General features: G+C 33.0%; 3 protein-coding genes across 5 annotated transcripts in view; 1 reads left to right on the forward strand and 2 right to left on the reverse strand.

The window, feature by feature from the left end:
• Positions 1 to 463: 463 nt before the first annotated feature.
• On the forward strand, positions 464 to 25,256 carry LOC139485034 (carbonic anhydrase-related protein 10-like). Its single transcript, XM_071269134.1, has 10 exons — positions 464 to 560; positions 1,855 to 1,908; positions 8,759 to 8,895; positions 13,021 to 13,200; positions 13,903 to 13,998; positions 17,180 to 17,246; positions 18,076 to 18,230; positions 19,185 to 19,313; positions 22,396 to 22,435; positions 24,697 to 25,256. The coding sequence occupies exons 1-10, from the start codon at positions 515 to 517 to the stop codon at positions 25,239 to 25,241; spliced, it is 1,449 nt and encodes a 482-aa protein (XP_071125235.1). The 5' UTR covers positions 464 to 514; the 3' UTR covers positions 25,242 to 25,256.
• Positions 25,257 to 28,575: 3,319 nt separating this feature from the next.
• LOC139514311 (cysteine-rich with EGF-like domain protein 2) lies at positions 28,576 to 51,855 on the reverse strand. Of its 2 annotated transcripts, none has more exons than XM_071303404.1 (11): positions 51,494 to 51,855; positions 48,278 to 48,360; positions 46,264 to 46,318; positions 44,002 to 44,116; positions 43,549 to 43,637; positions 42,278 to 42,404; positions 41,542 to 41,643; positions 40,576 to 40,656; positions 39,731 to 39,826; positions 38,382 to 38,516; positions 28,576 to 28,703 (listed from the first exon to the last, which is right to left on the reverse strand). In XM_071303404.1, exons 1-11 carry the CDS (start codon positions 51,602 to 51,604, stop codon positions 28,651 to 28,653), a joined length of 1,047 nt encoding a protein of 348 aa, XP_071159505.1. In that variant the 5' UTR covers positions 51,605 to 51,855; the 3' UTR covers positions 28,576 to 28,650. The 2 variants fall into 2 exon arrangements, with proteins under 2 accessions (XP_071159505.1, XP_071159496.1); XM_071303395.1 differs by lacking the exon at positions 28,576 to 28,703 and adding an exon at positions 31,589 to 34,037 and having other exon boundaries at positions 51,494 to 51,815.
• A 45,669-nt stretch (positions 51,856 to 97,524) lies between these two features.
• The window catches only part of LOC139485042 (G-protein coupled receptor daf-37-like), a 55,968-nt gene continuing 9,313 nt past the window's right edge, over positions 97,525 to 144,179 (reverse strand). The window contains exons 1-2 of one of the 2 annotated variants that reach the window (XM_071269145.1): positions 100,945 to 101,070; positions 97,525 to 99,289 (exon numbers count right to left, since the gene is read on the reverse strand). In XM_071269145.1, coding sequence (XP_071125246.1) covers positions 98,283 to 99,289; positions 100,945 to 101,026 — 1,089 coding nt within the window. In that variant the 5' untranslated portion in view covers positions 101,027 to 101,070 and the 3' untranslated portion in view covers positions 97,525 to 98,282. Of the gene's footprint in view, positions 99,290 to 100,944; positions 101,071 to 144,179 lie in introns of those variants that run through there. The other variant, XM_071269156.1, reaches the window with a different exon arrangement.

Raw genomic sequence — 144,179 nt, forward strand, 5'->3', positions numbered from 1 at the left:
TGTTCTGTATGATATGATCTTTCTAATTTTAATTCCAAATTAGAGATTTAACCCCATTTTCATGGTCCACTGAACATAGAAAATGATAGTGCGGATGGGGCATCCGTGTACTGGGGACACATTCTTGTTTTATTATGCACTGAATTCATGAAAGTTTCTTCTGCTCTGTGTTATTTGATATTTCTAATATAAGTATTAAAAATAATTAAAGTGTGAAATTGTTCATCTGAATTGCTCTTAGACATAAATTTGATTATATGTTTTACCTCATTGGATCCTATGTTTTCTTTGATTTATCTTAATTTAGTATTCTTCAATGCTCTTCTATAGCCTCTTATCTGTGTTATGATGCTATCAGTAATATATGGGAGAAGATGTCAAATCTAAACAACATTTATAGTCTAATACAATACTCTGAAGTGCATCTTCAAGTTAATTAACTATTTAATGATTCGATCTTTGGTGCATATCGAAATAAAGTTTCTATCTATCGAGGTTGGTCATTGTCTGAGACATGAGGATTAGTTTTGTTTTAATAACCATATTTGGTGTTAATTCTGGTAAGAATTTTTCTTTTTCTTTTTATTATTGTGGCAAAGATAAAACGCGACTACAGTCAATAACAAATAGCATTGCAAGACCATGAAATTGTAGCTATTCTTAGTATACTAATACTGATTATGTTTAAGATTGCTTTTAATGAAAGATTATGCAATATGAGCTAAATGCTCTTCCGTAAAACTTTCAAAATCATGACTTTTCGGAGCAGTTTTTTTCAATAAACAATATTCTGAATAAACAAAATAACTAAACAAAATATTGCAGCATAAATACTAGTACTTGATATTGAATTAATATGTAGTCGACTATAGAAAACTTATAGGAGTCCAATTCTGAGTTAAAAATAAACAAATGAGTAATTTTAACACTTTAATTTTGTTTCGTTCTTTCCTAACTCTTTCCGCATTCTTAGCACTTATAAAACTAGAAACCAACGAGTGTCTAATGGTTGCAGCAAATACTTTTATATTTCTGGCGACTGTACGATGCCGCTTTCAATATATTTATTCTAATTTAATTTAGTTAATTTTTTAAGGTTGCTATCTCATTGACATATATCCTATATATCTTTTTTTATTCATACTGGTCATCGCATGCCGTTTTAGAATACAAGGAACTTCTTAGTATTATGTACATGTTGTTTAAGTAAACTAGCTGGGGTTTCTTCTCATATCATGGATTTTAAAATAGCAGATAACAATCGGTCTAGTTCTTAAATAAAATCCGCAAATTTTGAGAGTATTATGTAATTCATGTATAAGACTTGTCATTTTTTGCATTGGCGGATCCAGGGGGTCCGGGGGTTGGAACCCCCCTTTTTTGGCCGATCAATGCATTTGAATGGGGACATATAGTTGGAATGGATGGATCCGCCCCTGTCTTGTTATATGTTTTGTCGTAATAACGTCTGTCCCCCCCTAAAACACAAAAAAAGTTTGATTCAATTTTTCAACGTTGCCACATAAGGTATAAGGGAAGATAACTCAGATAAAGTAACTTTTATAGTTGAATGTTTTACTGAATTACCAATTTTATTATGGAGCAATAAAACAAGTCTGTTGACTACACATTTTTCATATCTGAAAGCATACATTCTCATATTTCTTTCACAAAATCATATGTATTGAATAAGTTTTCTTTTTATCAATATCACACCAAATTGGTTTTTCCATGCATAATGTATTCAAAATGTTTTGCATAACCTGTAATATTAAAATAAAAAAGCTCAGTGACCCCTATCTAACTAAACATGAATACCCTTGTTTGATGACGGTTTTTTTTTTGTGTTTGTAGTGCTTGGATCTGGATCATTTTGGCAAAAATGGTGGACATATGAAGGAGTTTCTGGTAAGTCTATAATGAAATTTAATATCATAAGGAGAGATGATGTTCCTCATTTTGCAATATCATTAATAATAAAGATTTTAGACACGCCAGGATTAATGCTTACCAATAACAATGAAAAATATACCGGAAGCAATCAAGAATTTGACTTGATCTTACTTTAAAAAAAAAACTTGATGTGGAGGCATCCTCAACCAAGAGTGTTGCTCGCGACGAGTGCTAACCTTGTTATCAATTATAAAAGTTGAAAGGTGAAGACAAATGTATCATTAATACACTGGCGAATTTGATAGAGACTGTTAAGTTGAAATCAATGTGATCTTTGACTTCCGCGAATCAGTTTACTGTCCTGTCATTTTGATATAACCACGGCCGACACTCGGCTAACCGAGAGATTGGTCGGTTAATCTATATTGAGTATGTGGCTATATCGGCGGTGGGTCTGTTAATCGGGTTGGCTAAAGTCTGTTAATCAGGTGTTATCGAGGAAATCATTTGAAATTCTGCATGTTTCATTGTATAACTTTTTAAATATATGTTTATCATAAAAATTATTCATGTCTAACAAAACAATTCAATGTACTGAATCCAGTGGTGTAATTATTATTTTTCTAGCTTCGATGTACGATCTATAAAATGAAAAGGCGTGTTACTCATCAATAAATTTATACACATTTTACACACACAAAATGTACACAAAAAGACACGTTGGTTGAATTTACTTGCATGCGATATTTTGAACATCGAACAAAGACAGGCATTATGTTTGTCAACCAAATTGATATCATCGTGTGAAAAATCTACACAAAAATCTGTATTTTGGTGACATAAATCAATCTTTATTTAAAACCTGGTCTGTTAATGGGTCGGATGTATAAAACCCGGTCTGTTAATTGGTCTGTTAAGAGTTATGAATGGCAATAAAAGTATAATTTTATTGCTGTATGGGGTGTTATCGGATCAAATGGGTAGGCTCAAGACGAGTGGCTAAAATATACGGAAACAACACATGAGCAATGAAACATAATATATACGGAAACACTGACATGAACAATGAATTTAGGCCATGAATATTGAAAACTGATATAAAAAAGTGTAATGTTAAAGTATTATTATACATCATGTTAAAATGCCATATTTTGGTTGCCTAATAAGAAGGTGTTAATTTACTTTATTATATACTTAGACTAAATAACATATGATTTTTACTGTATGATAATAACATTAAATTAACGTAAACTCCATATTTTATGAATTGGTGCTTAGCGGGCTGATATGAATTGTTTATCACATGCTTCGATTGTTATCACATGCCTTTCCGTAACGTTATCACATGGCATTCCGGTGATACTCGGTAAATTCCGGAAAATACACCTCAATGCTACGTTTTCAGTGAAAAACATTACAAAGTAGTGTACAAAACAATTATTTGAATACTGGAAAGTAAATTGTGTAAAATAATGAAATTGAATTAAAAAAAAAATATATATATAATAAATGCATTTTTTTGATTTTTCTGAAACATGATTTAGAAAGTTACTTTAAAAAAGTTGACTTTTCCAAACAATGTTCATTATGTATATTGCTGAATTATTATTTTTTTGTCGATTCGTCCATATAAAAATGTGTTTTTTTTTCTCTGTTGAGGCATATGATCGAAAGATTTCATATTGAATGTATCTAATTTTGTGTCCGACGTCCGTGAACTTTTTACTCTTTCAACTTCTTTTCGGGAACCACGTAAAAGGATCAATATATGAATCTGTTATTTTTCTCGACTGTTGAAGCATATGATAAAAAGATCATAAAATGTCATTTTTAATATCGCATGTATTATCAGCCCTCGGTCAATATCAGCCCTCGAGCCATGCGGCTCTTGGGCTGATATTGAACCTAGGGCTGATAATACATGCGATATGAAAAATGACATGTAATAATCTGATACTATCACATGGCTGAGCGGGTGACAATATTTTTGGAATGTCACCCTCTCGGCTAGACCAATCAAAAATCGGCAGTTTAAACGACAATGAATTGAATCTACATCAAGTTATTTTATAGACAATCCTTAAAGTTCTAATTTACTATACAACGAAGCGTGGAACGACTCAAATTTATTTCTTTAAAAATTGTTGGAACAACGCATTTCACTTGTTAATATTTTTACTTTAAAACCTATAAATCATTGTGTGTTATGCTTATTGCTGATATTAAACGCATTCGTTCACCATCGATGGGTTTCAACTGGTGATGTACATTTCATCATGTTCATTGTGATGTATATTTCTCAGCCAGATATGAGGCCTTTTGAAAGGGGTATTTACCCAAAATTTAAATAAAATAAATAACAATAACAAAATAACAACAATTGAAAATAATTTTTTTCTTGATAGCAGAGCTTTTTTCCCGTTTCGGGCCTAATCCTTGTATCGTTTATATGTCAAGTCAATGCACTTCTATTGTCTATTTACTTCACTTCTGATGATTTTCAGTCAAATACCCGTTACGCTGTCAAGTACGTGACTACATAGAAAATACTTTATAATAAAACTCATCTGTTAAAGAAAATGATGATAGGACATTCATTATAAGAAATCAAATATCACATAGCTGAGAGGGTGATAGAGCAGATCGGTATCCCTCGAAAAAAACATTGTCAGCCTTGGCTTCGCCGCGGTTGACAATGTTTTCTCGGGACCCAATCTGCTCTATCATCCTCTCAGCTATGTGTTATTTATATCTTATCACATGATATTTGTTACGGATACGGATAAATTTTTAAGATGTTTCATTAAATTGTTATAATTGAACTTGTTTTCCCTCTCTTCTGCAACACTTAAATATGTGATAAATAGCTTAAAGATTATAACATGTTTTTCCATATTTGCCCTGGTATCATCCCTCGACCCATATCGGCCCTCGGCTAAAGCCTCGAGGCCGATATGGGAGTCTCGGGATGATACCAGGGCTAATATAGAAAAGGGCCTGTTATAATCTATACATATTGATTTCATCCAAGAATGGTCTCATATATCATGTGGATTCTGTTTAGGTTGTCATGAATAACACTAATTTGTATCTAAATTGGTATTAACCAGTATATAAATCAGAGATAAACGTCGTAATGTAACTAAACATCAGTAAGTAAAATATATTGGGATGCTAGAATATATAAAGAATAAAGAAATAATAATGAGTAAGATAAAATAAAATGTAGAGAAAAGTAACAGACAATTTAAAGAATATAGAAATAAACAACACCCCCAATCCGGACCCTCATTGTATACACGAGAATCTGGATGGAAACACAGAATATATAGAATAATAGATAAGGACAGTAGGAAGTGATGCATTAATAAAAAAAGATACAAAAATAATAATAACTGTTTGAGAATAAAGACATGAAACACCCCTGGGTGTTGAAACAGTAACGGATTGCTATGTACTCATATTGGTAATAAATGCTAAAAGTTTACATGCGGACAACTGCAGTGCACTTATGTAGAAAGGAACTAAACGGAATAAAATTAATTAAAACTTAAGATAACCAAATGTAGCTGCATTCGCTCCTTTCCATTTACTTCTTTAGACTGATTTGTAAACAACAGATGATTCAGTAATAGAAGAAAAGAACCAATCGGATGATGTTGACGATTTAGAGTTTAACATCCAGTGACAAATATCATGTGCATATGAGAACGACTACACGTTATATGTACCATGTGTTATATTAGAAAGACACTTTCGGACGGATTTGAGAACGTGCTACTTTGAACAGACACAAAAATTAAGGCTGAAGAAAACGTTAATAATAGATTCATGCATATTCCAGCAGGCAATCCATATCCATATATTGAAGTAACACACCTTTATAAAATGCAAAGGAAGTAAAAATAAAAATGTTCTTACTAGAAGGATACTGTTGCAGCGTATTGTCATTTTTTTTTACTCAAGAGCATCTCATTCTTAACTTTTTCAAAGGGAAAATATAAAGGTAGCACAACTATTGTTGTGGCTAAATAACTCTTAACTGACACAATTTCAATTGTCCAACCCATTAACAGACTTTATTCCCATAATGTTCACTAAAACGTGGTATTACTCACGTTATATTACAATTATGAAATATTTACTAATTTCAATTTATATTTTAGAACCAAAGTACGATTTTGTGTCCTTTAAATGATATCTAAAATTGTTTTTTTCGCCTTTCATTACAAAAATTGCTATGCGTATAAGCATAAATACTACATACTTGCGCGACGCCTTTTAGTTTTACTGAAAACTGCGCAGACTATGAAATGTTTTTACAGTTGGAAAATGTTCTATGATATATATCATTTTGTCAGACACTTTTCTTTTTTTGATTTGATTCTTATAATGTACCTAAAATCTGTATATTAAATAGATTTTAATATTAAAATTGTGCGTTTTACTCTTAACAGACGTATAACCAACCCGATTAACAGACCAACCGCCGATATAGCCGCATACTCAATATAGATTAACCGACCTATCTCTCGGTTAGCCGAGTGTCGGCCGTGATAACGGGGATATCATTTTGGTAATTGAATATAAACAAAATTGACAATAGTTTTGCTCGTTTTTACACTTACATAATTATAAATCATTGCACATCATATGACCGCTTGTACTATTGTTTGTCCATATTCAGTGAACCATGAAAAAGAGATCAAAAGTAATACATAATCTGACAATTTACCACATTTCTATGTGCATTGCAGCAATTCAATTCAATTCTTTATTACTTTGAGCAAATGATGCTCATCAGTACAAATATAATATATATGTAAATACAATAAATCATAAATAAATACAACATACATAACTGATAAATGAATACATCCGAGAAGAATAATGATCTATATTAAGTATTGGTAACTTAACATGTTTGTTATACGTTTAAATGCATGAAAAAGAAATTTACAAAGGTTACATATGTCTTTTACATTTTCTGTGCTCAACAACTGTATAAGCTTAACTGACGATGGACGCTTATAATAATATGGCTTAATATACTGTCTCCTTATTGCATTATAATAATTACACTGTAAAATGAAATGAAACTCGTCTTCTATTGTATTTAAAGTACAGAGAGTGCATTTTCTTTCAAATCTATTAACACCGTGATATCGTCCTGTTTCAACAAATAAGTTATGTGAAGACAATCTTATTCTCGTTAGACACACTCTAAAATTCACATGTTTAGTAAGGTAAAATTGTAAATAAACATTATTTACACAGTATTTATATAAAAACACTTTGGCGAGCCATCCAATAATTGATTCAAGTATTGATTAGCTTGATCAAATATTCTAGTTTTGATCAAATACGTAGGAGTGTCATTTACAAATAAATTATCTTGGTTATACCAGAAGTCATCCAGACCCAAATTAAACAATAAATACTTCAGTTGATAAATCCAACTATTTCTGTTATTACATTGATTCCGTGCCTGTTCTTTGTAACAATTTTAAAGAATACAACTATTCGTTGATCTTATAATATTATACGATCTAAGATGTATCAAAGGATATCTACCAAGCTCATAATACACCAATACATTCGTTGAACATTCGTTTGACACTTAAAATATTTTTGCAAAAATCTAACTGAACTTTTCAATATTCGGAGCTTTATGAAATCCGCATATCTCACTGCCATAGCATAAAATACTACTTATATATATATGTATCAAACAAATTAAGGTATATGAAAACATTCAAATATAAGGATGATACTTTTGATTTCAAGGCAAATACAGCTTTCCTGCTTTGCTCAGCTAATTGTTTTTGAGTTTTTAAAAAAATTCCGTTATAATTCAACAGAATACCTAAATAACAAAATTCATCAACAATGTCAATAACATTACCATCAAAATACCACTTTTCTTCAACCCTCACATTACCACCATTTCTAAATACCATAATTTTTGTTTTAGCATTGTTCACAGTTAAACCCCATTTTTGAGTGTACAATAAAAGTGTGTCTAACATATCTTGTAAAACTTTTACAGAATCAGAAAATAGTATCATATCATCGGCATACATATCACTGAACTAGTATATATTTGTTTAGGGGCCAGCTGAAGGATGCCTCCGGGTGCGGGAATTTCTCGCTACATTGAAGACCTGTTGGTGACCTTCTGCTGTTGTTTTTTCTATGGTCGGGTTGTTGTCTCTTTGACACATTCCCCATTTTCATTCCCAATTTTATGAGCAAAAATAAAGACAATTCCTGCACTTCATACGGTACATTACCGTTATTTAAAAATTCCATTTCAAAATCGTTCACGTACAATGAAAAAAGAATTGGAGAGAGTACTTCCCCTTGCATTAAGCCAACTGTACTCGTGAACTGCTCTGAATAAAAACCATCAATTCGTACACATGATTTCTCATTTGAATACATTAATTGACAATTAAACAGGTTTCCACAGATTATTTGGTATATAATGTTACATGTTAAAAGTTAGATCATAATAAATATGTGTACACAGTTTCATGTTGATGTGACCACAAATTTATGGTAAATTAAAGTACCTAAACTGCAAATTTTAACATGACAAAGGATGGACAACCAAACAGACGAAAGCAAAGTAAATAAATATAATGACTCTATACTACCGCAGGTTGGGGCATATACCATATGCATTATTGAACACTACATTCAAGCTTTCTAGTAGTCAATCAGTGTTAGTAAATAAAAACTTATACAAAATAGTTTGATATAATTGTGTGTATTGGTTACAAATCGCCATATATATACTAACTTATCCACTTGTAAGATTATGTACAGTAACTTTATCAAGCATGTCTGTTTTCTGTTAAAGGAGCAGAAAACTGGGGTAAAACAATAGACGAATGGCTGATATGTTCTAATGGAAAATTCCAGTCTCCAATAGATATTAACACAAGTCATTTATTGTATGATCCTAATCTGGATCCGTTTTATATTATTCCCAGAAAAGTAGGTATAGCTTGTTGTTCGGTGTGAGCCAAGGCTCCGTGTTGAAGGCCGTACATTGACTTATAATGGTTTACTTTTATAAATTGTTATTTGGTTGGAGAGTTGTCTCATTGGCACTCACACCACATCTTCCTATATCTATAAATCATGGAAGCGCATATGGTACACCCCTAGTAAAGTTATTTTGTTGCAATTAAGTCGGAATTCTAAGTTATGTTGTGTTTTATAAGCTGGAATTAAAGCATCATGTTGAAGTCATGTAGAAAAAATGCATTACAATGTTGACTTGTTAATATAATTGTAATGACATAGTAATGAGAAGTCGACTTGATTAATTCGAGAACTTGGTTATTTGACGATGAGGTAAAACCACTTACGTTACCATTTTGAGAAACATAGTTCAATTCTAAACCGATTTCTATATGTCGTGTGTTTAACGTGCTTCGGATAAGTGTCGCTATCCATAGAGTTAAAGTTCAAAATAATCATAATAAGTTCGAGTTGTTGTACAGAGTTTTTTAGTATGAAAAAGGGGAACGGCAGACAAAAATCAGGAAAAAGTACTAAACAAATATTAATATTTCGGACACCAGGGGGACGTTCATCCCAACATCACTTCGTCCGGCCCTTTATTTTGCTTAGTTATCAAATGGAAGCAGTAGTATAACAAATTCGTGAAGGATTTCACGGAACCCTTTGTCACGCCTGAAATTGTTGCTGTCAGTGTAAAAGTAAAATGTTGACTATAAAAAGTTCATGTTTCTGTTTTTCTGAAGATTTTGTAGGTGCTTTATTTTGATCTAAAAGATTAACTCCTGTACAAGTTTTATAACAATTCATCGAGGTTAACAAATTTATACAGTCAAAACAGTTTAATTCGATAACAAGTCAAGTAAAAGTTAACAACTATATATCACTGTTTGATCTTCCACAATGAGAAAAAAAACCCTTTATCGTGAAGTAAGATATATGAAGATCCGAAAAATGTAAAAAATCAAAAACAAATCGAACGAGAACCTAACGATCTAAATGTCGAAGACACTGGAGCCACAACCAACGACAGAATATGGGTTTGCTGTGTCTATTTTCCGAGACATTAATGTCACAGGCTCGACCCAATTCAAATGATTAGTACTGTATTGTCAACTCACACTAAAGTTTTATGGGGAAACGATGGATAATATGCATGTTCCAATGGTCGTAGCCACAATCCCGTCTTTGTGTTATTGTTCTATTATGACTTTTGTATTCTTATTTTTCATTTTTGCTCATATGCTTTGTCTCTATGCCTTTTTATGTTTCTTTTTTACATATGACGTGGATCTGTACTTATACATACCGCCATTGTGTTATTGTGTCATGGTAAATGTTTGTTTACATATTTGTTTGTGTTTATAACTATTAAGATATTAACACAATATTGACTGCTGTACCCCTATATTTTACATTTTTTTACCTATTATTTCTGTTTGTTTTGTTCACACATCGTTGTCAACATAATGGAATTGTATGCGACTGCCATACAAGTGAGACTAGCTATACAATAACTTAAGGTTTAATCCACCATTTTCTACATAAGAAAATGCCTTATCAAGTTAGGAATATTACAGTCGTTGTCGGCCATTCGTTTGATGTGTTTGATTTTGATTTTGCCATTTGATTACGGGCTTTCCGTGTTGAATTTTCTTCGGATTTCAGTATTTTGTGATTTTACTTTTTTTTTCAAGTTGTACTTTCACGAATAACACAACTGGTGACTCGCATCGAGCTGGATCTGTTCACTCTGATATTGATCGATATTAGCACCCGATATTTCTCACGGGCGTTGCCGGATGAATTTATATTGCCTAGTAATACCGATATATTGAGTGATCAAGACAACTGTAACTGATTTTTATAGTTTTTGTTGTGCTGTTACATGGCTGTCCCATGTTAGGGTTGAGCGCACACAGACATGTTCGATACTGAGTTGTCGCTGGTTCATGTGTTTCATAGTTATTGTTTTCGTAAATTGTTTTGTTATAAATAAGCCATTACATATCTTGTTTGAATTGTTTCAAATTTCCATGTGGTGGCATTTTTTAGCATCCTTTACGATTTCTTGAAGGCCGGACGGCTGCCAATAATAAATGCATACATCCACTTCATTTAAACTCTGGTTGATAATTTCTCGTTGGCTATCACACCACATCTCCTAACTTTATTCAATAGTGGCGTCGGCGTCTTCGTTATTTAGATCGTTAGGTTTCTCGTTTGATTTTTTTTCACATTTGTCATTTCGGGATCTTTCATAGCTTATTATGCGGTAACTGTTTTGCTCATTGTTGAAAATCAAACAGTGACATATAGTTGTCAACTTCTCTGGATTTGATGAAAGTTGTCTTATTGGCAATCATACCACATCTTATTTTTTTTTTTAAATTTTTGCAGTAAATATAACCGAATTAAACTGTTTTGTCCTTATAAAATTGCAAACCTCAATGATGAGTATAAATAGAACGTCTACATGAGTTAATCTTCTAGATCAAGATAAAGCATCTACAGAAAAACTATCTTTTACATTTTGTATGTTACAGAAAAATGATTTTGTTATACTCAACCTTACACTTTTACACTGACAGCAACAATTTCAGGCGTGACAAAGCATACCGTGTAATCTTTCACGATTTTTTTCTAATACTGCTTCCATTTGAGAACTAAGGAAAATGAACGATTGTTTATTTTTTTAGAATTTTTTCAGATTTTGTCTGCCGTTCCCCTGCCCTTTTTCATACTAAATAACTGTGAACAACCACTCGACCTTTAATTGTTTTGAACTTGAACTCAATGGATAGCTTCGAACATCAGAAGCACATTAAAAAAAACCAAACTGATATTGACATCGATTTAAAAATAGACCTATGTTTTTCCAAAATAGTCACGTGGTTTTACCTCATCGTCAAATAAGCAAGTTTTCAACTTCAGAGGCGGATTTAGGGGGGGGGGGGCAGGGGGCCCGGCCCCCCCCCCCCCCTTTTTCAGGAAAATTTTGGTTGGTAATATAGGAAATCGCTGAAGCGTTACGGAATCACCCCCTCCCCCTTTAGGCAGTCAGTGGGCCCCCTCTTATGAACATTTCTAGATCCGCCACTGAACTTAATCAGTAAACAAATTCAATTCAACATATCGACTTCTTATTACTTTGCCATTACATTTATTCTAGCAAGTTACAATGCATTTTTTTTCTTCATTATTCCGACAAGTTGACTCCACATGAGGATTTGATTCCATCTTTAAACACACAATGCAACATATATATACTAATAATTCCGACTTATTAGCAACAAAATAACTTTACAAGGTTGTGTACCAGCTTCCATATAAATGATAACATTTGTTCAGATAAGTTTGTACTACATATTCTATTTGATATGTATATGTGTACATACATGTATGACGTGCCAATATGAAAATGAAAAAGATGTGGTTTAGTCCCACATGAAACAAATATCAAATGACGTATAAGTATACAAATATTTTAGATTTGATAATTTATAAATACATACACAAAATGTAATAAAACCTGAAAAAAAGAGGATGTGGTATAATTTCCCAAAAGACAGCTATCAATTGACAAAGATGTAATATGTTATCATTATTAAATAATTTATATTTCATCGAATTGTTCAAAGCCTGAAGATTAAAACAATTTTGTTATGCAAAAATGAAAATACAACCGGATATGTGTAGGAATAATGGAGAATGCAGAGTATACGTCAATTCAATTTTGTTGTTCTCCAACAAAAGACCCATGTCTATGCAATTACTAAACTGTTGATCGTTGAGACAAATTTAGAAAATCAGGAATTTGACGGCAAGCAAAATAAATGTGCATGTATAAGTTATGGCATGATACTAATATTATAAAACACTTTAAAAAAATGGCTTATAAGTAAGATACACTTATTTGGATATTTTTAACTATGAATATTTCTTTCACACAAATAATTTTTGTGTATATACACAAATAATTTATTTAAAATGGCTGACTATATAAAGCATTTGGTATAAAGTGTTGACGCAATATATTGAATTGAATGTCGAATTTAAGACCTGAAATACTATATGGATGACTTTTAAATGTAGGTATCTGGCAACATAACGAACACTGGACGTGGGATTACTGTTGATGTTGAGGATGGTCCTATTGTTTTCTCAGGACCCTTGAAATATAGACACAAAATAGCACAGCTAAAAGTCCATTTTGGTCGTAATCACAGTAAAGGCTCAGAGCATTCCATTGATGGGAGAAGTTTTCCAGCAGAGGTTACTATTTACATTATTCCGTGCATACATAATTAAAAGGTTGTCCATTCTAAGAATCGAATCTACAACACATCGATTTATTAATAATCATAATGAGGAATGTAATATCTGTCCAGCAGAGGTTACTATTTACATTATTTCGTGCATACATAATTAAAAGATGGTTCATTCTAATAATCGAATTTACAACACATTATTTATATATTAATAATCATAATGCATGAATGAGGAATGTAATACCTGAGTTACAACCAACAATATGTTATTGTATATCAATAGTTTTAAATGCGCCGCTACAAATGGCTTTGCATGTAAAATTGTTCTAGATTCTTTAGATGTTGTGAAGCAAAACGCAATAAGCGTTTGGGAAGAGCGTATAACTCATTAGATAAACCCGTACATAGACTGCATTACCTTGTCCGTCTATAGACGTATGGCTACACCTTTGCCTGGTGAGTTTGCAACCTTTATTTTAGATCAATCACATAATTATGAAAAACATAAGAACATTTACATCAAAAATGTCTAAAAAATATCATGGCAGATCCAATTTAAAATATCCATTGGACACAAGCTAGGTAATCTTATCTTACCAGCAACAGCATTGCCCCAGTGGTATTGTTATGAATGTATATTACATATTTTGTATAACGCACATAGGAAGGCAAATTCGTATTTTGAATCTTCCTATTCTATTTTCAGATACATTTGATAACATATAATGTTGATCTCTATCATAACTTGTCACAAGCTTTAGATTCATTCCAGGGAGTTGCTATCATCGCTATTTTCTGCAAGGTAATAGTTATTTTATTGAAAATTTGAATTCATCCATACTTAAAGTAGGTGTTACATACTGTTTTATCGAGGATTTGTAAATTTACAAATCAATGGATTTATGAATGCAATCGTAATTTATTCGTTCCTTTTGGTGGTTATGTGACATGCTTCATATTCAGTTTCCTTATCCACTAGTAATAAATTAGGGGGCAAGGGGTTAACTGTTATGCTGTTATGGGGCAAATCTATGTTATCTGTTATTTTGAAAATAAATTTGCTGTTAGCTGTTATTGTCTTATTCTTTGTTAGCTGTTATTGGGCTATTAGTTTTTTTGTTATCTGTTATTGTGATAATGTATTTGTTGTTAACTGTTATTGAAAATTGGAATGTTAGCAATTTTATTTTTGACAGTCAATATTCGGTATAAATTGAAGATCATTTGACATTGGGGTCTACCACTACTAATATGTTTGTCCCGTATTCAGAGAAGGATTCCATTAACATTTAACCATCACAGAAGTGAGTTCCAGGACAATTCAATTAGAATTATCTTAATTTTTTGTATGAAAATAATGTTCCTTGTTTCCCGTACGAACATATTAAATCAAAACAATTCTTAATATGACAAAAAGGAAAACATATGGCCAGGAATATCTGACAAGGATCTCAATTAAGGACTAGGTCCTAACAACCAGTTAACCTTTTATATAATATGGTACATAGACTCAGCTCTGATTCTTTTCAAAGCAGAACCAAATGCATTGTACAATGAAAGTTCCAACCATGTACTTGGGTCCGAAGCTGCACATAACTCATTACAAACAAAGATTTCTTTCGTTTCAAGCCATTGTTTCCCTACTAAACCATGTATTCTACTTACTAGTACACTTGGTACAATCAAAAACCTCAGCTGATAAAAAATTGTTCAAATAATGCCTTTGAAAATAGTGGAATACATTTCTTTTGGAGTGTCAAAATTCGTTCGAAGTACTTGATAAATTGCATGCTTATAATTGGTGCTTTTGATTTTGCTACCTATATACCACTTTGCCTCATTGTATTATAAAGAAAAATTCACACACCTCATTAAATGGTCATTTAGAAAAAGTCAAAATATTCAAACTCTTTTAGGTCATTTTTTGTATTAGCAACAAAGGGAGCTTCAGTCATTATATATAAACAATACACCAACGTTTCATGAGAACTGCTGAAAGCATTTTTTTAGTTATTTTTGAAAACTAGAAAATACCGCCTTTTTCTTATGAATAAAATCCCTTAACTCAATAACATAAAATCTAAAATTAATAAAAATCGAAAGGGAGTTTACAACAATAGATATAAACATTTCAGCAAAGTTTCATGAGAACTGCTGCGACATTTCTGTGTTAATGTCTGAAAACTGGAAAATCCCCCCTTTTTAATTAATAAAACCCGTTAACTCGGAAACGTAAAATCTAAAATTTATAAAAATTGAAAGTGACCTCATGTTAATAGATATAAACAATTCACCAAAATTCCTTGCTTTGTGAAAGCATTTTTGAGATATTATCAGAAAACTGAAAAAAAAACCGCCAATTTTATTGAATAAAAACCCATTACCCAGAAACTTAAAATCTAAAATTTATAAAAAATCCAAAAAGGGAGCTCACGTCAATAGATATAAACAATTTCCCAAAGTTTAATGCAAATTGGTTAAAGAGTTTTTATACGCCCGTCAAAATTTTGACGGGACGTATTAAGGTATACAAATGTCCGGTGTCCGTCCGTCTGTCTGTCTGTCCATCCGTCTGTCCGTCTGTCCGGCGTAAACATGTCGCACCGCAACTTGAGAACGACTTATCCAAATTTCATGAAACTTAATATAGTTGTTTCTTCTGATGGTCAAATGATCTGTATACATTTTGGTGAAAATAAGATTTAAACTTTTTGAGTTACGGCACTTTGTAACTAAAACAGGGGTGTGGTTTTTTTTTCACATGTCGCACCGTATCTCAAAAACCTTTCTTGATTATTGCATAAAACTTTACACACTTCTTAGTTATATTAATCTTAATATCTGTATAATTTTTGGTGATGATTCAAAATTTCATTTTTGAGTTATTGAGTATTTTGTAAAAAAGGGGAGGTTTTTTTTACATGTCGTGCCGTATCTCAAAAACGGTTTATGATTATTGCTTAAAACTTTTCACACTTCTTTGTTATATTAATCTTAAGATCTGTATACTTTTTGGAGATGACTCAAAATTTTATTTTTTAGTTATTGAGTATTTTGTAAAAAAGGGGAGGGTTTTTTTTGTACATGTCGCACCGTATCTCAAAAACAATTTATGATTATTGCTTGAAACTGAACACACTTCTTTGTTATACTAATTTAAAGATCTGTATACTTTTTGGTTTGATTCAAAAATTTGTTTTAGTGATATTTGTAAAAAAAAAAACAGGGTGGGGGGGGGGGGGGTGGGGTGGGGGGGGGGGGAGGGTTCACATGTCCCGCCGTGTCTCAAAAACAATAAATGGTTATTGCTTAAAACTTCCTCAGAAACTATTTATGATTATTGCATAAAAATTCCACACAAGACGTCGGGCGTATCATGCGCACTTGGCGGAGCTGTTTATTGAGTTAATGTCCGACATGTTGACAACAGACGGACAACAGCATACCATTATACGTTCCGTAAAATATTATAATATATTGAGTAGTAATTAAACACATTCTAGATACATAAATTAATACTAAAAACATAGTCATAGAAAATGGAATGCATTACAAAGGATTATATCCGTTATAAGAAATACTGATTTGTCAAAGACCGAATTATTTTAATATTTCATTTTAATTCCTTGTTATCTGTTATGAGCCAAATCAATTTGCTGTCTTGCTGTTATTGGCACCCTCCTTGCCCCCCTCATAAATGTATTGTAATGACTGTAGTGAAGGATGGGTACACCTTTATAAAAAACATTTTGCACAAAAAATGATCAATTGCATTAGCTATATAGGCTAGATACATTTGTGATAATTCCATTCACATAATTCCTTGTGTGACTACATGCAGTACATGTATCCGACTGTATGGAATTTCTTTGAACAGCATACGATTATTAACTTGTAAATTCTTATAGGCTTCTCTAACTTATATCAAATAAAGCGATGAATATGTAGTATAATTGACATTTCAAATATTTGCATATTTCCAGTATGGTGTTCCAAGTAATGAGGCTTTTCAACTTATGTCAAAATATACAGAGATTGTAAGACTAAAAGGTAATAACAACATTAATGATTTATATGATTTTAAACTCATGATAACATAACAATTTTACTGTTAAATATTTTTGCTAACGCTATTGTTACGTTTCGGAAATGTACAGTTTAATTTAAGGGAAAGGCGCCCAGCAGAAGGCTAAGGCGCATCAAAAGAAGTGTGACGGAGTACCAAAATTTCACCTATTTAGCAGTTTTTATCACCTACATATAATTAAGATATAAGAAACAGACAAAAATTACCGTTCTGTGTTTATTTTTGTAGATGTAACTTTATTTACTATTATATATAGTTCCACACATTTTATTTTGAGTCTAACGTAATCATAGAAAATAGGTTTGAACCGACCTCTAACCGAGGTATCAAAGTTGCTGTATCGAGGACGGAGTACCTAATGCGTAATAACACAGCTGTAAAAATAGAACAACTGATGTTTGGTTTTTCTCTCCAAATTTTGGAACAATTTGACGTCGATCTATGCAAGAAATAAAAGTTTTTAGCTCTGTTGAGGAAGTACATAAATAACAATTTATGATAAATGCCATAATTGTTAAGTCTCTAAAAAGCACATATGAGATGGCCTTCGCTTTTTAAAAAAGGTGAAACTTGGATATTCTGTGAACCGTGACGTTTACTTAGCTTGAATGCGTGTGTAGTTTTCCAGTATTAGACAAGTCGCATGGGCAAGAAACAATTTATCGTAATTTTCAAAAGTGGAAAAGTAAAGTTATATATATGGGATGATCTTTTTTTTTTTTTAAATTTGACGATGCAAATGTTTTAAAAATTGTTTAAAAAAAATACTTAGCAACTGTTTAAACCAAACAGGCCAAAGGACAACAATATCCGGAATACCATTAGAGATTTTATTTCCAAATACTGACCAGTATGTGACATACCATGGTTCACTGACAACACCCGGATGTTCAGAATCTGTCACATGGATTGTCCTAAACCGTCCGATCAATGTCAAACAAGAACATGTGAGTATTTTGTAAACTGATTTTAAATCTAAAGTAGTCCAAGAAAAAGAACATTGTGTGTAGACTTTCCTTAAAATAGATATGAACCACTTTTGTATACAGAAAACAACGGTAAGTTGGAACCCAAAAAGATAAAATATCATATCGGTATCAAATTCAAAACCTGCAATGCACTATGAACTTCTTGGACCGAAAGTTTGAAAATGCTTAAAACGTGAGCGAGGGAACTGTGAAAGTCTTGTGAAAAGTAGGTACGAAATCACGCAATGGACTTTGATTTGAAAATTATCGACATCTCAATTTACCATAAGTCTACAAGTACCAAAGCAATCATTTATAGGAAAATTATGAATGATGTTTTAGTGCTCATGCAGTTAACATCATTATATGATGTAAATCATGTATACTATGAAACCAATTCTTTTTATCAATATAGGTGGGGTGAAGAGGTCAATTTCTTCACACAAGGACCGTTTTCATTATGTTTTTCAATGATCTTTACTAGAATTCAAAGTTACACATCCTAATGTGCATGTAAAATTTTAAAGTTCTAACAATTTAAACAAAATCTTAAATATGTTAGAAGACATGGTAATAAACCAAAACCAAATTATGTTTTCTGGTACAAATCAAGTCATTTTGGTTAGCAACATCCTTCGATGCAAAAAAAAAAACAACTAACAATGTGTATCAAAATGTTTTTAACAGCAACATAAGGCACTAAATCGCTTTTTGATTTATGGAAATATCGAGAACAAAATCGTGAAACTGAATGTACTAAGCATATGACATAGACAATTTCCAGCAGGACTTGACAACTTTCAGATTATAACCATGCAAATCAAACAAAAACATGTACATTGGAAACCGGTCCGACCTCTATCATGAAGATATTTTATTAGTTGAATGTCAAAAAAAGAAAACATAAATGGTATTCATTTTATATTTTCAAAGCTCGACAGATTCCGCCACCTGAGTAAAGGAATATTGGGTGGTCCAGAGGCATACTTAGAACATAATGTACGGCCAGCTATGCCTTCTTATGACAGGCTTATCAAAACCAATATAAACTTCTATCAAAAGGTATGTCAAGCTATTATAATGTAGTCATACTGTTTTATTTCATTTGATATAAAGAGCGATATAAGACCTGGGAATCGTCAATTAGACAGCAATCAATCGATACAAAATGAATATATCGACATGACGTTCACTATCCCCTAATAAATTGAACAACATATAAAACAATTTAGCAAACTATTGTTCTTTATTCAAATTATATATATGTACATGTTGGAAGTTTTTCAATTACAAAGTGCAAATTCTATATTTTGCCTTGGGAAAGTCACCAAAAGGCAATCTCATAAATAGGTGGTATATGAAATATTTCATACAAATAGTTTAAAGGAAAACGGTCGCATGCACATCAATATAGAATTGAAGTTACTTGCAGCATTCAAAATATGTGATCTTAATAAATCAATTTGCTATACAATATAAGCTCAGAGATAATTTGATATGCGTTTTTTTTTTTACTAAAATACTACTGCTAATAAAAATAAATAAAAGAATAATAAAAGATATTTATATAATGAAATATATACTAGGAGATATAAAATGACTAGATACATAAACCTGCATATTTTTATTTTTATTGGTTGTATTAAGCTGGGGTCACACATTCACGAATTTTACTGCCGTCCTTGACAGGACCATACCCGATTAAAATTTGTCAAAAGTCTGATCAAGATCCTGTGAATCGTGGATGGAAATCCGATTTGTATCTTTCGCCAGGTAAAATTCGACCGAGTCTGTCACGACTGCGTCCCGATTCTACCGAATGTAATCCGACAGAGATCAGATAGTGACAAGACAGTGAACCGACGCAGACGGAAGTTATCCGTTCGAAAACTGTCGGCATACTCGGGATGATCAGGTACTGTCGGAACGTAATCCTATCACGGTCCGCTCTATCGCATTGCAAACGGCTTTGTCTGGCCTCAGTCGTATTGTATTCTGTTATTGTCGGGACTTCTCCAGATCATTCCCGTTCCACAGGACACCGTCCCGAATACACAGAACATTGTTAGGAATTCGATCCGATACAGCAGAATCTGTCACGACATAGGCACGATTGTAATCCGACTAGACAAAATCGGCTGAGTTTCCCCGAATGTTACGGGACGCACCTAACTGTCGGGGTGCTTTGCCGAACTATTCGGACCCTTCCCGACCAGTAGGAATCTGTTACGAACTAAAACGACTACGTTAAGACAATAATAGGACATTCCAGATAATTGAGGATACTAATCCGACTTTTTCACTTTTCGTGTCGTATCGCTGTCTGATCTCAAACGGGAGCAATAATCGGCAATGTGTGAACCCCGCATTAGACTAGTAGGAAAGTAAGTGTACTTATTATCTAGTCCCTAAAATATCCCCGCTTTTTCACAAAAGAGATGATTTCAGCTTCCCAATTGTGATATATTTGTTCCTTTCATGATTTTCTAAATGAGTTTTTAAGCTAGCAAAGGCCATTAAACAAGAGTTCCAAGTGGTGAAGCTGGTTGGACAAAATGAAATATATGTATTGTTCGTAAACACTATCCCGTCCTAAAATGCGACCTACTGAATTAGTCTTTATTGCCGGGGTTTATACTTACACGAGCAATACGTGAAGCAGGATCTGTCTACCCTTTCGGTGCAAATGAGATCACCCAGATTTATGGTAGGATGGTAGGGTTCATATTGCTAAACATTAGTGATTTGTAAGCTGGTAAGTCTTCTGACCTTTTTTCCCCCATGACATTGTCAGTTCAGTTTTAACTTCTGAGTTTGACTAGTTGTAAACAAGAAATACGTTGGGCTATTCTATGAAATTTACAATACGACTAACACGAGTTAAAAAAGTCAAACAAGCAATTTTTATCCAAATGTTTGGTTGATATGTTTCACCCAACAAAATTATTGGAGGTGAGGGGTTCCAAATCAACCAAAGGCTACGTGTAAGTCTGAAATGACAACGAATGTATGAATGACGGTCGACGGACGAGACATAAAGGCCACACTCAGCAGACAGGTTGTAGTCTGGTCTTGAAAAAAGTATTCAATATATCAGTTCAGCGAAACAGACATTCCGGACAGACATGCAAACCCCGGGGGGGGGGGGGGGGGGGGGGGCTAGGATGAAATTTGAAAAAAATAGGCAGGACAAGAGTGCTGTGTAAAAAAAAAGGCAGGATGAGACACTTTGCAAAAAAAAAAGTCAGGATGACAATTTATGAAAAAAAGTCAGGACAAACTAATAAAAAAAAGGCAGGACCGAATAGAGTGAAAAATAAAAAGGCAGGACAGAGATTACAACTAAAAAAAATGCAAGACAAAATTTTTCATCCTAGCCCCCCCATAAAAATCAAATGGTAGCTCCCTTAGACTGCCTCCTCAAATCAAATGGTTCGTACCTTAGACTTTAAATCTATCTAGAGCACTGACTGGGGATCATTATTTAGCTATCACGCTATTTTAAAATAGTCTGTGGCGTTTGGGGTTAAACATGTTTTCGTAGATAAATGATATTACTGTGGATTTTTTTTCATGAGAGTGTAATAGAGTATTTCTTTCTGTTTGGTTGAATTGTGAAATAGATGTCACTACGTTCTTGTTCAATCCTGTGTCGCTTTAAAGGTATCATGGTTGTCATCCTTAGCCTAAGCAATGTGTTACTGTAATTTGAATTTCAAAATAACTAAGTGACGTTTTATTTAACGCACTGATCAACTCCACCATGTAGCGAATCACATGACTTTGACAATCAGTAAATACCAGCGAAAAATATCTTTATAAGTAAAGAATTGTCGCATGAAAATTAAATACACGGGAAATGGCAAAGTTCACAAAGTCTAGTCTGATAAATCATTTTACAAAAAAAAAAAAAAAAAAAAATCCAAGCAAAAAGGCCCTCTACGCCCCCCTCTGGGTCCGCCACTGATATATGGGAAACCTTTGATTGGTGATAAAAACATCAACAAAATTTGAAAAAAATACAATTGATTTGATGGAGATTATTTATCTAAATATTTTCAATATTTTAGAAAAAAAATAAGTAGGAAAGAAAATATCCTATGTCTCTTGTTCTTTTTTTGATGAATTTACATTTGATTTTTAGATGAGACAATGTAACATGAAGATTAATACGCAGTATGGAAGTAAGTATCTATAGCTTTACAATTTGTACAAATGACCTATTATTATACCCCATGCAACGAAGTTGCGGAGGGTATAATGTTTTTGACCCGTCCGTCCGTCCGTCAGTCCGTCAGTCCTGTTTCTTGTCATCGCAACTCCTCTCAAACCACACAACAGAATTTCACGAAACCTTTTCAGATAATAAGGACATACTATGTAGTTGTGCATATCGACGGGAAATTGCGATTCAATTTTTTTTCTAGGAGTTACGCCCCTTTGAACTTATTTATTTAATGTACTACTGCAACAGTTTGTCATCGCAACTCCTCTCAAACCACACAACAGAATTTCACGAAACCTTTTCAGATAATAAGGACATACTATGTAGTTGTGCATATCGACAGGAAATTGCGATTCAATTTTTTTTCTAGGAGTTACGCCCCTTTGAACTTATTTACTTTAATGTACAAGTGCAACAGTTTGTCATCGCAACTCCTCTCAAACCACACAACAGAATTTCACGAAACCTTTTCAGATAATAAGGACATACTATGTAGTTGTGCATATCGACGGGAAATTGTGATTCAATTTTTTTTCTAGGAGTTACGCCCCTTTGAACTTATTTACTTTAATGTACTACTGCAACAGTTTGTCATCGCAACTCCTCTCAAACCACACAACAGAATTTCACGAAACCTTTTCAGATAATAAGGACATACTATGTAGTTGTGCATATCGACTGGAAATTGCGATTCAATTGTTTTTCTAGGAGTTATGCCCCTTTGAACTTATTTGCTTCAATGTACTTCTGCAACAGTTTGTCATCTCAACTCCTCTGAAAACACACAACAGAATTTCATGAAATTTTGTAGATAATAAGGACATACTATGTATATTGACAGGAAATTATTATTCAATATTTTTTCTTATACAATTTTTTTTCTTATACTTATTTAATTTCTCCAATGACAATGTGTGGACATGGGGTATGTGAGCGTGCTCACTAAGGTTCTTTAATTTCCTTCAGTTTTATTCACGGACCACAGTTCGATTTTAAATAATATGAGGTGAAAAAAAAAACAACCAACAAAATATTTTTTTATACATCATATATATTAATTCTAAAAAAATAGTCTTGATATATCTATGATGAATTTATTTACAACCACTGAGTCGGTGCTATTCCTGGTGTTGACATGACTTAATCATTGATATTCAATTTGGTGGCCTTCGGCTGTTGTCTGCTCTTTGGTCGGGTTGTTGTCTCTTTGACACATTCCCCATTTCCATTCTCAATTTTATAATTACAAAACTTTGGATTTTCTAATTACTAAGTAGTTTCTACTCCAGGAATATATAACCTTAGATGTAGTTGGCAAACATGTCGTAATTTTGTCATCAGTGCTCTTCAACTTCCTATAATTTATCAATTTTAATTTGTTGATTCGATGGTCAATAATGAGGTTTTTTTTTGTAGACAAAAGCTCGTCTGGCGTAAAACAAATCACGTTATCCTGGTATCCGTATAGATGGTTTATTTGTCGTTTTCTTAATCATTAGCTTTCAAAAGAAAATGATCTAAAAGCTGATGAGAAAGGATACACATGCAGTGCAATGCAACATTAACTTTGTCAAACACCTTCTACGAATCTTCTCAGGATACTGACAAGTGTGGGACAATTAATTATTAAATTGTGCTTTATAGTGTAAAAAAGAGAGATTTGAAATGTGAAATGATTTATATATAGAACTGTTTGAATTGAACAATTATTATTGTTTGATATTTGAAAAACAACTATTTTAAGAGGCTTTCTTACTATTATCTTTTTCTTTTTCAGTGGGGCTTCTTTACTCGTGAGGCTGTTATGTTACATAGCAGAAATGACTTGTTCTAAAGGACAGCCATAGTTAGAAAGCAAACAATTGTATATGATAATATCATTATAATAATATTGAATAATTAATTACTATATATATCGCGTGTCTTATTTGTATATTTTAAGTATAATTTTAACAATTGTATTAACATAATAAATCATAGTGTAACAGTGTCAAAAAGTAAGGTTTTATTTGGTACATAAACGTGGGCTGTATTGAATTTTAAAGAATTTCTATAAATCTTTTGACTACCAGATAAGTTATTAAAACATAATGGCTTCAGCTGGAATCACTTTTATTTGTACACTGTTTTCAACCTTTGTTTATATAAATGTCGGTTGTTATGTACAAGAATGGCGAAACCTTACAATGGAAGACATTCTATTTAAATCTGATGTTGTAGTGTATGGAAAAGATGTCGAACATGGAAAATTCCGCAGTCCAAATGATGTAGACAGTCGATTTGTAGTCTATTGTGTCATCAAATCAGGGAAATTTCGAATTCCAGAAAATCTCATCATAGAATCAATTGACGAACAGGAGTTATGTGCGAATGTTGCTTATCAGACTGGTGTAGGGGAGGAGTATATTATCGGACTAACACCTCAACTCAGTGGGTTTATGAAATATGCAAATGTGTACCCATTGCATTCGTCAGCTTTTCCACCTACTGTTGAAAACCTTCAAATATTAAAAGGCATATGTGAACTACAGCAATGGAGTGATCCAGAAAACACAAGTCGGGGGAAATGTCTAAATCTGCGGTCAATAGACGATGAATGTATAAGTTTAACCCCACCACCGCCAACCACAACACAACCACTTCCTGACAGAAATTGGTTTGACCTGATTTTGGATGCTTTTAGCAGAGGAACAAATACAAAAGTGGACTATTTAAACACAATAATTTTGTTATCCATCAGTTTGATGTATATATTATTAAAATAAAAGATCTGTGTTGTTTATCTTCTAGAATAGAAGCTGGTGGCAATCATTCCATCTTCGCTAGACAAGGGTTACGATCCACTCTAAAGAGGAGGGGTGGATTGTAACCCTTGGCTAGCGAAGATGGAATAATTCAGACAATTCCCGAATGATCAGTCGAAAACAGAAAAAGAAAAAAGCATCATACGAACAACTGTCAATAATTTTTTGTTTAAAAGTATATCAAATGGGAGAACAAGAGTATGAATCCAAAGGTTTAATAGATATACGAAGATAAGGTATGAGGGCCAATAGGACAACTCTCCACCTAAGTACAAAAGTAAAGAACAGCAACTTATGGTTAAATAAACATCTCCACTAATATATGTCGAGTATGCGATATCAAATCAAGTAAGCGAGTCATGGCGATCTTACAGTCCGTCGAAAACATTTAACATTATTAAAAGATAACAATTTTGAGAGTGCAATAGTCAAAAAATAATTTTGTGCAAAAATAAATTTAAAGATAAAAACATTTGCATATATTTACAAACAGGGTATATATAAATATACTGACTTTAGATCAGTGTTTTGAACTGATTCAAAGAGTTGACACTGATGATGTTTTGTGGAAGTTAATTCCAGATATTCGAGGCTGGACAATTATTTTCGCGTTTATCTGCATGCATACCATTAAGGGGCTTTGCGGTATGGGCTTTACTCATTGTTGAAGGCCGTGCGGTGACCTGTAGTTGTTTATTTCTGTGTTTTCATTTTGGTCTCTTGTGAGAGTTGTCTCATTGGCAATCATACCACATCTTTTTTTATATGATTATACTATTTAAGCAATAAGCTTTTATCCAACCATTCTATAGAAATAATCATTTCAACGTTTTGCACATCAACAGCATTCAAACAAAGGTCAATTCATTTGTTCCACATGATTATTCCTGTTATAATTTTGACGGATAAGAACTTCAAATATGTATGTCCTTTGCATGTAACGTTCACAATATAATTGACACAGGTTCATGGAAAAGTTACAAGCTGTAATTCAATTCTAACTGTTTGTACTCCTTTTCTGATGACAGGAGGAAATGAGCTATCACACACGGTTTGTGTCAGTCACTCAGTCTCATGAAAAGGAAGTGGACATTGATCACCCATAAAAATAATGTTATTTTTTAAACTCTTTTGTGGCCCTAATGCTGTTGAAATTGTGTCTACTCCTAAAGCTATCATTATAATATCTGAACTACAGGATAAGTACAACGTATAAGCTTGGAAAAGGCTTGTCTCATCCATTCAGATTATTTAGTCTATACATTTCTTTTTAAATATCTTCACAGGAAACCTTAGCTATATATAAATTGAGGTAAACGAACCACAGGCACTTGTCTCAGAAAAAAATCCTTTATCAAGGTATATAAGATTTTGTTTCTGGAGACAAGTGCCTGTGATAAGAAAAGATTGCTGAAAGTCACAAATAATCGTTTAAAATTGGTTGAATATGCAAGACTTTTTTTCTCAATTACTTCTATTGATTTTACAGTTGAGGAAATTTTTCAAAAGCCTCCATCTGTGACTATCTGTTTTATTGAAACGTATTCACCATTTAAGCTAGAGGATATTTGATAGGGTATGAAACAAAAGTTACTATGATGAAATGTCTATAACTAAGAAGATGGGATATGAGTGACAATGGTCCAGTAGATGTGTTTAAAAAGTAAACAATTATAGGTCAATGTTTAAAATTGGCCTTCAACACGGAGCCTTAGCTCATACCGAACAGCTATCTATAATGGGCCCAAAAATTACTAGTATAAAACAGCTTGAACAGGAACACCAACGGTCTAAGTTAACCTATAATGAGAAAGGAGAAGCAATTCAGCAATTCTGTGGTGACATCATTGACTTGGTCATTTCAAGTTATAAATTAACTGCTTACAAAACTTAATTTTTTTAAATCATCTAAGGCTTTCTTTCTCAGGAATAGATAACCTTAGCTGTATTTGGCAAAACCTTTAGGAATTTTTGGTACTCAATGCTCTCCAATTCTTACTTTTATATTTGGCCTTTTTTTTAACTTTTTTTATTCGAGCGTCACTGATGAGTCTTTTGTAGACAAAACGCTCGTCCAGCGCATTTACAAAATTTAATCCTGGTATCTATGATGAGTTTGTTATGAACCAAACCGCCAACTCATCTGTTTAAATTTAATTACCATTGAAGTCATGTTGGCAGTCTGTGAAGGTTTTTATACTACATCTATCACATTATCAATGTTATATGAAATTGAGGCCACGGTCATATGAACCATGCCTTACAGCACCTTACAATCATTCCATAAGCTAAATATAGTGGTCCTCTCGCTAATAGTACCTGAGAATCAGATAAAACCTTAAAATCTTAACATTGACAATGAACCATGAAAATGATGTCAAGGTAATATGAACCCTACCAGACAGACAAGTACACCTTACAATCATTCCAGACACAAAATACAATTGACATATGTATTATAATATTTGAGAAACATACCAAACCTAATCAACTAAACATTGACCAACACAATACTTTAATAACATTGACAAATGAACCACTAGATATGTCAAGGTCAGTTGAGACCTGCCATATTCACCTTACAGTTGTTCCAAGGCACTTGTCTCAGAAAAAATTTCCCATATACCTTATTATAACACCGTGTTATAATAAGGTATACAGGAAATTTTTTTCTGAGACAAGTGCCTGTGCAGTTATTCCATATACCAAATATAGCTATTAGTATTGGAAAAACAGACCAAAATACTAAAAAAAAATTCAAGTAGTCACTGATCCCTGAAAATGGGGCCAAGGACAATGGGCATATCATTTTAAAAGTAGGCATATTGATTGGTTGTTAAATTTGTAAGGTCCAGCGACAAATATTTGAAGTATGGTGAGTGATTGCTCAATCCACAGAGATTTATGATTGTCAGAATTCAATTGAATGAATAAATTTGATGAAAAGACCATCTTTGATTCATATGAAAAATAATTGATGAAATTTAAAGGAAATCTGTCCTTCCTTGGTCTCATAATATCTCTCAAAAAGTGTGTTAGAGACATATAGATACAAAATTGTATTAATTTAAACTAAACAGAAAGAACATACTAATAGGCTATTATTGGAGTGCTGTTAATAAGTATATTAAAGGCTTTTAAACTTGGGGAAGATATAATAACTTGCTCATTTGTGTAAAATATATGCAAGAACAAAATTATACATTTGTATACTATATGATGTATAGCAAATCTATTTTTTTCCACAAAACCAAAGAAAAAGATTTGGGTAACAGTAACTAGTAATAAGAATATAACAAATAGAAAGCACTATATTTGAAACAGTCATACACAATTACACAATTATACACATTTATAAGTTAATATCCTGTCATAACTCCTCTTTCTCCATTGAATCTTTTGTATTATTATCCTCGGATGTATCTACAAACAAATAGAAAAAAAGTTTAGTTTACTTTAAACTTAAATCAATGATACAAAAAAATTGCTCATCTTACAAATTGTGTATTATGTACTGATGTACAGGATCCATCTTTTTGGATAAATATATATACCAATCATTAATGAAGGCTGTACAGTAACCTATAAATTATGCTTTTAATCTTTCCCCTTTGAACTCTGTTGGAGAGTTGTCTCATTGGCAATCATACCACAACATGCATAATAATTATAACCATAATGACGATATTCAGCAATTGTTTTTTTAATTTTTTTTATAAACAATTAAAGAACCTTAGTGAGCATGCTCACATACCCCACGTCCCCACATTGTCATTTGAGAAATTAAATTTGTGTAAGAAAAAAAATTGAATAAGAAAAAATAATGACTAATAATTTCCTGTCAATATGCACATCTACACAGTATGTTCTTATTATCTACAAAATTTCATGAAATTCTGTTGTGTGGTTTCAGAGGTGTTGAGATGACAAACTGTTGCAGAAGTACATTGAAGCAAATAAGTTCAAAGAGGCGTAACTCCTAGAAAAAAATTTGAATCGTAATTTCCTGTCGATATGCACAACTACATAGTATGTCCTTATTATCTGAAAAGGTTTCGTGAAATTCTGTTGTGTGGTTTGAGAGGAGTTGCGATGACAAACTGTTGCAGTAGTACATTAAAGTAAATAAGTTCAAAGGGGCGTAACTCCTAGAAATAAAATTGAATCGCAATTTCCTGTCAATATGCACAACTACATAATATGTCCTTATTATCTGAAAAGGTTTCGTGAAATTCTGTTGTGTGGTTTGAGAGGAGTTGCGATGACAAACTGTTGCAGTAGTACATTAAAGTAAATAAGTTCAAAGGGGCGTAACTCCTAGAAAAAAAATTTAAACGCAATTTCCCGTCGATATGCACAACTACATAGTATGTCCTTATTATCTGAAAAGGTTTCGTGAAATTCTGTTGTGTGGTTTGAGAGGAGTTGCGATGACAAGAAACAGGACTGACAGACGGACGGGTCAAAAACATTATCCCCTCCGCAACTTCGTTGCGTGGGGTATAATAAATTTATTGATCTATAGTTGATAGTATGAAGAAAGACTCACTGTCACTCACATATTCTTTTGTTATTTGCATTTAAATTCCATACAATATTTCTCTAAGAATAATAGGAGCAAGACTTATTCTCCTGCTGTTTTTATTACAATAGTTAGTGTTTTATGACAATGTACAATTATCTGTTATTTAATCATAACAAAGTTTTCATTGATCCTTTGACAACAATCAAATAAAGTAAAGCTTTTTAAATATCAATCTTTATACACAGGACACAGGCACTTGTTTTCTATCCATGGGAAGATCTACTATCCCTATATATATGGATAGTCGACCTTCCTATGGATAGAAACAAGTGCCTGTGACACAGGAACATGAATGAAAATGTATGAAATAAAAAGAATTAAAAAAAACCTATGATATCAAGATTTTGTTATTCATTTTGAATTGTAATTTGGTCATTCTAGTTTAAAAAAAAAATTAAAGTTCTATACCTGGGGCAATGATTAATCACCAAATTTCCTCTAGTATGTAAAGGGTGAAATATGAAGAGAAAACAGAAAATGATTATTCTAACGAGTATGCTCTTAGTTAATCAAAAACTTAATTTCTGCTTTAGTTAACTCTCCAACAATCTGTTAAGGATATATAGTATGTGAGAAAAGAAATGCCATGCATTAAATGCAATGTAGTGCATGAAATTACACAACTTTTAGGTAAAGCAATGCATTATATTACAATTACATGTAATGCACAAATTGCTGCATTACACATTACATGCAATTACTTGGGAATATGTAATGCATTAGTACCATGCATTACAATTACAAATTTGCATTACCCCATGCCTGCCACACACATGGCATACCCACCCTCGCTTCAGTTATTGAATATGAAATAATTCATGAAAGCCATGGATTTGTTGTAAATTTACACATGGCCTGGTCCGAGATATTTGTTAATTTTATCCCAAACTAATGCTCAGGATAAAATTCCAACAAAATTATGGCTTCCATGAATTATTTCTGAATTGACCGCTAGTTATCTTTTTGCTATTTGTGTATTTGTAGATTGCTGTCACATTGTTGTTTACCAGGAAATGTGAGGCATCATATGCACAACTATAGGGTTAGGTTGGTCTGTCATATTCTACATAAACCTCACCTATCGTCACCCCCACAAAAACAAGATAAAACAAGAATGTGTCCCCAGTACATGGATGACCCATCCTCACTATCATTTTCTATGTTCAGTGGACAGTGAAAACGGGAGAAAATCTCTTTTTTTGGCATTAAAATTAGAAAGATCATATCATAGGGAACATTTGTACTAGGGAACATGTGTACTAAGTTTCAAGTTGATTGGACTTCAACTTCATCAAAAACTACCTCGACCAAAAACTTTAACCTGAAGCGAGACAGACGGACGAACAGATGAACGGACAGACGGAGGAACAGACTGACAGACGCACAGACCAGAAAACATAATGCCCATAAATGGGGCATAAAAATCAATAGAATAAAAAAAGTAATGCAATGCTGTATCAAAAAAAGACAGAAAGATTAAAAAAAAATTAGCTAACAATTTTAAGGAAGTTAGTGGTTCAAATTTATAATGAATGAACAGATACAATAATCACTGTTAGTCTTGAATATTTGCAAGTGTATCGTATGAAAAACTTGTAAAAGTCAATACCAGATATAATTATTCAGATTTATTTAAACTGCATTAAATTTTAAAAAGTTTTTGTCTTATGTACTCTATCTGCTACAGCCAATATATTCATCTGTATGATAACAAACAGTTAAATAATTGCAAAAGTTTATTTGAGCAAAATCAACAACAAATAGATAATTCTATGGAAGTCCTATTAACCTTGGAACATCATATAAACAGAAAAATAATGGATGTAAACACAAAGTCATACCAAATTGCTAAAAACATCTTAATCAGTATGGTTTAATAATGTACCACAAGATTGTTAACATTAAATGCAAAACATACTTGAAATGTTCCTTCAAAATTACATTACGTAAAACAAGCACCACTAAAACAAAAAGACGAAATTTTTAACAATCTCTAATAATTTTGAGTCCGTCATCTATAAATCCTATAGTGGGTGAGATTTTCTTCTCATTCCTCACCAACAACTTAAGTTTCTATTTTTCATCTTGACTAAGTTTTTTTTTTCATCTTGAATGAAAACACAAAAGATTACTTTATTCAACATGATTTTTGTACTTTTAAACCACTTGCAATTTGAACTGGTCAGTAAAAGTATCAAACAATGCTAAGAAAAGGTTTCTCTTGTTATGAAAACTGCAAAAATTTGCCCTCAAATGTCTGAGATTTCATTGCTTTGCACTCTTATTGCTTTTAAATTTTCATGTAGGTAAAGTTTAACAAATGTGTATAAAACTTGCTATTAAATATAAAAAAGAAGATGTGGTATGATTGCCAATGATAAAACTGTCCACAAGAGACCAAAATGACACAGACATTAACAACTATAGGTCACTGTACAGCCTTCAACAATGAGCAAAGCCCATACCGCATAGTCAGCTATAAAAGGGCCCTGATAAGACCTTATTTATATAAAAAAATGGACGAAAAACAAATATGTAACACATAAACAAACGACAACCACTGAATTACAGGCTCCTGGCTAGGGACTGGTACATACTTAAATAATGTGGCGGGGTTAAACATGTAAGCGGGATCCCAACCCTCCCGTAACCTGGGACAGTGGTATAACAGTACAACATAAGAACGAACTATAAAAATCAGTTGAAAAAGGCTTAACTCATCAGATGGACAAAAATACAAGTGGACGTGGCTGGGTACTTGTACATCCCGACAAAAAAAGACACTAAGAATATATCTGAGAGTACTCACAGTTATCTGACTGCTAGTTCAAAACGACTAACAACTAATAAAACAAATTATGCATCTAAGACTTTTTAACATTTTTACAACTACACATGACATGATTTGCTATTGCACATTGATTTAGGACAATTTTAAATGCATATACAAATACAAAAATATGAATTACACAATAAAAACTCTGATCAATAAACATTTATGTCTTTTACAATATTTATACTAATGATAGATGTGAACATACAGTCATATAAGACTTAATGACATATTTTGTCAGATAGCAAAATTACAAAAATCAGACAGTTGGTTTTCTGGTTTGAATTGTTTTACATTTGTCAATTCGTGGCCTTTTATGTCTTGCTATGCTGTATGGGTTTTACTCATTTTTGAAGGCAGTACTGAGAACTATAATAGTTGTTGATTTCAGCATCATTTGGTCTCTGGTGAAGAGTTGTCTCATTGGCAATCATACCACATCTTCTTATTTTTATAGCCTGAAATCACTTGAATAATCAAAATCAGTCAGGACTCAATTCTTAGTAATAGCAAGAAACAGATAGTTCCTTACATCAATATCATTAATTGCACTTTTTTAAACAATTTACAACTTCTAGTTTTCATTTCACTCACATTTGGATTCATTCTTTTACATAGAATATCCCTCCATTTTGCTATTTCATACTTGTTTATAAAAACATATACATTGTTTCAATCACTCTTCTTTTCTCTCGCTACTATATCCTAAGAATGCATGTAATTAAAACCTCTGAAGATTATTTACCATTACGGTAGTAAAGATGCACATAATTCAAACAAAAGGTACTTTCTGGTTTTATCAGTAAGTTTATGTACTGCAGGGGAATTTTAATTTTCTTCCTTCTATTTTTCTTTCAACATAAATGTCTACTTGGTCAAACCAAATGTCCATTTAAATGTTATGAACAGTCAAATGAAGTTGCTATTTCTCCATATACCCATGAAAACATTTTCATCTATATCTATAATAATAAACATATAGAATCGATTCAAAATGATCCTATGGTTACTGAAGAGAATATAATTGAGTCAGATGTTACAAAATTGAAAAAATAATATCAATGGTTTTATTACTAGCAAAAAATCACAACAGTTTTATTCCTATAACAAGACCTTCATATTGCAAACCAGTACACATATATACCAAGAAAAACTGTTAGAACACTTATAATGACAACATTTCCTCTGACTAGTAATCCACACAATGCATAAAGTCCAAGAATTGCAAAATGAACAAGTAAACTTGGCTGGGAGTATTTGTTCCTTTTCTTTAAAGATTTTTTATCTTTGCTTGAAAATTTCTTTTTATGTGGTTTAGATTCCTTCTTTTTGGGAATATCTGAAACAAAGGAAAAGAGAAAGTGTGACATAGAAATGCAAGAGAGAATCCTATTCAGTGGCGGATCCAGGGGGGGGGGGGGTTCCGGGGGTACTCACCCCCCCTTTATTTTTGCCGATCAATGCATTTGTATCGGGACATATGTTTTGCACCCCCCTTTGCCCTGGGTGCCCTGGGTTAGCACCCCCCCTTTCGAAAATTCCTGCATCCGCCCCTGCTATTATGAATAGCAATTTCCTCAACAAAATATAGACAAGGATCCCACCATTCCAAATAATCTTATCTCTTTACTTCCAATCAGAAGGAAACCATGATAATGAAAGAATAAAACTGACATAAATGAGAGCTAATCCCCTTATTAGTTTTGTTTTGATCTAAATTGCTTTGACATTGACACAGGATATATCATGATGAGTCCTTGTATTTATCCCTTTTGAACTGTCATGGTGAGTCCTTGTATTTATCCCTTTTGAACTGCTGAGTCCCAGCTATTTCCAAATATTCCAATGTACATCAAACTTGCCTTCCTCAAAGGAAATATAGGGGGAGAAGATAACAATGGGGCAATCATAATTTAGAACTCTTTAAAACCAGATGCTCTGCCGGGTGCAGCTTTATACGACTGCAGAGGCCAAACCCTGAACGGTTGGGGCAAGTATTTACATAACATTCAAGCTGGATACAGCTCTGAATTTGGATTATGATTAAATAGTTGACACAGCATAGGTTTCTGACACAGAATGAATGTGGTCTAATAAACTTAAAATTTTTTTTTTGCTTTTGAGCCATTCACTTTGCTGTTGAAAATAATCCTCTGAAAAAAAAAAAATTTGAAGAAATTTTCTTTTTAATTTCTGAAATCTGAAATGAGAAAAATGGAACCCCCCATTTTTTTTTTTACCTCCCACTTTCCCTCATTCCAAAAATGATCTCAAATAAAAAAATTAATGGATTTTGCAACAATAACTACTCATTCAAATACATCATAAAATATTAAAATATAAAATGTCATACAGTCATGGTTAAAATTAATATTAATTAATAGTAACTTCTAAAAAAATAAATGGGGAATGTGTCCAAAGGGACACAGATGATGCCCCTGCTAGCATATAACGTTATAAAAATCTTCAATTTTTCCACTTGTAAAGGGGCATAACCCTAGAATGGTAATCAAAGTGCTTGTAATCACTGAATGGTAAAGATTGCTTTGATTTATCAGTTGGTAGTAAAAGTGAATATTGCATTGTATATTGTATAAAACAATGATTTAAGTTGATTCTACTACTATTCTGGACAAAGAAAGATAAATCCAATTTTCAAAGAAGATTTCATAAAGTATTGGTTTAAGGTGATTCAACAACCATTCTGGACAAAGAAAGATGACTTCAATTTATTGTCTTGAAACTACAAAAATGCTTGTTTTTGGCCCCTTTTTGGTCCTTTATTCCTAGACTGTTTGCCCCATAACCCCTAAAATATGTACCAACCTTCTACTTATGGTATTAAACATTGTGGTACAATTTCAGAACAATTGAAATACATATACACAAATTATTGTCCTGACACTAGATAAATGCTTGTTTTGGGCCCCTTTGGACCCCTAATTCCTAAACCTTAGGGACCATAACCCCCAAAATCAATCCCAAGCTTCCTTTTGTGGTTATAAACATTGTATTAAAATTTTATGGATTTCAATTTACTTATACTAAAGTTATTATCCGGAAACAACCTGTTTTCGAACGATGCTGATGCCAACGACAACGACGACGTGATACCAATATAGGACCGCAATTTTTTTTGCGGTTGTATAAAAAACTAGACATGAGATATGGTATGGTTGACAATCAGAAAACCATCCACCAGAGATCACAGATCAAAGAATAAAACTCAGTTTGACTTTTCAGAAACAGATAGAACAGCATTCAGGGCCCCTCGATACAGTTACAGAATACAGGGGAAGTAATGACATTGCCCATGTTATATGTTACTTTTTGCTACATCAAACTGCGACATATTGAGAAATGATCCATTTTTCCACAGATTTAAATCATTAGGGAAAGACAATTTAACTTCCAAATTCAAAAGGGGGTATGTTTTGTTTTATGGTTTTCCTAAAAAGATATTCTGTAGTCAATTTCACAAAAAAAAATCATGCTAATTTGGAGTTACTATACATGTGTTTTCATATGATTAATCAATTAATAGTTCTCAAATATTTTGAGCGAGATTTAAATTACATTATTAATTTTTTTATTATGATAAATTATTATAGAATAGCTTATTTCATAATCTGATTTTTGAACAACATTCATGCATGTGCAAACCACACAAATTGCATATGAATTATCAATGTTGATAGGTTCCCAGTTGTTTTTTTTAAATTTATTTTTGAATTCTCGATTAAGTTATTCTATCTATATCTGACTGGGAAATCAAGGCATTTTGTTGCATCTAAAGATATAAACATGTGTATTCAATCTTCCCTATAAAAGATGTTGAAAACTCAGGCCTAGGCTCATTTCTAATATTTAAAATAAAAACAAAATCTTTGCTGTCCATCATTTTACAATTTTTTCTACATCACATTTTCTTACTGTATGTGTTTATCTTGAAGTACTGAGTTTGTAAAAACAAGTAATGATTGCAACAGAATGCTGTAACAAAGTTTTTAAAAGGATGCCATATATGAATAAACCCCTTTGGACTTACCTTATAAATCATTCAATCCATATTTTCATGATATTTGAAAATTAAAGATTTTGCAGGGGTATACATTTGTAGAAAAAACTTTCTTTTCAAAACTTCAACACATGTATTAGCTGCATTCATATATACTTTAGTATTGTCATATGATCATGCATTTACAAATTATGTATTCCCCCTTTATGTTATTCACAATCCATTAGTGCAGGCATAGCAAACAAGTTGGGGTATATAAACACATAAGATGAGGCTAAAGGAACAACACAGGAAAACAAAGTATATATATATATATAAGGAGGCTTTGACGGTACAAAAAATCAGCAAAATTTGAAACAGTTTTTTTTTCAAAACAAATTTTATTTACCACATTATTAGTTGTTACTTTATGATATGGTACAAAAATCAATCAAAAAAATCAATTTGTTTTGGCCCCAAATGACTTTTGTTAATGTTCATATCATTGAAAAAGCTCCAAATTATCTCCCTTTGGTGAACAAATGCCATTTTTTGCATTAAAATTGAAATAACTTTTTTAACTCATCGGTGACCTATATTTTTTATTATTTTTTTTCAAATAAACTGTACTTGAACTAAACTATTGTAAAATTTAAGTGATTTCTGTAATTTAGTCTTTTTCTTATTTCGATATTACTTTTTTTTCTCCTATTAGTTCAACAGAAAAAAGGTACCTTAACAAAAATGCATGCTTCTTTCGAAGGCAGATTGTGAGCTTAACTGAATGGTGACCCATATTTTTATTTCAATTTCCATAAAGAATAGGATAAATTTTATTTATAGAAAACAAGAATGTGTCCCCAGTACACGGATGCCCCATACGTACTATCATTTTCTATGTTCAGTGGACCATGAAAATGGGATAAAATCTCTAATTTGGCATTAAAATTAAAAAGATCATATCATAAAGTTTCAAGTTGATTGGACTTTAACTTCAGCAAAAACTACCTCGACCAAAAACTTTAACCTGAAGCCAGACGAACGAACAGACAGATGAACGAACGGACAAAAGAACGGACGCACAGACAAGAAAACATATTGCCCATAAATCATTATGTTTTAATCATAACATATGTATTAACAAAATAAAAATAGTAAGTTAATTAGGGAACAAAAAATATTTTTTCATTGTAAATATTTTTTTTACAGTTTCCCATGTGAAACTTAAATATCTAAATGAAAGAATACTGCTGTTTATATTTCATTTTTTTAAAGTAAGTTCCTTGGGTTAAGTTTTAGCTATATACTTAGTGAATAATTGTGATTTAACAAATAATAGCATCAAGATAATGAATTTTTACTGAGTTTGACCATAAATTGTGATTTATTACAATACAGGAACAATAATTATTGTTGTGTAGTAAGAAAGGACTATCAGTAAATATCAATGATAAAATATCAATTAATTGTTTTCTTTTATATTTCTGAAGTGTATGAACCTGTTTTTATAGATTCAAGGATGGCATATGCATTTTTGAAAGAACTTTCAAACTTCACAATGACTACAAAAGAAAATTCTTTATCTGAAGGTAAATCTACCATCAAAGTTAATTTATAAAATTACAGATCTAGCGTTAAAAAAAATAATATAGCTTCACACACTCACTCTACCAGAAAGCCTCTTACCTTTTGGTTTTGGTATACATGTATTATTTTCTTTTATTAAACCATCTTTACATTTACAATCATAGCCACCATCTTTATTTGTACAGACTTTATTTTCATCTTCACATATATCTTCTAACAGACATTCATCTACATCTGCAAAATAGTCAAATTCTGAGATGATATCTTTTCTAGATAAGAAAGCAAGTTTCAAAGTAAAAGTTTGATAATTTTCTTCCATACCCAGTATTCACAATTTTGTCTAACTTGTTGTCAGACACTGGTATTTCTGTATCTGCAAGTACCGTCATAAATCTTTAGACTATTTTTTTGAATTATTTTTCTGTTTGTTTTTGTCTTTCAAGTGGAACTAGTTCAGAACTAAGTAAAGTGGCACATGAAGTTAATTAATTAGTTAAATTATTAAGTCTCATAAGTCATTTTTTGGCTGGATATTGATTGTTGTTTGTGTGTATATGAATATTGTGTGAATGCCTTGTTTCAATCAATATGTGACACTATAATAAACAATTTTATTCTTATTCTATTATAAACTGACCACTACAACTGATAATCAAATTACTGTTAAAAATCTATTAATCTACTAATTTTGGATTTAAAAAAAAAATCAATCACAATTAATGATGAAGTAAAAATAAGATTAAGCAGGAAAGATGAGGATTCGTTAGATCTATACTACTTCCTCCAGCCTGGATTAAAATAAAACTTATGTGGGTTTACATCGATTATATATAATTAGGTGAACTTGGCCTTTTGGCAGACAGAATAAATTTATTTAAGGAATGACTGTAATATTTCTTCTGTCTTTAAAGAAGTAACATAAAAAATATGGTGCACACTGAGTAACGCACGTAGCAGGTTATTTAACAGTGTGCACCACATTTTTTATGTGATTTCGAATGGACTGACAAAATATTACAGTTATTTCTTATAATTAAATTCTAAATTCCATTTTAAACCGGTGTAAATCATGAAAAAACATTGATGACATGGTCACATGACAAAATTGTGTCTATGATATGATAAACTAAACGACATCAGCCAATCAGAAGACATGTTACATTCAAAATTAAATTATTTAACAATGGCTTGGTTGATATATGTCATTTATAGTATATATACGATACAACCTTCTTCACTTGATTATGATTTTTTGCAAGATATGTATGAGCTTCAAATGTTCCTGTGGTCTTTTTTTTATAGTCATTTTGTGTAATGTATTTAGTGGACTTTTGTATGTCTTCTTTAAAGGTTTCATGAAACTTAGTTAAGAAAATAATATCATTTTCTTTTTTTATGAAATAAACAGCATTTTTATTATTTCTAAATGCTTTTACTGCATACATTACCTTTACAAGAGTTATCTTCCATGGTATAACCTTCTGCACATTTATCACATTTATCTATACCATACAATGTACATCCATCACATGCTTTATGGCAAGCTGCAAAAACATACAAAAGATAGCTACCATTTATCTAGATGTAAATAAAAAGCAGGCCATAAATAACAGCATTCAAGCATTTAGGTATAATAGGGCTCTGATATATTGAGACATTAATTTAAAATTATGAACTTTCCATAAAAATGGGCCATTCTCTTTCTGTATTTTTTTTTTAAAGACAAATAGACCTTACAATTGGTATTAGTATTGATTATGTTATCAGTAAGTTAACAGCAAAGTAAATACTCATTATATATTCATATGCACATTCATGGCTCAACAAGTGGATACTTGAGTCTGCATTACACAAGGTCACGCTTTTCTCTGACTGTTACTTTTTTTAAAGTCTTAACACTAAATCCATTGGATATTGGAAGTGTATTGATTGATATCAAAGTCTCAGATGAAGAATGTTTATTGTTTGTTTTTCACTTTGAAATAGCTTTCAGTAACTCTGCGCCTTTTATAGCTGAATATGCAGAATGGGTTTTGCTCTTTTTGAAGATATATATGTGAAATCTTATTTTTTTTTATTAGAAGTTAAAAACAGATTTTTTTTTATGGGGTATCATTTATGCAAGTCTTAAAATGAAAAAACAAAATATGACACACATATTCTTGGGATGGTAGTACTCCAAATACTTACAAGTAGAAAGGATAACATGGACCTGAGCTGTAATATACATGGTCAAACTTACTTGTAATAGGATAACATAGACCTGAGCTGTAATATACATGATCAAACTTACTTGCACAATGGTATGAGCCTTGTGTATTTGAACAATACTGTCCATTTTCACATGTAGCATCTGTTTCACACTCATTTATATCTAAAATTAAATGTCAGGGGTATAAATGATTGAATTAAAAATGTATAAATATTGGCACTTTTCTGGATAACCTTCATCAGAAACTCTTTTATCCAAAAAAATTATAAATGCAAAGAATGTATTTCAAATGTACTTCCTAAAAATGTGAAGAGCCACATGAAGTTTCCAAAATATGAACTGTATTTACATTGTATCAGAAATCAAATTTATTCATTCAGTGTATGTTCACTTGTGTTAATATGTGTTTTGATTGAGTTAAGCCATTTCAATTGATATTTTACAGTGTGTCTTTCTATGTTGTGGTGTTACACTATTGTTTCAGATAAGAGTGAAGGTTGGTACTGATTAAAACGTTTAAACCCTCTGCAATTGTTTACACCTGTCCGAAGTTAGGAATCTGATGTTCAGAAGTTGTCATTTGTTGATGTGATTCATAAGTGTTTCTTGTTTCTCGTTTTTTATATAGATTAGACCATTTGTTTTCCTGTTTGAATGGTTTTATACTAGTCATTTTTGGGGCCCTTTATGGCTTGTGTTTGGTGTGAACCAAGACTCCTTGTTGAAGACAGAACTTTGACCTATAATGGTTTCTTTTATAAATTGTGACTTGGATGGAGAGTTGTCTCATTGGCACTTATACCACATCTTCTTATCTATCAAGAAACAAAGATAAATTCAAGTAAATGAAGCATGAGGTTTAACAAATATCACTGGTTCAAACACTATGAATATGCTTCTACTTGGAAATATTGCTTTATATTGAAGGTCAAGATTTGTATTACAGAATCAAAGGCAATGTTACTATTACTGTTATTTTGAATGAAGTTAACCTAATGACAAGAATTGTAATCAATTTTTAGACTTATCAGAAGGTAAGTTATTTACCTTTACAACCCTCTTCTTCATTCTGTTCCCACCCCTTTCCACATTCATCACATCCTTTAGGACCAGCCTCCCAACATGTGGACTTACATGACATATGACAAGCTACAATGCAATCATTAACAATTGTATTAGATGCTTATTGGGTCATGTATGTAAACATAATATAGTATTGTTAATGTAATAATTGTGCGACTATAATAACAATATGCTAGAATAAGTATTCCTGTTCTGTTTATGACATTAATGTCTGACAATTTCTCCAAAGTAAAGCCACCAATATAGAGTTTATGATTTCATATCAGTAGGATCTGTTTGGCAACTAATGGCATTTTAACAGGACAGATTTATGAGAAATCTTGATTTAAAACATTTTTATTATAATGTATCACCAACTAGTACTGTAATGTGCATTTGATCCACTTGTAACTTTATTCTTTTTATTTTCAATAAACCATATCTCAGAATCTATAAAATTAACTAAATAATCTTTTCTGCCTCAATGTTAAGTTCCGTATATTAGCATGTTCCGTAGTTTGTTTTTAGTCAGACCCGCAAGTGGCAGGAATTATTCTTCTTGATTCACATGGAGTTCGAGCAGGGCGCCCGACACAGATGAAGACAACTTGGTGAGTCCGTAGCTATATATTATTGACTTTTCATCAAGACTTAACACTTTTCAATGAAAAGTTGCTAACAAGCTTATAATTTAGGATTCAGACTGTGATAAGACTCTTACCTGTACATGTTATGTGTGTATCATTTTTACTTTCTTCAAAGAATGCATCTTTACATTCATCACACAGATCTCCTTGGTAACCACTATCACAGTTGCATTTCCCAGTTCCTTCTCTTGTGCCTTCTCCCTGAGTAAATATACAAATATTTGAAAAAATAGAACTATGAAGGACATGAAGGATGAGTTTTGCCAATTATTAATTTTTTTATATGCCTGCATGTGTGGGACTTAAACAACAATGTATGTGTTTCAACTTTAAAAATTGAACTAGGGCTCCTGAATCGCTCACAAGTCAATTTGATAAAAAAAATACAATACAAGTGGAATATTCAATTAGTTTCTGGCAAAAACACCTGGAAAATGAAATGCCATAATGTGTAATAACTCTTAAAGCTGACGGTTTCACACATGTTGACTGATTGTAGATCTTGACTTTTTGATAAATTTACTATTTACAGTTTCTCTCAATCCACTATAGTTTAAGCCAAACAAACACAAAAAGACAAAAATTAAAGAAGTCAAATTGACAATTTTGGCAAAATTGACTGATTTGTAAAATATCTATCTACTAAAGCTCGCATAAAGTCGGTTTATTTAGTCTTGAAAGGGAAATTACTCCCATAATGAGTCAACTGATGAATTAGGCCATTGTTGGTAATTTTTCCACAAAAAAAACATAAAATTGGTAAAAAGTGTCTTTTAAGGGAGATAACTATAATACAGTTGACTGTTGATTTAGGAATGTTGACTTATTTGTAAATCTTGTTCTGCTGATCAATTTTGTGGTTTTATGGAAGTTATAATAGATAATCATGACACAAAAAAAAATCAGGTGCTTCAGTATTTTTATATTACTGATAGCAACTCACTGTTGAAATATTGAATAAATCTTGTCTATTTTGAAATTGTTCTCCAACTGTATGTTTAATATAAAAATAAAGAGATGAGGTATAATTGCAAATGAGACATCTCTCCACCAGAATCCAAAATGACATAAAAGTTAAGAATGAATATCAAATTTGTCCTTTTTCACCAAAATAGATCAGTCACTGAGCTTCCACTATTATACTAGAAGATAAAAATTCATCTTTTCCTGCAAGGAGGAAAGCATGTGCAAAATGTTCTAAATCAGGCTATCAAGACAATGTGTTGCTCACTGTTATTTTTGTTTAAACATCTATTTTTTGGAGAAGTTGATAGGTATGGTCTATTATACTGTCCAATATGTTTGTTAATTTCTGATTTCTTTTAATTTTCATGTATTTACTTACATCACATTTCCCATTGCTCGTACAAGGTCTATCTTTATCTCCTTTACACTGTGAACATGATGGTCCATAGGTATTTTTTGGACAACAAACTGAAATAAAAATTTAAAAAGAAAAGTTTTTAAAACTTATGATGCGCTAAAAACATGAAATGGAATATTATGGCATTTAGGAAAAACATCTTCATATGTAGTCAAATTATTTATGTTAATTTAAGGGGAAGTCATGTGGGAGTAGGAATCATTCAACAGTGATGAATGCAATTGTTTTTATTTACCTTGAAACCAAAATGACAATTGAGCCTATTTCAATATCTATAGACAAGTTCCTCTTTTTTTTAAAACTTTTAAAGACATCCCAAAATCATTTACATGCCATGCTTGTATTTCTCGCTTATATAACAGTCATAGATGTAAACAAAATTAAAGCAAAATTAGATTTGTATAAAATTAATACCTTTAACATTTTCTATGCACAACCACTGGAAGAAATCTGCATCTCTTTTCTTTTGAAACTGGTTGAACCAAAAATTTTCAACTAAGTCTTCATATTCTTCTACCATGGTATGACACTGATATTCATAAAAATAAAGTAATTATTAGTTTTTTTAAAGCACATCTGAAATTTAAAAGACTGTTCTGACGTCACATAATTTTAGTGTTTATTTGCAAGAAAATCTGTGATGTTATAATAACATCCAATTCCTTAAAGTACCTGATATATACAATTCTAGTAAGAGACCGAAAATACCAAAAAATTAAAGGATGGCAGATTGAAAAATGTAAATATTTTCCTCATGTTCATAATTACACAGCAACTAAATAAAAAAAACATGTTATAATTTACTCATAGGCTTCTCATTTTAACACTGACCAGTGTAGAATTTTATATCCTTAAAATGATGAGACTCACAATATAATTTGGACTCACCATACCATAATAAGCTGGTATAAGAATTAGTACTCCCAACTTCTATTAGTTAACAATTAAACAGCAAACTTACTGTCTTATTGTGATTTGTCAAGTATTGTATCTTAATGCATTTTTATAGATAGTCATTGCTTTTAAACTTTTTGAAGTTATCATTATTTCAGTACAGTATATGCTGGTGATTCACTTTCATACATGTGATGGACTGTGAAACTCAGATCAGGAGATTTGGAAATTTTGGTCAGGAGATTAGGACTCAGATCAGGACGTTTTTTATCGACATAAATTTTGTCGTAAATGTAACCGTATGATGTAGAAATTGTGTTTTTTCTTCAAATTTCCATCAAATTGTAATATGTTTATAGTACCCTTATTGCCTTTCTATTTAAATGAAATAAAATATTAAATAGAATCTGTTTCTTGTTTTGTTTTGTTTTTGATAAATGATTGTTCACTGCTTACAAATAAATGATTATATTTATTTATCTTATCTGTATAGATTTGTATTCATGACTCCATCTCCTTATCATTGGTAACTGTTTCGACAAATAAGGAAGAAATATGCTCTACATGTATATTTGCAACATCATAAATTAATTAAAAAAACCCAATAAAACTGCATGGCTTTTAAGCATTATGAAAGTCATATTTCTAGAAAACTTAAAAAGACTTAAACAGTGTAAATGTTTTGCTATCTCTAGCTAAAACAATAAAATCTTAATATACTAACATCTATAATTCTAAGTCCCAAGGTTGTAATAGGAAGTAAACTAACTAGGATTTTTATTCATCTTGTATATTCCAGTCATATTTTTATCAGACAGATTTAGTATATAAACTTCAATTTAATTCTTAAAAGGAAGTCTAGATCATGTAGATTGCTAAAATAATTTATAAATTTATATTTTTTTATTTGTCCCAAAACATTTATATTCATTTAATTACCATCCTTTTATGATTATTTGATTAAAATATTAATCATTTATAGTCTTTTTACAATTTACATTTTTAAAAGCAAAATAACTGAAAACACTCAGCATAAAACAAAGGGAAGTAACAAAAATGTATTTCAATTATTTCCAATACTCAAAGATTTTATCAAACAACGGCAATTAGCCAGAGATAAACATCGTTGATTACCAGTATGTTTGACACCCAAGCTGTCAAGTGAAGCCATATAATTATACATCTTCTTTGATTTACAGGTAAAATTTAACACAGGTGTCAATTACACCCGTACAGTAGTAAGAAATGATCAAATATGGCGTCCGAAAATTTTCATTCATGAAATATTTCATACACGGGAGTTTTTTCTCCTAAACGAGAGGACGGGAGGAGACCCCTGAAAACGGAATTATTGTACTCCCGTCGGGAGGTTCACATGTATGCACTTTAGGTTATCTCAGTATATTTTCAAAAGATGTTATCGGCACTTGTGTATTGTCTATATTTGCTTTAGAGATAAAGTATCATGGTTATTTTTGTTGATGGGTTAATGTTGCTGTCAAATTGACATATACTCAACATGTCCTTTTATATGTACAGGTTTGTCAGAATTTCACCAGGATGTTACAGACTTACATTTTTTGACTTACATGTTTGCAGAAAACATATGATTTTTTTTACAACTGTTCTGGCAAACAGATTTGTTTGTTTCCAATCTGTTGTCAGTCTGCAACAAATCATATCATTTTGACAAGGATCCATTCTAAACATCAAGAATTCCATGCTGAACTATCTGTTTCATGTATGTATGCAATTAGTTACATTATGTTTATTTCAAATTACCTCTTTGGTATCTTTAGAACACAAATTTTCAACAATTTCCACAAGTCTTGTCTCACTGCAAAAAAAGAAAATAAAACTTAACTAAAAAAACAGCTACTTCAGGATGTGATCTTGTTACATATATTAAAGTGTTATTTATCAATTTGTAAGCACTGTGTATTTTGGTGGTCATTTTCCAAAGTGGTGAGCAAACAATGATTTCCCACAATTGGAATAGTAAATTATATAGTGTACCTCCTTAATCAAGTTTTAGTTAAATCCTTGCAAAAACATATATATATATAATTCTTATATGATTTGCATATCTATAAATACTTGAATTGGATTAGTCAATTAGAATTTTTCTCTAAGTTTACACTTCGATAAACCATGTTTCCGAAACTACTTTTGTAATCTATTCATGCGCGATACACAAGCTTGCAGTGATCCCGGGATTTTCAGCAAATTGAGATTAAAAAACAATTGCATAACAGTTGTGACTATTCTAGTGCATATATAACAAAAAAAGAAATAAATTTATTGCACTAAAGCTTCGAAAATGTACAAAAATTAAATTTAATAAAATTCCGCGAAATTTCATGAAGGATTTGGCGAATTTACGTCATGGCAAAACACGACGTCATACGAATGGAAATTTTCAAGAGAAAGATTATTTCCTTACGTGTACGCTTCAAATTCGGATAAAATTTAATTAAAATGAAGTTTTTGAGGTAGGTGCTATTTCATTTAAGATTCCGTTGTATTTATCGGCATTTATGGTTTTTAGAAAGTCAAGATGGCGGTGTACTCCTTAGATAAGACTTGCCATTTTGCTTTTGATTGGTAAATATATATAGTAGCTATCAACAAAAAAAATGTTTGGCTGAAGAATTATAAGGATTAAACACATTTTTTCTAGAGGTTATTGATGTGTAAACCGGGGCTCTTACTCACAAACTCAACATAAAAGTCCTTCGGACTTCTATTCAGTTTGTGAGTTAATCGCCCCGGTTTACACATCAATAACCTCTAGAAAAAATGTGTTTAATCCTATAATAAATATTTTCAAAAATTTATACACAAAGGGAACAATTGGGAATAAAAACAAGAGTGATTTTTTTTCTCTCACAAAAACTAACTTGTGACCCAATATTTGACTACAAGAAAAAATCTGGAATTGCATATTTAATGATTTATTGGAATCCAAGCAGAAAAAAGGTTTCTCAAAATTTGCAAATTTAAAAGAAAAGTAAGTTTTTAACAGTTAAGTTACAAATTTATTTTTCTGAAAACAGCAGAATGTTTTGATGTACACTCTTTAGGCAAAAGTAGTTTAAAGTACCAGAAGTGAAGGAAAGTAAGTCTTAAAAATTTGTTTCTATGAAATAAAATATGACCAATATACATGTATAGTTAATGCTTTCACCAGGTTTCTAGGGGTCTCATTGGGGGGTTCTGATCCCGCTTACTGTTTTGTCAGATTCCTGTATCCCACTTACACTATGTACATAGGCAATTCTCATTTTTTTGTAATTTTGTCGTGTCCCGTTAGAATTCATTTCCCATTTTCATGGCACAGTAATTTGACTTTCACATGTCACGCTTACAAAAAAATCATCATTCCTGTGTCACGCTTAGACTCCAATGAGACCCACTTTCTACAGATATATATTTTTTCTGTCTTTGTTTAAAAAAAAAATATAAATGAAAATTGCTGTTTCAACAACTTGGTTAAAATTATCAAAATTTACTGTCATGAACATCTTGGAAACTAGATGTCAATTTTGACAGATGGAAAAGCAAAGTACCTGCCTCAGTTGCCCTGTAAAGTGAGCCCTGAAATATGGGCTTTGGTCATTGTTGAAGGCTTTTTGGTGTCCGTTATCTGCTTTATTGGTATTCTACTTCATTTAGACTCTGTTGGATAGTTGTCTCATTGGATATAATTCGGAATTATTCCATATCTTAAAATGTCCTAATTTTGTATGCACTGCTGTACATGAAACAACAATGTAAACTTAATGTGCCTACAAACCTTGTAGCATAACTTCCTAGACTTTTCTCTTCCCATCTTGTATTACCACCACCAAAGTTGGCCTTAGCAGTTTTCTTAAGACCCTAAAAAATATATTGAAAGAAAACATTACATTGAAATCTATTCACAAATATTAAATTGTTTTTATACACAATAGAGAATGAGATGTACATGTATATTCATAGTACCGTAAATTTAACAATTGTTGGAAATTTTCAGTTATGAATATTATTTTTTTTGGTTAACGCAACAAAATTCAATCAATGATAACCTAAATTTGACAGTTGGATAAAACATGGTATACAGCTGACCATTTATTTTCATTTAAGTCAAAAGGTTGGACCTATATCATGTATATCATTTCCACTTCCAAAAATACTCATTAACTACATTTGTATTTGCTGATTACATGCTACATTTTATAGATACATGTATTTTAACGTTTACGTTTACATTTATGTGGGCAGTGCTCACTGGATCCTTGAATCTTTGAACTGATAAAGTAATTGTGACTGTTAGACATTTTATAAACACTTGTCTTTATTTTAATCTAATATATGTAAATGATAACCCAACCCTGCCTAAAGAAATATATTAATTCTACATTTTGTATCTTTAAAAATTGCAATTGAAGCAGTCATACATTTTTGCAACGAAGTAATCCTCATTAGAATATTCACTCCTTTGCTTGAACATACTGAAGTAGATTTGATGCTCAACAAACGCACTAATGACGTCACCTAAAACCAAACACTTTGACGGAAAGATAACACCTGCATTGAATCAAGCGTATTGATGATAAGGAACCATCAAAACTGGTTTACAGTATTGTTACAATACGGGGAGTTTCAGTTTTTAATATTGATACAGATAGCATGACATTCTGCAGTTATAGTAATTAAAAGATTAAAAAAGTGCACATCCGCACCAGAAGTACATGTTTACTATTTTGTGGTAATTCTAACTAGACACAGACTCCTTGCTACCACTGAAAAGCCCCATTTGGTAGAAAAACTTGGTAATACATGTAATAGTACAAAAATTTACCAATGGGTAAAGAATAAAGGTATGACTGAGTTGAGTGTAGGTATGACTGAGTTGAGTGTATAGAAGTATAAAATAAACAGATGTGCCATGTGCACATGACTCTGGTCGCATTTTCGCCTTACATGTACATGTACAAAACTGTAACCATGGACGATGGTAACTGCTCAATTTCATATAATAGAAATTTAAGAAAATCAAAAAAGACACTACTTCAATAGACATGTTAGATATAACCAGTTCACCAAAGTTTCATGAGAACTGCTGAAAGCATTTCTAAGTTATTGTCTGAAAACTGGAATATCCCCCCCCCTTTTTAAATGAATAAAACACCATAACCTGGAACCTGTACACGTAAAATCTAAAATTATAAGAGTTGTAAGGGAGCTTAGGTCAATAGATATAAACAATTTGCCAAAGTTTCATGAGAACAGCTAAAAGCATTTTTGAGTTATTGTCCGAAAATTGGAAAATCCCCCCGCCTTTTTTTTAATTTAAAAAAACCCACCCATACAGGGGTTCAAATTAACATTAGGTACTGGAAGACTCTCCAAACTGAAAGGTCCACAACCTTAAATCCAGGTCCTGCTCTTACTTAAAATATTCCATAACTCAGTAAGCATGGTAAGATACAAAATTAAATGTGCTTTTGGTATTAGGTTAGCTGATTTCATTGTCAGTTTCATGGTTGTTCATGATAAATGTAATTGTCTTGTATATATTATGAATTCAAGTAATCTTTTTTTAGGTATTGGGAGGGTGTCACTGTGGGTGGATTTGTTGTCTCAACGATTGGTAATTGATTACTAATTATGCCATGATTATCTCAGCACTATATTTCAGCTCGATTTTAAAAGTCCACGTGAGCTTGTGTTGCTTTGCTTACATTGAATCATATCTAATTGCACTATTTGTGAAAATAAATTAAGAAACTTCCAGCTATTTACTGGCCCAAAAATTGAGAAAAAATACCCGTTGACATTAATATATACTGTATTGTAATATGTTAAGACTTTAAAAGCATCTACATGCATTATCAACATTTATTACTGATAAAGAAAATTACTGTCATAAATTGTCATATTTATTGTCATAAACTGTCATATTGCATTGGATTTTGACATTAAAATTTGTCAAAAAGTAATTTTGAGTTTCTGAATAAAATATTTTCTGCAAAATAAACATCACTGTCATGAATAAAAAAAATGAAAATAAGTTTTGTGATCATTTATTTGGAAATTGGTAAAAAGGTTTGCAAAGTTAATTTTTATTTTCTTTCAAGTCGAAGATCCGTCTGGCCTAGCTAGTAACCAAAACGTAAGTCCGATTTCAAAAATGGAAGGTCACGAACCTCGGACCACCACTTATTTGAACCCCTGCTATAACTGGGAAATATAAAATCTAAAATTTATAAAAAAACCGAAAGGGATCTCACGTCAATAGATATAAACAATTTACCTAAGTTTTATGCAAATTGGTTAAAGTGTTTTTGAGTTATTGTCTAACATGTTGATGACGAAAGGACGGACAGACAGACCGACCAACAACAGTTTACTATAATACGTCCTGTAAACGGGTGTATAATATGGGGACAAAGTCCCCAATTACGGTAGAAAAATCAATAAAAATTTTTTTTTAAAAAATCGGGAAAATTTCCTGAATTTTTCATTCTACTAATGAACTCAAAATCGTTAACTTTTTTTTTTCAGATCTACTTCCGTTTCCGGTCTTGTTTGCATCGTTTGCATGAGACTTTGAATAAAATGTATATATATCAACATATCAACAAATATAGGAAGAAATTCAACACCCAATCATTTTTAATAATTCTTTGATATGAAAACGTTTTCTGGATAACAGCGTTTCTTTGTTTACATTGAATATGACGTCATAACTTGAATAACATCACAACTAAATCCCTAACAACAGAACCAATATCGGAAACGTTACGGTATTTCCGTTTTTTTTTATCAACATGTTTGAATTAAAAAAAAATAATACAGATTTCGTCTCCATTCACAGGTAATGCCTGCCTCATATTAAGTAAGTAAAACTTTATTTGGATTCGGCATATTGACAAACAATACAAACATAAGCTCTAATGAGCTTTTCACCGAATATTAACTATGTACAATGTACATGTAGTATAACCATTGAAGCAAATTATTTTACCTCATCAAAATTATCTATAATTCCCCTGCATACTGAACATTTGTCAAGAGCCACATATTCAATTAAACTTATTATAAATAAGCTGAAGACTGTCAAGCGATTAACTGTCATTTCTGAGGTATAGTGACAAATTTCACAAATCAGCTGATGTTTGTCTCTGCGTATCAAGAACTTATGTGGCAGACTCAATTTAAGTACTATGATTTTTGATTCTCTTTGCTCTTGGCAGGAGATATCGTATATTCAACAACATTTAAACACCATGATAACAGTCTTCTTTTTCACGTGTACCGGCCAAATCTTTGTTGACAACTCAGTAATTAATATCCAATCATAGTAAGCCACGATCGTCAAACCGGGTCAATATCCGGTTTGTCTACAAAAAGTATAACAATCCTGTAATCAGCACGGGATAGCTATATATATATATATATATATATATAAAAAAAAAAAAAAAAATAAGAAAGAAAACAGAACAACAGGAAGAGAAAAAATTGAAATGTAAAACGTACCCTAGATTTTTTTAATCAGATTAAAAAAATACACCAATGGGTATGTTTTTTTTATTATCAAGTAGTTCCAGACACAGGCACTTGTTTCTATCCTTTTTTTGTTTGTACTCATTTCAACCCCTATTCTTATACTGAAAAGGAAAATATCCCATAATTGGATAATGATAGATATTTAGAGACATTAATTCTCTTTTAAAAGATATCTAATAGAATCTAAAAGCACGGCAGCCAATCTTTTCGTTTAACGTTATGATAAAAAGACTCCTCCGTAGATCCGATGGAAAGGGCTTACTGCTCTTAAAAAGTTGGGGACCATAAAAAGTCGGGTATATATTTACAATTCCAATCATATAGGAAAGTTCAAATCACATAATTATGCATATCATACTACTATATATATACCATATACCAGAAGTCATTTACTAAAGATCTCAGTGGAACCACATGCAGGCACTTAATTGTTTCTATCCATTGGAAGACCCATTACATACATGATGGTATTCTTGATCATTGAAGAATTCATTCATTGCTCGGCTTCACATATTTACCACATTCCATTGCATATATATATATATCACCATTCATTCTTTACCAAATTTCCATGCCTTCAGCTTGGCATTTCAATACACTAAATATCAATAACTGTTCAAGCATGCTTCAAATTGAAATCAACATCGCTCAGTGAAACATATTCATTTAGGTGATTCGAGTTTTACCTATGTATGGCTTCCTCATCTAAAATTACACCCCCATCTACGGGGTTGAAATGCAAATACCCATCAACCAAGAATAAAGCCAATAAAGTCAGTCGTCCAATAAGTTCATGATCATCATCATCTTCCAATAATGGTCAGGAGTCGTAGACGACTATAATGATTGACCAGGCGTAGGTCTGAGGGAGCCACTCTCCACACAGGTTTAATATGTACAAATAAAAAGCTGGTATTTACAGTTAAAACTATCTACATCGAATAGTGGTTTATGTGGTTGTCCTCAGGCCGCAGCTGCATGGAGCTAGGATGGCCTTGAAGTCGTCCAGAGTGGATGAGTTGGTCACCCTTGTTGGCTGCTGGTTCCAATTCTGGATAGTGCGAGGAAAGAAGGATATTCTGAACACTTCTGTTTTTGGTGTAGATCTGCCTAAATCTGTTTGCCTCTCTGGTTCTGTTGTCACTTTTGTTGATGATGCTGTCGGCTTCTGGTATGGAAATCATGCCATTGATGGCCTTGTACATGATCAATAGGCGATGGCCCTAACTTCGGTCTTGTACATGTAATGATTCCCATTTGAGAAGCTTAAATATGTTGGTGACATATCCAGGGGTTTAATCTCTGTAGTGATTACAGACATAACGGGCTCCCCTTCTTTGCACTTTGTCGAGTCGGTTTATGTCTTCCACTTTGTATGGGTCCCATACAGCGGACGCATGCATACTCCAATGATGGTTGGACCATGGATCTGTAGGTTGTTTCTTGGACTGTTTTGTTACAGTCCATGAAGTTGCGGTCCAAGAATCCGAGAGTTCTTGATGCTTTGGCTGCTGTTATCTCTTTTTCCAAGCGAGATCTTCGCTAAGAGTAACACAAAGATATTTGCTGCTGTCCACAACTTCAAGTTAGTGTCCATGTAGGTGGTACTGTGTCTCCAAGATGGTTTTTTTTCGGTTGGTGCCTATTCTGATAAATGTGCATTTACCAGGGTGAAAGCTCATCTGCCATACATGTTCCCATTGCTCTAGGGCAGCCAGGTCTTGTTGAAGGTTGTTCTTATTTCCTGATATGCTTATAATTTTATAACAAGCTGTCGTCGGCAAAAAGGCAACTGCAGAAGATGAAACTGTATCAGGCAGGTCGTTAATGTATACCAGGAACAAGAGTGGACCTAGGACAGTGCCTTGAGGAACTCCAGAAAGAACATCTAGTTTCTCTGAGGTAGAACCTTCTACTATTCCTCTTTGTGTTCGAGATGACAAAAATGATGAAATCCATTTTTGGGTATTTCCTCTAATCCCATAAAATCCTAGCTTGTACAAAATGCGTTGGTGTGGCACTTTGTCGAAAGCCTCAAGTTGGCAAAATCCAGTAGTATTATATCAACCTGATCTCTCCCTGTTTTCAGTTTTTCTGGTATTCCTTGGATCGTTGATCCAATGATCTTTTGGAGCGGAATTCAAGTTGGCAATCTGTCAGAATCTTAAAATTATCTAGATGTCTCATGATGGTTGAATGAACGACATGTTCAAGAACTTTGCTGACAACTGATGTGAGGGACACTGGTCGGTAATTTGATGGAACATTGCGCTCTCCTTTCTTAAAAAGCGGTGAAATAAGAGCTTCTCTCCAGTCTGAAGGAACAGTCCCTGATTTGATGGAATACTGGAATAGTAGAGTGAGTGCTGGCGAGATCTCAGCTGCACATGTTTTCAGGAACCGGGTTGGTATTTCGTCTGGATCAGATGCTTTGTATTGATTAGGTCCTTTCAATAACTTGATCATGATGCAAATTTCATTGATTTGGATGTCATTCATGCTTTCATATGTGCTTGGACCTTTATCAGGCACAGTGATTAAGTCCTCTTCTGTGTACACAGATTGAAATTGGTGGTTCAGGATTTCAGATTTGGAATGACTGTCGCTGTGTAAAAAACATCTTTATTCAAAAGAGGTGATATTCCAGCTGGTTCTTGCTTCTATCTTACTCTTTACATAGGACCAAAAGCGTTTTGGGTTGGTTTTGATGTCATCGTTAAACTCATGTTTTTATAAATTCACGCTGTGCTGTTCTCATTCATGTTTTTAGTCTTTTATAACGTGCCCAATCCTTCAAGTTTTTAGTGGTGTTTGCTCTCCCGTAAGCTTTTGTTTTCCTTCTACTCAAGCGGCATGTCTGGATGTTAACCCATGGGTGTGTGTAATTTGATGATGACAGTTGCTTATAAAACGCGTTAAAATTAAAATTATGCTGTTTTTTGTGTGACAACTCTATTTAATAAGATGTGGTGCTACTTTGGAATGCCTCCGCATGCACCATCTACAGTTAACAGTCTTGTTGGTGAGCTCTGTTCGGGTCTTCGTTTGTACGAGAACTTAAGCTGTGTTTGTTCGCCACTAATAATTGGTCGTTAATCGGCTGTTTTCATGGCTAATTTATAATGTAGGGCTTTAAAAAACAAGCTAACCCTTTTAATTTTTCGTCTAGTTTCTTTATGACGGTAATTTTGATTCTTGGTTCTCTACTTTACTGATGTTTGATGAAACGTGTTGATAATCTTTATAATATTTCTATCTATTTTATGTGTTTTTCCTGCTATGGATCCGAAGCACTGCTCGCAAATTGGTATGACAATGGCTTGGTATACTCATTTCTTAATTTCTAAATTTATTGATGTATCTTCTCAGGAAGCTAATGCTTAATTTGATTTAGCTACAATTTTGTTGATTTGTACATATCCAACTTAGGTTGCCGGAAGAATGAACTCCAAGATATTGGGTTATCGCTGCATATTCTATATTTGGCCATATATGTGGTAGTGTGCTTTATATATTTGTCTTGTTGAAAATTCTTAATACATAACCTTTTGAAGCATTTAATTCCATCTGCCATTTAAATGCTCAGTCAACCAATTCTTCAAGATATTTTTTTTTTTAATGGCTTTTTTTTTTTTTTTATAGAAAAAGGACAGGCCATTCTTTGACATAACCCTGGTTCATCAACTTTTTGCTAAGACAATGTTGACGTTTTACAAAGTCTTATTAGCAACTGCAAGATTAAGATTACATATTTCTCTAGATGTTACATTATGTGCTTGAAGTAACATGTGAAGGACACAAAAAAGAAATCAGGTCACTAATCAACTGGCATTCACACACCTAATTAAATGGGGATTTAAAAAGTCAGAATGTGAATATATATGTTCAAACTCTTTTAGATCATTTTTTAGTAGCAATAAACAAAAAAACTATGTCAATTGGACATGCTTTGATACTATATCTGCCCTGGAATTTTTACTATATAACATTTTTGTTCGCTTTGGAGATTCCGTATATCGTCAGGTTATTGGAATTCCAATGGGGACTAACTGTGCACCACTTATTGCAGATCTGTTTTGCTATGAGTTAAAATTTATGACAAAAATCAGCAAAGACCTATCGAAATAACATCTGATACACAAATTTAATAATACTTTTCGATATTTGGATGATATTTTGGCTCCCAATAATGACGACTTCAGTATGTATACTATAGACATTTAGCCTGTTGAACTTACTTTAAATAAAGCTAATACTAACAAGGACCACTGCCCTTTCCTCGATCTTGATATCTATATCATCAACGGAAAGCTAAAATACTAAAATTTATGATAAAAGAGATGATTTTTCATTTCCTATCGTTAATTATCCATTTTTAGATGGCGACGTTCCCTTGTCACCATCTTACGGTGTTTATATATCTCAACTTGTACGATTCGCTCATGTATGTAACAATGTTTTAGATTTTAACTAGAGAAATTTGTGTATTACTGAAAAATTATGACACCAGGGTTTTCGATATCACAAACTAGTCAAAACATTTACTAAATTTTATCATCGGTATAAGGACATCATTCGTGAATATAGCTCAACATGCAGACTTCTTATTCGTTCAGGTATTTCACATCCATTTTTTTTATGGAAATATTCGTTATAAAGCACAAAAATGTCAGTATTCAACCCAGAAGCTAACAAAACCCTTTAAATAGACTTATTAAGAAGGGATATAGTTACGATACTGTTGTCAGGTCATTAAAGATTGCATATTTTGGCCTATATATTGATTCACTTATAGGGTCTTTACACCGGAACTAAACACATTTATTTAAAAACCAGTTGTTTGCATGACACGGGTTATGTTCTTCTCATTTATTTTATGATGGTATGACACTAAACCCCTAACGGGAAGGATTGTGCCTGATATTTATATGATGAAGACTTAAATCTTTCTATCAGTTTAATTGAAGTCTGGAGCTGGCAGTCAGTTAACTGCTAGTAGTCTGTTGTTATTTATGTATTATTGTCATTTTGTTTATTTTCCTTGGTTACATCTTCTGACATCAGACTCGGACTTCTCTTGAACTGAATTTTAATGTGCGTATTGTTGTGCGTCTACTTTTCTACATTGGCTAGAGGTATAGGGGGAGGGTTGATATCTCATAAACATGTTTAACCCCGCCGCATGTTTGCGCCTGTCCCCAAGTCAGGAGCCTTTGGCCTTTGTTAGTCTTGCATTATTTTAAATTTTAGTTTCTTGTGTACAATTTGAAGTTTAGTATGGCGTTCATTATCACTGAACTAGTATATATTTTTGTTAGGGGCCAGCTGAAGGACGCCTCCGGGTGCGGGAATTTCTCGATGCATTGAAGACCTGTTGGTGACCTTCTGCTTTTGTCTGTTCTATGGTCGAGTTGTTGTCTCTTTGACACATTCCCCATTTCCATTCTCAATTTTATTTCATCTCCCTTTTAAAAACATGATGTAACGATTGCTATTAATAAATCATCTGGAATGGATCCTTATTCGTATGTTTTCACCACAAACTATTGCTATAATTGAAGACCCTATAATTGATGTTATTAGGTCAATTAGCCGTTTTTGGATACTGATGTTCAAAAGCTTTCTTATCCCATTTTAGTGGTGCTATTCTAGGTGATTCTCTTTTGTTTTGGTTTGAAGTATTTTCAAAACGTTTTTTTCTACAACGGACGTTTTTCTTTCTATGTCTTCTTCTATGAAAAAGGTTTGTTCCGCTCCTTCCAGTTTAGATTGAACCGTCTTTCTTATCAGCTTTAACTCTTCAAAGTGTTTCAATTGTTCGCACGTTAAGCCTTGTTTTGGGCTCTCATTTTTAGGGTTTATTATTGTATTAATCTCTCTATTGATCCAGAGTACATTCCATCTGGTTATCAGCATTTGGTTGGAATATTTGTATATTTAAATCCATTTAAGCATTCTTGTACGGTGTTTGTTTTTGATTTTCGTATGAAAATTGTCAACCCTTTAGTTATCTACAGGTTTTTTGTTTTCTCCATTCATATCACACTTTTCATAAATATATACATTCCTCGGTACTTACCCATTTTATTTGCTTTTAAATGTATGTCAGTGATGACTATGCCATGATCACTAATTCCATCTTGGACTGATTCTTTTTCAATACTGGATGGACCAGTTGTTAGTAAAAGGTCTAATACGTTATTTTGGCGTGTTGGTTCCATTATTGTTTGGATTATACAATGTTCAAGTGGTTCAATCAACGGATGACCGATGTCCATACTATAAATTTGGTTTGGTTTTCTTACTTGGAAGTTGTTTTAATTTTGGGTTTCCCGTTCAATGTCTATCGTGTTGAAGTCGCCAGTGAGTACTATGTTTGGAAGATTATTCGAATGTGTTAGTCAGGTAAGTGATGTGTATATATAAGCTTTTGGTGGACTCTATTCTGTTGTCAGGTAGTCTATAATAGAAGCCAGTATGAAGTCATTTGCTGTTTTTATTGTCAATCTTATTCCAGTATGATTCATATAGTAGGTGTCGTGTGTAATTTCAGTTGTTGATAATAAATCTTTTCTAAAGCAGAGTCTAAACATACAAAAAGGACATCCAAACTCGAAAACAAGTTGACAACGCCATGGCAAAAAGAAAGAAAAAGACTACAAATACAAACAACAATACACAAAAGACACACATAAAACTGAACACAGAGAAACCGGTGACGAGCCCCACACAAACCGAGGGGATTGCAGGTGCACAGGGAGGGTAAGCAGACCTTGCATCACATGTGGCATACGTGGTGTTGTTCATGTAAGTAAAAAATCAGTGTTATCTCTAATTCGGTAGGTCACATTCGGGAGAAAGAAAGACAGAATTGTGGTTTAGACAATTGGAACATATCCGTCGTCATTTCTGTACATTTATAGTAATGTATATATCAGCCTCATGTACTAATCACAATCGATCGTGACATTGTCTCCGTAGCAAAAAAGTGAAAAAGGAGTGGACATGCATAATCCTGAATCAATGTCATGTAACAGTCGGTCTGGTGTAGCTTTTTTGGTTTCAAAGAACATTAATTCATTTTTAGTGAAGACATTGATCATAGTGATAAAATATCAACAAACCTAATGAACCAACCTTTATCATTCAATCGATTTGTTTGCCAAATACAAGATACAACACAGCTTCGTTAATTGATTAAGTATAATGTCAAAATTTGAAACATAAGGTACCAAACTTATAACGGAAAATGGCAATAAACGAGATACATGTATGTGATGTTTAATAATAATTGTGTTTAAGTACATGAGGCTGTAAGTGTGGTACATGTTTTTTTCCCCATACATTACCACATTTAACATTATTTTCGCATGCACAAAAGGATGACATGTGAGAATATACAATACATATAGCATCAAATTGTTTTCCAACAACATATATAACATGTGTTTTCAGGCGTGTATCACCTTTAATGGTGAAGAGTCACATAACAAAAATACCGAACTCCGATGAAAATTCAAAACGGAAAGTGCCTAATCAGTGGCAGATTCAACAGCTCAAACACATCAAAGTAGTGGATAACAATTGTCATATTCCTGACTTGGTACAGGCTTTTTTGTATGTAGAAAATGGTGGATTAAACCTAGTTTTATAGCTAGCTAAACCTTTCACTTGTATGATCGAATGGTTGGATATGTCCTAGAGTTATCACTTGTTCAGACACCTTACGATCTTTTACGATAGATGTTTACCCTTTCTGCAATCAATTCCATCTTCCAAACACATTACATATAGTTAAGAAAGTCTTCAATTTGACAACAAATATAATAAATTCGGTAACAATGGGACAGTCAATTACAAACTCAAAACAGGATGACATTATTTATGTACATTTTATTTAACGCTCTCCTCTCATTCATTATTTGCAGAAATGATCTTACGGACTTTTATCAAAAAAAACTTGCATGTTTAAAACCTGTTGATAATACCATGAGGTCAGTCAGTTCTAGGCCATATCTCAATACGAAGCTAAGGTTTATTTCGTGTCTCCATGAATAAATGAACTTTTTGCAATTTCATTAGCAAATGAGTATTTTAGTAATATGAGAATTTGTTTTCTCGTATAAATTGATACTTTTTTGAAACAAATTCAAAGAGGAAGATAACGCACAAAGTTACATCATTGATACTAATTCATTGGTGATTATTTCTGTGATTGTCTTCTAAGTGTTTCTTAGAAATTGAATTTGAAGTAATACCTTTTCAATTAAAATGTTACGTACAGTATGTATGTGAAGTTAGCAGCCGGTTCGTTATTCGATATTCGATATTCAATATCCAACCGGCTGCTAGCAGTCGGTTGGATATTCAAAATTTTGTTGAAAATCTTAAAAAATAATAATACTTGATAACATTAAAAACATGATTTTCATAGTTAAGATGACTGATAAGAAACGTAGGAAATCGTAAAATGACCTCTTCAAGCTGTTGTAAGTTCTCGTTGTCCTCGAATATAAACCCTTTTCTATGTTGCTTATTTGTCTTTATATAAATAGATTGTTGTCAATAAAACAACTTCAAAGATTTACTTTTATACATCATATTTCTTTAAAAACAAAAAGAAAAACCACTACATATGTAACTCTAGAAAACATTATGAAATATAAATAGAAATATTTATGGAATGCCCAAAAAAGAAATATATAGTGAAAACCTACCTGAGACCGCTTAAATGAGTGTGAGACCCCCTTGGTCTTTCAATGTCCGTAAAATTTAATTAAATCATGGACTCTGTATATGTTAAGGTTGTATTAGAAGGATTTCCCAGAATATTGTCATATTCAATATCTATGGAGGGCTTATATTGTCACTTTTCACTTAAAAATTATCAAAATTTTAGGACAAAGGGCACAGGGCAATGGTGATAGCTCCCTGATCTTTCAATCTGTCTAATATTAAGCAGGCATTTAGTCAATAGGTAGATACAAACGCGACTAAAAGGAATTTGGGTACACTTCCTGTCTTTCATGTTTATGGAGCGCCCAAAGTGCCAGTTGGATATTCAAAATATACAGTGAAAACCTACCCGAGACCGCTTAAATGAGTGCGAGACCCCCTTGGTCTTTCAATGTCCGTAAAATTTAATTAAATCATAGACTCTGTATATGTAAAGGTTGTATTAGAAGGATTTCCCAGAATATTGTCATATTCAATATCTATGGAGGGCTTATATTGTCACTTTTCACTTAAAAATTATCAAAATTTTAGGACAAAGGGCACAGGGCAATGATGATAGCTCCCTGATCTTTCAATCTGTCTAATATTATACAGACATTTAGTCAATAGATAGATACAAACGTGACTAAAAGGAATTTGGGTACACTTCCTGTCTTTCATGTTTATGGAGCGCCCAAAGTGCCAGTTGGATATTCAAAATATACAGTGAAAACCTACCCGAGACCGCTTAAATGAGTGTGAGACCCCCTTGGTCTTTCAATGTCCGTAAAATTTAATTAAATCATGGACTCTGTATATGTTAAGGTTGTATTAGAAGGATTTCCCAGAATATTGTCATATTCAATATCTATGGAGGGCTTATATTGTCACTTTTCACTTAAAAATTATCAAAATTTTAGGACAAAGGGCACAGGGCAATGGTGATAGCTCCCTGATCTTTCAATCTGTCTAATATTAAGCAGACATTTAGTCAATAGGTAGATACAAACGTGACTAAAAGGAATTTGGGTACACTTCCTGTCTTTCATGTTTATGGAGCGCCCAAAGTGCCAGTTGGATATTCAAAATATACAGTGAAAACCTACCCGAGACCGCTTAAATGAGTGTGAGACCCCCTTGGTCTTTCAATGTCCGCAAAATTTAATTAAATCATGGACTCTGTATATGTTAAGGTTGTATTAGAAGGATTTCCCAGAATATTGTCATATTCAATATCTATGGAGGGCTTATATTGTCACTTTTCACTTAGAAATTATCAAAATTTTAGGACAAAGGGCACAGGGCAATGGTGATAGCTCCCTGATCTTTCAATCTGTCTAATATTATACAGACATTTAGTCAATAGGTAGATACAAACGTGACTAAAAGGAATTTGGGTACACTTCCTGTCTTTCATGTTTATGGAGCGCCCAAAGTGCCAGTTGGATATTCAAAATATACAGTGAAAACCTACCCGAGACCGCTTAAATGAGTGTGAGACCCCCTTGGTCTTTCAATGTCCGTAAAATTTAATTAAATCATAGACTCTGTATATGTTAAGGTTGTATTAGAAGGATTTCCCAGAATATTGTCATATTCAATATCTATGGAGGGCTTATATTGTCACTTTTCACTTAAAAATTATCAAAATTTTAGGACAAAGGGCACAGGGCAATGGTGATAGTTCCCTGATCTTTCAATCTGTCTAATATTATACAGACATTTAGTCAATAGGTAGATACAAACGTTACTAAAAGGAATTTGGGTACACTTCCTGTCTTTCATGTTTATGGAGCGCCCAAAGTGCCAGTTGGATATTCAAAATATACAGTGAAAACCTACTTGAGACCGCTTAAATGAGTGTGAGACCCCCTTGGTCTTTCAATGTCCGTAAAATTTAATTAAATCATAGACTCTGTATATGTGAAGGTTGTATTAGAAGGATTTCCCAGAATATTGTCATATTCGATATCTACATGTATGGAGGGCTTATATTGTCACTTTTCACTTAAAAATTATCAAAATTTTAGGACATAGGGCACAGGGCAATGGTGATAGCTCCCTGATCTTTCAATCTGTCTAATATTAAGCAGACATTTAGTCAATAGGTAGATACAAACGTGACTAAAAGGAATTTGGGTACACTTCATGTCTTTCATGTTTATGGAGCGCCCAAAGTGCCAGTTGGATATTCAAAATATACAGTGAAAACCTACCCGAGGCCGCTTAAATGAGTGTGAGACCCCCTTGGTCTTTCAATGTCCGCAAAATTTAATTAAATCATGGACTCTGTATATGTTAAGGTTGTATTAGAAGGATTTCCCGGAATATTGTCATATTCAATATCTATGTAGGGCTTATATTGTCACTTTTCACTTAAAAATTATCAAAATTTTAGGACAAAGGGCACAGGGCAATGGTGATAGCTCCCTGGTCTTTCAATCTGTCGAATATTAAGCAGACATTTAGTTAATAGGTAGATACAAACGTGACTAAAAGGAATTTGGGTACACTTCCTGTTTTTCATGTTTACGGAGCGCCCAAAGTGCCAGTTGGATATTCAAAATATACAGTGAAAACCTACCTGAGACCGCTTAAATGAGTGTGAGACCCCCCTGGTCTTTCAATGTACGTACAATTTAATTAAATCATAGACTCTGTATATATAAAGGTTGTATTAGAAGGATTTTCCAGAATATTGTCATATTCGATATCTATGGAGGGCTTATATTGTCACTTTTCACTTAAAAATTATCAAAATTTTAGGACAAAAGGCACAGGGCAATGGTGATAGCCCCCTGATCTTTCTATCTGCCTAATATTAAGCAAATATTAAGTTAATAGGTAGACAAACATTATTACCTTATGTTGGAAGGGGCAACTTTCCCCACTTGAGGTTGTGAGATCGAGATTAAGCAAGCAGGTGACCACAGTCTTGTCAAAGAGAGAGACCCAATTAAGCTCTGCAAATTATGAGCTATTGGATGAAAAAACCAATCGCACCGGGTATGATTACCACGAATTTTATAGTTTTTTTATATGGACGATAGGATAGAAAGATCAAAAACCGGGTCTAAAAAACATTGAATTGGGGATAGCGGTTTTGGGTGACCTAAATTGATTTTAATTTGGATTGTTAGGATAAAGACATGGATCCAACAGCTAAAATTAGCTCGAACTAGTTGTTGAAAACGTCAAAGCCCTGAGAGGTATTATCAAAATGAAGCACCTCCGATAGTACTTCCAGATAAGGAAAGATCAGTTGATTAAGTTGATCTGAACGAAGACCAACATTATTTGAGCGTTGTCCCAACCCTATACGAGGAAGGATATTATCACCCAGGTCAAACAGCATGGGTTGAGAGGGGTTAAAAGGATGTCGAAAGATCGACTACTGGAGATGTTACAGGAAAAGATCAGAGAAGATAGGAACGCCATTGGGGATAAAATTGAGGTACATCCACTGAAGAAAGTCTTTAAAGATGTATTTACTAACTGAAAGATGATCCCCATTATTGACATAGAGGTGCAGACCTTCCTTGAGGTCTCTTGAATCTCAAGGATGGAAATTATAGACGATTGGGCATTGAAAGAATAGAAAGTCAATATGATGCTGCACTGTGAAGATTAACCAAACAGGTAAGATGGATGATGAGAACGTGGGATTCTTATACTAGGGAAACTCAATTTTCACTTCAACCACGTGCACTGACTTGCTTAAAACACTTGAGGAGATGGATGAAAAGATCGGAGAAAAGAGAGTGTACCTCTGAAAAAAGTGGCTGGACATTGAAGGCAATTGTTAAATTTCAAGTCAATTTAAACAAACACCGACCGATGGGACCAGGGTTTCCCCTGGGTCAATTATTTTTTTCGCCACCTCTTTCGCCAAAACAATATATTTTTCGCCACTTTATTATTTTTTTCGCCAAGTAACATAAATACATTTTTCGTTTAAAATTTACCTTTTTTTCTACCCTCCCCCTTTCCCTCCTTCCCTTAAATAAGATGATTTCGCCCTTTTGTACTAAGAAGTGGTTTTTACAACAAAACAAAAGCTTTTATCACATGAAATTAATCCCTTATTTTATGTGAAGTCATTACGTTGAAGGATTACTCTCATTCGAGGGTTTGTTCCCAACCTTTTGGATGTACTTCTTCATAACGACAGTTTTCTTTTCTTGACCATCATAAATGAAAAAGTTGATACGTAAAACTATGCTTGAAACCGTGACGTCTGTCACTCAAACGACGTTAAAGTAGTCTCCCTAATAAATTACTTATATTAAGTAAATGGATAATTAAAGTTTTAAATCGGAGATTTTTCTTGGTTTTGAACAATTTTCGTCACAACAACAGCTTTCTTTTCTAAACTATCTTTAAAAGGAGAGAAGACGTCAAACGTTTGCTTCAACCACGTGCGTCACAAAGTGGTAAATAAATTCTGTATGTGACATTTAGTGGAAGCCATTTAACCATATTATTTTGTCAAACAATTCAATCAACACCTTTATTAATTAGTCCTTTGTTGTCGATAGCTATAAAATGAAATCAGCTGATTATTGATTTTCTGTCCAAATCTTAATGAGGTCAAGGTAAATTCCGAGTATTGTCTGATCCGGTAAAGTCCGAGAAACTCGAAAAAAAGTAAATAAACAAGATGGAGGAAAATAAACCGTTATATATATTTCTTTCGCCAAATTCTTTCGCAAATGATGAATTTTTATCGCCACAATTATTATTTTTTCGCACATTGCGAAAATGGCGACCGCCAGCGGAAACCCTGGATGGGACGGCGTGGATCAAAGCCAAGAAGGCTGTACTCAATGTGAACAATAACAAGTGTTTCAATACTTTTGACCTTGCACCATAACGAGGTAGACCCAAAACAAACAGACAGGGTTACACAGAGCTCAATCTGGTTAGCCTTAAGGATGTTAATAAATTTGAGAAAGCCAATTCCATCCTGGCGGTTAATGTATTTAGAAAGATGATAGTGAATTATACCCGCTGCGCATTTCAAACGTTGGTGAACAACGGGAGAGAGAACTCAACTTACTGCTGATCGAAGGCTACAGGTGCTTGACCCACTTTTATAGCAAGGAAGTCCTGGACACTAACAAAGAGTGTTGCGTCATCCACAAGACAGTCAAGATCGAGCTGCCCAAAAAAGGGACATACCAGATGACCTTTGTCAACAACACCCACTCGATGAGAGTCCCTTTGGTGGTGTAAGCGGACTTTGAGTGCTTTGAATTACAGATAAGGTTGACACCAAAAAATATATGGTAGAAATACACAGTTAGAAGTTTAGTTTCGCATTATGGTCATGGTGAATTTTTTAAATATGAAATTTTTTGTACAATAAAATAGATTTTTAGATAATTAAAGAATAATATCTTAATGGGATTATATGAACATTTAGATTGTTTTTAGCATGTTTTATATGGCATTTATCTGTTTGACAGTCCGTATTTCCCTATCCGTAACACCCATAGGTCCATAAATTATTGTATTGTTTATCAACAAAGATTTATTGATCGATCTTTCCAATTCCGTTTGCTTAACGTCCAGTGGCAATTATTTCATGCATATTCAGGACGAGAACAAGTTCACAATAAATACAATAAATACAATAGGTAGGTTGATGCAATAGAGGCCATCTGGGATGATGGTCGGGGAAATTTGGACTGCCACTGGAAAATGAGTGTATTGGATAGGGACAGAAATTTTGCCTTGCAACAGGCAACCTACGGACCCCTCAAAGAGTTGTTGCAAGGGTTCTTAACGTGCAAAGAGTGTGGCACTCTCTTTAAACGAGGCATCGGATATAACGTCCCCCGCCTGACCGGACGTGACTTCGAAATTGATACATCCCGCACAGCCAAACGGACGCCCCACTTCGGCAAGCGTTTTACTGTCGGTCGGGAGAAGACCAAGTTACCATATTTCTATACCCCAGTCACCCTTGGGGTGTATATAAACAGGAAGATGGGATTTTATTACCAATGAGACAATTATCCACAAAAGACCAAAATGACACGAATATTAGCAACTATAGGTCAATGTACGGCATTCAACAAAGTCCATACCGCATAGTCAGCTATAAAAAGCCCCGATAAGACAATGTAAAACTATTCAAACGAGAAAACTAACGCATAAACAAACGACAACCACTGAATTACAGGCTCCTGACTTGGGACAGGCACATACATAAATAATGTGGCGGGGTTAAACATGTTAGCGGGATCCCAACCCTTCACTAACCTGGGACAGTGGTATAACAGTACAACATAAGAACGAACTATCATCATCAGTTGAAAATGGCTTAACTCATCAGATGGACAAGTGGACGTGGCCGGGTAATGTCTATGGTTTCAGGAAAGGTACCACTGTTCAAACCAACGCCTAGGGGCGTTCAAACAAACGCTTAGGGAAGTTCACGACAACGCTATAAATAATGACGTTTATAAAGATTACAGACCCTAAACAGTGTGAGGCGCTCGCAAGGGAGTTGCAAGAGATCAAGCGGAGGATTCGAGCCAGTAACATGCAGCATCGCCTCCCGAAGATTGTACTCATCCGGGACCTTTCCAATGTATTAAGCCTGTGGTTGAGGCTCAGCAAGAGGCAGCTTCACCGATCACCAAAACGATCTAATACCTTCCTGCAGCAGTGACAGCCCTCCCTCCTCCACCGTTTGACTACCCATTTCCCATTGCACCACCTACAGACACCATCCTCGGACCTCGAGCACAGCAGTGTTTGCAGCTCAGTAACAATCCTTCCGCATACCACACCTTTGGATCGCAAACTGAAAACGATGGTATCTTCATCGGAAGCTAACCAGTTACGTCTGACGGCGATAATATTTTCGTGGAAGGTGTGAGGTACAAAGTAACCCTTGACCTCTGGGAACTCATGGTGAAAAAGAAACCAGAATCGTTCGAGCCAGAAGTTTTTAAGAACTTGTCGACTATGCAGAGATCCTGAACATTTCCGGTGCCATGTATCAAGGTAATTAACCCTCTCGAGAACCCGAAGGCAGTAAAGAGTTACAAGTGGACGCATATGGTGTCGCACATCTAAAGCAAGATAAGCATTGTAGCGGACTTCAAACCGTATCTCTACCCTCCGACTTTGACCAGCTCTTCTATCGCTGCAACGCTGCCTACTGTGCTAGAAACAATGGTGTGCGCAACGAGACTGTGGCGAGCCTCGATGCCATGACGAAAGGTGAACACATCAGCATCAAAGAATATAAGCAACTCCATCGTAATATTCTGTAAATAAATGTTAAGAATTAAGAAAGGTTTTGCTTTGACACTATCGCCGTTATCGCTGGTCGCATGTTCATCACCTCTACTGCCAAGACCTTGGAAAGTAAGGCTATGATCGCTGCCACCTATGCAGCCATGATATGATTTGAAAAGGTGGTAGCCAAAGTCGTCGACCATGACGTTGACAAAGTGAACCGCCCTCGAAAACCCAGTGTCCAACGCAGCAAGCCCAATCAACAGCTCAGTGTTAAACGCAGTCAGCCCCACAACCAAACCCAGTTAAACAATCTCATCTCTGGTCGAGGAATCGCTACCATTCACGACTTCCTCCAAAGCTATAAATAAATACATAATGTCTGACATCCTTACAATCACAGAAGGGTTGACCTTCGATGAAAGTCTTCAAAAATATTAATACCAGGTTCACAAATTCGAACCTTAACCCGGCGCCCAACTTACCTACTCTGGAGGGGAGATCCGAATCAACATTGCAGGACCTGTTCCTCCACTCAACCGAGCGTTATCTCTGGGTAGAAGGGCGACTTCAAAAGCACGACGGCACTGCATATGCAGACGTTAATGTCATTCACAATGGTATCATGTATCTCTTCAAAACTATTTGTTATCGACTTTCCGGCCAGCAGATTGAACACATTAATGACCCCGGCATCGCCACTACTATGCTGGGAATGTTAACCTACCCCGACGACTTCTCTAACTCGTAGGGTCTCAACCAACTGAGGCATAAGGATTTTTCCACCAATGCCGAGGCTGAGAACACTAGATTTGCAGCCTGCCATGGATACATTATCACCAAGCCCACTAACAAAGGATCGTACTCGTTTGCCATCCCCCTGAAACGTATTTTGGGATGATTACAACAAAATAGTGTACGGGTTCAGGCACGAACTCCCACTAGTTCGCAATTCAGATGCAAATACCATTCTTAGGGCAGCCGCCGTCAATAACGTGGCAAACATAATCCTGATTAAGATCTCTTGGTTCCTCCCTCACGTCACTCTTGCAGACGAAAACAAGATGCAACTGTACAAAACCATCCAGAATAAATCCAAGATCCACTGCTTATTTCGCATGAGACAGTGCGATTTCAGAGCCATTCCCAAGCCTCACAGTATAATTGCCGCCTAGCTGCCAATAGTGGTCACGAAAAGCCTAGATATATCATCGTTGCATTCCAAATTAAACCGACAGAGATAATGATAAAACCCACAATACTACCGTGTTCAATCACTGTCGATTGCAAAATATCCATGTCACCCTCAAAGCTGAACGCTACTCAGCCGTCGAATTAATGCCGGTTTTTCACAAAACAAGGTCGCCAGAGTGTTCAAGGAGGCTGTAGACTTCAGAAAGAAATTCGAAAATATTGACACCCTCCTCAGTAACGGAGGTGTCAATCCCTCTGATTTCATTTACCTATAGCCGCTGTTCGTCATCGATGTAAGTCATCAGTCCGAATGGACATCCAGATTCGAGCGGAATTCAAGCGTAATGTTCCCTCCAACACCGGAGCATTTGCACTTGCAATCTCCGTAGGAGTCCTCCAGTTCGAATCGGACGGAACGTCGTGTTTTAATAAATAAATGGACACCATACTGTTGCAGAAAATCATCGACAACACAGACCCAAAAAGATGGGTTTCATCCTTGTCTCTGGAAACGATAGTCGCATTCCTACCCGGTGGTTCACCCCCTCCCCCAACTACAATTTATGGAATAGAACACCATATTGGGATTTAAGCGACAGCTCAACACATTTGATCGGTCAACAAACGGTTACAAAGAGGGTTATGCATTGTTAGCATCAGACGCATCAACAGCATCTGGTAAACAGTGGCATCACCAATGGAAGCTACGTAAACGGCACCCAACATTCCACTATCTACAGCTTTTCCCTCGCAATCGATCCCGGGGTAAAGATAATTCAAACACAACAAAAACATGGCGTACTTACCCGTGACCTTGACAACCATCATTCGCATGCAGACATACCTCACCAATCAAGACGGCGATCATATCAATCTCCGCAGTGAACATCTCACCATCCGCTTTCATCTTCGTGAGGTATGAATGAATAGTCTATCAAAATACGGTTTGAACTTGATAAAAGGTCAAGCTAATAAATCACAGAGAGCAGCCCTGTCACCATTCGTTTATCCCACACAAACCTGCAAGGTAAACACGCGACAGATTGAAAAGATCACCAAGCTCCTACAAAAAGGTTCTAGTGGTATGTCTCTGATAATGAGCACTACCCAATTGAAGAAAAACATTCAAAAAGAAAGTGGATTCCTTTCCATGTTAGCGGGAAGGGCAATGCGAGCCCTTCCTTTGTTGGCGAACACAATTCTGCCAGCATGAGGTGTTGGAGCCCTAAGTTGCCTGTGTGAAATAGCCGCCAACAATGCATCTGGACCTGGATTTTACATCAAAAGGGGTGGTTGTGTGAGCTGTGTGAAGGTGCGTGGTAAAGGTCTGTTTATCTTTCCCCGCCAAGCTAATTATCTTCAACCTATGGTGACAGTTTGTACCTGAAACAAGGTCCTCGATTCTACTAGGCTTCTGGTCTAATCTGATCTGGAGCAAACAGTCCGTTCAACAACATTTCTCTTTTGATACAATCTATATATATATATAGATTCTATGGTTTGATTGAATTTAATGGACATTGAAAGACCCGGGGGGTCTCAACCTCATTTAAGCGGTCTCGGGTAGGTTTTCGCTATATATTTTGAATATCCAACTGGCACTTTGGGCGCTCCGTAAACATAGAAGACAGGAAGTGTACCCAAATTCCTTTTAGTCACGTTTGTATCTACCTATTGACTAAATGTCTGTCAAATATTAGAAAGATTGAGAGATCAGGGGGCTCTCACCATTACCCTGTGCCCTTTGTCCTAAGATTTTGACATTTTTCGACTGAAAAGTGACAATCTTAGCCCTCCGTGGATATAGAAGATGACGTTATTCTGGTAAATCCATCTAATACAACCTTTATATATACAGAGTCAATGATTTGGTTGAATTTTATGGACATTGAAAGACCCGGGGGGTCTCAACCTCATTTAAGCGGTCTCGGGTAGGTTTTCGCTATATATTTTGAATATCCAACTGGCACTTTGGGCGCTCCGTAAACATAGAAGACAGGAAGTGTACCCAAATTCCTTTTAGTCACGTTTGTATCTACCTATTGACTAAATGTCTGTCAAATATTAGAAAGATTGAGAGATCAGGGGGCTCTCACCATTACCCTGTGCCCTTTGTCCTAAGATTTTGACATTTTTCGACTGAAAAGTGACAATCTTAGCCCTCCGTGGATATAGAAGATGACGTTATTCTGGTAAATCCATCTAATACAACCTTTATATATACAGAGTCAATGATTTGGTTGAATTTTATGGACATTGAAAGACCCGGGGGGTCTCAACCTCATTTAAGCGGTCTCGGGTAGGTTTTCGCTATATATTTTGAATATCCAACTGGCACTTTGGGCGCTCCGTAAACATAGAAGACAGGAAGTGTACCCAAATTCCTTTTAGTCACGTTTGTATCTACCTATTGACTAAATGTCTGTCAAATATTAGAAAGATTGAGAGATCAGGGGGCTCTCACCATTACCCTGTGCCCTTTGTCCTAAGATTTTGACATTTTTTTGACTGATTTGTTTTGTTTTTTTGGCTTTCCATATATATTTTATTGATAGTTATAAATATTTCTAGAGTTATGGGTTTTTCTTTTTGTCTTAAGAAATATTATACACAAAAGTACATCTTTGAAGTCGTTTTTTGACAAAACTCTATATTACATAAAGACAAATATGCAACATGGAAAAGGGTTTATATTCGAGGACAACGAAAAATTACGACGAGAAATTACGACAGCTTGAAAAGGTCATTTAACGATTTCCCACGTATCTTATCAGTCTTTTTAAATATGAAAATCATGCTTTTTATGTTATCAAGTATTTAATTATCTTGTAATTTTTTCACTAAATTTTGAATATCAAACTGGCTGCTAGCAGCCGATTGGATATTGAATATCGAATAACGAATAACGAACCGGCTGCTAACTTCACATACATACGTACAGTAGAAAACTAAGATGTGTTCTTATGTGCTTGTTAAAAATCAATACGGTTAGTGCTTTAAACTTGAGCAATCCATTTGAAAAAACTCTATTTTTTAAATACCTGTCGTCAGATACCTGTAACTTAATGAGTGTTTTTGAACTAACTGCTAAAACCATCCTTTGATTACAGTTGTATATTTTATCTTAAATTCAAATCAAATGAGGTAATGAGCTGATGCATTCCTTTTCCTACATGTTTATTCAATACCACTTTTTAATTAGATATATAGAATTACGTAATTGCTGAAATTATGTGCATGCTCATTACAATATAGTCTTATGCAGGAAGGGCAGAAAACATTTGACTTTTACACATATTCAGCTATATTAATATACGACGCAATTGACTAAGAATACAGCATGTAGTTGTTTAAATGATAAAAGCCTTTATATCTTATCACTTCTAGGCCGTGTTTTTCCATGTCTGAAAATTTAAATTCAAAGAATAATTAGAAACAAAACATTGACGTTAAATAAAAATTGAATAGCACGAACTTAAAAACGCATGATTATCGTTCTCTAACTCAGAATCTAACCAATCGAAATACAAGGTACTTCATTGGTGTTTCTAGCATACATTTTGTACATCAACAACTGAATGAAGTTTTATGACTAAATTGTATTTTGACAGAGAAAGGCAGCCTTGCAATTCGTACGTATGCATTAAAAGGTTTCAGTCAAAACTAATAAAAAGTTACAAAGCTAAGAACACAACAAGCCACTTATAATGTCAGATTGACGATAGTGGACACACCGATTCTAGAGATCTGTTGACATGTTCTTTGTAAATGGAGAAACTTAACAAAGAAAGGAAATAGTCGTATACCGCTGTTCAATAGTCATAAGTCGATTTAACTGAAATAAATCCAGGTTTGTGATTGCATCTTATGGAGTGAACATCATTTCAGTTTTCACTTACAAGTAAGTTGAGACTTTACCTCTATCAGTTAAGACATGCGTGTAAATTGTTTTACGTTATTTGTTCTAATACCACACCCTCTTATATCTTTGTACAAATTTTACGTAAATATAAAAAAAAGAAGATGTGGTATGATTGCCAATGAGACAACTCTCCACAAGAGACCAAAAATGACACTGAAATTAATAACTATAGGTCACCGTACGGCCTTCACAATTGATAAAAGCCCATACCGCATAGTCAGCTATTAAAATGTCCCCGAAAACAATTCAAACGAGAAAACTAACGACCTTAGTACATGTTGTTTTACTACATGAAGAAAAGCTTTCAAATACAAAATAAATACAAATATAAAAAAAATTCACTGTTCTCTTCATGCTATCGTCTATTCAAACTTTACAGTACAGATGAGTTTTTAAAAGATCACACAAGGAAATAACATGCATATACATTTACCTAAATGTTATCTGTGTCTATTGATCAGATTTATATACATTCTTTAACAAGAACAAGGGAATTGCTAGCAATCAAGCAATGAAACGAAGAAACATGGTCATTGTCAGTGACAAACATTATGAAATCTACGGTTGCATTTCCACCATTTACCGATTTGTAAAAGTATATGTTGAATTGAGGTTGGGTTTCAGTGTCAATTTTGAAGAAAACAGATCTAAATAGAAAGCAATTACCTTTCTCTATACTTATTCGTAATATCCACTTTAATTGAAAATATGATATGTTATTGCTTATTGAAACAAAATAATTCAATATGATATAATTGATATTATATCTGAAACTCTTATTTCTTTGGTTCGTTCTATATTCGTCATATAAGAACAGGAACAAAAGAAAAAGCATGATGTATAATCAATGAATTTAAAAGATGTAATAAATGTTGATGGCAAATAACTTCAAAAGTCCTGATGCAAATTCAGCATTCTGCAGTGTAGTGTCAATGTCAACGAAGACAGGTTTTTGAAACTAGCTATTACTTGATTTATTTCACTTGACTAGGCGGGGTTTAACGGGTTTGCTTATATAAGACCAGTCCATCTATAGACAGGTGTGTCCGGATAAACTCATCAATGAAGTGTCCAATTATTCGTCCCGTATCATACACTCAGTTCATTTGTTTATCCGTTTGGTGACACTGATAGGTGATTCTAATATGACGGGATTCTTTCGCTTAGTAAATAAACCCATGCTCGAAATCCATTAAAAATTGTTTGCACACGCGTATATTGATTACTGCAGAAAAATGAATTTTATCAAATTGGCATGCATTTAATATATTTCATCAACTTAAAACACTTTCAAACTTTCAAATGATGCATATATTGTTACTAATACATTTATTATGACTACAATGTGTTACAAATCGCAATTGACATATTTGACCTAGATACGACAACCGTCCATGCTGGCTGTTCAAACCCCCTTCCTCTGAAAAAAAACAACATATTGCCTGTCCGTTTGCTTGTAAAAAAACAAAAAAGGGATGTCCATTGAAGAGCCTACACAAACGATGTAACCTTATACACATCGGACATTGAAATTACCTTAATTATCCTAATCAGAATCGAAATAATTAATGCAAGCTATACTTTACTGTAGTTTTAAGATGGGTAGTCATTACTACATACATCTTCAAATAGACTGAGTACAGCATGATGACGGCTAATTAATGTCGTTGGATTTATCAAATTTTCAGCGGATATGTTTCTACTTCTTCAATGCTGATTGACGTATACATTATATCACTTATAATTCGTACCTGAACTGTACTGTAATTTAGAATTTAAAGTAAAAAGTTTAAGTTGAAATTTGATAATGCATAAGAATCCATTGTTTGCCTTTCTTTATGGACTGAGTAACACACAGTTCACATGTTGAATAATTACCAAGAAATAGGGAAGCATATAAATAGCTGAAAAGAAATATTGACATTATAAAAATCGTTCGAAAGGAAATTAAAATGCAACTAATGTTTACATGTAAAACATTAATTATCAAGATTATTAAATTGAATCATATAAGTTATATAAAGTTATTAATATGATTTCAGTGTCCATCCTGTCTAACATAGAACAAAAGAATAAACAGATGGGACACTACTTTGTTCATGCATACAGCTATTTATTTCCCTCAATTTCATATTTTAACGTAGCTTAATCAAATAAACGCAAATTTGATGTATTCAGCAATTGCAAATTGAAATACGGTATTTTATGGCTTGAGTGCCTGTGGATGAGTATTACTTTGTAACTTAACTATTTGAAATTGATCATATTCTTTGAAACCATTTAATACAATTATTTTAGCGTCTATCACATACCCATTTATAAGATAACTATATTGTATTTTAATCTTGGCCTTCGTAAAACGTATATTTTATCGTCGCAAACTTGAGTTTATCTAGCAATGGGTAGCGGAGCTACGTAAATGGATATTTGCGGTATTGAAAAATAAGTTATTGTCTTTTGTATCTAAACAATGTGGCGTCATAGCTGTACCCACGATGTAAAACTGTTTACATCAAGACTAGAATTATTTAAACTTCATATGCTTCTAAATAGTTTTAATATAAACAGAAATAAGACTTCTAGCCAAAATTTTGTTTTAGAAATAAAATGCGTCATATACTATCATGTGAAAGAAATAATAATGTTAAATGAACAACAGACTGTATGATAATATGATTGCAAGTGTAAGTGATGTGTATAACCAAAAAAACCAACACTTTATAAACGAGGGACGAAAGATACAAAAGGGACAGTCAAACTCATAAATCGAAAATAAACTGACAACGCCATGGCTAAAAATGAAAAAGACAAACAAACAATAGTACACATGACACAACATAGAAAACTAAAGAATAAACAACACGAACCCCACCAAAAACTATGGGTGATCTCAGGTGCTCCGGAAGGGTAAGCAGATCCTGCTCCACATGTGGCACCCGTCGTGTTGCTTATGTGATAACAAATCCGGTAAATAGTCTTATTCGGTAGATCACATTCACGAAAGGGAAGGGGACTGTAGTTACGACGCAAGGAACACACCCGACACCACCCATGAAACAGCTATTCCATAACGGTCAACCAACTCGTGTTGGCATCCGTAAAATTTACGAAGGAATGGTTTCAACTTCACCATTTGGAACTCTTGGTTTAATAGCTTCCTTGTGAGCAGCAACCTTCTATCAAGAAAATTAAGATAGGAAATGCAAGCACGGGAATATCGTATCAATTGGGAGTTATATACCCCGTATGGAATGCTGCTGGAATGTTGTTACTTAGAAATGGAAAGTTCACAATTTGAAAGCTGAAATCATCTCTTTTGTCGTAAAGTTTTGTTTTCAACCGACCCTTCTTGTCAATTTCTAGAAGTAAGTCAAGATATGAGGCTGACTTAAATGTATCTGTAGTATCCTTTATCTCTAGTTCGATGGAATAGATGCGTTCCACATAGTCACCAAATTTGAATTATTTAGGGAAACTGCATACGTCCGAAACGTTTTTCTGAATTCAACTTTTGGAACGCTAAATACGAATATTTGAAAGCCAGTAATGTATCAGAATAGAAACAGCTTTATTAACAAAAAGGCACATGAAAAACAATTCCAAAATCCATCCGAGGTCAACATTGCGCAGTCAGTAAGTTAATAAGCATGCATTAAATTACAGGGAATATTCGATCAGCTCACGTTATTGGAAACATTAAATGAACCTGACGAATATAATTCGGTATCACTATGTTACAAGACAACACATCATTAGACATGAACAATCACGACATAACTGCATCAGTACTTATGAACTCTCTTATCCTAAAATATGACCAAATGTTAGGTCTAGAATGGAATATTTTCCATGTTCAAGGACAGAAGATGGACAATATTATGACCGATAGAAATCAATACATTGATTAAACAAAATTAGATAAAAATATATCCAATAGCACAGAAAAGCAAAGCAAAAAACTTAGAACTAGATTAACTTGTAGGAAAAGCAGATACCATAAAAGTTCCCACGTCATGGATTGGCACCCGGCTTGTTTTTCCTGCCAATAAAAGTAAACAACTATTTAATGTCATATCATATTAGACAATAATGTTGAAAAAAACCTTGAACACATCTGTTCTCATCTTTGACTCAAATTACACAATATTCCATTACTAGTATTGGTTTCAACGTCTTTGCATCGGAACTAAACACATTTATTCTAAAAACAGTTGTTGGCATGACACGGGTTATGTTCTTCTCATATATGTTATGATGGTATGATACTAAACCCCTAACGGGAAGGATTGTGCCTGATGTTCATATGATGAAATCATAATCTTTGAGTCAGTTTAATTGAAGTCTGGAGCTGGCATGTCAGTTAACTGACATTAGACTCGGACTCCTCTTGAACTGAATTTTAATGTGCGTATTTTTATGCGTTTACTTATCTACATTGTTTAGAGGTATAGGGGGAGGGTTGAGATCTCACAAACATGTTTAACCCCGCCGCATTTTTGCGCCTGTCCCAAGTCAGGAGCCTCTGGCCTTTGTTAGTCTTGTATTATTTTAATTTTAGTTTCTTGTGTACAATTTGATAATTAGTATGGCGTTCATTATCACTGGACTAGTATATATTTATTTAGGGGCCAGCTGAAGGACGCCTCCGGGTGCGGGAATTTATCGCTACATTGAAGACCTGTTGGTGTCCCTCTGCTGTTGTTTTTTATTTGGTCGGGTTGTTGTCTCTTTGACACATTCCCCATTTCCATTCTCAATTTTATTTATCATGAACAAACCATTGTTCAATAGATTCCTTGTGAGCAACAACTTTTAATCAAACAAATAAAACCTAGAAAATGCAAGTCCTGGAATATTGTTTCGACTTTGAGATATATATCGCATACGTAATCACTACTGAAAGTTGTCATGTTAAATGGAAAATTTATAATAAGACATCTCTTTTAATCGTAAAGATTATTCCTCAGCGATTCTTGAGAAATTATGAGACAATCGTATATCTTAGATTTTGCATCAAAACCATAAAAAGAATTACACAAGAGCAAATAATTAGTCTCCAAGAAAGAAATCGTTTCTCAATTACAGTCAATTACGTCAGTTAAAAGTTAAATGTGTATTACAGTCTAGAGAATCACTTATCTTAAATAACGGATTGAAATAATTGATAGATATATTTGTTTTGAGACGTTTAAACATATTGATAAACATATTTTACACTTTAGTTATTTCTTCGTAGTAAATAACTTACCTCTTTTTATTTTCAGAGGGTTTACTCTCAATCTAAATATAAGAGCAGACGTGTTACAAATCAGTACTCGTTTAAAGAAATTACATAAAGTCTAAGAACTTTAATTGATGTGAAACTCAAACTTGACAACCGACTTATCTAAATTCTACAGTAGTCATGTTTTTCCATCTTATTTAGTTACACGACGGATTCGACATGTTGAAAAGGATCTGCCTACCCTTCCAGATCACCTGAGATTCACCATTTTGGTGGGGATATGCTCAGTCTTTAGTTCTTTAATTTGTGTTTTTCTACTGTTATTATTCTGTTTGCCGTTTTTCATTTTAATCATGGCGTTGTCAGTTTACTTTCGACTTTTGAGTATGGATGTCCCTTTTTATCTTTCGTCTTTCTTAGAACTAAAGTTGCATATGTATCCTTTAAAGGAAATTTTACTGACAACCTATATTTTTGTCGAATGTACAATTTGCCGGCTAAAATGTTTTAACTCGTAAGAGTTTATTCTTTGTTACATATTTGTTATTTTTATAGTGATTAAGATTATAACACAATATTGACTACTGTATCCCTATTTTTGACATTTTTACCTTTTATGTCTGTTTGTTTTGTTTGCATATCGTTGTCAATATAACGTCATTTTATGCGACTGTCACACAAGTACGAGGTTTAGCTAGCTATAAAACCAGCTTTAATCCACCATTTTCTACATAAAAAATGCCTGTACCAATTCAGGAATATGATAGTTGTTATTTATTCGTTTAATGTGTTTTAGCTTTTGATTTGCGTTTAGATAAAGGACTTTCCGTTTTGAATTTTCCTCGGTATTTTAATTAAGTACAGTGAGTGACTATCAAACGACAACATAAACATAAGATTGACGTGAACCTATGTTTTTTAATATATACGTGTAGAATAAAAGTTCCTATTTTACTATTTCGGTTGTCGAACGATTATTTTATCATCTGATAAAACTGACAGTACACTGCAAATAGATGAATTTTGGTCATCTTCTCTTCAAACAGCTAACATTTTTGGAGCGAAATTAAAGAGTGACTGTAAGCAAGATAACTTTTGCATTTAAATGAATTATATTTCTATTTACACAACGAATGAAACAAAAACCAGTTTCTCTTTTTATGAGTCGCTCTTAGTCTCATCGCAATCTTTTCCTGTAAGGGCATGACTGTATGCTTTGGGTGCCCGTGGAAATTGGTAACAAGTATTTACAATTCAGTGATTTGATTTGTTATGTAATCGAAATCCTGTTTCTTTAGAAAAGTACCTCAACTTTACTTAAACCTTATGTAAAGTACATTTTCATGTGACTAAAAGCAAAGGTAAATAATAGTGAAACATATAGTTTTCACAGTTTTTACACCAAACATGGAAATAGAGAAAGGAACACATGTTTCTCTTATTCTAAATTTAGATTATAAACAAATATTATCTTTTGCAGTTTTGAAATACTAAAGCCTTTCTACCTCAGGGATAGATTACCTAAGTTGTATTTGGCAAAATTTTGGAATTTCTGGTCCTCAATGCTCGAACTTTATTTGGCCTTTTTAACCTTTTTAGATTCGAACGTCAATAATGAGACTTTTGTAGACGAAACGCGCGCCTAGAACACATGCAAAACTTCAACCCTGGTATCTATGATGAGTTTATTGAATAGTTGATTCCTCTACCTAAGATGTTGTAATTTCCTTTCATGTCTTAGTTTAGAACACGTGGAAAATATGGTAATTGAAGATAATCTTGTAGCTAGATAAATATTGTAAACATTTCTGGATATTTATTGATGATTTAAGGAAATTAGCTACTCAGTTTCAAAATAACAAGCTTTTAATAAAACTAGTATATATATTGATGGGGGATAAATAAAGGAACCAAAAGAGCATAAATAAAACAAAGGTCAATGTACTTGTTTTCGATGTATGAGCCATTGAAATTTTGGCGGGATAATATTCTCTCTTGATTTTTCATTGCTTTATCATTGACATGCTTAAGTTCTCAAAAACGATTAAAAAATAACAAAGATTTCATAAGACTTTTACAGCTGGCTTATAATTATTCATGTTAAAGATTTATAAAAAGATAAATTGGGGTCAATGGACATTTTTTTAAGGCATTCAAATGGATAAAACCAGAGGATTCCAAAAATCTGACAAAAAATCCAAAACATGATAAGCAAACTTCCTTTACTTTTGTAATGTTTTGTAAATACTGCAGCAATGACTGGATCACATGAAATCTGGCATGTGTAGATTTTAACCCTTGACAATTACTATGCAGTGATTTTTAAATCGGTATAGCGGTATCCATATTAAGAGTCCGGATAAATTGAGACATCGGTATAATTTCCAAAAAAGATATAATTGATGATATATTCTCTATAGTTACAATCAACTCTTATTTTGTGATTTTTCAAACATTTATTCAATGGAACAAATCTTTGTCAGAGAAATGTTGATATTATCGGCCTTTACATTTAATGTAATAACATTTATTTTGTTGTTTTTTCTTTATCCAAAGTTATTAGGAATATGTTATAACTTGACATTAATAGTTTTTTCAATTATAGAATTAAGTAACCATTTGTTTTTTAGTAGATACATTTATATCAATTTCTACAGAATACATGATGATTAAAACACTAAATCTTTAGATACATTGTAATTAAAATAAAAACTCCATTTCAGCCCAATTATTCCCGATGGATACTACTTACTTACGTTGACGTTATTTTTAAATTAATTGTTTTCAATAAAAAAAATCTTTGAATGCAAAATAATTGAAAAGACGATAGACCTTAAAAGACCTTATATTGTTATATATTAAGTTGTGCCATTATGTTTTGCAATTTATTGTAAAATTAGTTTCTGCTAATCTAGAGAGAGACCCGAATTTTTCTACTTCTTCGTAAATATATATTCAGACAATAAAAAAACAGGAAAGAAGTTCTTCAACAGATATTAAAAAAGAAAATAAAGTCGGAAACAACCAAGTTAAAACAATAGAGACCAACAGACACAAATCCACAAAACACTACACAAAATAGTGTTTCAATATAATACATATATTTAGATTTAAGTACTACTGCCGATAGTAATTTTCAAATAATTTAAACAGCAAACATGACAGAAGCAGTGACTCGTGTATTTTATTTGCATTACACGAAATAGATATGTAGAGTATTAGATGTAGTAAAGATATATTAAAAAAGAAATTAAGGGAAACTCTTTACTTGATATAAGTAGAAATACCAATCTATGATCATATTGCCATGTAGAAGTTCTAGTGTTTTTATTTATTTTGTTTCTTAACTTGAATTGATATATAATACTGTGAATATGCATGTAGATACTTTTTTTGTCTCTCAAACTCCAGCGTGCATTGTCCATTGAAACTTTTGTCAAACTCTAAGAATAATCACAATTTATCTATAATTGAACCTGCAAATATCGATGTGTGAATTTGCAGTAAAACATAAAGTTAAAGAATTTGGATAATGAACAAAAACAAGAGGTCATTGAAAACATTGATGGAAATAAGATTGCAGAATTGTAAAACGAATTTATCTTTTTGAGCGTCGAGTGTTATCTTGCTAAAATCGGTAAATTAGAACTACGAACATATAAACAAGTGCTTTTCGAATCAGTTGAGAGAAATTATAGGCAACTTTACCTAAAAAAGTGTTGACAGAAAATATTAGGATCATAAAAAGTGCCTACGAATCCCTAAAAAGACGATATGAAAACAAGAATAAAAATGAAAATGCCTGAAAGATACACAGTTGACAGTTACATTAATATTTAGACAATATCCAAAGAAAAAGGATGCCACGGTGTTATTTTTCGAATGGTCGGACTTATTGAGTATACGTGTATGGTCATGATAATACGCGCATGATCATTCGAGTATGATTCAACTACTCGTATTGTCCGGAAGAAGTAACATGTGGTTATTTGGCTCATTGTGTCAAACATCTTCGGCCTTCTAGTCTTAAATCCAATATTTCCGTATTTTTTGCAAGCATATCTTTTGGAGTGTTTTTTCATATCTAAATATAAAAGTAAACAATGGAATGTTTAATTGTTCAATATCTTTAAAATAGTTTACTCAATCTTTTGTCATTTTGATAGACACTGGATTTATTTTTTCTTTACAAAATTGATATCACAGACTTGAATAATTTTGATCACTTATTTTTCTTTCTTTACTTCAATATTTAAGTGATTATTAAACGAAGACTGGATATTTTGGAATGACTTCAAGAATTAAAATCTTTAGGTATTTATTTTCTCCAAAAAAAAAATGATAACAAGGACTGTTAAACTAAGAAGTTAAGATTTTCTCATTATTAAAATATCTTTATTTTCATAATTTAGTCATTATTATCAGACGACACAAATTTTAAAATATCCTTTGATATAAATAAAAAAAACTAGTCCATTTCATAATTTCTTCGAAAAGTAAGTCCCATAAAATGTTTTATTGGCAAAATAAGTGCCCGACATATTTTTTTGTGGCTATGGAATAATCTCTAGACACTTATCCCAAGACATATTTTTTAAGGCAACTATGGTCTTGGACTAAATTACCTAGGAAAAATGTCTGGGGGACAAATTTTACCGGACTGGATTTATTCTTACATGAAAAATAATGATCAAATCTAATATTATAAAAAAATCTTTCGGAAACATTGATGTTTACATCAAGAAATCAAGCGGATTTGATAATACGTTGTGTTTATCTCCGTATCTTAAAGGGGCACTAGCTGTCAAATTCATTGTAACCAATTTGACTCAAATTCTCATATTTGGTTTATAACAATGTAAAACATTTATCCAAACTATCAAAAGTATAAAATAAACAGTTTACAGAGCATGGGGTAGATAATATATAGGTTCGTTTCGTGTGTATCTTAGTCCAGACGCCATCTAATTAACTATCGATTTGACCTCAGATGACCATATAAGCGATGTAAACAAAAATAAAGATACGAATAGATTAAACCAACACGTGCAATTGCATTTTTATAGGTCTGTTTGATTTTATTTTATAGATTAAAAATAGATGTTTCTCATTGTTTTTAACCATATAAGAATGATTTTATGTGCATCGAATTAGTAATCAAATGATTTACCGTAGTTTCACTTTCATTGTTGACATTCTTTTTCTTTAAATAACCAGTACACGTACAATGCATGCGTTGTCAATCTCTAGCTAGGGGTTAACTTGAAGTTCACATGAATACCGGTTAGAATGATGATGACGTTTTCACTTGCAAGTGAATCAGTCAAAAATTATGTTTAATCGTTTATTTCAACAAAATTAAAGGAAATTGATTGCTAAAAGCAAATTATTATTTCATTATTCCAATTTGATTAATGATTGATCTAAAAAAAAATCATACTTTATTTTTTTATATATATCGTAGCTAGTGCCCCTTTAATATGACTCTGCTTAAAAAGATAGAAAAAAAATGAATGTTGCGTTTTAGAAATAACAAGACAATTTGAACTATCTATACTTAAATGTTCGGGAAAAGAAATGTCAAGTTCAACACGCCTATATTGACAGTTCAATTGCCATTATCCAACATAGCTCATGTCACAATATTTACATCATGTCATTTTTAAAATAGCATGAATACGCTTTAGTATAATTTACATTACAACGGAAGGCAATCACCTGTGTCAAATAAAAAAAATTCGTTTACATGATTTTGTATAATTGGATTAATTAGAATTTAGACAACACCATTATTTTAAAATAAAGTGTTCTGAATTCATCTTTGAATGAATCAATTAACATCGATTGTATTGCATGTACTATATGTTATAACTTTTAAACCAAAATGAATTACAAATAAAATATAACTTTGAAAAAAAAGAAATTTATAAATACTGAGCTTTTCAGTATCATTAATGATGTCTTATCTCATGTCGAAATTATTTAAGGTTATTGCAACCTGACCGATTTTCACATGCTGGATAGAATTCTAATTATGATTATTTAAGGTTATTGCAACCTGACCGAAATATTACCAAAAAATAGGAGTTCAACTTCTGTGTTTTTTTACTGTAAAAATTTAATTTGCAGTTTGTTATCTGCATGGTCTGTCTGATAGAAAAAATATTGTATCCTTGCTCCCTTTAATACTAATTGCTGTAAATTTCCATATATATCGAATGTTTAGCACGTTAGGGCAACAGAGAGTTACCGATAGTCAAATCTCATAAATTTATTTATAAGACACATTAAGGTAAACATTAACAAGTTATGGAATGCCAAAAGTAGCGAGGTTGTGTGCATTGACATGGTAAGCTCTGTATGCATCACCCTCTATGTGAACCCACACGAAGTAAAAACGTTAAAAGTCAGGAATATAGTTTAAATCCATAAAATTATGTTATATGAAATGTTTAATTACTATGCAATTAGCTTTGCAAGTCAATGTTAATTAAGGACGTTATGCTATTCACGTTACTGTTGTAACATATATTAATTTCAAATCTTCCCAATTTTCACGTGCTGGATAGAATTCTAATTATGATGTCACAAAATTGGTTTATATCACAAAAAATCATAGATTTATTCAATTTTTGTTAGCGCAAGTAAAATATGTTAATAACGGTCTTTGTATTGCTTATAATCTGAGTGTGTAATTTGATAGATAAATGATATCGGCGACAAACGATGAGAGTGCATAATTTTATGACACGACGAGAAAAGATTCCTTCCAAAATACAAGTCACAATGTGATAATTATTTTTGGACTGAACACGTTTAGTGGAAGTTAAGGTCAGTATATACCAAGTGTAACGAGCCCCGCTTAGTCTTTGAATCAAAACTTGGTGATGAAAGTAAAAGTTGACAGTACACTTAATTTATAACTGAACAGAACGAATAAAATGTTAGAAGTGCTGACAAGTAGTAAATTGATAATTTCAAGACAGAAACTTACGAGGCAAGGACTGCTTGGGGCTTCTCGAACCTATATTTTTTTCTCCAAAAACTACGAGAAAGTTTGCAATTGAAAGTCAAACACGCCTGCCAATAAATGACATGACAATGACGTCATCTTAATGTTGTGTCGTTGTTCTCCTCTTATAATTTGCGTTTCCCTCAGTTTTAGTTTGTTACCCGGATTTTGTTTTTTGTCCATGGATTTATGAGTTTTGAACATCGGTGTACTACTGTTGCCTTTATTTGTCGTGTAACACCAGACCAAAATATGTCTCTTTCCTCGAATCATTCGCGAACACCTTCTATTTCCAGACTGCTACCTTTTATAATGAGAAAGTACAAATCAAATTTATACACGTGCATGCTATACTCACATTTTAAAGTAATTTCTCTTCATTTCAAAATGATCAATTGCAGCACAAATATAAAACGCATTAATCATAACATATATGATAATAACTATTTTATTCCTGTTAACAGTCGAGCAATTAATCTGTTTCAATTTAAAAGCGATTTCGTAAAATTTTATTTTTTCACCTTTACTAAATAAAGATATGACGGAGTTGAATGCTTTTAGATCACTCCTTTTCGTGTCTTCTGGACAACAAACAATAAACAGGATATCCTACTTGTTTAAAAAATACTCTTTTGACTTTGTCTCAGTTCTGCATGCTTATTTTCCAGCCTTTTGTGATTATAACTATCAACCACTTTGTGCTCCACCATGGAAAAAAGGTTGATCAGGCAATATAAGTAATCTTAATTCTGCTTACACGATAACGGTAATTGTAGCACTTTAGATAAATAGATCTGAATTGTATTGTTTCCGATACAACCTAAATTGGTTTTAACTGACATAGATAAAATAAAATAAACAGTTTTACATCAAATAATTAATGGAACTGTTTTCGTATCATTAGAAACTTTAGAGAAAGGAGATGATTTATATGAATGGATCCGTCAAAACATCTTAGACTAGTTTGTGTTTTTTTTAATATATTTCATACAACAGAACGGAGGTGCATCTGGGTCTTAATAAGAAATCCATTGACCAACAAAATGTTTACCAAGATGATCCAAGATAGATAAACAACGACACCGTATAGACGCTTCTCGTCTGCAAGAAATAATTAATAACTGATGAACATACTTTTTGGGAATTGCTTTCTCGGATATTTCACGTTCAATATAGAATAGTTGATATCCCAAGTGTATCGGAAAAAAATTGTCCGAAATATTATACATTGTAAACCTTCAACTTTGATCTTGAGAAGAATATATGCTTGAATGATTAGATTTTAGACTGATCATTCGTTGAAATCAGCTTAGCGTTTAAGTATTGTTTTCTAGCAAACATACATGTTTGGATCCATTAAAACGTTTAATCCCGCTGCAAATGTTTGCACCTGTCCTAAGTCAGGAATCTGATGTACAGTAGTTGTCGTTTGTTTATGTAATATATACGTGTTTCTCGTTTCTCGTTTTGTTTATATAGATTAGACCGTTGGTTTTCCCGTTTGAATGGTTTTATACTAGTAATTTTGGGGCCCTTTATAGCTTGTTGTTCGGTGTGAGCCAAGGCTCCGTGTTGAAGGCCGTACTTTAACCTATAATGGTTTACTTTTTTAAATTGTTATTTGGATGGAGAGTTGTCTCATTGGCACTCACACCACATCTGCCTTTATCTATGTGTACAAATCGATCCTTTTTCTTATAAAATGAAATTGTTTAAATGTAATATTTTGAAGTTTAAGACAAGGCTGAAAAGGAGTGAAACACAAAGCGTTAAAACTGGCCCTAACATTTCAAATGGTTTCATCTGCACAGAATACTGCAAATATTACATAGACATAGTTGTGATATAAGAATTAGTACAAACTCTCCTCTTTTCTGCATATGATTTAGAAATTTAGAAATTTAGTCTAAGAAACCATTAATTATGCATTATTCGAGTTTTAACGTTAATTTAGGTCCTTTTTTCCACGATAAATAACATGTTGCTTATATAAAAAAAAAGATGTGGTATGATTGCAATGAGACAACTAAGTCTTTACTTTTCTGTGTTGTTTCCTGTGTCCTGCGTACTATTATTTGTCTGTTTGTCTTTTCAATTTTAAGCCATGGCGTTGTCAGTTTATTTTCGATTTATGAGTTTGACTGTCCCACTGTTATCTTTCGCTCCTCTTTTATTCTTCATGCCAATGAAAATAAAGATAGAAAAAATGTTGCATAGAAGAATGATTATTTTGTTCATTTTTATTTTCCCGATGATTGAACGCGTGTAGCTAGGGGCCCATTCACGATTCTAGTGAAGAAGGGTGCAAACCATTTTACCTTTCTCGCCTATTTTTAAAAATGGTATTAATCAATATAAATTGTCTACCAAAGACATGAAATCAACTCAAATTTCCCGAATGAATGGACATAACATTAAAAAAAACAAACATCGACTATTTAAATTACTAACGAGACTATTATCAAATTGATTGAATGTAAAAACCCAGTATCATACTTTATTTTGATATTTTTCAAGGTGGTAATGTGGTTTGTTTCCACTCAATCATAAATGGTTTTTTTCCATACCTGTTATATTTCATCAACGTATTGAAGGTTGTCAAGAGAATTGGTGGACAATAGCAAAAGTGCATGCATACCTCCCTATACAGATATCAGTGTTACTATGAGACCCAATAAACAAGGTCTACATTTGAAAACAAAAAAAATACTGAACTCCGAGGAAAATTCAAAAAGCAAAGTCCCTAATCAAATGTCAAAATCAAAAGCTCATACATATCAAACAAATGGATAACAACTTTTATATTCCTGACTTTGATTATATGTGAATGGTGAATTGAATATCGATTATTCACAATACTGTCACACGACTAAGAAAGAATATGTAGTGTATACAGTTAAATTTACATAGGACAATCTCATGCTGTGAAGTATGAACAAAAAAGAAAATCCTAAAAATACTGAACTCCGAGGAAACTTCAAAACGGAAAGTCCCTAATCAAATGGCAAAATAAAAAGATAAAAGATATCAAACAACTGTCATATTCCTGATTTGGTAGAGTCATTTTCTTATGTAGAAAATGGTGGATTGAACCTGGTTTTATAGCATTAAACCTCCCACTTGTATGACAGTCGTAGAATATTCCATTATATTGACAACGATGCGTGAACAAAACAGACAAGATAGGGAAAATTGTCAAAATAGGGGTACAACAGTCATCACCGGGTATAACAAAAACAAACAAATATTATGAATGCATCATATGAATGTATAGCTTTTATTCAATGCAGTTCTACATATAGTGATAGCTGCTCAAAAGCCACATTCCGTATGTCAAGGTACTTACATTGTACAGCAAATAGTAAAATCACCAAAATACCGAACTCCGACGGAAATTTAATACGGAAAGTCCCTAATCATGAAAGTCTTTTGTTATTATAATTAGAATTGATTGTACATGCCCTTTTTATTATGTTATAGATTATAATGTTTATTCTTGCTTCATTATGTTTCAAGAGACGGAAGTATGATGAAATGACTGATTGAACGATTAACGCATACCTCTGCACGATTTGCATGACCTGGCCGTTATATAAGAAGTAGACTCATATAGTCCCTCATTACAAATTCAACTGATATATTGAGAAATTCTAAACTTCAATCTTATACAACTCTCCATCTTCATCCAGAAGTAAATTCAATGTGACTTCTAGAAATGGACAGATCAGGTTAATAGAATTCTAAAAAATCCTATAACCTTTCACATCAATTACTTTTAACAAATGGATAGATGTCGTGAATGTGAGAAATGTTAAACTAGACAGTATAACTGAACAACGACCCAAGAATATATTACACTCAAACTTTGTATGATCGATTATTTTAGTTGTTTTGATATTTCCAAGGACATGCAATGGAAATTCACCTCGCCAATTTATTATCATAAACAAATTATTACATACTCCGAAATATAATATACATTTATAAATATACTCCAACAGTTCATGTTTCTTAAATTACCCTTCTGTTGATCGATTTAGGTTCATTGTTTTGGTCAGACATTGTTTTCATTTCAAACTATCTATCTTTAATTTTTCAGTCAAACTCTGATATTTTATAAATTTTCATGGTTAAGAGAACACATTAGCAGTAGCATTATTTTTGGAATCGTTTGTCTGTAGCATTTTAATATTTGTTTAAGTATTATGTGTTATTTAAAGAATGATACTCACTATTCTGATCATCTAACCAAAATATAAATTGTTTTTTGATGGTATCAAATTTTAGAAATTTTATATATTTACCAAGAAATACCACCCAGGTTTTGGTTTAATGTTCATAAAGATAGGTTTCTGAAGGGCCATTTTAGTATCTGGTCGTCCAAGAAAAGCTTTCGATGAACATCGGTAAACGCATATATGGTCAATTGTGGGCCCTTTTTAAGTATAATGTATCTATCTATCAAATAACATCGTTTGGATGTTTATTAGATGTTGAGTCTACCAGATATCAGTATTTTTAATTGTATAGTGTTGTTACTAAAAAAAACCACCTCTTTGGTCGCTTTGTCGAGAGCCCTCTTCGATAGAGAGAGGTAGTGAGATCTACCCCCGGCTATGACAAACAAAAGACATTACAATTGGCATTTTCGGCTTTTAAAACAAAAAAAAAACGCGATGATAATGGTCAGCATATTCTATAAAATACTTTCATCGTTATCAAAAATAGAGAAGTGATCTATAGAAGCTTACATAACAAAAAACAATATTCTGACGCTAACAGGCTGAAATTTTACAACAAACGATTCCATTATTGGTTGCTATACATGGTCGACTGGTTCAATTACATCTCGCTCATCTTTTTGTAACATATAATGTCTAGTATCTGAATTCATGGCAAACACTATTTACAAAAGAAGGCCTGCTCTATCTTTACTGCACACTTTGGCTGAGCGACGCAATAGTCTGTCTAGAAAGTAATTGAATTCTATACCTTTTGAAACTTATTATTCTGACTACTGCCTTTGTCAGTATAACTGGAATTTTACAAACAACGAAATGAACAGAATAACAATGATTTTTAGTGTAACAAAGATATAAACACACTTGTTACACAGGTTTGTGATGAATAAACAATGTAACACTGTGCATATTACTTCTTATGTTCCCTTGCATCTTTGTCATTTTTTTCGTTTTCTCCATTGTGTTTTCGACTTATTGGTGTATTATGTGGTATGTTCCGTCTTTCTTATGATGTTCATACTAATACTCCTTTAAACATTGGACAAATATTCCACAACCTAAAAGATAAATTGGGAAGGCTATCAACCTTGTTTCTTAAGAAATTGGACAAGAGGTTCACCATGACAGATATTTGCAACTTTATTGAAAGAAGCTTCATGCATTTATATTTCCTGTATCTTTATCTCTACTGGATATCTTTAAAATGGCCTGGTAAAACTGCCAACGATTCTCTGGAATACGTTTGATTTGATAAATACGAATGCAAAAAAAAAAACGGTGTAAAGAGAATGTTAAATTATAGTTCACAAATTTCTCTAAATGCACGATTTAACTGTTTTCATTCAAATAGTTGCCCTAATGTACATCACGTACAAATATCAGTGTTAAAAGACGGACCCAAATACTGCCAGTACATACGTTTTGAGAAACATAAAGGTTTTCATTAATTAACTTGTTGCACAGTTGCATTCAATAGCTGATTATAAATCATTATAACATACATTTTACCAGCGGATCTAGATATGTCTACGAATATCTTAAAAATCGTTAAGATTAGGCACAAAAAGTATACATTGTACTAATCTCCCTATTTATAAGTCCCCTATAACAGTAGAATAATAAATTAAAAAAATATATATACAATTCCAATCTACTGATGAACTCAAAATCGTTTTTTATACCTTTTTTATTTTTCAGCATTTGCACAGAAATCTTTTCCTTTCTTCCGGTCTCGTTTGATTTTTTCGAAAAACTAAGGATTTTCTTACCCCAGGAGTAGATTACCTTAGCCGTATTTGGCACAACTTTTTGGAATTTTGGGTCCTCAATGCTCTTCAACTTTGTATTTGTTTGGCTTTTTAACTATTTTGATCTGAGCGTCACTGATGAGTCTTATGTAGACGAAACGCGCGTCTGGCGTATAAAATTATAATCCTGGTACTTTTGATAACTATTGCCATCAGACTTTGAGTAAAATATATATTTATCAAACTGGTAATACATAGGAATGATCAAAATAACAATGTCCTTTAAATTATTCTTTGATATGAAAAAAACAACGTTACCTGATAAAAGGGTTTTTGTTTAAATTGAAAATGACGTAATGATTAAAATGACGTCACATCTAAAATCCCTCACAACAGGACCAACCTCGTCAATAAAGGCAACAGTAGTATACCGCTGTTCAAAATTCATAAATCGATAGAGAAAAAACAAATCCGGGTTACAAACTAAAACTGATGGAAACGTATCAAATATATAAGAGAACCACGACACAACAGAGACACAACACCGAAATGTAAAACACACAGAAACGAACTTTAATGTAACAATGGCCATTTTCCTGACTTGGTACAGGACATTTTATAAAAAAATGGTGGGTTGAACCTGGTTTTGTGGCATGCCAAACCTCCCGCTGTAATGGCAGTGTTAATAATAACATTAAAATGACAACATTACACGACAGGGCTACAATAAATAAATGGGAGAAAATATAGGTTCGAGAAACACACGAATAATATCCATCAAAAGGTAACAGGTAAAAAAATATTTTATACGCCAGACGCTCGCTACGTCCACACAAAACTATGTTCGGATGAAAAAACTTTGAAAGCCATAACAACTACATAGTTGAAGATCGCCGAGGACTAAAAGTTTCAAAAAGTTGTGAGGCCAGGGTTATCCGCCTAGGACAAAAACATCATCATTATCAAGAATAATACATAGTTTTGCAAACAGTAAATTTTATATAATGACTATATCATAGAATATACATGATTTAACTGAAGTGGTGACTAGTTAAAGAATAAAAACGAATACATGACAATCACAGCCGTGTTAGCCATATTCATTGCAACGCCCAAAGTGACGTGACGTCACATTTAAATTTCTAAAACGTGTTCCGAAAATTAAGAAGGAATTTGGATGAAATTCAAGATTAGATTTGAATGACTTATCTAACTTACATAAATAACAGTGAAAATTATAATACTGATTAATAATTAATTGTAGTGAGTAGTAATAAGATAAACGTTACGGTATTTCTTTTTAACATTAAAAGATGTTAGAATTTAAAAAAAAAGGAACGCCTGCCTCATAAACTATAGAAGCATGTTCAAAATTCACTGAGATAATCACCTTTTGCGTAAAGGCACACAGGATAAACACTTACTTGACTTTAATGTTATATAAAGATTATCCTACCACCTAAATAGTATCAGGCTTTCGAATCCTTCGCAATTAAAACATACAATTATCATTTCATATTTGCATGAGAGAAAAAACAATATCCCACAGAATACCAATACTAATTAATCTTTTTTGCAGCTGTTTTAATTTGACTGGTGTCTGATCACATCCTGTAACTCAATGCTGACCATGGAAACTGTACTATCTATTTAAAGATATTTACCATCAATAGTTTGAGCATTTATATTTATATTGTTTCACCCTCCGTTATAATGTGACCTCTGTTCCTTATGTTCTACAAAATACTGTAATTTTCCTAATTGACTTCCGATTTCGTCGCTGTTGTCTAAGCGCAATGTGAAATTGTACTTTGTGTAGGAAATTAATAAAAGTGTTAAAAATATACACGAATGGACTGATAGTTCATCAACCGCATTATCGACAATTTAATACATTTTTTATACTGTCAACTCTTTAATATGTAGAAACTTTAAAAATATGTATAAAGAACTAAAACAATTTCTTTGAATTTTATTTTTCAAATTGATTTGCCTTTGTTTTCAAATAAAATATAATAAAATAAATACGATATATCCAAAAAGAGTGAAATCGATAAAACCCGACATAACCAAACACTCAACTATCTTAACCAACGGAACGACTGAAAAGCAATTTTAATTGTCTTGACCATGTTGACTGGTTACAGTAATTATCTGAAGAAAATGCTGTGTCAAACCTTGTTTTATAGTCTTCAATATATGTTCTTCCATTGAAGGTATTTCATTTTACATTATTATCTACAATACTGGTTCCAAAACGACAAAATAAGATGTTGGCTTGTTCGTATTTATCATGTACGAAATAATAACTTACTATAAACTTCGAGTTATATATCATCTATCAGATCATTTACTATTATGAAACTAGGGCATGCTAGAAAATTCATGCGTAGATATAAATAAAGGGAAATTTTGGATATGCACGTGTGAAGCTCTTAATTACCAAGAGTTGTGTCTATAAAAGTTAAGGGCGTCATAAGATTTATCGACAACTCATTCCGTTTATCTACATTTTTTTGTAAAATAACATAGGAGAAAAGTCCTTTGATTTGAGAAGTATTGGTCCTTTGATCAGGACTTATCTAAGAAACGCTTCACGATTAATTGCAATTCTTGTATTATTAAAACCAGTACATCATAATATATTAGATTATCAAAATGCACATTTCTATATTATAAAGCTTTATACATGTTTTGTTTGGCTATACTTTTTTGTACTTTTTGGTTTTGCAGCTCTTTGATTCTTTTTTTTTTAATTTGGATTTTCAAATATTTTGGCCTGGAACATCAATTCAAATATGTTTTTGTCGAAATGCGCATCTGGTGCAGTCAAACTGTTGTCACTATCATAGTACAATATTTCGAAAGAGAAATAGACGATTCATTAAAGCAAAATGTAAACAAAGATATCACCGCATTTTTAATACTTTACCGATTGAGAAATACATAATCTAGTAAGTAAAACCAGAAACCAAATGTATTTTTACCATTGAAATTTGACCAAGTGTATATTTTTTAAGAATTTGAAGATGTTAATTTCAAAATGCTTTTTTGGTAAAAACTGTTATTCCGAAATTGTTGTCTGCTTTGATTATTGCAAATTCCGAAGAGTGAAAACATATGCAAGATTAGTTATTGCAGTTTCATGCATATCTTCATAAAGATATATGCGTATCACATATCTGAATGCGGATTCTTGTTATGACGATACTCACTTTGTCGCATTATATAACGTCATTGATTGTGAAACATAAAGAGATCAATTGTTCCGAACCACCGTTGACTTTAAAAAAAAACCGGAAAGATACATGCGACAGGTTCACATGTATATGTATATAAACAAAGGACTTGCACACACCACACTTTCATAAAGCACATTTTTTAGTCAACTGCTAACATGCATATCGGAATTGAATGCAATTGTTTCACGTTCATGTATGACACCTAAATCTCAAGGCTACAAAAAAAGCAATCGAGACAGTTTCCAGTCTCACAGGGTTCTTCTCTTTGTCAATATCATACACATCTTTAACGTCAGTCACCCTAGTGAGCCTGTAATTCAGTGGTTGTCGTTTGTTTGTGTGTTACATATTTGTTGTTCGTTAATTTTTTTATATAAATAAGGCCGTTAGTTTTCTCGTTTGAATTGTTTTACATTTTCATTTCGGGGCCTTTTATAGCTGATTATGCGATATGGGATTTGCTTATTGTTGAAGGCCGTACGGTGACCTATAGTTGTTAACGTCTGTGTCATTTTGGTCTCTTGTGAACGGGTGTCTCATTGGCAATCATACCACATCTTCTTTTTTATATTGACACTAAGTTAGAAAAATCTGAACAGAAATCATATATTTAAATCTGCCTTACCTACAACGCCATCAATATTATAGTTTATCATATAATTAGAGAAAATAACTTAGAATTTTTACTGTAAAATAATAGCATGAAATTTATGTGCATTCAATATTTTCGAAATGGTGTTTACCAGGCTCATATGACAAGTTTGTCACATTGCGTCCGGCTAAATGCCTTTCAGTAATGTTATCATATAGCATTCCTTTTTTTTTTTAAATTCCTTGGTAAATTCTGGAAAGTACGCATCATTGGTACGTTTTCAGTGAAAAACATAACAAAGTAGGGAACAAAACAATTATTTTGAAACAGGAATATATATTATGTGCAATAAATGCATTTTTAAGTTTCCATCATATATAGAAAAAAGCTTTTCGTTGACTTTTCCAAACATTGTGTATTATGTTTTATTTATTTTTGTATTGTCAATATGAAAATAAAATACACTGTTGGTTTTCCCTTTGTTGATGCATATGATAGAAAGATTAGATTTTGGATTATTATATTTGGCGTCCGACGTCCATAAACTTTTCGCTTTTTAAACTTCTATTTGAGAACAATTTAATAAAAGGATCAATATATTAAACTGATTTTTTTTGTTGAAGCATATGATGAAAAGATCATAACATGTCATGTTTCCTATCCGATGTATTTTCAGCCCTTTGCAAAGTTTTCAGAAAATAAACTTTTTCGTACAAACATAATGGTCAAGTATATACAGACTATTATCCAATATAAAAAAGAAGATGTGGTATGATTGCCAATAAGACAACTATCCCCAAAAGACAAAAATAACACAGACATTAACAACTATAGGTCACCGTACGGCCTTCAACAATGAGCAAAGCTCATACCGCATAGTCAGAGCTTTATTTTAAAATGTATAAAAAGCCATCGTGGTAACTTCACTATTAACTGTAAGACAGACTTTCCTCTCAGTCGAAATATTCTGTTAGGAGGACGGAAGATCGTAATCAACTAACTACAGTTAGCATTGTCCGCATCATGGCTTAATCTAAGAAAAGGAATCTCTCGCTTAATGTTTCGAAAAAGCGTCTTAAAACAATGGAATCAAGATAATATCATTAAGTAAATGATATTGTTTTTGTAAGTGGATACTTCAAGTACCACATTGATGGAACCGTGTTGGACAACTATTCCCAAGGGATCAGTGTATATAGATATTGACAATTCTAAACTTACCCTGAGTCTGTAATTTCGTTCCCTATTCCGTTGATTTTCCTTAAATAGGACATCTTACACATGTTTGCATGTTTGCAAATAACAAAAATACCGAACTCCGAGGAAAAGTCAAAACTAAACGTTTCCATTCAAATGGCAAAATCAAAAGCTCAAACACACCAATCGTATGGATCACAACTGTCGTTTTCCTTGGTACAAGCATTTTTCCTGCGTGGAAAAAAAGTGGACTAACCTTGGTTTTATAGCTAGCTAAACCTCTCACCTGTATGACCGTCACATGCAATTCCAATATATAGACAACAATGTGTGAACTAAACAAACAAAATGAGTAAAAATGACGAAAAAAGGGGTACAGCAGTCAAAATTGTGTTATAACATGAACTACTATATAAACCAACTAATATGTCATAAAAAATATACAGGCCTATAGACAACAAAGTCTTATTGATTTGAAATGCAACAATATGGTTTGGTCTGATTTGTTTACCGTAAACATCAAAATGACCCTGCTATTTTATTCATATTATCCAATGAATCTTTTGTTTTGTTTATGAATTAGGTTTTTGCCCTGAGGTTTATGCCATTAGTTTTCTCGTTTGAATTGTTTCACATTTCCATGTCGGGGCCTGTTCTAGCCGGCTGTACGCTTTGGATTATTCTCATTGATGAATGCCGTACGGTTGCTTATAATTGCTTACCACCACTCCATTTTAACTCTGGTGGATAGTTCTCTCATTTTCTATCATATCAAATCTGCACATTGTTATGGTAAAGATAAATTGAGTGTGCATATACATCACACACCGGTTTATTCTTTTAGCGTTTATTCTTAAATGTGCATTAATCTCATTACTTTGTTTAAACGGTGAGAAAGAAGCACTTTAGTAGGATGTTTTATGATTTTTAGGAAGTAAATATCGAATTATACATATCGTGCAGACAACAGTTGCGTTTCATAGAAGTTAACATGAAACTAACAGTTATTACTTATGTTCTTTTAAAAAAGATAATTCTATGATTAAAAGTGCGGAAATGAAAAATATGAGTTTTGTTTGTTGCTAAAATTTACGAAAGTAGACTTTTGAAACGCTTGAGCAAAACAAAAATAGAAATGAATTGTCACGGTTTCTTTAATCAATAGATAATATACTAGAAAAATACATAATGTAATTCAAACCTTAGATCTTTATGATATTTTTTGTAAATGTATCAAATTCAAGCTGACATCAGTGATCATTTATACAATGTGAACTTTTCGTACAAACATATTTTGTTTATGTTGCAATATATCATCATATATAAACGAATAGCTGCAGGTAGAAAATACTTAAACAAATTTCACTCCTTTCTTCTCTTGCTTATTAAAAATGAAAGAAATGATATTAACATCCAGATATATTGTAATTTGACGCATAAATCTTCAACACTATGTTCTAGTCATTTATCAATAATGATCGCAGCTCGCAATTTCGTTTCTTTTCTGTATGTCTTCTAATAATGCATCAAGAATTGCCCAAAACTCGTCTAATTTTTTTTTATTGTTATTGTGTACATATCGTAGTTACACATTTTGCAACTATTATTCCTCCTTACACTTTTCCTTGTGGTAAATGGATGTCCTCCATACATTGTTCTCTTTGAATAAAATTCAGTCGACGGATACACTAATTTTCCTGCATAGTTTCTTGAAATGAAACTTTAATATCTCAAGGGCACCCACACGGACATGTTCATATTGATGAATTTAACAGAACCGTGTGACTCTGACCACAAATAGCGAGAATCCTCTAACTTATATATCAAAGGAATGTTTGATTATAATTTACAAAACAACAATTTTGTTATAAATGTACTTCATCAACGGCTTGCTATCCTTTTACGATCAGTGCCTTAAACATCTGGCTTTTTCAAACAAACAACGTCTGAATGTTTTACTTGAAGAGACATACAAAGTAAAATTTACCGAAAAATTGATATAATATAATATTTGACATATCTGTTGGGACAAAAACAAAACCAAGTCCTTTGTTTGTGCAAGATCTTTAACTAGAATGTAGAATCGAATGCCATGACTCGGCAAGTTAAGAACGAGGAATACAATAGCCACTACAATCAACATAACTGTCAGTCTCATTTGTGCATTCGAAAGAATATTGTGGGGCGGTGAGTAATATTTGTTCCCGCGTTGTGTCACATGCTTGAAGCTAAATTTCCGAATAGTCACGATGACAACAATGTTTAAAACAAATATGGCGACGAACGGAAATACAAAAGTTATACCCGTATCAATATATGTGATGACGGTTACAAGATGTCTGTAATCGTTGTTCAATTGACAAGAAACACCGCCTGGTGTTGGAACAACTTGAACTGTGAAAAATGAATGGCTATAAAATAAAATACCAAATACTGTAACTACAGTTCCAGCAATAAGTGAGCGTCGTTTTGAACAAAGTCGATATCCTCTTAACGGAAAACAGACAACAATGAAACGGTCTACCATAATTAACACAACATACCAAACTGACAAAAAACTTGACACATAAGCTATATACACTGATACCAAACATAAAACTCCTGTATTCACCGTTGAATCGTGTATTGTTCCGATCCATCCGAATATTAGTGCAATTAAAAAACAAGTATCCGATACTCCAAGCATTGCCAGATATATACTAGAAGGATGTTTGTTAAAACTTGTAAACACAAAAACTTTAAAAGACCAAACGTTTCCAATGACGCCGATGACAGAGATTAATGGTATGGCATATACATACAGTCCTGCCACAAAGTTATAGAAAACAACACTATCGTTCTTGTGTAGAAATGCTGAAATCCGAGTTAAATTAGTTGCATTTGTGTAATTCTCCATGTCTTTTCCCTTCTCACCTGAAGTAAAAATATGGAATATTCAAATGAATTTCTGTTAGTAAAAATCTCATAACAAAAGCATTTTTTTTTAATTTCTGGGGAAGTAATAGAATAATGTCGACATAATCATTTTCTAATAGAGATCGTTTATCCGTTTACCATATCGAGGTTATTTTAACAATCATTATCATGACAATATATCATGTATCATGTTTGCTTTTTTGATTGAAACTTGAAATCAGTTAAAAAGAAGAGGGATTGGAAATTGATAGAATATTGTTTTATTTATTTCTATATTGCAAGATTAATATCCGACGGTAATAAAAAGTATAATCACGAAAATAAATACTAAACTCAGAGGAAAATCTAATCGGAAAGTCCATAATCACATGACAAAATCAAATGACAAAACACATAAAATACGAATGGACAAGAACTGTCATATTCCTGACTTTGTACATGCATTTTAAAATGTAGAAAATGATGGATTAAACCTGGTTTTAAAGCGCTAAACCTCTCACTTTGATGACAGTCTTATCAAATTCCGTTATATTTACAATGATGCTTTAATTAAACAGACAAAATAAATAAAATAGTCAAAATATGGGTACAGCAGTCATCATCGTGTAACAATTTTAAAAGGAACAATTTAACAGAACACAAAAACATCTATCTACAAACACATTCATTGATTCGCGTGTCTGATGTCAGAATTTTTTTTACGTCACATATATTTGTCGTTCAATGTTTATACAAAGAATTCAAAAATTTCTAGCATACAGGTTTAAAAATCAAAAGTATGTAAGAATTAATTTCAGAAATAGACCGAGATTTAAAATAGTCTAAAATTGAGAATGGAAATGGGGAATGTGTCAAAGAGACAACTAACCGACCAAAAAGCCGACAACAGGCGAAGGCCACCAATGGGTCTTCAATGCAGCGAGAAGCGTGCTTAAGCTGACCCCTAAAAAAATGTATACTAGTTCAGTGATAATGGTGGTCATACTAAACTCTGAAATATACACAAGAAACTAAAATAAAAAATCGTAGAAGACCAACAAAGGCCAGAGGCTCCTGACTTTGGACAGTCGTCAAAATGTGGCGAGGTTAAACATCCTTTTGAGATCTCAACCCGCCCTCTATATATCTAGCCAATGTAGAAAAACAAACACACAACAATATTTGTAATGTTTGACTATTATTAGTTATTGTTATAGAAATAAACTAAAAAGGATTACAACTGATGAAAATGATACTAGTGTATTGAGATTCTTTGAAAGACATTACAATGATGATAAATTAACAGATCTGGTTTTTTTTTTTTTTTTTTTTAAATTTACACAACCAAGTACTATTGAATGATTATAACAACAAAATAAAAGTTCTACGTTAAAGGCAACTTTATACACTTTATCCCGCTTTTAGTATTTGTTGAAATACTTAGTTTACATGACCAAATAATTCTCAACTAAAATGAGATTATCAATCTCAAGTGGGTTGTACTCAATATAATATTTGCATAAAAAATTTAAAAAGCTGTATAACAGATTATTATTATGTCTTTCAGAAAAGACATAAAATTCTTTCATTATTGCATCATATTTTGTTCCCAATTAAGTATTGGTTTCTTCATAAAACACGAAATGATTTTGCAACTAAAGGAAAGTACTTACGATTGTTGTGACAGCTAATAAATGATTTACGTATGTTGTCCAATAAATTAATACAATGTTTACTAAAAAAATTGTAAAACATTTGTACATATTCTACAAGGTCAACAGATGTGTCGTTTCATACTGTGACATTATTACACATTCAACAAGAAAATAATTATGTGACCCATAAATAAACATAAACACCATTTCAAAACGTTCAATAACAAAAACGGTAATAATCTATTTGCACTAGATGCGCATTTCGACAATTATTGTCTCTTCAGTGATGCTCGAGGCCCAAAAATACAAACAACTATAGCCAAAGCGGGGGAAGGAGTTTGAGCTAAAACGTACCCATCTTATGATAAATAAAGGAACATTAAAAATAAAATAAAATGCTAAGGGGGAGAGTCCTTAAAAAAGTACAAGAATATATTCAAAGGAAAAGAAAAAAGGCGAACAAACAATACTCAGTTTAAAGGCCTAATTTTTTATCAATATGTGCCAATCTTAAAATGCTTCTTCGAATGCGAGTAATCAACTTTACTGTATAGAATTCCGTTTAACTTTATTAGGTACATTGCTGACGCTTTTGTGGAAAAACTCGCAGGTGGAGCTCTGGTAACATAACAATAACATAAAATAAGCTAGATTTCGATTAATCATATCGTTTTTATTCCAAGATCTAACGAACTATTATAACGCTTTTATATCTATCCGTAGCTTTGGCTACTTGCTGTAACAAACTATTGACCGAAAAGATATCTAACTAATATTCCGCAAAACATTATGCATTTCTGTATTGCGTGCTTCAATATGTGCGATAAATATCACTCACAAGCCTTTTATTAGAGGGTTATTGTTATTATAGTACATGCATACTTTACATAAATACTACTTATCGTCATATTTTAAGATGCATCGTCAACAAAATTGCAAAGAAGTTAGCATATAGTGTTTTTAGATTTGCAGTATAATTGTGGTTAATGACATAGAAATTCAAGTGGTTCAAAGAACTAAGTGGACGGAAACAGTAAAGGTGATACATGCCAAACAAGAATGTGTCCTCAGTACACGAATGCCCCACTTGCACTATCATTTTCCATGTTCAGTGGACCGTGAAATTGGGGTAAAAACTCTAATTTGGCATTAAAATTAGAAAGATTATATCATAGGGAACATGTGTACTAAGTTTGAAGTCGATTGGACTTCAACTTCATCAAAAACTACCTTGACCAAAAACTTTAACCTGAAGCGGGACAGACGGACGAACGGACGGACGGACGAACAGACGGACGGACGGACGAACGGACGAACGGACGCACAGACCAGAAAACATAATGCCCCTCTACTATCGTAGGTGGGGCATAAAAATATCAGATGAAAAGCTAGAGGATTTGATAATTTTAATACTATTGATACTATCGACTACCGGTATTGCAAAATTTAATGAATTCTGGAATAACAACTGATGTTTAAAGTTCATATATATTTGTTTGTGTAATGTGTGTCTTTGATCCATTATCAATTGTGTTAAGTAGTAAAGATATGACTCAAATGCCTACTGCCCATATTTATAATGCTAGATTTATTAATTATAAAAGTTGTTATTTTATTTTTCTTCAGTACTATACACGTTTATACATTTCAACGTCACTAACCCTGAAGATTATAATACACCACAAAATAACAAACGCGCAGTCTATTAAACGATAATATACCCAATCAAGCTTATGGAGAGATCAGTATGACATATGTATGGGCTTGACATAGTGTATCTCAGTTCTTATTATGCATTTTCAATAATTTTCTTAACATTTTAATTAAAACAAACTCGTTTGATATGACTTTAAATTATCATAATACGCTATTACAAAATTTTATATTTTCAGGGACGATCATTCCTGTGAAAAATAAAGAATAATATAAAATAAAGTACCAACTGCTTCTGATATTAGAAACATATGTCATATAAATGAAATCAATAATGTTAAACAAATAAACAAAGATTCTTTTTGTATTTTTTGTTTTAAAAGCATTACGAACCACATTTTACATGAAGCACGGAACGCGCGTCATACTCAAATTGTGCAAATGATCAGTACTTTTATGACACTATATAAAAAGAAGATTTACATTCTTATTATTATGTTATTATACTACAACCATGGAATAACGAGTTATATCAAACTTTTCTGGTTTATCCTACACATTGTTGTGATTTTTTTTTTTGGGAGAAGCATGTCATGAATGTGGCATTTGAGCGGGAAATGTAATAGAATTTTGGAATGCGTTGCGCTTGTTATCTGCTAATCGAAAAGACTGATTATAATAAAACATATATATCATATAGTTTTTAGAACATAAACTTCCAAAAATACCACACACGACGGAGAGATCCTTATCGAATTGCAAAATCAAAACCCCAAACACATCAAAAAAATTCAAAAACTACTGGCATATTTCTGACTTGGTATAGGGATTCCCTCATATCGAAAATGGTTTTTATAGCTAGCTGAACGTCTCACTTGTATGACAGTCGCATGGAACTATTTGAGAATTATGTGTGAGCAAAACAAACAGTCATTAAAGATAAAAAATATCCAAAAATGGGACACAACAGTCATCCATTTGATGTTTGACCCATTATAGTCGAATCCGAATTCAGTTCCGATAAACTTAAAAAAAATATTTTTGTCACATGTGGAGCAGAATTTGCTTATCCTTCCTGAGCAAAAAGTAAACTACATAATACCGAACTCCGAGGGCAATTCTAAACAGAAAGTCCCTAAGCATTTCAAAATACAAAGCTCAAACACATCAAACGAATGGATGACAACTGTCGATATTAATATCACCCCCGGTTGTGATCGGTTCGTGTTGCTCATTATTGTGTTTTTTAGACAGTTGATTGCATCTTCGTCGTATTTTTTATATTGTCATAGCGTTGTAAGTTCACTTTGACATATAGATTAAATAACACTTTGGCCTCTTTCTCCTCTCTGTTTTAAAAGGACAATTCTGAAGATTTATGCACACGGAAACATTTACTAAGTTCTCAGTCCTTTTTTATACTAGTTAGTAAAATCATCATAAAAATAAAAATCAAGAAAACTTGAACATAAGTATGTGTATATAAGCTAGACACGTTGAGTGGACAAAAAGTGTACCAAATATTTAGAAATGAACAAGTTTTTAATATGATATAGTTAATTTCTGGTTTGTGTTTTGGTTTGTGTTTTGGTTTGTGTTGCTGCGTTGTCTATTCGTCATTATTCGTTTTTTGCCATGGCGTTGTCAGTTTGTCTTCGTTGTATTACTTTGAATACCCCTTTGGTATCTCATACCTGGCTTTTTACTAATCTTACCATATTTGTGTTAATAATTTGAAGAAAAAAAATCATAACAGTTGTACAGCTGTATTACATAAACATTCTGGTAAAAAAAGCTGTAAGAGGATTTGAAAGGATAACACTTTAGCAAATGGATGGATGCACAAGCGTAAACAATATGTTAAATGTACGTGATACGCAATCAAAATATTTATCGACATTCATAAATGCATTTGATTTTTTTACTGCTATTTATATCGGTGAAATTTGTTTAATTTGTTACACTAATCAACACTCCAAAATAAATTTTATTTCATTTATGTTATAACACGATTAGCACCTTATCAGAAAACTTGCTATCTTGCGTTTGTTAAAACAAATGTAGTATTCTCCAAATTTTTGCATTCATGTTGCTTTTTTCTGGCGGTGCAATGAGACTCCATTGCACTTAAATGATGTTCGTATTCAAACAGAGGAAGTATGACCTTCAGTTATTTTATGTTAACATGAACATGCATTTTCGATAGAGGAATCTATTGATTCATTGGAATTTGGTATTTGCTAAATAAATATACAACCCAAAAAATGTACATAATTAAGTGCGCATAGAGCTAGTTTTGATGATTAACTGCAAGAAAAGTGCTGTTTTATATATTGCTTTCTTGTGTATTTAATACAATCGGGCATCGTGTTTGCAATTTTTAAATATCTCAAATACCAAAGATTACAGCTGACATTTCAACATTTGTGTTTACTATTAACACTCAATCATACAAGTACATACTTTTTATAGTCTGCTCTCTACCCTTCTATGAAGTAGTTACTGATTTTATTATTGCCTACTTTTGTCAACACTACAATATTTATATATTGATCATAAGAGACTTCATCTTTAATCAACAACAAATGTGTAATACTTTTTGATTGACAATATTCTTAGCCCCGTAAAATATTTATAATATGTTTAAAGTAGATTATAGTTCTCTCTTCGGATTTAAATGATAACGCTTAACAATAGATTGGATGATGCAAATACAAGACTTATACGCAAGGTTATGTCAACGTCCTAAATGCAAAATTTCTTGCTAATGGCATTGGTTTTATAAAAGTTTCAGCACAATTATTTAGTCAAATTTTCTCACACAGTATTATTCTACGTCTTCACACCAAAAACTTATATTACAATATCAAAAGTATTTTTCGAGAAAATAAACTTAGAATTAGTGATCCATTACGTCGATTTTTTTTTCTAGTAAATTATTTTGCACCGCATCAGACGACATTTGAACGAATAGAAAAACTGTGAATACGTTGTTACCTCCATTATAAATGTTACAGGAGAAACATTAAGGTATGATTTGGAACAGCCTTACACTCAATATTGATGAATAAAAGCAAAAAATAAATCCTTCGGATTTGTACACTTCATTTCATGTATCAGGGTAATTGTTTAATGATAACGAGTTAGTGAAACTCTGTCAGTCAACGCTGTTTTATTTCTACGTGTTGTGGTATTTTTCCACCTACATTACCATTTTGAATGAAGTATAAGGTAAATGATCTGTTTCAAAATAACACGCTTTTTAAAAATTAAGTATACAAAAAACCACCGAACTAAATGAAAAATGTATTCGGGAATCCCCTTAAGGGGGCTCGCGGGTCTAAATCGTTTTTTTTTAATTTAATATAGGATTTCTATATATTTTTCTATAAATGAACTTTATCTTATACTTAATAGAAAAATGAAATAAAAAAATGAGGTCACAATTCATTTACGCTCACAATCTGCCTTCTAAAGAAGCATACATGTTTGTTAATGTCCTTTTTTTCTGTTGAACTAATAGGAGAAATAGCTGTAATATAGAAATAAAAAAATAACTAAATTACAGAAATCGCTTAAATTTTACAATAATTTAGTTTATGTACAGCTTATTCCAAAACAACAATAAAAAATATAGGTCACCGATGAGTTAAAAAAAATATTTCAATTTTAATGCCAAAAAATGGCATTTTTGCACCAAAGGAAGATAACCTGGAGCTTTTTCAATTATATCTACATTTTAAAAGTCATCTGGGGCCAACAAGAATTGATTTTTTGGAATGATTTTAGTACCATATGATAAAGTAACAACTACTTAAGGTAATAAATAAAATTTGTAATGAAAAATAAATGTTTAATTTTTTTCTGAAAATCTTATACCCGCGAGCCTCCTTAAGTGGAAAAATCAAAAGTTCAATATCAAACCAATGTAAGACAACTGTCGTTTTCCTGACAGGCATTTCCGTATGTATAATATGGTGAATCAAACTAGCTAAATATCTCACTTGTATGACACTTTAAAAGACTGTTGCAAATTGAATGTATATAATTAACAAATCTAAACAAGCAGACAAAAATTAATGATCCGTGTCTTTGTTTTCGAGACATAAACCATATATGAATTGACAGGAAATGGTTCTCGCTTGTTTTTTTCATTCATTTATCATAAGCACATTTTTTTCAAAACTATTAAAATAACAAGGATTTTAAAAGATTTTCGAGTATTGTTTTTTTTTCGAACATATTTTTAATAAATTAAGAAAAGAAAGGATAGGGTAAGATGGTGATAAGTTTTCAATGGCACGACATAGATAAAACCGAAACATTTCAAATGTCTGACAAAAGTAAAAAATACGAGAAGCGAACATCCTTAAAAGATATTTGGTGACCGTATTTTTATTTTAAATTCTTTTTAACAAGGACATTGACAAAGACCAATTTTGATAAAGAAAAACAAAACGTTGCATGCAGGTTTAACCTCTGATTTATTTGACATTTTGAGTTTGTATTGCATTTAATCAACTTATGAATGTGATTATAAACAGTGCCGATTGCGCAAAAAACATATACAATATTCGGAGTTATAGTTAAGTGAATTATACATTTCTTTTTTTCACAAAGTACGATAAAAGCTTTGCTATTGATGAAGAAAATGTCAAATTTTTTATTCATTAACTGTATCAATCTGATTTACCAAATTTATCCTGCATTTACGTAAAAGATGCAGATAATATATTATGTAAAGACGGATAAAAGTTAACTTAGTTCTTTTAGATGAGATGCAAATGTCGTTACAGATAAGATGTGATCAACTCGTCTCCTTTGTTTTGACTTTATTCGACTCAAAACCATTTCTGCATCTCAAAATGATTGAAGGTAATAGCCTTTATAATTTCTGACACGATCAGTAATTGTTTGAGCGTGCTTGGAATTGTTTTGCAAAGACTTTTTCTTTTTACTATTAAACATTGATTCATTACTAAATCTCAGTAAATGATCATTTGTGTAAACTTGAAAATATCTTTAATCTTGAATTAAAATTGTTCCATTTTTATAATTTAAGAAAGGTAAAACGGTAAAAATTTCAGCTTCATATACAAACTTTAAACAAAATATGGTTTTCACAACTAAAATAAATTTGGATGTGTCAGCTCAGTCAAATTTAAAGCATTGCACCTGCAGTTTTTTAAGTTTTTTTTATAGATATATAAATGCAAATGTTAGCCTTTTGGCACTTGACATCATCTCTTTATCCCCAATGCTCTTCATTTGATACTTATTTTGCTTTTTAACTATTTTGATCAGAGAGACACTGACGAGTCTTCTGAAGACGAATATGTCTATACGTGCGAAAGAAAAAAGTAAAAGAACAAATATACTGAACTCCGATGAAAATCTTAAAAGGAAAATCCCTAATCAAATTGAAAAATCTAAAGCTCGAACAAATCAAATAAATGGATAACAACTGTCATATTCCTGACGTGAAAATGCATTTCCTTATGTAGAAAATGATAGATTGAACCTGGTTTTATAGCTAGCTTAACCTCTCACTTGTATGACAGTCGCATCAAATTCCATTATATTGAGAACGATGCGTGAACAAAAAAAACCCAGACATAACAGGTAAAAATGTAAAAAAGGGATACAGCAGTCAACATTGTGTTATAATCTTAATCACTATAAAAACAAACAAAGAAGGACAAAAAGGCATACATCAAATTCAACTACCTCATTTTGCTTTTTTTATTATACGATTTTATTTATCTATGTAAAATCTACCCATAAAAGATTGAAAGATTTTAAGCACTGGCACCGAATCGTTACCCTTACAGACACATGGTTAGATTAACATATACGTTTATGTTGTTTCTTTAATTTCTAGTTTTCGGGGATATATTACTGAAAGTTTGGCTTGTTAATGAAAAGTGAAAGTGGAATTATGGCTCCTATGATCTTCTTGTTTAGATATGTGTCTGAAGGAACTGCGATTTACATAAAAATAAGAAGAGGTAGACAAGATTTCTTACTCCGATTCGTTAGATTTGTTTGTCCGTTATGTGAAAGCGAGTGAAAAACAAATACAACCGAGCTTATTGAAATATATTATTCTAATCAGATTACACATATTTACAACTCCTTTACATATTAATTTGCTGGGTTTTAGCTTTTAAACTTTTTAATGTTCTTAGTCAGTATGCATGATGAATAGAAATGTAGTATATATATAAAAAAAATAAAGAATTCTTTAACGACAAAAATGTCAAATGTTTGCTTCTTAATAGGTTAAGACACTTCTATCTATACTTTACTCATTTTTGAGTGGTTTAACCTTTTGGTTTTATCACCCCTGTGTTAATTTGTAATTAATTGAAACACTTAGATAGGAAACTAACAGTTTCCGAATAGTTGCATTTACACTCATCTTTTCCTAGCTATCGGCGACATCTGTGCCAAATATAAATTTTTCATTAGTTTTTCATGTATTTACAGTATGGTCGTTTGTAGAAAGGTTCTGAAAATATATTTTTGTAACGTTGCAGAGAACAAATGTGTATCAATTTAGATTGTAATTATAGCCAGTAATGGTCTTCTGTCATTCTTGACAAAGTAAACAATAATTGCTTGGTCTTGCTCTGAAGATATCTTAATAGATATAGAAAGATGTGGTATGAGTGCCAAAGAGACAACTCTCCATCCAAGTCACAATTTATAAAAGTAAACCATTATAGGTCAAGGTACGGTCTTCAACACGGAGCCTTGGCTCACACTGAACAACAAGCTATAAAAGGTCCAAAAATGTACTAGTGTAAAACTATTCAAATGGGAAAACCCACGTTCTAATCAATATTAAAAAACGAGAAAATATTTCACTCAGATATGAGTTTATTTTAAAATCCTATAAATGACAATGAATGCATTTAAAGATTCTAAATCATCAAAAGAGAAGCAATTTTCTCAATATCGAGGCAAAGAGATAAATGTTACTATCAATAAGACCATGATATCTAATTCATTTTTTTCAATAGACAGTTTTTATCCAGTTTGTTGTTTGAATTAGGATTTGCAAATTAAGTTCAATTGTGGGGATAACTGGATAAAGATTATATTCTAAATTATTTAACTTTTAAAACTTTCGTTTATTGTTGTGTGAGTGTGTGTGTAAAAATTGCACATTTTGAAATGTATTTTTTTCATCGTTAATTTATGTTCAACTCGTACAGCTTTAGTAAAAAGACCTTTTAATGCATCTCCACTGAACTGATTATAAATAAAAACGAGAACCGTTAAATAACCGTCTCAATTTTCATATCTTCCACATGACCATGTAATTTTGATAATTGTTTTCTTTCTATGTCATATTTTATTTTATGCTCAATCGCTGTAAATATGCATTTGATTAACATAATACGTTGAATACCAATCTATCATCTTTATTCTCCAGATATAATTGGCACAAGACTGAAAATAACATTAAAACAGTTATTTTTGCAATTGAATTACTTCTAGAAAATTTAGATTTTTAAACATTTCAATAGTAACTTTGTCCACGCACACAAATCCGTTTATCATATTATTTTGATTCGTCTTTGTCGATTATGTTATATTTTATTTTTATTTCAATGAGATAAATCTTACTCCTTTTAATAACTATTCGTTTATCATTTCAATTTTGAATGAAAAATCGTTTGCCTGTCAATATGTTACAAATCGTTATGATGTATATGTTTTTTCAACTTGTGCTCATCCTGAATACAGTACGCATTTTTTTCTCTCAAATTTAAGTTATCAATAAAAATCGAAATCAATTCTTTCTTTTATATTCCACAAAATCAAAGATTGAATCGTTCCTTGCTACATCGACCAGTCTTTTTTTTTTTATTATTGATCCTGACTACCAATGAGTGCAATTCAAATACCTTTTGTGTATTAAAACCCTGATTATTTAGGAATGGTCCTAACTTAAAAAATCTATCATTAAATTTATATTTGTATGATATGATTGCTTTGATAAAGTTTTCACGACATTTATTTATGAATAAACTTATGCTCTTCAACTTTGTACTTATTTGGTATTATAACTATTTTGATCTGAGAGTTACTGATGAGTATTAAGTAGAAAAAAGGCGCGTCTAACATATTAAATTATAATCCTGGTACCTACGATACTATTTATGTTCGAGATAAAACGTTTCGAAGCCAACAACGGCTTTCACATCTAGAACAGGATCTGCCTACCCTTCCGAAGCACCAGCAATCAGTTTTTGGTTAGGTTCGTATTGCTCAGTCGTCAGTTTTCTATGTTGTGTTTTGTGTACTGTTGTTTGTCTGTTGGTTTCTTTTTCTCTTTTTAGACATTAGCTGCTACGTTACGTAAAGTTAACTTTTTCATTAATTAGTACAAATAATTAATAAGAAATTACATTTTCGATTTTGAGATAAGAACAAATCGGATGAGCTGTACAATTTTTTTTTGAGATTCTGACTATTCAGCTGGATAATAGCAATAACAGAAATGTTTCCTTTATGTTTATACTGATTATTTACTAATATCTCCCGAGAAAGCTTATCTTCTTTAAACCCCAATCTAAAATCTAGAATGTGAGAGGTTATTAATCTTTTATTTTGATGAAATAAGAACTTATCAAAATTATCGAATTTATACTTTTAGAAATTAAAAGAAAACCAAATATGTGCAAAATGAAACAGTTAAGTATGAATAATTTTAAAAAGGTGAACAATGAGAATAGTTATCTTATTTGGTTATCAACTTATGGACACACAGACTATCATTACTGACTGTTTCCTGAAGAAACATACATATCATTTCATAATTGCAATAGAAAATTTAACGACCAATGCAAACCACTTTTATGAGTTAAAATGACAAATTAACACCGTCTGACTACCAGGCTTATATTTTTTTTTATCATTTTGTGTCCTTAAGTTGCTATCTCAAATGTTATGCCATTTTGTGCTTCTTTATTACATATATGTTTGTTATTTGTTTTAGTGATTAAGATTATAAAACAATGTTGACTGCTGTATATTTGACATTTTTACCTATTGTGTCTGTTGGTTTTGTTCAATATCGTTGTCAATATAATGGAATTTGACGGGACTGTCATACAAGTGAGAGGATTAGCTAGCTATAAAACCAGGTTCAATCCACCGTTTTCTACATGAAAAAATACCTTTAAAAAGTCAGCAATATAACATTTGTTATCCATTTGTTTGATGTGTTTGAGCATATTTGATTTTGCCATTTGATTAGGGACTTTCCGTTTTGAATTTTCCTTGGAGTGCAGTATTTTTGTGATTTTACTTTTTTCTCATGCACGTATAGACATCTTCTTTTAAGTATATCAAAAATATAAATCATGATCATTTCAAATAAGCAGCTTTAATTAATTTTTTTGTTTTCTGTTCTATTAGATAAATTGCATGTATTCTCAATTCTAACAAACAAGTCACAGAAAAAAAAACACCCATTATAAACAAAGTTGAGTACAATTAATCAGTTTTAAACCAGACATTCTGTAAATTACTACATCATCAATTTGAAAGAGAAAAACAACCCGTCAATATCATTTATATTAGTAGATGGACTGAACACATTTTATCTAAATATTAAAAAGTAGTATAAAATAAGAAGCCATTGTTCAAATTCAAGTGTTCCGTGATGACAGTTGTGGTGTGCGTGTACTCAAGCAATAAGCTAAAGGTGTGATAACACAGTGACCATTTATCTTATTAGTACTTCAGGTGTCACAGAAACAGTGACACCATTGAAGAAAAATATATAGAACCCCAAATATAGTCTAAAACATCACAGAGACAACTAACGATGAAGTAAAACGAAACACCAAACAACAACCGGTCGGAAGTAAACTCAGGTGATCTGGAAAGGTAGACAGTTCTGATGGCAGTTGTCTTATTACTCGTGTTAATTAATTTATGTCGGTGATCAATCACGATATAGTTTCTACTGTTAAGGTCGGCCATTACATAGTAGTTTACTTAAATGTATTAACGTTATGAATGTATGATTTGTAGAATGAATGTTTTTCGTCAATCCATTTATTGAATACGAAAACTTTATAACTGTAAATAATAATCATTTAGTCTCTTTATTATACAAGTTATTTATTTTGAATAATTTGATTATTATAATATTCCCTTACATATGATATTGTAGAAAGCCAGCATTAATGAATCAATGTCTTCGCGTATGTTATGTTACATAGAAATGATTTCATTAAGAAAAAATTGATAAAATGCACCCAAAGCCAGTCGTTATATTAGCCAATATAAAAAGACAACATTGGAAGAAGACAAAAACAAAAACAGGAACATAAAATTTTACACGATTCGGCTTTGATTGAATAAGTTATAATCCGAATATCAAAAAGATATATAGTCTACTGAAAATAAGTTTTAACCTAGAAAAATGACTTATTGTGTTACCTCTTGTATGCATACTCCAACATATCTTTTTCAAATATTCGGTAAAGAACATTTAATCTTTCGTCCTAATGAATTTCAATTTATTTAAAGCTTTCTTAACTTTCAAGTAGAAATAAAGTTCGTATTTGAACCAAAAAAATGGGTTCTATCGAAGCTGACTTTAATAACGTATTCTGACATTAAATCTTAAGTTACTGTTACCTGGTTACCCATAGCGGATACTTTTTAAAGTCGCTATCGTTGTATAATTTTCAATAGTACATTTTACACATGTGTCGTAAATAGAAAAACAACATTCAAAAAGATGAAGTTAAACTAGGGAGGACGCTAACATCTTCATCACTTCAGTGCTAAAGACGAGTTGAACTAGCTGATAGGCTTCAGATCATAATTAATTCCCTTTGTTCGTGGTCTGTTCGTGGTCTAGGAATATAGTTCCCAATTATTATATGGGGTATTTCTTCCCAAGTAATCTGTCTACTGTTTTCTTTGAAATGTTTACTATTTCAGTGGTCCTATGAGTTGCATATATATTGAAATAAGTAAAACATGTGGAAAAAAATATTGTTGAAAGTGAAAGTAGTGATTTGGCCAAAATGAAAGTAGGGTAGAAATCAGCCTTCGTCATTTATTCAAGATTCAAATCCTACTAATTGGCATGCTAATAGGGCCCTTAAAAGAAAAAGCACTGATGGATTGTCCTGGGACAAACATATTTTATTAGAATAATAATGGTCTATAAGCAGTTAAATTTATTTCATGTTTGTAGCGGTGCAAATTTTTTAATTCAATTTGACTTTAACAAAAAAATGCATTGTAGCCAAGGGGGAAATAATTGTGTTCTGAGGCCTGATAACGATGTAATACTATCAGCCATTTACAAAAATACACTGACCCCTTAAAAAATACTACTTTACAGTTACTTAGTATTATATCTTATTAGTATAAATGCCAAATTACTACTGATTTTACAATATGACTTCATGAAACCTGTTGTGTCTGATTCTTCAAAGTTTTCTTTTAGTAAGGGGTGGGAGGTGGGCAAAATGTATCATTAAGGCGAGCACATACTGACCATGCTTCCAAATAAATAGCTTCTTTTATTTCAAGTTATTTTATGGCGCGTTTGCATATTTATAACATATTGTCGAAATGGGCAAAGTGATAGGTTTATGCTCACCATAAACTGATTAATTCGGTTTTTTTTTACTCTACAAAGTCGGGGTACCTATATGATGTGGTATGTTGCTGCATTTTTTTTTAAAGAAGTCTTTGATGTAGATTTGTGTATTGTTAATTATTTAAGGTACTTCCGTTATCCTTTTTGTTAAGTATTGTTATAATATATCTGTTTTAGAAATGATTCAAAGGTTAAAAAAAGTCGGGAAATAATTAAGGTTGTCTACTGAGATAAAATGTTTCAACAAGCTTCTACTAAGATTTCAAAACACATAAACATAATTTAATAACTCTGTTTTTGGCGTCATTCTAAATAAATACATGGCAGAAATAAAATAAATAGGAGAACGAAACAGTAGCATGGCGAGCGAAAATTTATAGTAAAACATTTTCTCGCTTGATACGACGATTGAGTTTTAAATAAAGGAAGTCTAGCATAGTAAGTACCGTTATAAATGTCCATTGATCGTATACCGTCTGATAAGATTGCATATACATTATAAAGTAATTCATTTCCTACCTATAAATGAGTAAAATTAAATCCCTTCCAGTTTGTTAACTACATCGTAATATTCATTCAAGTCTATTCTCGTAAAACAACTTGAAATCTTCATCGGAATACCGCTATTTCATCGGACGAAGGATTGATCACTCAACGTGAGATATCGGGAAAAAGTATTTTACTGTGTGTTATGTTGTAATTATTTTCTGATTGGAAGACATGGATATACCTTATGAAAAATGAAGGTACTAATCAGACATTATTTACGACACAGATAATGTTTGCAACGTAGCATTAAATGTTTAATGATGTGGTACTATACATTTTACATTGTTGATAAGTGATATTGTTTATCATAAGTCGTCACAAAAAGAGGTTAAAGTAAACCTATCCGTATATTCTTAATAGTCATTTACCCTTTTATTACAAAAATATTTTTATTCAGTGAATTGACAACACAAGAAACCAAATAAATGCCAGTAAAACGCATTAAATAAATTGTCACTTTTTGATTTTTCATGTGCCATTTCCAACAGCAAAACTATTGTGTTCTTAATTCTGTTCTAAAACAACAAATATGAAATAAAATAGTAGTTCTGTTTGTATTATTTTCTTTTTTTACAACTTTAATGAAAACATAGCAAAGTCGACTAGTTGTAAGGTTAATGCCTAAAAGTATCATAACAAGTTCAATAAATTGATTTGAAATGGACGTTTCCCGAAACCTTACCTAGCAAAGTTATTATATATCATCAATACAGCACACGAACAAAATTTGGCGGAAGAATAAAAAAATAACAAGAACAAAGAAAGAAAAGAAAGGACTAACAAGGGAAAATCATATCATCACCAAGTTTACGTTGTTTCTGTTACCAAAACTATAGTTGATGTCGACAGAGGATATTTTACTTATATATGTTAGCGCATATGGTACACCCCTTGTAAATTTATTTTGTTGCTAATAAGTCGGAATTATTAGTTATGTTGCGTGTTATAAGCTGGAATCTTATCATCATGTGGAGTCAACTTGTCGGAATGATGAAGAAATAATTGCATTACAATTTGGACTTGCTAATATAAATGTAATGACATAGTAATAAGAAGTCGACATGATGAATTCAACTTGTTCATTGATTAAGTCGACAAATTGTTTATTTGAAGATGAGGTAAAACCACGTGACTACTTTGGACAAACATAGGTCTATTTTTAAATTGATTTCCATATTTCGTTTGTTTAATGTGCTTCGGTTGTGTGAGTTATTTTGTATGAAAAGGGGGGGGCTGGGGGGGGGGGGGGGGGGGGGGACGGCAGTCAAACATCAATAAAAAATAACAATAGTTCGTACATTAGGGGATATATACCCCCACCATTTGGTTAGGCCGTTTATTTTCCTTAGTTTATTAAATCAAAGCATCTACAAAAAAAACAACATTTTTTTTAAAATCTTGTATGATCTAAAATATTAACTCCTATAACAATTCATGGAGATTTACAAAACCACAAGTTTTACTTATTGCAAAAAAATATTGTCCTGTTCCCTAGTATCTATGTAGAATCGCAGTAAATTATATCGAAGGAAGAGAGCGGGGAGGGATCCGCTAGCTAAAAACAAATAAGGAGATCATCAAAACCTTTACCGTATAGTAAGCTATGAAAGAATCCGAAATGACATGTAAAACTACATCGGCGGGAAACCAGTGGCGTAGCTAGGTCATTTTTACGTGTACGCCCGAACCTTGTTGAGGGGCCTGAAGGCCCAAGCGGATCCAGGCCAAAGAACCTGTTGGTAGTAGATTAGCGGGGGTGAAGCCTCCGGAAGTTTATGCGTTATCGAGAATGACATATTACCATTCCTGTCAATGAAAACTCATCAATATCAACATTCTTTAGATTAAAAATTGTTTCTTTTTGATGTTTTATCTATTCATTGTGTTTACTTTCAAATATGATTAAAGCCTTAGGGGGCCGTGGGGGTAAAGCACTCAATCAACGAAAACACATTTTCATGTGCAAATGTCGTAAATGGGCTGGTCAGGTGAAATATTAAAATTTGTAAAGGGTTCTTTATGGAACCCTGGTTCTCGCCTGGGATTTCTCCAAGCGAAAAATAATTTATCAGTCCATTACAGGATTTAAACAAATCAAATATTTTCATTAGATATTTTGTCTTGGTCAGGAATATTAATTTCTGCACAAGTTTCATGACAAACTACGGAGGTTTATAAATTTATCACGAAAATTACCTCATCATAGATACTGACCAGCTTTGAAATTTTGTACTTGCGCCAGACGCTCGTATCGTCTACAAAGGACACATCAATGTCGCTGGAAACAAACGTGACAAAAATTCCAGATCGTCTGATTTAAATTGCGTAAAGATATTAAAGTCTGTCTGTCATTATAACAGTTGCACGGAAAATTGAACGAAAAAAGTTTGCTTCTGAAATTAACCATAAAAAAACTTCAATAAAGTTTCATTTAATTCGACGAATGTTTAACAAAGTAATTGACATGTAACACATTTTAATCTCAGACTGTAAATGCAAAATGAATTCCTTTTATCCATAAATTACGGGAAAACTCATCATATATAATTTCGTCATTATATTCTGGATACTCTATTGACCATCAACAGTTTTTGTCCAGCTACCGTAAAATTTTACGAAGGTTTGACAATTAAAGTTATTAATATCTTAAAACTTAAACAACATACTGAACCTTAATGTACATAGTTATAATATTGGCACCGCTGGCGAAATTTAGGATCGAAATGTCTCGCTTTTGCGACATAAATGGCAATGGCTCGACAAAAAATGAAAACCGCATTCTTAGCACATAATGAATTGCTTTAAAAAAAGAAAAGGAAAGTGAGTATAGAATTCACGGTATATTAAGACTTTGACAGAAAATGAACAAAAATATCATTTGATAAAAATGTTTGTCTCTTTTATTCGCAATTATAAGCCATTGAAGAAAGACATAGAAGGTTGATGTACTATTATTTAATTCTTTTAATTTTATTGAGATGATTTTTTATTTGCCAAATTCAAGTGTACGCCCGGGCGTTTTGATGGAAACCTAAAGGACGAAGATACCGACGCCACTACTCAATAAAGTTGTGAGATGTGATGTGACAACTAGCTACCAGAGTTTAAATGAAGAGGATGTCATCAATCACAGGCAGTCGTACGGCCTTTAACAAATCGTATGGTCGGCTATAAAAGACCACCACGTAGAAATGTGAAACAATTCAAACGATGAATGTGGCGGAGTTAAACATGTATGTGAGCGCTCAACCCTAACCCAAACCTGCACAAAAAAAAACCACAACAAAACCATAAAAAATAAGCTGTAGTTGGATAACTCAATAGATCGGTACTACTGGCCAATATTAATTCAGCAAAATCCGTCGAAGATCTCGAAGAGTGAGCTGATCCTGCTCAAAGTGAGTCACCTGTCGTTTTAATCGTGAAATTACAAATCCAGTGATTTGGTTGAATGTGGTAGGTCATCCTTGAAGAAAAGCGGAAGGAATTATGGTTACGACAATTGGAACATATATTATTCGTTGTTTCCCTAGCCTGTAGTTGAGTGTGAGATGATTAAAAGTGTTCCATTTGTTGACAATAAAGTACTAGTCATTTGATTTGCGTCGAGTCTGCGACATTAATGTCGCGGAAGTGAGACAAAGCAAATCTTTATTCAGTCGTCGGTATTAATGGCGTCGGCGTCGGCGTCTTTTAGATTGTTATGTTTCTAATTTTTAGCTCACCTGGCCCGAAGGACCAAGTGAGCTTTTCTCATCACTTAGCGTCCGTCGTCGTCCGTCGTTGTCGTCGTTAACTTTTTATATTTTGAACTTCTAGAGAACCACTGAATGGAATGAAACCAAACATGGCATGAATGTTCCTTATGATGTGATGACCAAGTGTTGTTACTTTGTAGCCGATCCAACATCCAAGATGGTCGCCAGTATGGGGACTTAGTTTAACATTGTACCCTATGGGAAATGCATACAAATGACTTCTTTTAGAAAACCACTGAATGGAATAAAACAAAACATAGCATGCATGTGCTTTATGAGGTGCTGACCAAGTGTTGTTACTTTGTAGCCGATCCATTATCCGAGATGGCCGCCAGCGGGGTACTTAGTTTAACATAGGACCCTACGGGAATTACATACAAATGTCTTCTTTTAGTGAAACACTAAATGGAATGAAACCAAACATAGCATGAATGTTCTTAATGAGATACTGACCAAGTGTTGTTACTTTGTCGCCATTGCAACATCCAAGATGGCCGCCAATTGGGGACTTAGTTTAACATAGGACCCTATGGGAAATGCATACAAAAGTCTTCTTCTAAAAACCACTGAACTGAATGAAATCAAGCATAGCATGAATGTTCTTTTCTTTATGGGGTGCTGGCCAAGTGTTGTTACTCTTAGCCAAATTTTATATTTTATTATATGATTTCAAAAACCCAAGTAGAATCAGGTGAGCGATACAGGCTCTTGAGAGCCTCTAGTTGTTGTTCACATTTATCATTTCGGGATCTTACATAGCTTACTATGCGGTAGGGGTTTTGCTCATTATTAAAGACCATACAGTGACATATAGCTGCATACTTCTCAGTGATTTGGTATGATGTTTTGGAGAGATGTCTTATTGGCTATCATACCACATCTTCTTATTTTCATATAAGTATAAAGAAAGAAGACGTGGTATAATTGCCAATGAGACAACTCTCCATAAGAGACCAAATGACACAGAAATTTACAATTATAGGTTACCGTACGGCCTTCAACAATGAGCAAAGCCTATACTGGCTAGTCCACTGTAAATGACCCCGAAATGATTAATGTAAAACAATTCAAACGAGAAAACTAACGAACTTATTAATGAACAAAAAGTGAACGAAAAACAAATATATAAATAAATCATCATAGATACCAGGACTAAGTTTAACACATCAACAAACGACAACCACTAAATAACAGGATCCTGACGTGGGCAGGCACATACATCTAGAATGTGGCGGGGTTAAACATGTTAGCGGGATCCTAACCCTCTCCTTACCTTGGACAGTGGTTTAACATTACAACATAAGAATGAACTATAAAAATCAATTGAAAAAGGCTCAACTCATCAGATAGATACAAATAGAAATAATACACAGAGTTGACATGGCCGGGAACTTGTCCCAACAACAAAAAGACACGAAGCACAATTCTGAGAGTTTTGTTTTGCAGTAAATAAAACTGGTTTGTCCTGATAAAATTGTAAATCTCCATTTATGTTATAAACCGTGTATCATTGTATAGGAGTTATTTTTTAGATCAAGATAAAGCATCTACAGAAAAAAATTCGTTTTTTTAAATCTTGAAATTTTTAGAGTCAACAGCAATCTCAGGCAAAGAGAGAGGTACCCGGCCAGTTCCTGGGAATCTTTCACGAATTTAGTATAGTACTGATTCCATTTGAGAACTAAGGAAAATGAACGGCCTGACCAAATGGTGGGAGTATATATCCCCTAATGTACGAAATATTGTTATTTTTGATTGATATTTGACTGCCGTTCCCCCTTTTCATACAAAATAACATGTCAAATTCTAATGAAACTTGATACCAACAGATGAAAAAAGTAATTAAGGATGAAATCGAACTTGATTTACAAAGATCACGCATCTAATTATTTATAGTAATTTCATAACACAAGGAAATAACACACTCATGATTTTATAATGAAAACGACAAGGATACTAAATAACTTCATTACAGCGATATTTATAACTTAATTGTCAAATCTAGCATATATATACTGATGACCCACATAAAAGCATTCGTAGTCAAAGCAGTAATAGTGGTTCAGAGCAATACGGACATCGCGTCAATTTACCGTCAACAATATTTGACAAACAGGTCTGATCAGCTAGAAGAAACAATTATCAAAGACTTTCTACATGCACGTTTGAAATAGTATATATCATTTTCACGAGACGCATTCGTCTAATAATGAAAACTTCGTTTTCCGTAAAAATAGCTCTCGTTCTAATTCTTTTGTGTTTTTTGAGACTTACATTAAGAGGTCTTCAACGTTTGTAATATATCTTTATTCTTGAAATAAACCGGATATACAGGTTTAGTGAAGACATTCATGTACAAAAGTTACAATAATTTTATTTGGTTTTTTCTATTTCGTAAAATCTTAAATGTTGAAGCGGCATCTGGTGCAAACAAAATTGGTATTATAATGTTATTACGACGTTTGAAGGATAAAAATTTGACAAACCTTATGGTTTTAGTTGAGAGGAAATAAATTTTACTTTTCTGCTAAATAAAAGCATGACATACTTATTCTGGTATGCATTATCAGTGTTATCTTCCTAAGATCGTGTGTCCATAACAGTGACATGCTGGAGAACTGACACGTCTACTGCTCTATCACAAATAACCGTAAAAAATTGTTAACCTAAATGTTACATTTCCCTAATTTGTTAAATGTATCGATTGCGATCGAATTCTCAATCATGATCTTTTTTATGAGGTTTGATTTGCACAGCTGGTAACGCATGGAGAACGAAATATGCTGATTTTGTCAAGGCATTCTTGTCCAGTGCGATTTCAAAATGTATTCATGCGGTTTGAACATCTTTACACTACTGTTGACCCTTGTTGAATTTGATATACCAACGATTTTGAGCACAAGATAGTTAAACTAGTTTCCAACTGCAATAAACTTACCCATAATGAGCAAATAGTATCAATCGGTCATCCCGGTTTTCTTTAGTGCAAGTACATTAATGTGATGGATCTATCCCACCTCGTCACCGCCGAAGTCGTAATGTCTAGTTTCAGCGTAATTAATAAATTCTCTTGTTTGTGAACTGACGTTTTAATATTTTTCGATTTTCTCTATTCCCTTTCAAATTCTCTGCAATAGTCAAACTATATAATATTCTTAATAACTGTTATTATACTTTACAAGTCTTACAATTCGTGCAACGATGCTGATAAGATACACATGTACAATTATGATCAAATACTGTCGCATTTAGAAACAAATATTGAGGTACAACAATTGGTCAATTGACCTTGGTCATACAAATGGGAAATTTAATGAAATGCGTCTCTTATGAAGAAATTAATCGATAAGTGTAAAAGTTTTAGCGTATTACTAACGATATATGTCTGTTAAAACATTGTATACATTAAATCCGAAACCAGAACAAGAAAAATAAAGACATGAGAGCTCTCCAGAAATGTAAAAAAACAGTGGAAGAGAGATGTTTTATACAGATCGTTTTGACGTATATTACTTCTTGTATAGACTGATTCAATTGAGCTACATCGATGTTAGTTTGTTTATCGTTTAAAAACATATATATTTATATACAAATTCACTTAACTTCACCTCAAATGAAATAAAGTCGTCTCGTATTCTGGCAGGAAAGTATGATTGATATTTTTTGCTCAACGAAATATTAATTTTTATGTTACATTGTTTTTTTCTAATACCAATTCACAAAAAAGATCTATACTATTCAACTGTATTTTAGATGAACGATCTCATATTATAATCGAACGAGCTCTTCGTAACCCGAGCTCGGAATCAACCGTTATTATTATTGTGATCCATTATTGTATTAATTTACATACATTACAATGTAGTTCAAAATCGAAACAACAAATAAAACAACCTCTGCATTTCAACCCATCCTTCGATTAAGCTTCAATTGAAAAATATACCATGTGAAAATAGTTTACATATACATTTTGTTAACTATACAGGGTTGATCAGGGTTGAGATCTCACAAACATGTTTAACCCCGCCGCATTTTTGCGCCTGTCCCAAGTCAGGAGCCTCTGGCCTTTGTTAGTCTTGTATTATTTTAATTTTAGTTTCTTGTGTACAATTTGGAAATTAGTATGGCGTTCATTATCACTGGACTAGTATATATTTGTTTAGGGGCCAGCTGAAAGACGCCTCCGGGTGCGGGAATTTCTCGCTACATTGAAGACCTGTTGGTGGCCCTCTGCTGTTGTTTTTTATTTGGTCGGGTTGTTGTCTCTTTGACACATTCCCCATTTCCATTCTCAATTTTATTTGTACATAAATTTATAAGTGTCCAGAGGACAGGGTACATATTGCAACATAACAACTATTAATCCTTACTTTTAACCATTATAATACAATATAAGTAAGGCATATATATGTAATACATACATAAAGCAAAATTCAGCACCATAAGAAATCCAGTTTGCAAATATTAAAGTTGGCAATAGTATCCCCCTACTTACTATCAGACGTACACGTATATATGTTGTTCCTCTTGGTAAAATGCATATAAAGCGTAGGAAAAAAAATGATCAAATGCACACGACGTGAAGTTTAAACACGCGGGGTCCGTGTTGCTTATTATTTAGTTTTCTGCGTGTTGTCATGTGTTCTATTGTTTGTCTGTCTGTTTGTCTTCTTTCATTTTAAGCCAGGGGTTGTAAGTTTATTTTCGATTTATGAGTTTGACTGTCTCTCTAGTATCTTTCGTCCCTCTTTAAAAATGGTATCATCCAAAAGCAACATGACTAAAAACACAAAAACCGAAAAGATTAATAGAAATAGCTTAAGATAACACGAACACCCACTATAAATAAGACTGATATGATGTAATGGCAAGCATTCAGTTAAGGCAATAGTAGTAAACCGGTGTTCAAATGTTATAAATAGATTGAGATTTACAAATTCGGGTTACAAACCAAAAAAACGAGGGAAACACATAAACAAAAACAAACACCAATAAACCTGGTTTAACGGTATGCCAAACCTCCCGCTTTATGACAATGTTAAAAAGTATAGTTAAAACACTACGCGACAGTAACACGGAACCAACACACACAATAACATTCATAAAAGAGACCTTAACTTTTTGGTTCTGTTTGAATTAACTACAAGTCGACTCGACGATCAATCGATTTTATTTATCTTCTGAATAAGTAAACCAAGTTGCAAACTATATGGTATTTGATGTCGTTAAATATAAGCTGCGATGCACAATGTAAAGCTTCTTGACGAGTTTAAAAAGGATTATATTTTGTCGAACATATGTTTTTTTTCAATATCTACAGACAGACGAGACAACAAGGTAATCGATTTATCGGGTTTTTTTTTCACGTATTTCTTCATGAAAGAATCAAGTGTTTTCTTTGTTTCACCAGCAAACCGGAAGATGACTTGATAAGTTCAAATCAAACTTAGAGGACGACCATTTGATATGAGGGGGGATGGGGGGCGGGCAGGAGGATTTGATTTGAGTCCGTTGTTTATTTTTGTGGATTAAAAGGACAGATTATTTATTTTCTGTACTGTTGAATCATGATTTTTCATTTTCAATAAAACAAGGGACTGATTATTTATTTTCACAATTATAGATATACTAGTCAAAGTACACAATTTTTAAATAACTTTTTTTTTATTCTTAAATAAATAATACATGAATAGTTAAGTCATTGTGTACCTCAGAATCAATCCTCCTCTACTGGATATGCTGGATGTGAATCTTCTAAATTGCAAACTGTATATATTGCAAATGTACAAGTTATTTAAGCTGGACTGTAACTAGCCTCTTTTAAAAGTAATGGTTAACATATTTGACGAGCGAAGCAGCGAGGCGAAAAATATAATTCGGCGAAGGGTTTCTGGACTGCTGAAGGCCCCAATGAGCTATAGAAAATGATGCAAAATCATGCAATCTATGGTTTCCCAGACCCTTTCTTCATCTGAAACCCAAGTTCTGTTTTAAATATTTTTTCGACAATATTTTGGTCTCAAAGTAAAATATATATATTCAGTGAAAGACTTTTATTTTTTGGGGGGATCACATCAAAAGATCAATATGTAGGATAAATCAAAACATGTAAATCACATAGTTCAGTATGTGTCTTCTGTTTTTTTAGTGGTGGTTTGGCATGCAGACAATTCTTTCATGCCTGTCAATTATTGGTGTATTTTTTCCGAATTAAGTTCAGAGGGGGCTGATTACCAGTGTTATAACTATTTCATTTAAGTTTTTATAACACATCTTAATTACAACTTGATGTACTTCCTAAGTGGGATACAATTTAAAGATGTTTGTAAAATTAGATAAAAAGTCCTGAAATAAAATAACTTAATTTTAAAACAAAGTTACTAAATTACAAATTGAATGCAACACTAAGAGAATCAAGAAGGACAACCAATGAACAGATTAAACACAAAACAACAAACAATAGACAAATAACACTGAAAAATAAAAATAAATGAGAAAGATGGATCCCGAAAAAATGGGGGCTGCGTCAGAGGGTGAACAGAATTTGCTCCTTGCAAGACACTCTCAGTAAAAACAATTTGATCAGAAGAAAAGCTTTTGTTTTTGAAATTTCATACATGAGGCGTTTGCCTCAATGTAATTACAGGCCTGAAATAAAGGGGAGGAAACTGTTCCTGAGACAATATACCTCAAACAGAATTAAACCCATTTTCAGACATTTCAAGTACATTAATAATTATACATTGTCTTATTAAAAGATTTGGGACGTTTTCCCGAAAAAAAAAAAGGAATTCGAAAAAAGACGAATTTGGAAGAATTTGGTGCGGGTCGGTGCCATGCGGCATCTCATACTTAAGAGATGTGTTTATGATCGTGTTGTTTATTCGTAAGTTTTCTATGTTGTGTCATGTGTACTATTGTTTGTCCGTTTGTCCTTTTCATTTTTTAGCCATGGCGTTGTCAGTTTATTTTTCGATTGATGACTTTGACTGTCCTTCTGGTATCTTTCGTCCCTCTTTTAAGAATAGCATTTATTAAAACAAATGGCTTAAAATATGTGCCGAGTTATTCATTTTCAATACATCATAAGTCATTTTTTTCAAATTTTCGAACTACCAAATAAACTATTTATTTTTGTTATTATCAAGACTGAGTCGTTTATTTTCCAAATCCACCTGGCCCTCCGTCGGAATATCAAATGGGCGTCCCCTCGACATTATTTAAATAACCTCATATATGATATTTTTAATTTAAATTTAAGATTGAAACCTTAAAATGATGATGGTGAAAACTATCATAGCATAAGGCAAAGCGTTCTCCAAAACTAAAATGAAACGTTTCAGTGAATTTTTGAAGATACATATGTAACGTTTACATTTTTTTTTATTAAAAAATAGAAAATATAAATGAAGAATGCGCCAAAAAGACGATAACTCAATCAAAGTGCAGAAAACAGCCGAAGACCACCAATGGGACTTCAACACATACGAAAATCCCGCAACCGCAATTCAGCTGGACCCTTAATAAAAAAAATAAAATTAAAATCACAAAAATACTGAACTCCGAGGAAAATTCACAACGGAAAGTCCCTAATCAAATGGCAAAATCAAATGATAAAACACATCAAACGAATGGACAATAACTGTCATTTTCCTGACTTGAAATATTTAAATATTGACGGAGTAAAGGAAGTCACATTAAACTAAAATCATATGAATAAACTAAGATTAAAAAAACCATACAAGACTAACAAAAGTCAGAAGCTCCTGATTTGGGATTCCCTGAGTTCTGAAAAGTTTCATCGTTTCTCTCATTTTCAATCACGTGCATTCAAACTGTTTATGTAAAGCAGAAGAAAAAAGCACGTATCAGACAAATGGATATATCATTGAATGCAAAATGCGATGAAAACAGTCAACCTAGACGAGTCTGTCTTAAGAGCATTTTACAATTTCGTTTTAAAGGAAAAGATTATTGAGTCTCTGCTTAACCAAACAACTATTTTTAGACTGACTTCCAAGACACATCCACTATCACAATTTTCTATTATTTAAGGCTTGTACGACAAGAAAGCGGTAGCTATTGGGAAAAATATAATAAGAAATCAAACATTTCAACATGTGTTATTGCAAACATAGAGTTTGCGAAATCATATACTTCGCACGGGTAATGTTCTTCTCATATATGTTATGATGGTATGATACTAAACACCTAACGGGAAGGATTGTGCCTGATATTCATATGATGTTACATCTTCTGACATCAGACTCGGACTTATCTTGAACTGAATTTTAATGTGCGTATTGTTATGCGTGTACATTTCTACATTGGCTAAATGTATAGGGGGAGGGTTCAGATATCATAAACATGTTTAACCCCGCCGCATTTTTTGCGCCTGTCCCAAGTCAGGAGCCTCTGGCCTTTGTTAGTCTTGTATTATTATTAATTTTAGTTTCTTGTGTACAATTTGGAGTTTAGTATGGCGTTCATTATCACTGAGCTAGTATATATATTTGTTTAGGGGTCAGCTGAAGGACGCCTCCGGGTGCGGGAATTTCTCGCTGCATTGAAGGCCTGCTGGTGACCTTCTGCTGTTGTCTGTTCTATGGTCGGATTGTTATCTCTTTGACACATTCCCCATTTCCATTTTTAATTTTATTGATACTAATTTCATAAAAAATAAAAATAAAAAAATATATATATATATTTATATATATTTGTCACTGCCAAAATATTTTAAGGTACAATGGATTAATGTATAAATGATGAGGTGGGAATATTAATAAAAGAAAAAATAGCCCCCCTCGCTCTTCAACATCATCCACACACAGACATTTAACACCATACATAAAATTGGTGTATTGAATACCATATCACGATTTATTATTTATTATACATTGTGTGTCATTGCATCATATATTGGTGGTTTAACATCGATATCGTGGAAATAATGCTTAGTGTTTCCCGAAGAACATAAAATACAGAGTAGGCCTTACATAGATATACGATGATATCATAAGTGAATATTTATATATGCTCTTGTATGCCGAGTTCGTCGAACTCCTTAGCAAATTCAAACAGTGAAAGTCCATAAGCCTGAGAAAAGCAAAGGCTCGACTATTTCAACGAACGGAAAGAATTCAAATTCCTATCTTATTCATAATTTTCCGAGGAAAATGCTGGTTTCAATTGGTTTTATATCTAGCTAAACATCACACTTAAAGTTGTTATTAGTTAAACATGTTAAATTAACAAAATTTTGTGAGTAAAACTAACAGACATAATTGGTTATCGGGACAAAAATCATAATCCAGCACTTTTATTTATAAATATACACCAGAGATATACAACACAGCTGTTTGAAAAATATAATAAGATATCAAACAAATAAACATGTGTTATCCCAGGCATAGATAACCTTAGCATTATTTGGCAAAACTTTTGGGAATTTTGGATCCTAATGGTCTTCAACTTTGTACTTGTTTGGCTTTATAAATATTTTGATATGAGCGTCACTAATGAGTCTTATGTAGACGAAACGCGCGTCTGGCGTACTAAATTGTAATCCTGGTACCTTTGATAACTATTATTGCAAAAATTGAATTTTTGATTCATATAATTGACCATATGAGAGCCGTGGTGAAGTGGTTAGTGCATCGGACTACTAACACAAAGGTTCCTGGTTCGATTCCCGTCCCTGTATGAAAATTTCAGAAACTGAATTTTCGGCTCTCCCTTGGCTACATTTTGCGAGTATGGTCTTGAGGAAACGATGATATTCCGTCGGAAGGGGACGATAAATGGCTGACCCGTGTTAAGAAAGAGCCATATCTGTTGCGCGTAAAAGACGCCCTTGTAGATTACGATAAAAATAGGCAGCATTTGCACCCGCTAAGTGGAAAGGGATTAGTATAAGTTGCAAAACTTGTTTCCCAATCCACTATAGATAAATATGTTTAAATTAACTGTTTGAACAACATACATATAAATCTGACAAGACGACAATATTAACCCCTTTATTCAGTTGCTTATATGATGAAATTAACGCTTTCTGGATAAAATAAGTAAAATATAAGAACAAAGGTATACAAAATGAAAATAACACAAAAAAACCTTATGTGTTCGAATCACACCTCTAAACCTAACCGTATCAGGAACAAGCAGAAGAAAAAACGAACTATATAAGCACATAGACCAAGTCAAAATTCGTACGGCCAAATAGGAACATAAAAGTACAGAGACAAATAAAAGGAAAACTGTACAGTTAATAAAATAATTCACAACTACAGCCCCGAAAATCTGTAACTCAACCCTACTGGATGTTTTTTTAGATGAAGTTTACAGTGAATATTTATCTGTCCTGTCTTGGCACACAATGTTCTATTTTGGGACAAAATAGGGCGAAATATCTTTATAGTTCGTTCGTATGCTGTACTGTTATACCACTGTCCCAGGTTAAGGGGATGGTTGGGATCCTGCTAACATGTTTAACCCCGCCACATTATTTATATATGTGCCTGTCCCAAGTCAGGAGCCTGTAATTCAGTGGTTGTCGTTTGTGTTTGTGTTACATATTTGTTTTTCGTTCATTTTTTTATTTAAATAAGGCCGTTTGTTTTCTCGTTTGAATTGTTTTACATTGTCATATTGGGGCCTTTTATAGCTGACTATGCGGTTTGGGCCTTGCTCATTGTTGAAGGCCGTACGGTGATCTATAGTTGTGAATATCTGTGTCATTGTGGACAGTTGTCTCATTGGCAATCATACCACATCCACCATGAGGATGGACCGGGGAAAACACTCGTATTACCAATGCTTCAGTTATTAGTGCCCCACCTGTTGGCAGGTGTAGGCCTCCCCTCTATAAGATGAGGTGGAGGAGGTCTCAGAGTCACCCATCTGTAGACCCCACCGTTACCACTAACCACATTTTCCAAACCTGCAAATTTTAGAACTTGTCAGGCCCAGAGCAAGGGCCGAGTGAAATAATCCCCCAATCACTACCAGTCATCCTGGACCGCCACATGAGAGCCCAAGTCAGCTACCAAATCTGACATGGGTTCTCAACTCCACAAAAATTTCATTTTTGAATCTTAAAAAAAGTTGATTTTGTTGTACGCAGGAAAGACTCAAACACCCCCCCCCCCCCCCTTTTTGTATATTATTCAGGAAAATCTGATTTCCAGTTTTCAAGTCCAAGTTGGAGATTAAGTATGGAAGAGATATTCGTGAATTAGAACCGCAGGAAAACAAAGACATACCCAACATACTTGAAATTACCATATCTGATATTGACACTGAATTCATTACAGTACCCACATGTAATTCAAACCGCGATACCGAAAACTCTGAAAATAACAATGAATCCGAACAAACTAAAATAACCGAAAATAAAACAGAGACTTATTGAAAACTTGTAGCTATTTAGTTCAATATTGAGTGCAAATTGAATTTATTACTTTCATTCACTAGAGATTAATCTTGTTTATCTTGATCTTCTAAATTAAAAGGGGAAAGATTGTTATGTTTACATTATACGTTATCACTATTACATTTTAATTGGCTTATAATCAATACTAACAGTTAGGAATTTATAATCATCAAAGGAGTAGGTCCAGTAAGACCCCTTTTTGGCCCCAAAATATAGCAGTTTTACAAAATTGCTAAAATGTAAACTTTTAGTCATTTATTGGATAGTAGAAAGGTTCTGTTACATAAATTTGGGCTCTTTTGACAATACAATGCACATATTAATTCATGCTAAATTACTGAAATCTTCACAATTCCAGCATTTTAGTTAAATTTTAGACGGTTTCCGTGTAAAACGTGTTCATCCAAAATATTGAAATGGAAGTTGTATTTGATGATAATACATAACATATATAGAGATTGAGGATGAACACGGATGCGGCGCGGCCACTTTCGTTTTTGACAAAAACAATCTGAAAAGTGACATTTTTTCGCATATTTGGTAGATTTCTCATATTTGAGCCTGAATCGGATCGTTTTTAATGACTAAAAAAGTTAAAATCTTTCACATAAATTAATTGCATCATATGAAATAGACACTTAAGTGTTTAAAAAGTGGTCCAAATCTTTCGTCAGATGAAACTGAAATTTGAGACCAAAATCGGTCCTTACCGGACCTACTCCTTAGCGGGTGTTGTGTAGTTGGTCTATAACCCTGTGATTGCACTGACACACTGTTTTGTACTGTTGGAGAAGTGATGAGTAATAGCCAATTATCACCGTTTATATTTCCCCAAGATAAATTTTGATTCTTTTCTATTTTTAGCCTAAATTGCTCGTCATAGGTGGTCCAGTTTTCTTACATCGTTGCCCCTAATCTTATATCGCGCATATATTTTAACAATTCCTGTGCCCGTGTACTGTATTTCTCAATGTAGACACTCATAAAAGCCATGAATGCTGAAGTCCATTCATTTATGGACAAGTAAACACTCGACGATCTTTTTTAAATGCCAATTTTCCCATTTTTTTAATTTCAAATCGCCCTCGTCTACCTCTTCCATTGCTTTTTGAGTTCTCAAAAGAGAATGAAGCTCTATAAACTTTCCCTCCAAAATTGTTTCCTTAATTTTAAAAGGCACGTGTTCCCCCACTGTGTCATGAATGCTAGATTATTGTGACGGAGTAAAATCAATGGAATTGTTTGCAATTTCAAAGTTTTGGTGTAACGGGTCGTGCCTTAAAGCGGGGAACGCTCGTGCATCCGCCTCCGACTCATTGCCTGATTAGAAATCAGTAGTTTCCACCGGTCCTTCTACCACCACGTGTCCGCCCCCTTGTGTTTTCTTGGCAGTTCTTTTCCGGCAAGCTCCGTCCTTCTTTGGGGGGATTTCTTCGTTCTGTCCTCTCTGTCCTCCTGTCCTGCTAGCCGCTCTACTCTTCTTTCCCACTGCTCTTGATGGCGATCCTATGGCATTTTTCTTGTTTGGCATCTTTTCTTTTTCTTTTAAAAAGTTTAACTAATTCGTGTAACACCTGCTTTCTAGTCGACAGCAAATTAACAAGTGCCCGATACGGGAATTGCCAAATTCTAATTCAAGCTGATACGGAAATTCCAAAATTCAAGCTGAGAGCGCCCTCTATGGACATGCCGAATATGGCAATGAGCTACAGGCTGCAACACCCACGCACCCACACAAATATTTGATTGAATTAATCCAGATTATTGAAAATATAGATTTTTTATAATCTCTATTAGGTGAGAGTTGAATTGTAGAAAAAAAGGACGGGATTGTGACTTCAGCAAATGCAAAATTCGTGATATTATATCAAAAGGTAACCTTAATCATAAAGGCGGCGCTGGCTTCAACTTTACCATTTAAAACTCTTTTTTCAATAAGTTTTGCTGCTCATGAATCGAAAGTAAAAAAACATAACTTCAAACCATCCTTTGTCGTGAAAATAGTTCTCGATATGCCCTTATTGTCATGTATCGGATGTATTCTTTATTTCAATTTCAATAGGATATATGAAATACATTTGAGGTTATCACCACAGTTTGAATTATTTAATGAAATGATATCATCTATATAGCAAAAATGAAGTTAGACGCCAACTATGTTTTATTCTATTGAAAAGTTCTCGATGATGTTTGTCTGGGTAAAATTAAATGAATTATCAAGAAATTAATTCGATATTGATACCGATTTTTGAAGAGCTATTGTACTGTCCGTTCTTCCTTTTATTTTTTCCTTCGACTTACTATGTTTTTATGTGTCCTATGGTATAGTCTTACTTTATTGCATTTCTAAAATGTATATCACAACATAACATTATATCAACCTCTTCATTTATAGATAAAAGGAACAGAATTTTAAAAGGATAACTATTTTATGACTCTTTAAACGATGAAACTTCCATCTTTTCATCAGATATTAATTTATTAATTATTTTAACAAAACAATTACAGAACGATTTTGTTTTTCCCTTTTACAAGTAGTAAAGTATTTAAGAAGGGCTTACGATGATGGACGGATACTCATGCTACTTGGATTATCCTAGCAGAAACATGAGATGGATTTAGTCTTGGTTTTGTACGTTTCTATTATTAAAAGGTTTCCCTTTAACCACAATCAATTGAGTCTTAATATAAAGATATGCTAATTATTAACCCTTAATGATAATTTTACTAAGAAATAAGATATTTAATAAATCAGGAAAAGGAATTATTGAGAGAAAATGCATCATCAATCTATCTGATATTGAACTGTCATATAAGACGGCCTTCTATACATTCTACTTGTTAGATGTAAGACACGTAAATAAAGGCAACAGTAGTATACCGCTGTTCAAACTCATAAATCCATGGACAAAAAACAACATCGGGGTAACAAACTAAAACTGACGGAAACGCATAAATATAAGAGGAGAACAACGACACAACACTACAATATAACTAACACACACAGAAACGGACCAAGCATCAGACAAAATCCCACGAGAATAACAAATATAACATCAAAACCAAATACATGAATTTGGGATAGACAAGTACCGTGACACGTCTTATCGCAATGTCAATTTACACTCAAAAATAAGAGAAAACAAACGACGCAACGTTAAATTGTAACACACACAGACACGAACTATAATATAACAATGGCCATATTCCTGAACGAGAACATTTTTAAATAATCCACTGGAATATCAAATATACGCGACGTTAACGTTTTTGAAATCGGTCATCTATACTCTGTCTTGGTACAGATATATATATATATATATATATATAGATAAAATCACATAAATGTGTTCTTTAAATGTAAATTGAATTCCTGCATCGAAATTTTCTTACATTGTTATAATGTAGACCTATTGTGTTCTGATGTTTTATAATCCAAGATGTAGAACGACTCGCATACCTCATCAAAGAGAGTTGTCAACATTAAAGTTTATATAAGAAGTATTAAAGTATATGAGTAAGGTACATGTACATGAAAAAATATAAGTTGATATAAAGATGTTATGATATATCTCCTTCAAATACAAGAATAAAATCCAAAAATAGAAGTAATTTAATTGTTATTAGTTTCTTTACATTTCTGTGATATGTCTTCCCAATTACGTTATTTTGTACGGCAGAATGCTCCATTCATAATTATTAATTAGAAATTCATTTTGTAAGCGACTTGCGTATTATTTATCAGAAATGGGTTATTTCGAAATGGCATATTGTAATAATCTTATGATATTAGATAACGTTGTTACATTCAAATGACATCTAAATAGTTTGTAACTAATTTTATAAACTGCACAATCTGTCAGAGATGCAGGAAAAACTCTATTAGACATACGGAATTTAATGTTTGTGAAATGGTCAGCATTCACAATTAACAAATATCAAAATCCGCAAGTACATGGTAAATTTCCTGAAGCGAACATATAGAATTTGGAAATAATAAATTCAAACTTTGTCCTACTCTCTTTTTGTAAAAACGATACTGAGACATACAAACCTCAAATGGAAAAGTATCTAATGCAAGTATTTAAACCAAATCTGAACAAATAAATACTGTTTGAAACTTTAGAAAAAAAGTCAGAAACATCCTAACAATAAAACAACAATCGTGTTATACAACGATGACATAACGTCATGGAAACACGTCTTGTGACGGACATAAGCATTTAACTCTAAACATGTGGGTTTATTTTGATGTTTATTTTCTTTAACATAAACATACAATTAATCATGTAAAAAGTGACTGTATTTTTGTTCGTTTTTTCTTTCAATGCCGGAAATCTACTTATTTTCTCGGATTATTGTTATCGCGTTTACACTGTGTCAGGGTCGATAATATTACGCAATTTTCTAACTTTTTTAATTTACTGAAATCTAAGAAGATAACAGTTTTGCATATTGGCGACTATCAATTTTTTTATTCGTTTTTTTTTTATCTACTTGCGTAATTCGCGCAAACACCGTCGTATAAAACTTCGCAAGTTTACAATAGTTTATCGGTTAGTTCCATAGTGTAGTAAAATGTTCCATCATTTATTCACTCACAATCATGAGTTATCATAGAAAGTTTTACACAACTTTCAATTTTTCTACGATAACCCTAGTTGTATTTGTCAAAACCTTTCAGGAATTTGGTTCTTCAATTCTCTTACATTTTTTCTGTCTTTTATCTATTTTATTCGATTGACACTGACGATTCTTTGTAAATGAATCGCTGGTCTGGCAGACAACGACCTTATTCTTAAAAAAGGTTCGTGTCTAGAAAAAAATCCTGTAGAATTTATATACATGTACGTATATATTTTCCACATCAAATGTTCACTGTTGATCAATATAAAGAATTGAAAAAGAATCAAGAATAAGATATTAATTACAATAAATAAATATCCTCAGATAACAATTATAAAAACATTTTAGATTCTAATGTTTTCTTTGTTGTGTTTGAGTACTATTGTGTGTCTTTTGGTCGTGCTTCGCTTTTTGTCATGTCATTTTCAGTTCGTTTTTGACTTGATTATCTAGTATTGATTTTGTTTTTTTTACATATTTCACATCCTCTTTCAAAAACCTGTAATGACTTCAGTAACATTCTTATTTATTTCCTTCTAAGAGAGATGTGGTTATACAGTGCATACGTAAGATTGTGTACCTTGTTTCGATACTTATTCTACTAAATTGGTATAAATAATAGTATTATTCTTGAAGACATTTTTCCTGAGTCTATTATATTAATCATTTATCCAGTCTTATTTGTGACGTCATTAAAGCCATGTACTTTTGTAGAACATTGACACTATTTATAGCAAACAAATGCTTGAGAAATTAACGTTACGTAATATGAGAAATGTTGTAGAAAATGTTTAAATCAGTTTATACAGTATAAAGTTGTGCAAAATTGGTAAACTATTGGTTAGAGGTCCCTTTCTCTCCTGTGACTGCTACTGCTTCCGTCAGTGTTAAGTGTAATGGTAAATATAAAAAAAAGAGTTCATTATCAGTAAAATACGAAGGGATCCACAAATTTTCACAGATGTCGTTTTTTTTTCATCTTGAAGAAGCTTTTTTCCAAAGTTCATTCAGATTAAATAAAGCTTTTGTGAATTTTTTAAAGATAAATCCGATACCAAATGTTAATTGCAAATTACTCTGTCTATCTATCAGTAAATGCCTGAAACACAAAATTTTATCAATGCACATAATTGCAAGGACAACACAAGCGTGGATTAGGAATTGGAAACAAATAGCAGTATTGGTTATATCTAGACCGGTGATGTAATAAATACATGTACAATTCAACTGTTCATCGACTAACTCAAGTTCTTTTGAGTTCATTAAAATAGAATATGACATATGTTTTAAATTAAAATGAAACGGTCTATAGGGCAGTGTATATATCAAGGATTATTACTCCAAAAGGAATAATTTTCTGTATCAGTCACATATACCCTTCATATTTTAGAATCCTACTGTATTAATTGATAAGAACAAATTTGTGTGGTTATCTGATTTCTTGATTTTGCGAAATCTGTATACGAGTCTTGTGACAAAAGAGAGGCGAAAGATACAAAAGACCAACACGAACCCTACCGAAGCAAGGGGAGATTTTAAGTAATGTGTTCTATGTTGTACAATTTAGTTCTTGGCTGGGCAATACATGCAGACTTCACGAAAATTGGTATAAAAGGAAATTATATTGTACACGCAGTATCACAAAAATCTTTTGAAAGTATGGCGCCTATCAATTCATTCAAATGTAATAAATAACGAGGTGCTTATTAAGAACGCGTGCTAAGATTGTTTACCTGATTTTGTTACACCGTATAATTACTTGTTTTATTTAAATATAATTCTTAAGTATGTTTCCGGAGTCTATCTATTACACCCAATTTACAATAACCTTGACAAATCTCACTACTAGCCTTGTTAATAGACTGCTCGACTATCTTCTCTACTACTTGATTGTCTATTATTGTCATTTGTGTCCCAATGAGTCCTTTAGAAAACTGTTAAGTAACGCTTCGAATACCAGATAATTAGTTGGCTTGGTGTTTCAAGTTTTTCAATTACTTGATTACTCTTTGTTTTCTAATCTAGTTTGCTAATGAATAACACGTAACTCAAAAGGCATGTTTGTTTCGTGTTGATCTTTTCGTATGAACTATACACGGTATCGGGATAACTTGTTAAGTTGTAGGTCGTATGAAACGGTATGATTATCTATAGTTTTTATCTATAGTAATCAGCTTTATTTTGACTCGGTTTGTCTTTGGACGACCACTTTATATTCAGGTGGGGCGGGAGGGGGGGGGGGTGAATTTGGCTATCTATTTAAGGTTTTTTTTTTTACATATAGCTCTTCGACGGTTTCGGTACTTATACTGAGCGTTCCTGATGAAGGTAAATCCAGAAACATTTACCTATAATTCAAATTTCCCTGTGGTGGTGGTTCTTCTATAGACATTTCCAGTTGTCTAAGACGCCGTTTACACAACAAATTAATTGAATCGATATCTTTATTTGAATCGATCTTAAAAAAAACCAGGTTGCTTTTACATTGCTCACGGAAGATCGATCGCGATCGATCTTATTTTATCCAGTGCGTTTACACTACAACATAAAAATAACCGGTCTGACCTTTATTTTGTATCTAAATATAACATTCACCCGAAAAAAGATCGATCGCAATCGACCTAAGCGTTTACACCAACAAAAAGATCGATCTTTTTAAAACCACCTCTAGAGGCAGACTTTTTAAGTCCGATTGAAGATCGATCTAACCCGTTTACACTGGACCAAAGATCGATCTTAGTAAAGATCGATCTTTTTTGTCAGTGTAAACGGGGTCTTAGTTGGTGCTCTTTATTTGACAGTTCTATCTTTTTCCGTGATAGTCTGTCTTCAAGCTTTCCGGGAATTTTGTTAAGTGTCGAAGATTCAGATTCAAATTTTCCCAATTTCTTTTTCATTTACGGCGACATTTTTTAATTCCATGAGGGCATTTTCAATTTGTCTCTTTCTCCTAATGTTAATACAGTTCCAATAATGAATAAATGTCATCAGGAATGTCATTACAGCGTAACAAAGAGACATTCAGAAATTCCTGTTGAACGAAATAATCCGAATATTGTACAAATTTCTACCCAATTTGAGAAAGAAATTCAGTCACTGTCATAACATCCATTTTGAAAGTATAAAAATGAATAAGATTAAATTATAGTTCATTAATAGTAGAAAGGATGGCATGTGAGTGCTTTTCAAAATAAATCGATAGATTATATTTATGTACTTGTACTTGTAATGATGAATATGTATGTACATTGTACTTATAAGTTGAAAAATAACTGTTTTCAAATATAACGGTTCTCAAAGTAAAAAGCTGAACAGTTGTAGTAGGGACGGTTCAGTTTGAGGCAACCCAAAAACGCGTGGCGCTGTGGCGCATCCAAATATGGTCAAACCCCGCCTCCGGAAGTGACGTCACGGGGGAATGGTTAAACAATGAATCACGCGTAGGGACGCCGGAAGTCCTAATAAGGCCATGACGCTCGAATGACGTCAGCGGAAGTAAAGAAGGTCATGACGAGGTGCGACCATGAGTCATCAGGATGCAAGATCGGGGTATGACTTACTAAATGAGTTATCAGGATGCAAGATCAGGGCATGACTCACTACATGACAAAACCATGATGTACGTATGAAAATTCGAAGGTATTTTTTCTGTTCGTTATGATGTTTTATGCAACCACAAAAACGCAAGGCGCTAAGGCGCTGACGTCATATGAACAGTATGACTCACGTAGATCTTTGCCAATTCTAGTATAAAGGGCTATATATCAAAAAGGAGAACCTGATGTTGGATTATGACTCTTGGACCACCATATGATGAATCCCATATACGGAAAGAGACCACAATACCCTATGACCATATATGGAAATTAGGACCAAATTTGGTAAAAGCCTTATTTTCACTCAAAATAAACATACATGACCATATATGGAAATCGACAAAACAACCTATGACCATATATGGAAATCAAGGCACGGGCGGCGGCGGCGGCGGCGAAGGTATTGTTCAAATTTTATAAGAAGGGGAGAACACGGCCTTCATCTAATCATGGACGAGTTTTATTTATTCATCAATAGCGGAGACTCGCTCGATCTCTTTCCCGAGAATAGGAGAGGTCAGTTCTCAGTACGCTTACCTCGGTCACACTTAACGAATGGAACGTGGGAGTGTGCCCTATTGGAAATGACGTTCGTGCCTACTTTCGAAATACCCACGCGCAGGGTCTACCTATGTTCCGACGTGGTGAGGGAAGAATCGTACGTCAGAGACACGTATCTACCACTACTTCAATCCGTAGCAGTACGACGGGAAGAGACGATGGAAGTCATCTTCGAGAGACCACTCTACCGCACGACGAGGGGAGGCGAGGTAACACTATTGGAAATCGGCGTCAGAGACGATAGATTACGAGTGTGCCGATTCAAGGACGATCACGTATTCTGCTTGCTGCATTTTAGAAAAAAAGTTATAAGAGGATAGCGGATTTGATATCGAAGTATAAACATGGAATGTCCTACGGTTTTCCAGGAGAGATGTCATGTTGAGACATTATCGCAATCAGCATGGAAGTGGGGATACGCCGCCGCCGTCGCCGCCGCCGCCCGTGCCTGCGGTGGGAGAACAGCTGGCTTTACAAGAGGTGGCAACCCCTCTACAACGTCGTACGAGACGGCGTGTACCCGCCGATGGAGTTTGTGAGAGGCATCCCCGCCGACCTGGAGAGCGACGACTTCTTCGATCCGAGAGTGCGCAACGTGGTGGTCCTGGACGATCTGATGACTCTCTGCATCAACGATCTCTTCACCGAAGGAAGTCACCATCGAAATCTTTCCGTGATCGCCATCTACCAGAACCTGTATTTTGGAAAGGACCTCACCAAGAGAAGAAACTGTCATTACATGGTCCTCTTTGACAATCCGATCGATCGACAGCCCGTGGCCACCCTGCCACCGTGGCACGACAGATGTACCCGGGTCAATCGTAACACTTCCTGCGACAATTCGACGAGGCCACGAGAAGACGACACGGATATCTCCTCGTCGACGTCAAACCGGAGACCCCGAGACGGAGAGACTGCGCTCGAACGTCCTGACGGGGGCGGGAGAGGAGGAGACGATCCAAACGGAAGAAACAACCACGGACGATCTGATCGTCTGTGAAGAATGCGGACTGGTCTTTGTACACCGCCGCGGACTGGAGGAGCATGCGTGTGGCAGGAAGGAGGAGGAAAGGGTCTCCAAGGCGAGGAGGCTCGACAGCAGCGAGGATACCTCCGTATACGACACGGACGAAGACGCACTTCCCATGAGCGACGCGGAACTAGAAGAAGCGTTGGAAGGGTTAACGATGGACGTTTGTTGTGGCGAAGAGTTAGCCGCAGACATCTCGCACCGATTCACTCGGACGTTCTCCGGAGTATTACCATCGTCGCTTCAGGAACGTGCTCATCGCCAATGGACCTCAATACAGATTCAGTACGACTCAAGTGCAACCGGGATCATCCGATACGTGCGGACTCTATTGTGTACATTTCGTGAAGATGAGATATCGAAACATTAGCATGGAAGACATTGTGAAAGATTTGTCCTCTAGAGACTTGATGAGTAACGACGACAAACTGCTTGCATTGTACAAATGAATGTAATAAATATATATGAAACTGACATCTGCGTTGGTATTTTTTTCTATTTGCCCCGAACACGTTACGATTAATCGGTGATTGATGTTCACATCATGAAGAGTTGCTTCCCTTTTTAATCAGAGTTCCTCGATACGATCACGTGACCTTGCCTCGTTGAATTGTCACTCCACGAGAGATATATATACAGAGTTGCTTTCCTTGTTTTGTACCAGAGTTAAATGTTACTCGATACGATCACGTCACCTGCTGTCCATATATGGTCATATATGTTTATTTTGATTTTTGAGTGAAAATAAAAGTTTTTTTCCAAATTTGGTCATCATTTCCATATATGATCATAGGGTATCTGGTCGGTTTCCATATATGGTCATGTATTTTATTTAGATTTTTCAACGAAATAAGGTTTTTACCAAATTTGGTCATGATTTCCATGTATGGTCATAGGTTGTTTTGTCGATTTCCATATATGGTCATGTATGTTTATTTTGAGTGAAAATAAGGTTTTTACCAAATTTGGTCACAATTTCCAAATATGGTCATAGAGTATTGTGGTCTCTTTCCATATATGGGATTCATCATATGGTGGTCCAAGAGTCATAATCCGACATCTGGTGCTTCTGTTTTGATATATAGCCCTTCATACTAGAATTGGCAAAGATCTACGTGAGTCATACTGTTCATATGACGTCAGCGCCTTAGCGCCTTGCGTTTTTGTGGTTGCATAAAACATCATAACGAACAGAAAAAAAATACTTCTCGAATTTTCATACGTATATCATGGTATTGTCATGTAGTGAGTCATGCCCTGATCTTGCATCCTGATAACTCATTTAGTGAGTCATGTCCCTATCTTGCATCCTGATGACTCATGGTCGCACCTCGTCATGATCTTCCTTACTTCTGCTGACGTCATTCGAGCGTCATGGCCTAATTAGGACTTCCGGCGTCCCTAGGCGTGATTCATTGTTTAACCATTCACCCGTGACGTCACCTCCGGAGGCGGGGCTTGACGACCATATTTGGATGTGCCACAGCGCCACGCGTTTTTGGGGTGCCTCAAACTGAACCGTCCCTACTACTGTTGTACATATTCCATCACAGTACATGTAATATGATCAACCAAAATTCATTTGGAAGATACTATGAAGTTAGAAAGGCTACTAATGTTGTAAAAATAAAGAGTATTCTAGACATGTATATTCAGGAAACCATACATTTTTTAAAATCACTATGCCGTTTCCCACAATACGGTTTGCAATGTCACTGATAAATGTCAATTATATGGTTCTGTATCTCCGGTAAAATATCAACATGGTGCAACAAGGCTTAAAAGTTCCGAAGACATTGTTCAGGCTATAAGATACTATAAATTTCGCCAGCCATCGATTTATGGGAAAGAAATTCAAAGTAAGTTATTGTCTGGTAGAGAAACGACAAATGATCGTTTGCCAAGTCTTTCTACTATTTCAAAAATTTTGAAAAATTACTGCCTAATGTCACACAAAAAGTTAAATGTATGTGCTAAGGAAGCTTTAAGTGCTGAGAACCAACGACGATTTGACGAATATATAAATACTGTCTTTGCAATTAATCCTTATTCTTAACATTTTTTTGACGAATCATCTGTCATAAAAACAACTGGAAATAGACTTTATGGACATGCAACAGTAGGAGAAAAGGCTATAGAGGTACAAAACTATGCCTCCAATACTACCAACAAGATAAACCGCCTTCATGGGCCATTTGGAATGGATTATTTCAATGTTTTAGAAGGCCCTTCAAATTGATTTCATCTCGTTGACTTTTTTTTTATGCTTTACAAGAATAAGATCGATTTGGAAATTATTGCTTACGTCCCGGGGACACTGTTGTTATGGACAATTGTGGCTTCCACCACGGTAGATTCGCCGAAAATACACTTAGATTTATTTTGGGACACCGTCACATAGACTTATTATATCAACCTCCATATCACCCAGACTTGAATACGTGTGAAGTATGCTTTAAAGTAATGAAAGACTATTTGCGTAAACATACGATTTACGCACGTGAATTGACTGAGATGGCTATATGTGACGGTCTAGGACAAGTATACGCTTCAAAGTCTATTTCTATATTTCGTGGATGTGGTTATTTGTAAAAACACTTATTTAGTATATCATATACATATCTTTATAATAATTCAATAAAATTAGTTCATGTTATTCTTTTGTGCTATGTAAACTTTGAGGGGGGAGTTAAACAGATATATTGAAAGTATAATACTGAAAAGGAACATTTTTCTACTGATTATAGCTGACTATGCGGTATAGAAATTGTTCATTGTTGAGGGCCGTATGGTGACCTATAGTTGTTAATTTCTGTGTCATTTTGTCTCTTGTGAAGATCGAGTTATCTCGTTAGCAATCATACCACATCTTCTTCATTTTATTCAAATGATTGTTTATTTATAATTCGGACATACGATGAATACCAATATGATGCCCTGTCCAGTTAGACAAATGAAATTTAGCTGTAGGCTTTTAATGATATAACAATGACTTATCAACTCAATGACGAGTTCATACGACCAAGCCAACTAATTATCTGGTATTCGAAGCGTTACTAAATAGTTTTCTAAAGAATTCATTGGGACACAAATGACATTAATAGACACTCAAGTAGTAGAGAAGATAGTCGAACAGTCTATTAACAAGGCTAGTAGTGAGATTTGTCAAGGTTATTGTAAATTGGGTGTAATCGTCTTCCTTGTCTTATTTATGACGTCATTAAAGTTATGAATTGTGTTAAAAAAAGACCATTTAAGTAGCAAAATCATTCGTAAGGTACTTCTTAAAATGTCATGAAAATGTTATCGGAAATGTTAACATCAGTTTTGCCAGTAATAAGGTATATCTAATTGGTAATGATAGATGGTTATCTTATTAAATCACAATTTAATAATTGTATAACGGAATTAACTGTTTCTATTTTAAAATCATTAGATAGTTTTTAATCATGATGTTATACTCGACGCTTCATATATGTTGTATTGAAATCGAGTCCAGTAACTTGATAAGAAACAACAATAGGATTAAAAAGGAAAATTAGCAACTACTTGTAGTTATAATTTATCGGGTAATGTTATAATCATATTTACGATCAATAAGGTCAATAGACAAACTCAGTGCATAATTCGATTTATGATAATTGGTAAGGCCATGTAACTCTCAAATAAAATTGCTACAGTCTTTACATATGTACATTAATTAAATTCTACCAGAATACTAATTCTATTGTGCTTGGAAATGTATCTTAAATATTTATATTTTATGATCTGTTTGCTTATAAATGAAGTTACTATTATTACAGGACTAAATATGGGGGACTGAATAGGTCCAACATGAAATAAGTCATCAAGTCAGTTGTTCACGAGTTTCCGCTTTCTTTTATGGTAATACATTAACAAGAATTTTCTCGTCTTATCAGTCAAAGTTGAAGCACTCCCCAATTAATAAATAAGTAGATGTGTTATGATTCGTCAAATTGCTTATATTGTCCTTGTAATTACATAGTTTGAATAATGCTGTTCTAATTAGATGTTACATGAGGCTATCTATTTATTGTTTTTTATATCTTATTCTTGATGCAATTTCTATTTTGTATATTGACTAACAGTGAAACTTCTGATACGGAAAAGATTCGTATATAAATTCTACAGGTTTTTTTTCTAGAATGGTATAAGATAGCGTTTATATGAGCTTGGTAAGTAAGGATACATTCTTAATTGGTATCAAGAAGGTTTGTTTCATTAAAAAACTATTGTCCTGACTATAAAACCATTCTTCTCTGTGTTTATTTACATAATTTGATAGGTCGAATCATAAGAACAATCATGACGATATGTAGGTGTTTTATCTACACATCGTCATGTTATGAAGATGTTTGAAACCTCTCTTTTAGCAGTTACTTCT

The sequence above is a fragment of the Mytilus edulis genome, chromosome 1, assembly GCF_963676685.1.
Source record: "Mytilus edulis chromosome 1, xbMytEdul2.2, whole genome shotgun sequence".
Lineage (NCBI taxonomy): Eukaryota > Metazoa > Mollusca > Bivalvia > Mytilida > Mytilidae > Mytilus > Mytilus edulis.

Excerpts from the sequence above, each read along its gene's own strand:
- LOC139485034 (XM_071269134.1), top strand. The coding sequence starts at position 515 with ATGAGGATTAGTTTTGTTTTAATAACCATATTTGGTGTTAATTCTG. Across the intron at positions 17,247-18,075 it reads AGAGATTGTAAGACTAAAAG|GCCAAAGGACAACAATATCC; the intron begins GTAATAACAACA and ends TAAACCAAACAG. Across the intron at positions 22,436-24,696 it reads GATTAATACGCAGTATGGAA|TGTATGGAAAAGATGTCGAA; the intron begins GTAAGTATCTAT and ends CTGATGTTGTAG.
- LOC139514311 (XM_071303395.1), bottom strand. The coding sequence starts at position 51,604 with ATGACAGTTAATCGCTTGACAGTCTTCAGCTTATTTATAATAAGTTTA. Across the intron at positions 42,405-43,548 it reads CGAGCAATGGGAAATGTGAT|GGAGAAGGCACAAGAGAAGG; the intron begins GTAAGTAAATAC and ends ATATTTACTCAG. Across the intron at positions 38,517-39,730 it reads GGAAGATAACTCTTGTAAAG|ATGTAGATGAATGTCTGTTA; the intron begins GTAATGTATGCA and ends ACTATTTTGCAG.